The following is a 130,312-nucleotide window of genomic DNA, read 5'->3' as shown; positions in this document are numbered from 1 at the left end:
CTCCCTGTAGTAGAGATTACAATGGCTATTAGCATCACTGAAAGCTTGTACACAATGGTAAACAACCGTTTTTAGCAACTTATCAAACATCATATTTTTAACAAAATCATTACTAATATATGATCATTAACATGTCTAATGTCATATAAATGAACTTACGGCATTGCCTCTACGATGCTTTTTAGTGGATGCAATGGATTATCAGAGAGAGCACACTATGTCTGTCTCATTGTTTTCATGCAGAACCTGGAGCACTAACAGGAAGTGACCTCATCACATAAAATAAATAATATAAATTTTTACAAACGAGGTAGATAAAGGAAAAGTAATTATGAACTTCACATTTTTACTTGAGAATATTTACCAAAAAATATTTAAAGCAGATATTTGAAAGTTAAATTCCTTAAAGGGCAATACAGTATACAATTTCAGACACTGCCTATACCTCCTAGTGGACACACCAATTACTGCAGTTAAATTCAGCTTAAAGGGCAATACAAGTCATATATTAATTTGGTGTTCTGTGGTCTGGCAGGTAGTTTATTATTGCTAGGAAGTTGTACATTCTTGCCTCATTTTCATACACCATGCTTCATGCTTTCACACACCATCCACCATGCTGGGACGGTGGTTGCCTTAGCCAGAGGTTGATGTTCTCAGGCGGTACCCAGCCTGTTTCAAGTTTTTCAACCATGGCATACCTTCGCTTGCGGCAGCTTCTCTGCACACGCGATTCACTGTTTCATGCTCGCAAACAGATTTGTGTGCGCTCAACACCTCATACTCTCTGTTATGTATGTTCCCTAACACTGTTCCACATGTTCAGATCTAGCAGTCAGGAATGGTGGCCAAGTCACTGCTCATCTGTCATTGGCTTGCAGCTTTCTGCTCTCCTCTCCCAGTTCACATGCCTTAGTTCTCTCTTTTCCTAGCAGACCTATGGCTGATTGCAGGTTCTAGACAAACTGAGCAGCTCAACTCCACTGTGAACAGGTTTGTGAGCCTTTTTCTCTGCAGCTGCCTCCTGACACCCATTGCACATGGAACATTTATCTCTACAATGGCAACATTCTTCCCTTCTAGAAATCAAAAGACTGCATCTGACCTCAGGGTTGTCATCAGGATCTCATCTGGGAATTGAAGCCTTCTTCCAAGCTCCCAGTAGTTGACCACGGTTGGAAGGGTGTCTTAAACTAGCTGTAGCAGGAAGGATATTCTGAAGGTCTCCAAGGTGGTCTTCCTCTTGGGCAGGCATCTTCAAGATACCTTTCTCCTCCAGGTTCCTCACTTCTGCATGGACCATAGCTCTCCACTTCTTTGGGTTGGCCTTCCCCATTGCTGGAAGTGGGTAATCTCCAGCCCTTGCCTTCCTACAACTGGACTCCTAATACTGTCCTTCAGTTTTAGTGCCCTTCTCACCAGGGTTAGTGATGTAATGGCTGCCCATTTCCACCCTGAACTTGTGCTGACCACAGCCTCTCTGATCTTACTGTCTACTGGGAATCTGCATATGCCATAACAAATCTGAACTCCTCTGCAACAGACTGCTGTAGCTGGCCAGATTTTATGTAAACAATGATTGATGCGGAGCTTGTTGCTGATCTTGTTCTCCGGTCCTTCCACAGCTGTTAAAAGAACATCATACTCCGTCAGCAACCACAAAAGATGTGCAGTGTCAGAAGAAGTGCAATGTAGTCTAATAGTTTTAGTCACTTAAGAAGTACTGTTTATTTAATCAATTTTATAGAAAAATACTGATACTGAAGGTGCTGAAATACTCACACCCAGTGTAGCAGCACATTACAGATAATATTTTGATTAAAACCAAGAACTGTAGACCTTTTTTTTCTCATGTCCAGTTAATTACAGTTTTATCTGTCCATTATGACATGATAGACAGAAAATATAGCAAAGCATATATTAATTATGTGATCAGCAGTTGACAAGTAATTTGTGACAAGATGGGGGCAAGGCCCATAAAACCTGCTGCATTGTAGCTGCCATTTAATTCTCCTATTTACATTCGGGGGAATATAGAAAGTAGTTATTCATGTCATTCATCCGAAAAAACAGTTTGGCTCACAAGCACACATTTTTAAATATTAATTTGTACAATTGTTATAAAAATGCTACAGTGAAAGAAAGGTTATGTATGGAAATGTGGTACTATGACTGAGCAGTGGACTGCCAGGGCAGTTTCCTTTGGACTTGGTGGAGTCTAAAGTCCATTTGCTCCTTTCCTTGCTGAGTACTAACAGCAAAGTCATCACCTCTTGACCTGGCCATTCTCATCCATCTGAATGACACAGGTGGGCCGGGGGGTCCTTACATTCTACTTCCTTTCATTCCAGATTGCCAGGGTGGTTTCCTTCACAACTATTTGAGGACATGTAATGAAGTTGTTGCAAGGGTTTGTAACATCCTGATGGCATACCCTGCCAGACAACAATAGACAGCACTTAGATAGTGCCAATATCACACTTTACTTGCTAAATGTTTGTAAGAAAGAAAAGGACTTCTTTGAACTTGTTGAAAAAGGTTAAAGTCTTTATTGCAATAACAGCAGTAACAAAGCACATGTGAAGCTCCTCAGATTCAGCAGATTCAAACTGAACGTATGCAAACACTCAGTGTCATTTTGACTGAGATGGTCCTGTTTAATTTAATCCTTTTCCCATCCTATGGTTTAATTAAATTCCTGGTGTAAAGTGAACATGAGACCAGATGTGAGAACCATTCTTTGTTACTGATAATTGGGACATTTGCTGAAACAGTATATCTGAAGGTATTTGGATTGAAATCACACCAGATCAAAACCCAGCAGACACTATAATAAATTCCTTAAAATTAATTATACTGTATACTACTAATAAGAGTACATATGTACAATCTATATCTTGCTATATGCATTTAGCTAGCCTCCTATGGTATTGTGATTAAGAACTGTGATTAATTAGTGTAGATGACACTTTCTTGGAATAAAACAAACTATCCCTTTTATGCAGAACAGTATATTCACCACTAAATTCAGTGACAGCTCAACACATTCACAGCTCCTCTTATATTTTTATAGATGTGAACTTCACACACTGCTGATATCATGTTCACACAAATATGTCACAGACATAAAAAAAACCCTTTAAACACTTCTTTCAGACTACAGGAGGAAAAGTATTGAGCTACTGATCTGTCAGTGCTACACTTCTACAGGGATCCTGGACACTCCATTTCAAGCTTCCTTATATTCTTAGGTTTGTGCTTGTGGACTATCCTGTTCAATTAAAACCACAGGCCTTCAGTAGGCTTTAAGTCCAGACACTAAAATGGAAACTCAAAAATGCTGATTTTGTGTTCCTGCAAGTATTCTGTGTTAGTTTAGACATATATGCACTATATGGCCAAAAGTATGTGGTTCCAAGGCCAAGTCTTAACCGCTTAACTCTTAACCCCACCCAGATTTTAAACTAAAATGTCCTGATACTCACACTTGACAAGATTCCTTGGACCATTGGTGGCAAAGCATCAGTGATTAAACAAAACATTTAACAATGCTCCCAGAAAGGATTTTTTTTTTTTGCTACCCCTTCCAGCCCAGCCCAATCAAAGCTTGTTATTTTAAAGGTATCAAGAACCAACTAAATGTGATCTTTTGGATCTTCTACATTATGTCTTACCATTCTCAATATATAGGATGGCAGAATGTTAATGCTTTGTTTTCATGCCAATTTTTTGTCTCTGATTTTGGCTGATAGTATTTTTAATTAACTTGTCTCCTTTGTGCTGAAAGCTCTTTGGCTTTCTCCATGGTGATACATGAAAAAGGGCCTTTACGTTGGACAACCTTATATCTGATCTGGTTCGTTCCTGAGCTTGAGCTTGTCTGTGGGGAGTTTTGCATGTTCTTCCTGTGTTCCCATCTTACGCCCAGTGTTCTCGGAACAGGCTCCTGAGCCCCAACAACCCTGAGCAGGAAAAATTGATTACTGGAGATGAATAAATGAATGAATTAATTCTTTTGAAAATGTTTGTTAAAAACAGTGCTCAGTTTGTACAACTGTTTGAGTGGAAAAGTTTAATCATTGTGTGTAATGTTTATATAATTTTTGCTCATTCTTTAAAGGATGCTAGTAATTCTGGAGTTGACTGCAAAGTGCCTCACAGATCCAAATATAGGCGAGCTGTATCATGCTCATGCCTGCTCTGTGAGCATTGTGACCCATTTAGTCATCTGTGCTTTATAACCCTGTTCTTCTGGGCTCATCCCCAAACAGATGGGTGCTAGGAGGAGCATGCAGAGTTTGGATCCAGTATTAAGTTATGACACCTGTCACCTGCTGGTAACACACACACACACACACACACACACACACACTGCAAACCAAAATACTACAAAGAGCTCCTCCCATCAGGGGAGAGAAAGGACGTCTACTTCCAAGTATGGTTAAGATATTAAAAGTAGTATTATACGGTAGTATAAAGATCACTTTTAATATTGATGGTAAAAACCGTCTGCTGCTGTGGATGACCTCACATGGATACGCTAAAGATTTGCACTTCCCAAAACAGTTTATGGCAAAGACTCACCCACCTTCCACCTTCAAAGACCTTTTAGCCCAAATACAAATCCATACAAAGTTCTGGCCCATTTCTCACAACCTCATTTTATAGATCCACATTATTTATGACACCTCACTTCAACATAAATTGGCTAATTTACCCAAATTCTTACTAAGTACAGCTGACTGAATAAACAATAGTTATGAAATATAAATTAATGTTTTACTAATATATTCATTTAGCACCAGAACTGACAAATTTATTGTTGTAAGTTTTCCCAGCTAGCCGGTTACTTGTATCTGTCACAATCCCATCCTCCCCTCTGCATTTCCTATGGTAACAGTGCCTTAGTCTTCTGGCACCAAAGAGAGAGGGAGCGTAACAGAGTTTGACTGTGACAGTGTTCAGGCCTCTACATCTGATGCAAGGGCATGGTCTCTGTCTTCATTTTGTACAAAGAAAAGCCCAGCAAGGTGGATGAGGTGGATTTAAATAAAACCTTGTAATGCTTACTAGACATATTCCTCTAAAGCCACATTCCCTGCAAATGAAAGTGAATACATCTGGTTATAGTAAGGTGCAGTACAGATGAGGTCTTTCCTACATTTACAGCAGTGATGAGAAGAAAAGACCAGTGGCTTTACCTTTGCCTGCCTCTTCCAGAATATTGTGCTACTTTTTTTATGAATTCTGGGTTAGTGAGGGTTTATAGACTTTCAATGCTAGTAGTGAGACACATTAGTTTGATGGGAGTTCTGAAGCACTGTGGTGACCAGGGGGCGATTTTTAGTTGTGGCCAGGACATGGCTGATTTGTGCTGTAGGAGGTTTGACTGAAGCAAATGACTAAAAAGTACAGTACTCTAAAAAGTAGTGTGTTTGTAAAAATTATTGTTCAAAGCCCTAATAAGCATTGGTGATTGGAAAGTTTGAAGCGGACGTGTCTTGACTATACCCACCTCTCATTGACAAAATGTCCTGAAGCTCCTGCGTTTATAAGTGCTTTACAGGAGAGGATTTATGGTAGTGGTCAGATTTGGTATTAACATCCATGTCAAATGACAAGTAAACACTGTTTAATGAAGGTCTGAATGGGGTGATATTCTTCTTAGGGTTTGATCACTCAGACCACTGTTTGTAGTCTATTCAATTCAATTCAATTTTATTTGTATAGCACTTTTAACAATGAACATTGTCTCAAAGCAGCTTTACAGAACATAACAAACAAAAAGCATGCAAACAGAAACAAAAACATGCAAACAGTCCTAGATGTTAGACAGAATTATCCCTAGTGAGCAAGCCTGAGGCGACTGAGGCGACTGTGGCGAGGAAAAACTGATATGAGGAAGAAACCTTGAGAGGAACCAGACTCAAAAGGGAACCCATCCTCATTTGGGTGACAACAGAGAGTGTGATATGAACAATGTCCTTTCTGTATTTATTTATAGTCATGTAGGTTGTTGTCTTCCTCAAAGTCCTCAAAGTCCACATAGGGTTGGCAGCGTTGCTTTGAACACCCAAATCCTCATGAGGCAGAAACCGGCTGGAGCAGGTCCATCTCTGGATGCCTCAGGATCCTCATAGGGTTGGCCTCGTCTACTGGAGCTGGAACAATCTCTATGTGCCTCAGGATGGGTAGAAGAAGGGAAACAAGTGGAAAAGGAATTAGTGTAGCTGCTGTTCAAATATTAGTAAGCCCTAAGTCATAATGTGCAATTAATCAGATGTACTGAAGCACAAGGTTATGGTATGTGTTAAGTGTTAAGTGTATTCCCGTCTAAAAATATATGTCTTTAATCTACGTTTGAACTGGGAGACTGTGTCTGAGCCCCGAACACTGTCAGGAAGGCTATTCCAAAGTTTAGGAGCTAAATACGAAAACGCTCTACCCCCTTTTGTAGTCTTTGATATTCTGGGAACTACCAGAAGTCCGGAGTTTTGAGATCTTAAGGAGCGTGGTGGATTGTGACGTGTTAGAAGACTGGCTAGATACGTGGGAGCTAAACCATTTAGAGCCTTGTATGTAAGTAGTGCTAGTTTATAATCAATTCTAAACTTAACAGGTAGCCAGTGCAGGGATGATAATATTGGGGTTATGTGATCATCTTTTCTTGACCTAGTAAGAACTCTGGCGGCTGCATTCTGGACTAACTGTAGCTTGTTTATTGAAGATGCAGGACAACCACCTAGCAATGCATTACAATAGTCCAGTCTGGAGGTCATGAATGCATGAACTAGCTTTTCTGCATCAGGTACAGATAAAATGTTCCTGAGCTTGGCAATGTTTCTAAGGTGGAAGAAGGCTATTTTAGTAATATTGGAAATATGATTTTCAAAAGCCAAGTTGCTGTCTAATATTATGCCCAAGTCTTTCACTGTCGAGCTAGTAGTAATAGAACATCCTTCTAAATGCAAGTTGAATTGTGAGAGTCTGAACATCAGTGTGTCCTGATGAGTCTCCGGCTACATCAAAAGACCATCATGGCACCAGTGGTGCCAGGTCCATGGATTTTTAACTGCACAGCCACATTACTGTGTCTGTTCCACAATTAGATTTTTTTCCCCATGCATGCATTATCTGTATCTTAAAATGTGCATCTAAAGTCTTCTCTCAAATGCATGCTTCTTACTGTTCTCAAAATGAGCTCTGCTCATAACTATATAAATGTATTGAATTGGTCTAAGCATTAACAAAACAACAACAACAACAACGACAGGAGTCTAGTACATTGCCGATATATTGCTGCATGAATAACAGCTCAGTATGTGCATGTAACTCACATGTGGTCACTGAAAACACATTCAGGTCACATGAAATTATGGATCACTTAGGCCAGAAGTTAATATCAAATTTGAATAAGGTCACTGGCACTAGGCATGTCTGATCCTGGTAATGCTGAATATTGGAATAAAGGCGAGTGGTTAAGGTTGTGGAACATTCCCGAACATAATATGTTTGCTACAAAATGAGTTTAACAAATATTAATAATTTTTACAATGTTGGATACATTTTCTGTAGAAATGTTTTGCAGAAAAGTTCATGTTTTAAAAATATTGTGTTAAAACAAGACTGTACAGCACATTCTCACACTTTAGCTCAAACCAGCATGTACGATTGTTTATTTTGTATATTCATTTTTTAATTTCATCAAGGTACCAATAATCCTGGACTGTTCCTTCATCCTCTCTGATTCTCACCCACTAAAATTCTTTATTTGTAATTTTTTTTTCAGAAATAGTACACTTCTTTAGTTACTTAAATATTTATGTAACTAAAGAAGTGTACTATGAAGTGTACCATGAAGTCAGCCATGATATGTGTGTACTAAACAAATATGGAGAACGTCTGTTTAGTACACACATATCATGGCTGACTTCATGGTGATCTTGAAACATTTGTCATTGCGTTAAGTAAAATAGGAAATATATTATAAGCATATTCTTTTATTCTTCTAGTATGTTCCTCGGTGCATCTTTTAATAATTTGTAAATTCTATTTATTTTTTATGCAGTGATAACATACTTAAAAACTGTATGTAGCCCTGTATGTGTTCCCAGGATAGGCTCTGGATACACTGCAACCATGATCAAGATAAAACAGTTACTGAAAGTGAGCTAGTGAATAAATAATACTGAGAAATATTGAGGGTTAAGGATGTAAGAAGTATAAAATTCTTCACAGCCAATTACACGGCTAATTGTTGTACAAAATAAAAACACACGATAACTGTAAAACTTCAGAAAGGCTTTTGACAAAACTCCTTATCCCACTATTTTAACTAGGACCCACCGTGACAGGAGCAACTTTTTAACAGTACATCAGGAAAGCCACGCCCCCGCTGTTACCCAGTACCACTACTTTAGCTCCCCCTTGAGGAGAATCTTCAGCTTGCTTAATTTAAATGAATCAGTGAGCAAGTTACCAAGTCCATGATGTGTGTTGCATCTAATAAATGAAATAGGAATCAAGAATAAACTTAGAATGAAATGAGAATCTTCTCCGACCAAAACTCTAACTTCAGCCTCACTGATGACATTATATGTGTCTCTTCAAACAATGAAATATGGATTTTGTGTAGGAACAGGCCTTGTAACTGACATTGTGCCAAGCCAAGCACAGGCAAAAAACTCACATCTAATATGTTATCTTTTAGTCTCAGCATTTTGGATGCATTTAGTATACATACATGTTCTGTCACTACAATACAGTTCCATGCACAGCTAACATGTCAAATCAAGTCAAGTGGCTTTATTTTCATTTCAACCATATACAGCTAGTTAGTACACAGTGAAACAAAACAGTGTTCCTCCAGGACCATCGTGCTACATAAAACAACACAGAACTACAAGAGACTACACATTACTACATAAAGTGCACGTGCAAACATGTACAAACAGCACGAGACAGTACAATAACTACCAAAACAGCACAACAGACACGGTAAGAGGCAGTACAGCGCCGACCAGTACACAGTTCTAGTATGTACTTTTGCTGCACCTGGAGGAAGGGATGTTGTTTGTAGCAATATATCGAGAAGATACAATTAAAGGCAAAGTCTGTAAAACAGCCAGTAGGAAAACTGAGAGAAACTGTCAAAATGCTAAACTCCCCTGAAGTGACCCAATCAGGTGGAGGTTAGGGTCCTACTGAAAAATTCTTTGTCATCCTGAAACAAGAGAAGTGTGTGAGACTATTAACACTGTGAGAACACCATAGGAGACAAAAATTGGGTTTCCACAGGGAGAATTAGTGGGATTAAGCAACCTGTTCGTGACACAGAGGGATGTTGTAATAATTATACTAATAACCAGCTGTTAAATTTGATGAAACTGTGCAGACTGTGTCTTATACAGCATAAAAACATTCATACAAGACACTGTCCACACCAACATCTGAATATCTGAAATACAGAACATGTAGAGCATAACCAAGTGCTGCCATGCTAAGTGCTCTCAGATAACCCAGATAAGTCTTCTAGACATCTAAGACATTCTATCATGTGTATGTATTTTCTGTATTTCAGATTTTTATTCATTATATTTATACATTTCTGTGAAGTGGAGGAGGGATGGGCCAGGCTGTGAGGACACACGCCTGGCACTGAGGTGGCTAATCAGTGGGAGAGAGGGATAAAGAAGTGGCTGGAGATGCCGAGGGGAGAGAGAGATGCATGTGTGTTTTATGTTTGCGCTGTGTTTGTTTCTGTATGTTTGAGTTCTGCTTATTATTAAGCTTTATGTCAGAGTTCACTTGGTTCCCACCTCCTCCTTGCCCGTTGTTGAAGATTGTTACAATTTCACAACACATTTCCGGGACTTCATTAGCCCTGATGAATAAATGAGACCCCCATGATGTTAAAATTTGATGAAACCCTTAGATGAATAAAGTAATGGAGCCCCTTGTATAATTAGTCAAATGTTTTCAAAATTACACCAGAAGTTCAGTCGTACTAGACACTCTTATTAACCGGGATTATTTAAAAACATATCGTAACTGGATATTTTATAATTGCTAAAAAAATATGCATTGGTACCAAATACCAGCTTTGAAAGAGCACGTTTTCAAACAGCTAACAACCATATAATATAATATTCTCTGATTTAAGTTATACAGACAACACACTAAGGTTCCTCATGTGCTGCATTCTGTGAAAGATTTAGTTTTAAAAACTTCATTTCCTATTGTCAAGTATGTTTAGGACATTTTTTTAGGACTTTGCCCTTGCATAGATTACTGAGGACTTCACCTGGTACCCTTAACAAAAATACTTACTAAACTGGATTTAAAAAGTGCCAATAATCTCATATGCATCAGAGAAGGTGATAGACAGCATTCATTAACATGTCTGGGCATTATGATTACTTTGTCATGCCATATGAGCTCGTAAATGCTCCCTCTGTAGTCCAGGCATTTGTTAACAAGCTACTGAGATTTCTTAAATCGATTTATCACATAAAGAGGAAAAACCTGTCCTGCATGTCTGACAAGTGCTGCAGAAACTCCTTGAAAAAAACACCAGTTGGTAAAACTTGAAACAATTTGAATTCCACTGTCCTAGTGTCAAGTTCCTTGGATACATCCTGGATGAACAAGGAGCTGACCAGTCAAAGGTGAAGGCTTATTCTCAACCCCAGACCACGAACTCCAAAGGTTTCAAGGGTTCCTTAACTTTAACCAGTGCTTCATCAAGGGTTTCAGTGCTGTGGGTGCTCAACTGAAATCCCTCCTCAAAGGGAAGCCCAAGGTACTAGAATTTATAGAGGAGGTCACACAAGCCTTCTGGGTCAGAGACTTTTAAAGCAGATGCACTATCCCATTTACACAACTTCACTCACATCAAAATGCTCCCTGACACTATCCTCCCTAATTCATTCATTGGAACATCATAGAAAACATCCAGGGAGACCAATAAGATCGCCCATCTGCTCCCGAGTGCCCTGCTGGAAAAGTCTACATCCCATCGGATATGTGTGAGTTGGTGATTTAATGAGTGGACATCTCCCTCAGTTCTGGTCATTCAGACATCCAACAAACCAAGAGGTTAGATGAAAATATGTTCTAGTGGCAATCTATGTTCTCTGATGTTGAGAAGTGTGGTAAAGCTTGTGCTGTCTGTGCTCAGTCCCATACTCCACAACAACTCCCAACCACTCTTCTTGAGCTGCTACCCATCCCACATTGACCATGTTCCTATATACCTCTAGGTTACATCACTGACCTCCCCAACTCACAAAGTATCAATTATTTCTCTAAGGCATGTTGCCTAGAACCACTCCACAACCTGCCCACTGTCAGGGATGCTGCCAAAATCATTGAAACATTGTTTTAGATCAAGGAGTCCAGTTCACAACCAGGGATTGGGAAGCTGTTTGTTCATGCCTTAACATCAATGTCCTCAAGTTACCACCAACAATCCAATGGCCAGGTCAAGAGTCTGAATCAGGAGATCAGGAGGTACCAACAATCAGAATGGCTGGAGCCGCTACCTCCCATGTGTGGAACATGGGACTGACTCCTCTACAGGTCTTACTCCATTCCAGTGTGTGTTGGTTTACCAGCCTCCACTCTTCCCCTAGTCGGGAGAACATCAGATGTCCCAACAGTCAAACAGCAGATGAGGAGGAGTGAGAAGACATGGGAAACTACACATGTCCATCTTCAACATGCCATCCAAAAACAGAAGTCTTTGGATGGCGATTGAAGTCTTCATCCAGATCCTCACCTACAAGTGGCTATCCACCCAAACCTAAGACAAAAGCTACCATTCTGAGAGGTAAGTCTGCTACTCAAACCTTCTGCCTCTTCTGCCCAAACCAGGTGCCCAGAGCTGAGCCACTACCTCTACTGGAGCTCGAAGGAGCACCTGCATATAATGACTGCATGCTTCTTGACTCCAAGCGACTACTTGGTGGACTGTAAGGGCCCAGAAGAGAGATCCTGGGTCCCAGCAAAGGACATTCTTGATCACTGACTGATCAAAGAGTTCCACTAAAACAAAACCAGATCACCCCACTCCCAGACCTCGCAGGCCCAGCTGCGGGGATAGCTGGGGTCAGGAGCTGCCTGTGAGGTCAGGGGGTCTTTCTGGGACTTTTCACCATCATGCCACCAGAGGGCACCCTCCCCTGAGTTTTAAGAACCCTTCCTCAGCTGTTACATTCACTTCCTGTAATGAAAGTGTAGTATAAAGCAGATGGACCCTAGGCCAGGTATGATGCCTTGCTGATTACTTGTATTCGTGTAAGTTCTGAGCTAACTGTACCATTGTAGGTTTCCCATGTATGACCCTTGCTCTATGTTTTGGTTTTCTCATTATTTGGATTATCTTCTTGTGATGATTATTTTTAACAGTCTTTTCTTTTGACCTCTGACTTTTTTTTTTTGGCTCTTTTTTATATCCCATGGACTTGGTAATTATTGTGCCTTTTGTTACCTGGACTGTTCTAATTTTTTGTATTGCTTTATGGAAAATAAACCTCTTGCACATGACTCCAAACCTGACCTCAGCGTCCTGTTTATTACACCTGTGCTGGTGTCCAGAGAGCTGTGGGCTTTCGATAAGTATATGTGTTGTGGATTTCTGTCTGTGTTTTTAAGTTAATATCCCTTTTTCCTTTTGGAGTGGTAAGTATTTTCCTGAGCATACATGTTTTAAATGTTATGAATGACTAATATTAGGAGTGCAAGTTATGATCACATACATCTGCCTGTTTGAGGTAATTGTGCATGCACTTAGGCAGTGTGTGTGTTTGTGTGCATGATGAGTAAGAATAAGTCACAAAGATTTTAAGTTTCCAGAGATAATCATCATAACCTACTGTATGTGAATAATCAGATTTATTCTAGTTTATAGAAGATGTGACAGCAACAATAGATAATTCTTGACACCACCTTTAATAAAAATCAGAAGAGCACCGGTAAGCAAAGACAAAGAAAAAACAATCCTAATGTTGTGTGCTTTTGCTGTCAGTTGTACTCCAGCTGAAGACAAATTTAAGGACCATGCTGTTGTTTCTTCACCCACAACAAAACGTGCAAAATCCATCCTATAATGGGACAAACAAAATTCTAAAAACTCTAAAATAATTTTCACTTAGATTTACAATCCAGTGGAAATAATGGAAAACATCCAAAACTTCCTCCAGTACTTTTCCAGAGAGAAAATTAAATCAGGATAACGGAGTAAATGAGATCATTCCATTGTTCCTTTCTGCAATTTTACTTCTGTTGTTCTCATAAAGATGCACTCCTATGCTGTATTAGTTTGGTATTTGCTTAGGGAAGCCTGAGCATGAGAAGAAACTCATGATATTGTTCTCCTGCCATGTCAGTAAGCGCCAAAAGAAAAGTCAGCAATTAAAAGGAGCATACTTGGATCAGACTTGAGCCTGTGTGAGCAAACACCTGAGGCAAAAAAGCAAACAACAACAAAGAAAAAACACATTCTCAGCACAGTTTATTATTGGCGCCTCTAAATCTCAGAGATATGTTCAACTCAATTCAATTTTAATTCAGTTTTATTTATATAGTGATTTAACAATGGACATTGTTACAAAGCAGCTTTACAGATATCCAGATATGGATTTAGATTTAAATCCCTAATGATCAAGCCCAAGGCCACAGTGGAAAGGAAAAACTCCTGGAGACAACACGAGGATGAAACTTTGAGAGGAACCAGACTCAGAAGGGATCCTACCCTCTTCAAATAAAAGGCATTCATTTCCACAACTGTATGCTATAAAGTCAAACAGTGCTAAGTGTGTTAAAAGGATCTTCAGGACAAACATCAGACTTTTTTATTTTTATATTTCATTAGTGTGTTTAGTTTTGAAACTAAGTGAAGTTAACCACTGAATAATGAATGAGACTTGAGCCTCAACTGTTTTCAGTAAGCGCAATCTTTAGGCAATCCAAGTGAGTTTGTCCACAGCCATTTTTTGGGTATCCATGTGGTACCATTCACAGCAATCTCATGGCAGATTATGTGAGCTCCCACAAGATAAAGCCAGTTAATTAATTGTTTTTACAAAGGTAGCAATCAACAAAGCAAATTATGCAGAAGCCAGTACAGTCTTCGAGTTGTTCAGTGTTCCTGAAAAGGCCAGTTCACACTGCTGGTCAAAACAAGCCCTCATGACCAAAATAACAATGCATGCGGCTCACGTTGCTCAGGGACACTACAATAGTTTGCTGCAAGATAATCCTGTAACAGACACATCACAGTCTATAAAACTGATTCATTCATTCTACAGAATACCTTATGAGCCTTTAATAGTGTTGAAGGGTGTGTAGGAAAAGTATTAGACTAGTACTTTTCACTACGAAACCCTACAAAAGTGAATGAACGAACGAACGAATCTCAGTTAGTCATCCATTGCTCCAGACTGTAATTAGTGTTTACACTTCAACCCAATCTTCTTGATTTTATTTGTTAGGTGAATTGTATGTGGAAACCTTTAATGTAAATATATTACATGCCCATGATAGCCTCAGATTCTTGTTCTTGGCTGACAGGTGAGGAACCTGATGTGTTCTTCTGCTGTTGTAGCTCATCCACCTAAAGGTTTGACAGGTTGTATGTTCTGAGATGCTTTTCTGCTCAGCACAGTTGTAAAGAGTGATTAATTGAGTTACTATATCCTTCCTGGCAGCTCGAACCAGTCTGGCCATTTTCTTCTGACCCTCTCTCATCAACAAGACGTTTCCACACACAGAACTGTTGCTCACATTTTGTAGTTTTTTTGCACCATTCTGTGTAAACTTCAGAGACTGTTGTTTATGAAATTCCCAGGAGATGAGCAGTTTCTGAAATACTCTAACCAGCCCATGCAGCACCAACATCCATGCCACAGTTAATGCAACAGAGATCACACTTTTTCTTCTTTCTGATGTTTGATGTGAACACTAACAACTGAAGCTCTTGACCTGCATCTGCATGATTAAATGCACTGTGATGCTGCCACATGATTGGCTGATTAGATAACTGCATAATGAGCAGGTGTACAGGTGTTCCTAATAAAGTGGACAACAGGGTGTCCCAAAGGTCTCCATACATAGGTGAAGTTAACACTTTTTGCAAAATGTAACTTTATTCACAAAAAACATCCTCTACGTGATTACCATTTCTTTGTAAACATACAAGGAGTTGTCTCTCCAAACTTTGGCTCCCAGTTTGGCAAAAGTGTCGTGTGTGCACCTCCAGGGTTGGGGATGTTTCCTCCCCCAGTCCAAAGACACGCACTGTAGGCTGACAGGCTAAAACTGTCCGTACTTTGTGTGTGTTTGTGCACTGTGATGGGTTGGCACCCCACCCAGGGTGTCCCCCACCTTGTGCCCTGTGTCCCCTGGGATAGGCTCCAGGCTCCCCTGCAACCCTGTGTAGGATAAACGGTACAGAGAATGGATGGATAAAACGTCATATCTTGATCATTGTTGAATAGTGGCTTGCTATAGTGGCTTGCTATAGTGCAATGGCCATTCAGTTGTGATCAAATGAATTCATTATAATCAGTTGCTATAAAATAATAAAAATATAATAATAATAATAATAGAAGAAGAAGAATCTTATTGTTGCGATGAAGAGGAGGAGGATGATGGAATGAAAGTATTATTTATTGAATGAAGCAGACTGAAAGTGGGCTATTGGGGGAGACTGTTTCTCAGAGGCTCTTCAGAAAGACTCTGAGGTTTACAGATCCAGTCAGCGCCTTTCTCTGCTAATGAGCACTTTAATCAGCCCTTTCTTATGAAAATCATTTGGCCAAATCTCTGATCATCCCAGCCTATTATGTTCCACCCTATTATCTCTCACTAGTGGTTGTGTAAGGGATGAAGCTTATAAAATAGATAAAAACAAAATGAGTCAGAACACTAGCTCTGAATTACGCACATAGACACTTCACACGAGATATCTGCCTGACACACAGAGACCTTTATGACCTTTATTACTGTTATGAATTCAGCAAATAACTAAATAGTAACGTAGGTGAAAAAGCTGTTTGTCTCAGGATACTGCAGGAAATAACATAGCTCAGGGTTCAAAAAGCATGTTTATGCAAATGTTATATTTTCAAAAATCATCAACTTGTGGAGGGATAAGATGTCTGGAAATCATAAACGTAGCGGAAACAAAGACTAATGGCTCGAACTAAAAGATGCCACGACAGTAAAAGAGAAAGAAAAAAATGCTAGACTACAATAAGCAGTGATGGAGCCAGCTAGAGGCCACTTTCACAGAGTTTTGCATAGATTATTCCCTAGTTTTTTTTTTTTGACAAATTATAATTTGTTCTGCAATCATCTGATGACTAATGGACTAACTGGCTAATGTCCAAGCCTTAAATATGTGACATAACTGTTAGTCCTATTTATCAGTTTTATGCACAAACCATATAAAAGTTGGACAAAATGGCATTATTGTTTCCCATTGTGCTGTTTTGAGGTTGACCAGAGAGGAGGTCGCCATCTTTATTCACGCTTCGTCAGTAGAGCCTGAGTACACACAGTGGAGACTGCAGGAACTAGATTACAGTGCTATATTCACCTGAAGCTCACCCTTCACTGTTATAGACCTGCCCAGGGACGACTGGTATAAATGGCCTAGAGGGACATTATTTACACAGGAAATGTCGTATTCATGAAAATCCAATTTAAAAAATGTTTGTTCTATAAGAGCTCCTTTGCATAAGTTACTGCAGTTTCATATATGGATTATGTTGTCAAGATTAAATATGCTTATGTAATTCTATTGGACACACAAATTGGAGTTTTAAAAATAATAATAAAAAATTTCCTATTAGAAGTAATTCAAAACAAATCCATAAATTAAGACTAATAAGAATATCCATTCAATTAGGACAAAAGAAATGCACCTGTATGAAAGCACAAACAGTTAATCTATGCCTATGGTAGTGGCTGAGCTGCATTACTGGAAGATTTAGCGCATGTCACACTTCGGAGGTTTTCCCCGTTTAGTCATGATGTTGTTTTTAGCTCTCTGTGAGCTTTGCCTTTTATGCTGTTTTGTGAGCAGCACTATTCATAAATCAGCTGTGCTGTTAACATGCTTTGTAATGTACTGGCAGTTCCCATTTATCAGCATTTGTACATGAGTATGAAGAACATTAGCATTAGCAAAATGCTGGTAGGAATCTAAGGCTACAGTGGACACAGGATGCAGAAACTGGACAATTAAACACTGGAAAAATACCAGGCAATGTTTTTCCAGTCTTCAGCTGTCCAGTTTGGGTGAGTCGGTGCCCACTGTGGCCTCAGAGCCCTGTTCTCGGCTGACAGGATTAGAACCTGATGTGTTCTTCTGCTGTTGTAGCTCATCCACCTGAAGGTTTGATGTGTTGTGCGTTCTGAGATGCTTTTCTACACACCATGGTTGTAAAGAGTGGTTATGTGAGTTACCATAGCCTACTTGTCAGCTCGAACCAGTCTCCTCTGACCTCTCTCATCAACAAGGTGTTTCGCCGCAGAACCATTCTGTGTAAACTCTAGAGATTATTGTGCATAAAAAGCCCAGGAGATCCGCCTGTCTGCCACCAACAACTCTAGTACACAAAACTGCTCTGTAGTTGAACCAACAGCTTTATCTACTGAGGAAGCTAGAATGAAACACTGTTAAATAAGAAATGTGGTAAGGGTAATTCGCTTATTTTCCTCAAATAATAAAGATTTGATGGCTTGAAGTGCACATAAAGAACAGGACTCTATTGTATGTAGCAGTTGTGCACCCTTATTTGAAGTCACTTGAATTATTTTTGATTCATGAAAGCAACAGTATGACAATAATAGAGGTACATTCTGAAATGTAACCTGCTTTTCAAGTCATAAAATGATTCTGATTAAAATGGACTTATTTGATGGGGGCTGGCTACACTGCACAGTAAACATAAAGAGTAATTTAAAAGCTATTTCAAGATTAGAGATAAAATTGCTGCAATTACTATGGACTTTTTGGGGGGATGGATGGATATTCCATGTACCTGACTTATTATGCTTCTCTCTGGACTATGCCACTGGTAGTGTTTCCTATTTTTAAGCCCAAATTAGATTAGCAAATTTATGAATGCATATTTGACCATGCACTTGACTATATATATTTTATTTAGACTATATATATTTTATTTGCACAGATATGGTATACAACTCATTAACCAAAGTCTGTAAACAAATGGCATTCACTTGTTTGACATTCACATGTGACAGCAGAGCCTCTAAACCAGGGGTTCCCAAACTTTTTGGACAAACAACTCCAAATGGACATTACGAACGTTGACCACCTTTTTTTTTAATTCCAGATTTATAATATTGGACTACTGTAACATTTGAACATTTTATTATATCAGTAGCATACCTATGCGTAACATAAGTAACTAAAAATAATGCAATATTCCTTGCACTGACTTAAAGTCTAGTGGGAAGTGTTGTGTTATGGGAAAATAACCGGGGTGGTGTGATGCACGTGCAGAAGCAGTGGCAATGTGAGCGCGATTGTTCACACACTCACTGCGTATCTTATGTACATCCAGATGAGTTAAAAGCAACATTCACTAAACGGCACATCAGAGCTAAACATCTGTCAAGTTCTTGTCCACTTTATTGCTGAACTACGCTAGTGTAGTGAATAAGAATACTAAAAAAACTAAAAGATCATGTATGCTGTTAAGTAAAATGTGGCTTGTCTGAATGTGACTTCCACTAACATTATAAATTTAAATTATTATTGTGAGTTTCTCTCATTACCACCTTTGTAAATCAAGCAAGCCCCTGCTCTTAACTATATAATATCAGTTTAAAGTGAATTTAAGTCGTCCTAACATGCCAGGCTGATGGGAAATGAAGTCCAGGGTGGTGATGAACCCCTGGAAGTGGAGATCATGGCCGAAACCGGCACTAACGTGACAAACATCATGCATCATCCTTCTGCATTCGCAAACATTTTGCCTCGTATACTGTATGTCTGAGGGAAGAGCATGTGGTCCCCTTTCATACCAAAAATAGAAGCAAAGATGAATGGAATATTGTTCTTTATATTCTATGCAGATTATGTGTATTTATATATTTATATATTTATATATGTGTTTTCCTTTATCACAGACACGGACCTGTTTTGTGAGGAACTGAATCATACAATAGTCAGTGCCAGTGTCACTCCAGTGTGTGGGGTATAGGAGGGCAGGTTAATGAACAGCAGTATCCCTCCTGCAAAAAACAGTCCAGTGTAAAGAGAACACATCAACCTTAAACATTAAGGGGAAACCTCTTTGATTTAAATCCACTGTTGCTGATCTGAGAGAGAGAGAGTCTAGAGGAGGGGGTGCGCTACAGCTTCAGCAACACTTCCTCACAAGGCTGAATGACACCATCATCAACAAACTCGCTGAGATTTACAGACTAAACTTTGTGGTGTTATTCGGTTAGATTCCCTTCAGTCTCCACACAAAAGAGTGTGGTGTTTTTAGAAGACTATAACGATCAAATACGAAGTAAAAAAAAAAAAAAAAACAGAACAGACTATTAGATATAAGAAAGACTATTCACTGTTACAGTTTAAACACAGAGTGAAAGGAAGCGCATTTCAAAGCAAGACAGTATGAAAGTCAATATCTCAACCTTTTGCTCAACAACACAAACATATAACTCACAATACAACAGAAATCTTTTATGTTTGCCATAACCAAACTGTTCAGTCTAATTTAAATAATTAATCATACTCAAACCACATTACTTGTTCTATTATTCTGATTGTTCTTTTCTTAGCTGTGCAATCATGTATAAGATGGTACTGTCTTGGGCTTAGTTAGCAGCTTTGCTGGGCGCCGACATTCAAGGCAATCGGATAGGAAATTCTGCTTTCGTTCCCAGGTGATTTTTTTTTAATTCCCACACTCACAATAAAAAAGGATAGACTTGGCACAAAGTATGCATGCTGTTTGAAGGTCCTTCATGTGACACTAATTCTGAATGCATTCACAGCCGCCATCTTTAAGTATATGCTTCTTAATGACTCTTTTCTAAAAACTCAAACACTACTTCCATATGGAGGTTAACTATTCTGATTTACTACATGCTAACAGATGTTATGGATGCACAGTATTTATATTTACTGTATATGACCCATGTAACAGGATGCTCCTGAGGTGTGCTGTACTTTGTGTATTTTAGAGAAGTGAGGTTGTGTGAGGAATCTGTTGGTTACTCAGTAAACACAGATTTCATGTGGAGTATATCTGCACTTGGAATGGGTCACAATTGCAATCGCTCAGCCAGAAATGAGACTTTTTTCTGCAGATGCCAATAGCATGTGCAACACCTTGGTGGTGAAGATTCATGGTAGTGTCAGGCATAGCTCAACTGCATAAACATCCTAGACAGGACCACCATGAAACAATGGGAGTCAGTACTCTTAACATGGTGGACGTGCCACTGATAAGAAATTTTGAATTCTTTAGAGTTTAGATAGGCAAGAGTCATAAAACAGGGCTTGAATAAATATCAGGCAAATACGCACTTACAGTCGTCAGCTGAAAAAACATCCAGTGTTAGTGAATGAAGGACATTAAACAGCATTGTATAATCAACCAGGCCCTTTTTCATTATAGAAAAAAGGAAAAACAGATGATGGGGCACACAGCAGCACTCTTTTAGTCTTGCACATCAAGAAATACTAGACATCTCAGGAACGAATAATGTAGTCCCATTTCCTTGTTCATAATGAAAATGGCGAGGTCCGATGATAAGAAAGAGTGAGGTGTAGGAATGATGCCAGAGGTAATATCTATAAGGAAAGAACAACCCTGTGCAGAGCCAGTGACTGGATACACCTCAGACATCCCCATCACCAATTCACAGAGCGGGAAAAATCCTATACAAAACAAAATTATTGGCAAAATTGTCAACGAGTGTAGAGACAAAGCAGGATAAAAGGTTACACTGCCCTCTACTGCCTCTTTCATCTCAGTGCCCTTAGGAAACATCTATTCAGTGAAAAAGGCTACATCGCCCTCTACTGCTGATTGGATGTTAGTGCATAAAGAGGCATTATCAGTTTGTAACTAAATCTATTTTTTTCCCTCTCTCTTTTTGTTAGAAACAGATTAAAATCAGAATTTATAATTGCTATTTATAAATCATTGTTTTTATGTATTAAATAACACAGAACAATTTCCAAATGATGTAGCTGAATTTAGTTGAGATGTTTAGTATTTTATTTGAATATCTTCATATCAAGCGTTATAAATGTTTCACAAACGTGCAGTGCAAATCACTGGATTGACAACGTTAATGGAATATCTTGTCTTTCTTGGTGATCCAAAGTTCACATCTATTTGCTGAAATGTAAACATCCCTATCCAAATTTTGCTATCTTTTGGAACATATCCAAGTGGATGGTTTTCTGAGAAGAACACAGTCAAAGTGAAAGTCTGACCACATTGTTTGTAGGCTGAAGAGGGTTAGATTAAGAGCAGAATTCAGGCTTTAAGGGGGAAAATCACTGCCATCAAAATCTGTACCTTTGTAACCCCACTTATGCTGAGGAACAACTTTCTTTCTTTAAAACACACTGTATATTTTTATGTACTACTCAAACACCCACAGCTTTTAGTCAGTAACATGCTCTAGCAAATACAGCAAATGAAAAAAAGTAAATAAGATCCATATTAGGATTTACACATTTTGTCAAATTATGATTATCTATTGATAGAGAATACAACACTGCCATAAGAGTAGATATATTTCCTAAGAACATATGTGAATACTGCAAATTATTCAGTTATAGCATTCCCCAAGGACCCCCTCCCCCTCCCGACCAAAAAAAAAAAAAACATTACTCTGATTATTCTGGTAATCATTATTCTAGGACAGATAGTAAATATTTACAATCAAGAAGTAACAAAAATACAGCAGTCAGAGAGGACAAGAAGGGGTTAATTTTGTGTCTGTGCCTCAAAAGGTGCAGAGGCAGCCTAGTCTTTTCACACACACATGTCACCCTTCCAGTGAAAGCTTTCCAGACTCCTCAAGACTACTGAAAAACAGGTAAAACAACAGCATACTGCAAGCTAAACAGACAATTTGTTCTTAACGACAAATTGTTTCAGAAAATACTTTGTTTTAAATTCATCCTTAAGTCTAAATTAGAAAAGCAGCCGTTTAGACTGCTGATAAGGACAGAAATAACTCAATAAATGATTGTCTAGTTGTCTAGAAAGTCAAGGCTGCTGGACTAGGTCTGAGTGAGATCACTGATCTGAGTGGATTCTTCTACTATCATTACTGTTCTTTCCTGTAAAAAGGGATGCAGTTGTCTTTGCTGGTGTTATGGGCACTGGGAACATCGCTGGTGTGGGCAGATGCTACTACAGAAGAAGCAAAGCCCATGGAGGACTCCACTGCCTGCTCAAAGAGCTGCAGCTGTCTTATTGATGACTATACTTCAGAGCTCATTGTCTACTGCAGTGCACGAAACCTCACACAGGCTCCTGCTGATATCCCTGCGTCTACACGTACTTTATGGCTAGATGGAAACCTGTTTACTACCCTCTCAGCTGACACATTTAAAAATCTGAGTAATCTGGACTTTCTGAATCTACAAAGTGGGCACCTGTCAAGCCTCGACTCCCAGGTGTTCAACGGCCTGCATACTCTTGCTCACCTACACCTGGAGCGAAACAATCTCCGCTCATTACCTGCTACCATTTTTCAAAACACCCCTGGCCTTGCTTCCCTCAATCTCCACAACAATCAGCTGTCTCGTATTGATGAAAGGTTATTTGCAGGTCTCTCTCATATGTGGCTCCTGAACCTTGGCTGGAACTCCATTGCAGTTCTTCCCGAGACTGGATTTCATGACCTGCATGGTTTACGGGAGTTGGTGCTTGCTGGCAATCGCTTGGCTTATCTACAGCCTCAGCTATTCCAGGGTCTTACAGAGCTAAAAGAGTTGGACCTAAGTGGAAACTATCTAAGAGTTATCAAGGCCAATGTCTTTCTGAAACTTACAAAGCTGCAAAAACTTTACCTTGCCCAAAATCAGATTGTGACGGTGGCACCTAGAGCATTTATGGGCATGAAGTCTTTGAGATGGTTGGATCTAAGCAGAAATCGTCTTTCCATGATCCATGAGGAAACATTCCTTGGTCTACATAGCCTACATGTACTTCGCCTGTCAAACAACTCAGTAAGCAGCTTAAAGCCAGGTACGTTCCGTGATCTGCAGTATCTTGAAGAGCTCTGTCTATGCCACAACCAGATTAGAGCCCTAGGAGAGAGAGTTTTTGAAGGCATGGGCCATCTTGAGGTGCTTAACTTGGAATACAATAGGCTACAAGAGGCACGAGCAGGCACTTTCATGGGCCTTAGTCACTTGGCGGTGATCAAGCTCACTGGTAGCTGTTTCCGCAATCTTCCAGACCAAGTTTTTAAAGGTCTGTCAAAGCTACATAGCATTCATCTTGACAAAGGCTGTTTAACCAAAGTATCCACCCAAGGTTTTGCTGGTCTGACAGGCCTACGACGACTTTTTCTACAACACAACAACATCTCTGTGGTGGAGCGTCAGAGTTTTGTGGAGCTCCAAGGGCTGCAACAGCTTGACCTAAGATTCAACAAACTGGCATCACTCTCTTCCCACACCTTCTACGGATTAAAGAGTCTTGATTACCTTCTGCTATCCAACAATATCCTCCGCCACATTCCTTCAGAAGTATTTCTACCATTGCAGCACCTGTCTTGGCTAGACCTCTCTGGAAATAAGCTGGAAGTTCTACTTAATGCAACATTACATATGCTGCCACGTCTGCGCTACCTCAACCTGAAGGATAATGCACTGACCACACTTCCACCTTCCATTCCAGATGGCTTAGACCAACTCTGGCTATCAGGTAATAGCTGGAAATGTGACTGTAGTGCTAAACCTTTCAAGGATTTCAGCTTGAAGAAGCCACATGTGATTCCACGGCAGGTGGAGACCTTGGCAGAGGGGGAAGAGCCCCATACACTTATCACAATCTATAACAACATCACATGCACCAGCCCACCCAGTCTTGCTGGACTGGACCTGCGAGATGTCAGCAGTGAACAGTTTTGCTAAAGGTTTTAGAAATATGCTTGACAGGATTTCACCCTAGCTTCTACAAGCATGACAAATTATTATTTAATTGTAAACATTCAATATTTCTGTACTTGTAACTCTATTGTCATTGCTTGTTTCACAATTTTTTGCCACATTTCATGAATCCAGTGTAATTCATACAAACACATTTTGCTCAGAATGCACTTCATTTAATGAACAATCACCATTTATGTTACTGTATGTCAATACCAAGTCTTTGGACTATAGCCTTGATTTAAAGTAATATAACTTACCAGTGACATGAATGATTAAGGATCCTAACATTTTGGTGCCCAAAGTTTCCTTATCAAAATACTTGCTTTCCTGTTGGTTGTTATTTGTTATTAATGACACATAAAATAATAAATAATACACTTTTCATTAAATTTATACTTCATCAAGAAAAGATGAGAAGTTTTTGTTCATAATTTCATATTGTAAGAAACTTCACATGAATTCATTTACTGAGTGACTGCTCACCCATCTTTCAGAATAAACAGGTTGTGTTTGGTTTGGTAGCCCTAAATAAATATTAACAAGCAACAGCTAGAAACCACCATGCAAATACTGGGTTAGAGAAATGTAGACCAAAACTGGGACATAAAAACATACAGATCTTTATATGTAAGTCTAAAAAAAAAGTAACGGTTTATGTTAAAATCCCATTTTTTTCTCTTATTTAACCATGTCTGCACTGAGCTCTATGGAATTACAAATATGCATACTTGCACTTCACAGTAACTAGTAAACAGCAAGAGAACGGTAAACTGCAAAGCTAACCAGGAAAGGGCTTATGACTATAGTTGATATTTATTAATCATCTCAATCAGATGATTAAAATTAAAGCATTGATTTAAAAGGCAATGATTGAAATGAATCGAGGCAACAATCCATTTTTTTAATCAATTATGACTGATCATAAATAGATTATTATCAACTAAAATGTATTTTAAATCAATTATTATAGAAAAAGGACAGACAGGTGGTGTGTAACAAATAATTCATAGTTTTAACTGGTGTGTAAATACGCTAGCAAGGTGTAAATCTGATACTTAAAATTGTCCTTCTCTCACGAATTAACAGTAGGCCTACCTCAGATTCTGTTCAAAGTTAGTCACATATTGATCGGAGGCTACTAAACTGAACTGAGTCATAGCAGATTCAGTGGTTTCGTCAAATATCGAATCGTTGCCTTGAGAAAGCCTGAGGTTTACACCTCAAATTTTTATATTAATAGACTCAGTAAGGTATGGTACCTAAAACGTGCATGACATGTAGGACGGCTATGTAAGATTCCACCTAGACCACAGCTGTCATCTCAAAGCCTTGCATGAACTTGCAAAAAATAATCTTGAAACAGCCCGTAGTACCTACTACTCAACATTTTCACATTACACCAGTAATATCTAAATCCACAGCAGGCCTGTGGTGGGCGGGGGTACGGGTGTTGGGGTGGTGGGGTAGGGGATGTGTGGTTGGAATGTGAAGATAAGAGACATGGAAGACTAAATATATTCTGTATGAGTTCATCTTAAATCTCTTTCTTACTGTCAGATAATTCTGAGAAGTGTAAAACAGATACAGTACAGTCTATAAGAGGCTGTCTGACTGTTCGTCTTTACTAGTGAATCAGTACGCCTAATTCAAAACAGCAGTGTGCCCTAAACATAAGCAAAAAACATTCAATTAATGTTTTTCATAGATAATAAATTAATATTTAAAAAATAATCACTGTTTTTCCAATGACCTGCCTGGTCAACATCACCACAGCAGTGACTAATGAATGTAATGTGCTTTTCTCTAGAAAAATCGTACTGTAATGAATAAGGAATAGCTTTAGTTTATGGTCCTACAATTGCTCTTTTTTACTGACTGGGAAGTACCGTATCCCACTGTACTATATCCATACTGTATCCATACTCTAATACTACAATACATCACATAAACTGCAAGGTCGAGGACTATAGTCTAGGCAGAATTTTGCATAGCTGTCCATGTCATAGTTGCATAGTTGCATAGTTGGCACTTTTTCAGTGTCCAATCTTATCCAAAAAGATCCGGTGTGGGTGCAGGTTTTCATTTCAATCAAGCATACCTGTTTCCACCTGTTTAATCAGCTGACCTTGGCTTTCAATAGACTCAGGTGTGTCTTCTGCTTGGATGGAATGAAAACCTGCACAAACACCAGCCCTTTCCGGTTAAGACTGGATACGCCTGGTCTAAGAAGAATTTTACATAGTTGTCCACGTCATGCACTTTTTAGATGGTCCCTTAATGACTGGGACGTACACACTCTCTCTCTATTTATATATATACTGTATCCGTACTCTAATACTACAATACATGAGATAAACTGCATGGTAGAGCACTATAGTCTAAGTAAAAGTTTACATAGTTGTCCACGGAATGCACTTTTTAGATGATCCCTTATTGACTCTATTACCATAAGGTGCCAGTGACCTGCGTTTCTGAAAGATTAAGTTCAGAGATTTATATCGAATTAAATATATTCAGTTGTAGTCGGTTCCCTGTGCGCTCCACAGTGAGAATATGCCCATTATTAACTGAATACGCTAATTTATTGAGAAATAGAAGAGAGAAACTCGAGCATTAAGGGAAAGTCCATTATAAACTACGCATGAAGAGTCGCGCGCTGAATAACGCTCCCTGTCTCCTAGGCAACAGCAGAGCAGCGTCACGCTGTGAAACAGGCTAGTGCTAGTCAGCTAGCTCTTTAGCTTCCATACAACACTCAAGAGAAAAAGAGAAAAATACATCCAAAATGCAGAATAGCTCGTTTTTTGACAGCATCAAATCTCAGCTCCCTTCCCCTGATTTTGACTCATCATCCTCGGTAAGTAAAAAACGTGTTAATTTGCTATTAAATTATTAAACACTTAGCCAGCTGTCTAACTTCAGCACTTTAAATAAAGTCCAGTAGCAAGCTGTTTGTGTTGGTTTTGGATTGACCCCTGACATCAACTTACTGTTTATGCTCTAAAACACCTTCTCAATGTTGGTGTGTCATCTTTAAAGTTTTTCCCCTTACAGCACAGCACTGTGTATTCTATACTGAAGGTTCTGCTTTATGTACAACATGCTCCAGGGTCATGAGTACCACTTTAACATCAGTTTAGCTATATATACACTTACCTTCCACTTTATTAGGAACATCTGTACACCTGTTCATTTATGCAGTTATGTAATCAGCCAGTCATGTAGCAGCAGCACAGTGCATCAAATCATGCAGATACAGGTCAAGAGCTTCAGTTAATGTTCACATCAAACATCAGAAAAAGGGAAAAACTGGACAAACTCACACAAACTGCACAGTTGAAGATTAGAAGAAGAAAAAAAAATCACCTGGACTTTCTTCAGTCTTCAGCTGTTCAGTTTGTGAGAGTTTGTGCCCGTGATAGACTCAGATTCCTGTTCTTGGCTGACAGGAGAGGAACCTGATGTGGTCTTCTGCTGTTGTAGCTCATCCACCTCAAGGTTTGATGTTTTGTGGATGCTGAGATGCTTTTCTGCTCACCACGGCTGTAAAGAGTGATTATTTGAGTTACTATATCCTTCCTGGCAGCTCGATCCAATCTGACCATTTTCCTCTGACCCTCTCTCATCAACAAGACGTTTCCACACACAGAACTGTCGCTCACTCAGTGTTTTTTGTGTTTTGCACCATTCTGTGTAAACTCTAGAGACTGTTGTGTGTGAAAATCTCAGGAGATCATCAGTTTCTGAAATACTCAAACCAGCCCATGTGGTACCAACATCCATGCCACGATTAAAGTTACAGAGATCACACTTTTTCTTCATTCTGATGTTTGATGTGAACATTAACTGAAGCTCTTGACCTGCATCTGCATGATTAGATAACTGCATAAATGAACAGGTGTACAGGTGTTATTATTAAAGTAGATGGTGAATGTATAATTATTGCCTTATATTTGCGTGTATATATGTAGCATAATAATTGTATAAAAACGTGCAAACTTATCACTTACCTTTCCTTCATTCTGCAGTCAGACAATGAAGAAGAACTATCTATTTATCAGAGACCATCTCTCTTCAAGTTTCCTGATGGGACAGAATTTAACCTGGACGTCTTGTCATTGGAGGAACTGGGAACTGAGGTGTGTTTATGTGTGTGTGTGTGTGTGAGAGAGAGAGAGAGAGAGAAAATATCCTATTGCTGTTGATGTTTCTCCATCAAACAGGATCTCCTCGAACCAGAAACTCAGCCATTCCCTGACGTCTATGATAATGGTTTAAACAATCAGGAAGATGATGTTACACCTCAGCTCTCTGTAGAGCACAGAGACAATTTAGCTCAAGTTGCTACAGGTCTTCAATTCGAAAAATCTACTGTCAACTCACCAGAACCAGAAAAACTCACCAATAAATCTGAGGAGCATCCAAAATCACCTACTCTTGTGCACCAAGAGAAAAAGAGCAACTCAGACACGAAGGTTGCTGAAGGAACGTCATTATCAGAGTGTACAAAACCTAAAAGTGAACGATTTCTCCAGACATCTGGAGAAGTCTGTAAAACACAATCTGTAGAAAAGAAAGAGCAGATACATACACGATCGTATCCTGTTTTGTCTTTGAAAGTGAGTCTGATTTTATTGTTAATTTATGTCTTAAGAGAAGCCACAATAAAGCTGTAAGTCCAGGCGTATTCTGAGAACAACTGTTTCTCTTAATAGCCTCTAGAGAACTGGGATCTGGATCTGGTTCTGCAGTCTCTTAAGCAACATGGCCATCGCAAACACACCACTAAACAAGAAGAGCTGGACTTCTATCAGTTGTTTAAATATACAGGTTTGATTTCAGACTGTACGTTTGTCTCTTTTCACTGTATCAGCCTCACAGATTACCAGGCATACCATTCCTCTGGTTCTTCTGTCCAGACAAATAGCACGTAGTCATAATATTTATTTTGTGTTATAGATGATAGCAGAAAAACATCAGAGGTTAACATAATGGAGCAGTTGGCTGCTTACTGCAGGAGACAGGCATGTAAGGATACAGAGACAGAGACAATCAGTGTATCTAAGAGAAGTTCTAGTAGATCTACAACCACAAGGTACTCCAAACAGAATGAGGAGTTTATTAATCAGGCTACTCCTGTTTTTATTTCTCTTTAAAACACACTTATTGTAAATCTTTCACTGTACAAAATAGTACAAATAGGATTCTTCATTATTATTATTATTATTATTATTATTATCCATTCGATTGTGATTGAAATGTTTTTTATTTATCTTCTAGAAAGGCTGCTGGACAGACAGATGATTTTAATGATATTTCAAGTAGACTACATTTGAAAAATAAGGATCCTCCCACTATATATATTGATTTGCGCAACACAGAGCATCAGACAAAATCAACAGTTATTTTTAATACATCCACACACGCACAGGAGGATCTACCAAAGCAAGTCGTATCCACTGAGAGAGTAGGAGACAAACATACAGAGGCAGTAAATAAAACAAGGTATGCTCTCCCCATAGAGTTAAAATATAGAGAGAGCAAGCTGGTCACATGATTGCGTTCTTTCGTGGACAGCCTGCACCATCACCAAAATGGGAAGCATCTGCACTTAACCGATAGCTTTGGATTGGAAGTCGGGCAATTTAGCCGACTTTGGAGCTCTATTTCTGGCTAAAATGCCACCTCGGGTGCTGCCACAGAGCTCTTTATTTTTAAATTGATTATTTTCCCCAAGTCATAACCTTTTATTCACTTGATCAAGTCATTGAAGAGTCGGACCACAGGATCCCGGGAGCCGATTTCAGTGCACTGTGGTTGCCCTCTCGCATCATCCGCATTGTAAACAAATGCTTGTGGACAGTAGTAGCTACCACTACTAGTGCTAGTTTGATGCTGTTATAATGAATATAGTCACATAGAGCCAAAAAATATGCGTATACTACTCTTACGTAGTGTGTACACTGCCAGCTGTCTATTCTACGCATATTGGCATAAGATTGTTTCCCATTTTGAAAGGTAACATCAAAATGGCACAAATTATCTGAAGAAATGTGCCCTCTGTATATTTTAACACTGCCTCAAAGTTTCAGTTTTAGTATTATACATCTATTACAGGATCGATAACATAACAATGTTATAACAATTATTTAAATATGACATGGCAAACTTTTTTGTGTTTTTAGGATGCTTTCTGGGAAGAGTTTATTACTCCAAAAAATAAAAGAGGCAAACCAAACCAGGCCAGAAAGCTCTTTCAAAAGGAAAATTCCTGAAGATTCTGCCAAGCCTGCAGAAGAAATGACCTCTGGAGTAGTGGAAGCTTGGCACAGAAGTGTAAATGCACCTTCTGATAAACAGCCGAGCGGACCAGCTCCCATTACGACTGCATGTGATGAGTCTATAGCATTGACTGATAAAACACTAAAGGCTGCAGTTCAGTCACAAAAGGATGAGAGGTACACAAATATTGTGTGACTTTCATAAATTACTTTTCTCTAATTTAAAATAAAAATCTTTATGAATTTACATAACCTAACACCCCACAAGGTTGGATCTGATTGTAAATCTTTCATGATTTGCGAGCTTTTTTTTAAAAAAAAAACAACACAGTGCTGTCATTATGTTATTTTTCAGAACAGTTTAACATCAGATAGATTTAACGAAAGCACTTATGTGATTAGGTTTATTTAAGAGACTGTATGTATTCTTGACATTGTTGAGTTCTCATTAGCAGTGACCACATGCAGAAGAACAGAGCGCAGCGGCAACAGTATCTGAAGTATCTACTCACCTTCAGGCCACAGCAATCTACAAACAGAAAGCAGAGTGCTGCTGAGATGACTGACGTTCTTTATGATACTGTGAGTTAAATACAAAATGTGTTTTTTCAGTTTCTGGACTTTTTGTGCAGTGTCGAAAGGGCTCCATAAACTCTACGTAGTATGTCCTACGTAGTATGTATACAGTCATTACATAAACCCCATCAGTGGCACACTGCATTATGGGATTTCTGTAGCCACTAATTAATATCCATTGTGGTGTACTGTATGAGTGAAGTGTCCTATATAGTGAACAGTGTGTCGTCTAGGACGATTGATGTTTCTTTACCACAGTAACAAGATTATAATAAAAATTTTGTGTTTTCCATCCTTATCCTTGTTTCTCAGGATGGATCTTATCTTCCATCAGTTAGCACTCTGCCTTCCTACCTCAAAAGCAGCGAGTGTTTGCTTTTAATGGTGCCCCTCTTGAGCCCTGGTGTGGTGGCAGGACAAACAAAAGAAAAGGCACAGACAGTGGAGTCAACATCACTCTTATCACATGTTTACAATTCCCTGATAGCGTGGTTCATGTCATTGGTATGCATCACTGTGATTAAATTAGCAAAATTTAGGAAACTTTGATTGGATAAATACTTAAAGTCTAACGTGGCACTGGTCTGATGTGCGGCAGGCCAAACCCAGCAGCTGTAGCGCAGACGACAGTGTGACAAACACTGCGCCATTTTGGGTCACTGGGCTGCAGCAGTTCTGGAAGAATGATTCCTTAGTACTTTACATCTGCGCTGTGCCTCCTGACGAAACCGCGTCTCCACGCAAATTTCAGGTGAGAATTACAGACCCAGTTCTCAATCTTTTCTTGGGTTCTGATACATTTGGTTTGGATTTTTTTATCAGGCTGTTTATTTGTTTTAATTACCGTTGAAGAACATGAAGAGGGGCTGGACATCATTCCATCAGCGAGTGTCAAAATTCCTGGCTCAGACTCAGCTGAGGACAGTGGCATCCTGGCTGCCAGAGCTTAACCACCTACTGGAACAGCAAGCTCATCCTGCACTCGTCTCTTTGCCCTCTTCAAGGCTTGACTGCTTTGTCTCAATTAGCTCTGACAAAGAGGTTAAACTAACTGAAATGAATGAACCAAACCAAACAAATGACTTTTATTCAGATTCATTTGATCTATTGTTTGACTTAAATGATTACTGATAGTATTTTTTTGCTGGGTTGCAGCCTGCCAAAGAGGCCTTTGGAACAAATCCTGGTTTCTACTGGCAGACACTCAGCATTCAAGAACAAATATGTCAGTGGGCAGAGGCCACGACTTCTCAGCAGCCTCACACTGAGGTGAGAAGGAGAAAGTCATTTGCAATAGTCTCAGTAGCATTCGTAGTACAAAAACACTCTGTTATTTCCAGGAATAAGTGCAAATGTGTCTCTGGGTCTCAGGTAATGTTGGCTTTGGTGTACCAGGGAATGTTTCATAACCCACTGGCAACACATCATACCCTTCAGCTTCTGTTCAGCTCAGGCCTGGATGTGTGCGGCCTCCGCTTCGCCTACCCTTGTAAAGAACTCCTAGCTAACAGTGCAGGTAAAACCAGTCAAACGATGTTAATAGCATTAATATATTGCAGTGTTTAGCTACAGCACACGGTTATCATGGCAGAAAGACTAACTGTGTAGGGCGTTTTTGAAATAAAGGTTACTTCCCTATGAGAACTAGTAACATACTTGAGCGGATTCCTCTGATAAGCGTGGTTTCTGTTCAACTGGCTGCTCAACCTCTCAAGGTTCATAAGGTTCTTCAGACCCAGAACAAACTGAAAATCACACCCTTTTCGTATGTATTATGCTTTGTGTTTGTATGTTGTGTGTACGCTTTAGTAGCCCAAATATTTGACTATTCAATAAGAATAAGAAAAGCTCAAAGCTTAATTCATTTTAATTATTTATACTTATTTATATGTTTTTTTTTAAATGTGAACCCTACCACTACGGCCCTGGGAACACTGGCAACAACTGAAGAAAAACCCCAGGGTTCCTGGAAAAAGAAGTCATTTTCATTCACAAAATCTAACAACAAATAGCATCAGAAAGTTTAGTTGGAAGTTTGCTGTCAGAAGGAAATTGGGACACAGTGCTGCTGCTAGTCAAAATGGGGTCCTTTTGGGGTGCATTTCGTTATAATGCTCTTATAATTGTCCATGATGATTTTCTTTTAATAACGATGGAAAAAATTTATTTAAGACTGACAGAAAAAAGTGCAATGAACATACAAGTTAATGTTATTTAAATGTTTATTTTTTTGGAGACCCCAACAGAGATATGCTGCCCTCTGCACAGCCTGTGGCACAGAAATACGGTTTTATCTTGGAGCTGAGTAAGGCAGGGTTTAGTCTGGGCCCCAACAATGTGTTTGTATTCAGTTACATCGCTAATACTTGATTTTTTTCAGTGCTTGGGATGAGTGGGCAGAGATGGTTTTCCGAGCAGCCATTGCTTGCCATGGCTATCCGTGGTCCTCGCGCTAGGGCAGTGTGGCAAGAGATTACTGGGCCCTCAGACCCCATGCTGGCACGCAAGACTGACCCAGCCTCTATTAATGCCCTACACTGCCACTGCCAAGAGCGCACTCTGTTCCACTCCCCACGCCTGGACAGTCTAGTTCACTTGGGTTTGTGTGTGTGGTTTGGTGGGAGACTGCCAAATAATGATCCCAGGATGACTGCCCAGTAAGTACTAACATTAGAAGCTATTACTCTGATCTCTAAAATAAGTTTCAAAAGGTCACATATAGCTCTTCAACACTCACTAAGCATGTATCTTACCCTCAGGGTTCAGTGTTCTAGTGATAGAGGAGACACAGCCTCTTCACCTACTATGCTTTGTGCCACAGCAAAAGGTATTTATTTCTACAGCAATGCAAAATAACAACACTGTACAAAACTGTATTTCTGCTTCAGCCACACATGCTTGGAAGTTAATCATTTAGAATCAGGAGGATTATGTGAAACACACTGTGTAGTTTTCTTAGCATTGTGTGACAGTACAGTCGCATTGCATAAACCCCATTACACCACATCTTCTTCATGACATAGATGTAATATAGGGGTGTGGCGCAATGACACTATCTGTATTCGGATTTAAATTCAAAGTGGGCGTGGCCTAAACCGGAAGGTTTTTTTTTTTTTTTTTATTAAATATGAATCCTACCACTACCCCTTTGGAAATACTGGAAACATAACAGAGGCAGAAGTGCCAGTAGGGTACACTGGTGGAATACTGTTGCAGTGTGTCAAGTGGCTTTATTGTCATTTCAACCATATACAGCCGGTACAGTACACAGTGAAACGAAACTAGTAGGTGTTTGCAAGTGCACTAGATTTTCTCTGTATTCTGCTTATGAATAAAAAAATAGCAAGTGCACTATACAATGCATGAGGTATGGTTTCAGACATCACCCAGAATACATTCTCCTCCTACACTCTGTGAAGTAAAGTGTTTTTCCTTGTCTTTGGGGTGGTACCATGAAGGGTGCATCTTTTGTATCATTGTTGTAGTAATGAAGATTAAAGATGACTCCGGAGAGCAGAGGTGTTGAGACCTATAGACTTTATTCTTTCAAGAATCAAGCTGATCAGTTCTCTGCAGAGAAAAGCTCCCCAACTCTTCAGAAGGGCATTCTTATATACATTTACATGAAAAAAACTTCCACATCCTGTTTTTCACAAGACTCAACGTTCCCATATATGCTTATGTTATTGTTTAAAGTAGGATACTGATGCCTGTGTAAGGTCATATAGATCACTTTCAGGCCTCGGTGTCACCTTGTGCACTATACAATACATCAAATACATCCATACATCTATAACATTGAGGATTAAATATTATCAAATATGAGTACACATTTTGTGGTTAACATTTCTATACCATTTGTATAGAATCTTTTACCTGGGAAGGTGCACGTGGTGTACCTTTAATTAGCTTTTAGCGTAAAGTTTTAATGGTAAATCAGTAGTCTTTAAGGTCCACTAGTGTACTGTAAATTATTTTTAAATGTACACTATATAGAGTACAAAAGATGGAGCCTTGATGGTACAACCAGCAACAAGGAATGATACAGTTTTTAATACCTTTATTAATGTATAGTCTTATTAGTGTGTAGTCTTTAACTGCTGAACGCTTCCTTTTCTCTGCCTGTGCAGCGGATGTCTTTCTGCTCGTATCTCCAGTGGTTCCACCATGTTGTTACAGCTTTGTGCTGGCTTCATGTGCAAAGAGAGGCTTCCAGCTGACGGGGCTGCAGAGAGTGCAGATATCCAATATGAGAGCTTCATCCCTCGGCCTCAACACTGAGCAGGTAATCAGCTCTACATCCTGCAGCACACAAACTCTTAGTTACTTCAATCTGAAAGCCACAGCCCAAGACCATGATTTATATTTCGTTTGTAATGAACCTTTCATGTGGTTGTGGTAGATGTTGACCTTCTGTCATGCACCTGTGGTGAGCATGGATGAAGCACTGCTTGAACTCTTCTCTCACTGCCTGGTGCTGTTGCTGAGGAGAGAGAATGCACTCCGCCACACTGCCAACCTGCCTACAGGTGAAGGTCGCATCCTCCACACAGTTATTATACGAGGAGGTCGTGTATTCTAGTTCTGTTCTATTTTAAAACATTTATTACTAAGCCACAGATCAATCAAACAGTAATTACTTGCAACACAGAATAAAAAGTGTAGTATGGTTTAAATGTAATAATAACTGTCTTCTAGCTAGCTAAGCGCAAGTGGGTTCAGAGCAGCAAGACAATAAGTACCGGGTTAAAACATTCAGGCCTTCAGGCATTAAGTGAAAAAAGATAAAAAGGAAAAATGATGAACCGTTGATTGTGCTCCTTTTCTTTTTTCAGTGTCTGAAGTAAAAAAAAATTAACTTTTTTGGACCATTTTTTGGTCACTAACCAAAAAAATCACTGTCCAAGGGGAAAGACTCCTGCTGTCATATAGACACTACCCGAGTATTTGATACATGTGCATGTGTCCAGTTTAGCAAACCAACTTGCAAATTTCAGATGTGTGTGTTCAAGAAAACTTGTATGTTTCTATACACACCTGAGGAGATGAGAGTTGGGGAGCAGGATCAGCAACATCAAGAGAGAAAAAGCATTAATCACAGAAATACAGGCGGAGCTAAGCTACCTTAGCTTCAGAAGTGTTTGCCCCTTTCTGATTTCTTCTATTTTTGCATATTTTTCAAATTGTAATTAATTGTTTCAGATCTTCAAAGAAAATGTAATATAAGACAAAGACAACCCTTTGGAGAGCATGACTTGGCTTTTATATTTTATTTTCTCTCCTTGTTTACTGGGACGCATTTCAGCACCTCGTTTGTGAAATAACAAAACCAAGCAAAAACACACGCACATGTTTCTGCTTTTCTGCAGCTTTTTTCTGTAGATCACCTCATTCCATGCGCTCCCTCATCCTGCTACACACACGTTGAGCAAAAAGCACCATGTTAATTATTCCCAGGTGCGTTACTCATTCCTTCTACTGGACTCCGCCCTCCATTCACAAACGGCGGTTGACCACGCCCCCATCGCCACACAGAATACAGTTTATAAACAGTCATTTCATTTATTGAAGGAAAAAGATTATCCAACACCTTGACCTGTGTGAAAAAGTAATTGCTCCCCTTAGTTCCTCAATTAACCTAATTTAATTGATAATTGTGTTCAATTAGACTAGTATTAGACTAAAGGGTATCCATGGGAGAGTTGCAAGGCAAGAACCGCTGCTAACCAAGAGGAACATGAAAGCTCATCTCACATTTGCCAAAAAACACATTGATGACCCACAAGCCTTTTGGGATAATGTTCTATGGTCTGATGAGTCAAAAGTGGAACTTTTTGGAAGACATGGATCCCATTACATCTGGCGTAAAGCTAACACAGCATTGCACAATAAGAACATCACACCAGCAGGTAAACATGGTGGGCCTGGGTGACTTGCCATAACTGACATATGAATTCTCACTACAAGAAAATCCTGAAGGAGAATGTCCAGTCATCATTCTGTGATCTGAAGCTCAAGCACAGTTGGTTTATGCAGCAAGACAACGAGCCAAAGCACAAGAGCAGGACGACCTCTGAATGGCTAACGAGAAACAAAATGAAGGTTTCGGAGTGGCCAAGTCCTGACTTGAACCCCATTGAGATGCTGTGGCAGGACCTTAAACAGCAGTTTTCATGCTTCAAAGCCCTCCAATGCAGCTGAATTAATTCAATTCTGCAAAAAATTTTGGAGGGCCCAGATTCCTCCTCAGCGATGTGAAGGGCTGATCTCCAGTTATTGGAAGCATTTGGTTGCAGTTGTTGCTGCTCTAGGTGGCACAAGGCAGTTACTGTTTCACACTGGTGATATCGGTGTTGCATAACCCTTTTCCTCTGTGTCTTGTATTACATTTTGTATGAGGATCTGAAACCATTTAGTGTGACAAATATGCAGAAATAGAGGAAATCAGGAGGGGGCAAATAGATTAAATTACTTCAAAGTTTGTGGAGTTAGTAAAACTGCAAGAGGAATTTGATACCCATATTTCCTCTTTTTGAAGGTTTGATGAACGAGCTGGCTTTGCAAGGCTTAGTGGGACTGCTTCGTACCAGACTGCCAGGCAGCGTTCACCTCACATCAGATCTCTGCTTTCATGCCATACCTTATATGGAAGACCTCTTCAACTTTCTTGGTACAGAGGTGTACTAGCGTCAACTTAATTTGTGTACTTTTGTGCATCCATTATGAAAATTGATGGAGAACATATTGATATTGCTGTAGGAGACCACATGTGGACGGTACCAGACTTCAGCCCTGTGGTCCTTTCAAAGCACAGATATCCTTCATGCAGTGAGACAGAGCAGATTGTGATTCTCACACTGACTGGTCACAACATCATGGAGAAGGGCATGAGTCTGCTTCACAAGGTTCTCAGGGGAAATCAAGCAGGTTACTAATTATACCATAATTCATGGAGCAGGAAGGTCACATGGCGGTCCTGGAGTGACTGTTGTATCTTGACAAAACTAGCTCTCATTTGTCGTTAGATCTATTTGAATTTTTAGTCGAAGTATCCATTTAAGGTGACGGCCTTGACATGAAGACCCCTGAGCATTCCACACATAAAATATGATTAAAGGAAGATAAAGATAGAAGATAAGTCACACTATTTTTAAATAGATGTTTAACATTTGTTTTAACATTTAGGGGGATTCGTTACAGCTTCCATAAAATTTACAAAAAGGGTTAGAGTAAATATTTATTTACTCTGAGCTTCACAGTTATGCCCCATTTATCTTGTTTCATGCTCTAGTCATAGTTATAGGTACCATGACTCATTCAAGAAGCTTATACATTAATATACAATAGGGTCAATTGTTTACAGTAATTATACGCTACACATTTGCTCTGTGCAGTTATTTGACACAGACTGTTCTTCTGGTGCTTTTTAATTTGGCCTTGAAAAATTCCAAATGTTCTTTCACCCAGGAGGAGTGGGTGAGGACAGATTTGAGTTGTTGGCTCTGAAATGGCTGCCCACGCTGTCCTGGCAGCAGGCGCAGGAGCTGAGCCCTTTCGAGGTCAGTGAGCGCCAGTGGCACAATAGTGTGGTAAGCCTGGTCTCCTGTCCGGCCCTGGTCTGTGCCGTTAGAAGGCCGCAGGCATTCACCAATATGCAAAGACTTTTACCACAAGACTATCCTGGAGATCTGAGTGTGCTGATGTCATCCACCCCTGAAATGGCCTTCAGACAAGCCACCCTTTTCTTTACCAAGACAGAGATGATCCCAGGTGAATATGCAGCTTAAAGACAATTCATTGGATGGAGAAACTAAAGTTCTTCCAAATAAATGCAGTATTTCTTTTTTTCTAGATCACAGCAGCCGAATTATGTTTAAATTTCTGCCACCTCCAACCATAGGTATGGCTCATGAGTCCAGAAGCAAAAAAAATGAAATGTGAGAATGCAGTTCTTTATAGTGGTTCATACAAAATACACTCTGACTATGTCTCTCTAAATCCAGGCTCTGCAAGTCAGTCCTTGTTCAGCTGCATGACAGAAGGTAAGTAATGTGGCTTAAGTCTTCTTCAGAATGAGAATGTTTTCATGGCTGCCTCACTGACTCATGCTGCTGTGCTCTGTAGGTTCACAGCCTCTCCTCACTTTGGCATTGTTCAAGCCTGGTGTCTGGAGTCATTACTTGGGCAAAATTCTCAGCAAGATCCAGCAAAACAGCTTCACTGTAGTGGGCTTGCGCATGCTTGTGCTCAACTCAGAGATGGCAAACACACTGATGAACGTATCAGAACATCAGGTCACTGGCTTCCTCTGTCTTATTCTTATATTTGAATCAAGAAATTAAATAACATATTCACTGAAAACATGATTTTTACAAAGATTGGTGTATCCATTTTTGTGTAGGATTTAATAAATGGAAACCATCTGGGTGAGCCTTCTGAGAGAGACTTGGAATTGAAGTACCTGACATCAGGACCTGTTCTGGCATTGTGCCTACAGAGGGTGAATGCTGTTAAGAGGCTCCTGGAGTTGTTGGGCCCTGAGGATCCAGCTCAAGCACGACTTGAAGATCTCCACTTCTGGAGGGCCAGCTACGGCACTGACAGATTGCATAACGGCATCTATGGTAGTAGAACTCTGGGAGTACCATTTAATTTCAACTTTAGTTTTACAGAAATTGTTTGATTACAGTTGCAATGTTGACTATCTAGTAGTGGTTGCTAGCATGAGAATCTATTTATTAATTATTTGAGCCCTTGTTATTCCTATAACACGTGTGTGAATGTGTAGAAACGTGTCACATCTGAACCTCATGTATCACTAGGTAACATAATGTCCCTGTGAAGAATGTCAGAAATTTGCTAGGATTGTTCAAGGAAGATAAATGAATTGGGCTCAGGCATATCTAAAGGAAACGACTGTCAATACATTTATTAATGAACAATATGTAATCAATCATTTGGTGAAATGATCAAGCTGTTTTTAGTGCCTCTGTTCACTCTAGTGGTCAGCTGACTATGATGTTTAAAAAGGTGGAAGGCATCATGCTTTTGGTTTTTCCCCAGACACACTGAGACCTTGAAATGATAAGGCTATACTCCATCAGCCTTTTTGGGCAAAAAATAGTTAATGTTAAAAATATGTTATGCCACATTCTACTGAATATACATATGTGAGAGGTTTCACACCAAAGTATTTTTAGAAGTGTGGAAAAAGCATTAGTTAGATGTTTATTTAACCTTTATGGCTTAAAATCACAGATTTTTTGCAAGAACCTTATAATTCAAAGGTCTTGACATCTCTTATGTGTGTCTGTTTTATTCTCAACATACATTAACATTGTAGTCCAGAAGAAATAAACATAGGCACATGAACTGTACATTCTATCCCCATGTGACCTGTGGAGTCATGGAGATTTCCAGTGGGCCTTTAACTGTATATCTTGGGAAGAACAAGTTTATATAATGGTTCGCTGATCTTCCACCTTTTTCTGTAAGGACGCTGTGGTTTAATACAAGCTTGTCCTTTACTCTGAACACAAAATGATATGTTGTCATCAGTAGGACCATACAACTAGTTCCCCATAAGTGAGGCTAGGGATGTAGATTGACTGGGACTCATAGAGCTTTGTCCAAAAACTGAACTTCACAGACTAGTACAGTGATCGTAACCCTGCTGCTGTGGACCCAATCTGTGTCCATTTCACGCTGTCCATCACTCACCAATAAGACCATCCCAACGTGCCAAAAGTACATATACACCTGACCATGACACCCATATGTGCTCATTGAACTTCCCATTCCAGATTTATTCCCCTGTGTTTGCTGTTATAATAAGCTCCACTCTTCTGGGAAGCTTTCCACTAGATGTTGGAGCGTGGCTGTGGGGATTTGTGTTCATTCAGCTACAAGAGCATTAGTGAGATCAGGTGCTGATGTTGGGATGTCGAGGAGGTCTGGGGTTCAGTCGGTGTTCCAGTTCATCCCAAAGGTGTTCAGTGGGGTTGAAGTCAGGGCTCTGTGCAGGACACTCGAGTTCTTCCACTCCAACCTTTACACACCATGTCTTCATGGAGCTCGCTTTGTGCACAGGGGCATTGTCATGCTGGAACAGGTTTGGGTCTCTTAGTTCCAGTGAAGGGAAACTGTAATGCTACAACATACAAAGACGTTCTATACAATTGTGTGCTTCCAACTTTGTGGCATCAGTTTGGGGAAGAACCACATATGGATGTGATGGGCAGGTGTCCACAAACATTTGGCCATATAGTGTAGGATCATCCACTCATCCACCAAAAGCAAGGTCTCTGTGTCAGATGTCCACTTTGGATGGTGCAGAAAGAACATCATCATCATTAGCAAATAACAGGGTGTTACCTCTAGCCCCCATAGTGGACACATTTCCAACCTTGGCTGCGTCTTGATATCCTATCCATAAAAACCAAACAGTAGAGACAAGACAAACCCTTGACAGAGTCAAACGCCCACCTTAGGCTTTCTCTTTGTCCCTTTCACCTCACATTTGTTCACCAAAGGTGTCCTTACTGGGAGTATTAACATCCTGGTAACATAGCCCTCACTGGAGTACAAAAGCTCGCTGAAGGGGAAGTACTGTACGTGCATGTCACTGCACACCATCAATTAAACATGTATTACATGAAAGAGGGGTTCCTGAAACCAGGACATCTCTGATCACAGGCCAGTAGCAGATCATGTACCATGTAACCAGTGCTGTTTCATGTACTGTGATGAGACATCACTCTAACAGCAATATTTCATGCATGTGATTCCTATGCAAGTATGAGCTCAGCAGTTGAGTTACAACCTTTTCTATGATCTTGGAGATAAAGGGGAGGTTTGAATCAAACCATTGCTAGTGTAAAAGATTTAGGTGCATAGCCAATAAGGGAGTTTTTTTTTAAACAGAGGTTTTTGGTTGATTCTGGTAGTATTTGTTTATGTGTAGATACTGGTGCAAGTTGATTTTGAGGAGGAAATTAATTAAATTAATTCAGTCTGTTTAATCTGAACATTCTACTGATGTGCTTCTTTACATAACAGTTTGTCATGACAATAATTCATAAAGTGCTTTAATAACTTGATAACTAGGAATTATTTTAATTGTCTACTAAAAGGATTGAGAGCTATGTTTAATCTAGTGGCAGTAAGAGCGTTTCTATATTTAAGAAGGCTCTCCTCCATGCATTTTGGATGATTATCAATTTAGGTTGACACCATTAACTGTTTACCCTTTGAGTGGTCTGTTTTGAAGTGTGAGATGGTGATAGCTTTCCCTCTTAGTTATTTTCTCTTAAATGGGGCAACATTATCTAGTGTGAAGTGACACATTCAGTTACTTGATTAAGACCTTTCACTTTTGCCTTGTTTTACTAGAACATCTTGATTTGAATGCAATTAGACCTCACTAAGTGGAACAAACCTGTTGGACACACAAATCGGAGAGGACTTGTGGTGAGCCTTAATGTTAGCCTTGGCTTTGTGACTATGCTGCTGAGACTTTTTCCCTGATGAGAACTCTAATGCCAGAGTTGGGGGCTCACTGTCTCTGTCTAAGGCTTCTAGACTTCTCTGTAGCAAAACTATAATCCTCTCACTATCCCCGGATCTTCTCTAACATCTAGACAGCCTCTAATGCTGTTTCCGAACGCTTACTTGTCCACACTTCTCATAAGTGAAACTATTACTAATAGCTGTATAGCTTACATAGCTAAATATAATGTAATAAACATAATGCACATAGTGCTGAAATACTGAGGATGTTACATTTATTGATGCTTCCTAATGGAGGATTTCAGGCGGTTCTGATGAGAATAGTTTCTGTTGGCTGCCTTTGAACAGAAACCTTCTTTGGAAAGACTTCAGCTCCTTGCTTCTGCAGTTACTTGGTTTCTGCTAGGTAAGCTTGTTTGACACTTGGGACGAGTTTGGCTTTAGAATTGTCTGTGTTGGTGCATGCTGTGTAGTTTTGTAGCTTGCCAGTCTCACTCAGGCCTACTACTTTTTTCTTTGAATCTAAAAGAAGACTCAGAATAAAGGTGTATGTTGTATTATTCTGGTGCAATTTTGACACAGTTTTGCTAAAACATTTTTTTTTTTGAGAGGGTAAACAATACCAAATAAATGTGTTCGACCGAGATGTCAGGTCACAATGAATTTTTGACATTTCAGAAAATAAAAATGGACATGGAGTGTTAGGAGTGTCACAGTATGCAACGTTGAGCTTTGACTTTGCTATCATCAGCGTGGTGTTGCCTAGTAACCATATTCACGTGTTATCGGCTGTGCAGGAGTGACCACCTTCATTGTTTCACCTGAATGTTAACAAGCTTGGATCCGATGATTACTACTGACATTGAGAGAAAATGTCCAAAAGAAACATCACAAAAACAAATCGGACGTACAGTAGGTGCTGATGTGCTGTGAAGTGGATAAAACTGCACGCATTGTTAGTGGGGTCACTGACATTACTAAAGCATTTGCACAATGTAGGCACATTTGTAACGTGATTAAAACTCCTGTTGAGAAATCAGTCATGCAGTTTGAGCAGAAATCAGATGACTAGTATTCGGGTTTGTCCCTCCCATACTCACCACATTATAACCACACAGCCCACAATGCAATGCTAAAATGGTTGTGCAACATGACTGAGAGAGCAAAAGTGTGTAACAGCTATACTACTGCATACAGCAGCTGGGATTATTTGGCAAAAGAACAGTGACATTACATGGAGTAATGAAACACCTTTACTTTTCATTTGATTCAGTTTTCATTTTAAACACGACAAATCTAGAAAAAAAACAAGTGTGGAGTGTCTACCAAGCATGGCAGCTGCTGACTTTCAGTTACAGTGGAGGTATGAATGGCTGATGTTTGTGAGAAAGACCACACCTGAAGCTCCACCATCAACCTAGTTAACTTCCAATAAATTCCCCTCTGTTGCTGAAATTTCTGTACTCACCACCTCCCTGTCTCTTCCCTACTGTGCAGCAGCTTCTACCCAAGTCTCTCATGGGTGGCCTGGCCTTCTAGCACAAAGACGAAGCTGCGCAGAACTCCAGTCCATGTTCTTTTGACTGTTCCACAATCACTCTGCTTGTCATTTAGTACTCACAAAACGCCGCAACGTAACATCCTCACATGACACCCAAAGGATCTCTTTAGAGCAAAGCTGACAAACGCAGGTCTTGGTGGGCCTCTGTCCTACAGAGATTTGTTTTTAAAGTTATCACCTGTGCCTGTGGACACCAAAGTCTCTTGTTTTTTTTCTGCTTTAGGATCAGTTTCTTATCCGCAGGCTGTGCAGGATTTAAAGCTGATGTTCCCAGAAGGTGTATGCTGCACAGAAACATCAGTCATGAAGCATGAGCAGGTATGGGAAGCTGGTGTGTGCAGGATTTCTGAGAAGTCAGGAATCTTAAGCTGGTGTCTATCAGTTTCTTCCAGAAACCAGAAAGCCAAAAATAACTTCAGGTGGTAATCTATGTTCTTTTATTGCAGATACGCTGTTTGAGATCAGACCCAGTGGCTAGTCTGGAACGGCAGCAGTCTCATACCATCGCTAACTCGGCCAAAAACAACCTCTTCCAGTCTCTCATGGAGAAGTCAGAATTGATTGGAGGTAAAGCAATCATTTTTATTATACCTTCTTGTTCTTAACCCAGAAAGCTTAGAAACGCTTGTCATGTTCTGTTCTGAACTCGTGCTGACACTGCGTTAGAACTTTGTGTACCAGAACGGGCCAGTAGTGTTTGTTTGTTTGTGTTTCGGTGGTAGCAGGGTTCTCAGTGCGCAGTGCTCTCTGCCAGACCACGTGCCTCATTATGCCCTCGTGTGTACTCCAGCTGAGCCGCCCACCTCTTCACCTGGATCTGCTGCAACGACTGCTAAGCTCAGGCTGCCACGTGGTGGCCGGGAGACTCTGCTCACTAGACCAAACCCAAATAACTCACCTGTCTCTGTTCCTGATGCCCACCACTGGTAAAGAGCTTAAAGTAAGTCCTCAGTCTTCACAGAGCAGATGTTACAATCATTACTTCAATGTTATTCATTATAAAATCATTGTACTCTAACCAGGAACCTCTTCTGTGTGAGGGACCATGTCTTCTTCTCGCTCTGCAAATGGACAACATCGTGACATGCTTTGATTTGATTCTTGAAAGGTAGAAATGAACGTGTTTTATTCTTAAGCATTTCCAAAGAGATTAAACTCTAGGTTTCTGTGTATCTTTTGTCTCATTGTTCCATATAAATTAAGCAGCACAATCAGCTCCACAATTATTGACATGTTCGGTACATCTGTGTAAAATGTATTATGAAAAATGTCTTTGTGGTTAATTAGCTTAATATCGTTGAAAATATGAGAGAACTCTAACCATTAATGAAGTAAATCTATTTAAAATAATTTAAAAAATTTTTAAATATACAAAACAAAATATACAACAAAACAAATAAAGCATGTTCCTCTTTATATTTTAAATTTTTTACAGTTGACCTGAGTGGTTAGGAACTCTTAAGCATTCGTCCATGACTTCCTGTTTCACTGGGGTATAAATACTACGTGACACAGAGGCCAAGTTCAAGGTCATTCATTAACATGGGGAAGATTAGAGAACATACAAATAAAATACATTGAAATAAATCGGGTTATACAAAGCTACATGCTGGAAAATTTTTCAAAAACGAAATTTGCGTCAATTAAAGGTTAATTTCTCTCATACTTTCAGTGTGCAATTAAGCTCATTAAACACAGACATTTTTCATAAACTTTTTTTTTTTTTTTAAATCCCATCTTTACTAAGGGTGCCAATAATTCTGGGGCTGAGTGTATAACTGGGGATAAGCTTGTTTCTAGGATTCACAATGTAAAAATGACTTCAGGGAAATGCAACAGAGGAGAAATGTGTGCTTTAAGTGAGCTAGTGTGTTTAAGACCACTTTAAAAGTCCCAGCATCAGAAGCGTAACAGTAGTGACAGAGCTGCTGTAGGTTTTATAGCAGCCTGTAAATGCCTAAAAGCTCACTGCCCTACTAATGTGTGGTTTGTATACTTGTGAAAGCACAGGATTTCCTAAAAGCTTAGGTGTCCTGAATTTCAAATACTAGTTCACTATTTATGGAACTGGGGTCAATTTGAGACACAACCTTTGAATGCAAATTGCTGAATTTTAGCAGTTCCAGTGTGTGTTGTGACGTAGCGACTTTAACAGAGATGACTGTATTGTAGGCTACAGTACCGTTAAAAACCTGGGTATAATCTTTGACTCCTCTCTCTCCTTCCTGCCTTACATTTCTTCACTCACCAAATCTACCTTCTTTCACCTCTGTAATATTGCTCGTTTACGTCCCTTCTTAAATATCAGTGAGGCTGAGACACTGGATCATGCCTTCATCACTTCTCGACTCGACTACTGTCATTCTCTTTTCTATGGTTTACTAAACACAACATTAAATAAGCTCCAATATATCCAGAACTCTGCAGCTAGGGTTCTCACTTTTTCTAAGAAATCCTCTCATATTACTCCCATCCTACACAGACTTCACTGGCTACTCATTCGCTTCCGTATTCAATACAAGATTCTCCTCATCACCTTCACGGTCTCGCCCTCCGTACATTTCTGATCTCATTCATACTCACTCCCCAGTTCTCACATTACGCTCTTCAGATCCTGGTCTACTGTTAACTCCACGCCACAGGTTAGCATCGATTGGCGGACGAGCGTTTTGTCTCTCTGCCCCCACACTCTGGAATTCTCTTCCCAAAAACATATGTGATCTTTCTTCATTACAGGATTTCAAAACCCACCTTAAAACACATCTTTTTCTTTCTTGTTTTTCTGATCTCTGACTGTATGATCCGATTCATGCCATGGATTTCTTGTTTATTTCCTTTGGTTCTTTGTCTGCTGTCACATTTATCTATTTTCATATTGTAAAGTGACCTTGAGTTTGCAGAAAGGCGCTATATAAAATAAACCTATTATTATTATTATTATTATTATTATTATTATTATTAGGCTGTATGGAGATAACAGCTGATTGTGTATTTAGGGTTTGTCGGGATATGCCAGACTTGGAGAAAGTAAGGAAGATGCTTCTTTACCCCGGCACTGAACCTGAGGTGAGAAAGATGTAGGAAATGCACTATTCACTCACACACACTGCAGTCTTCAGTGCTTCCCTGTGAAAATGTGCTTAATATCTTCCCTTTTTTGCACCTCAGGCAGTGAAGTTACTGTGCTACCTGTTTGATGTTCTCTCTCCTGACAGTCACCACAGCATAGTGCCGCAATAATCTGCATCAATATACCGTTACTAAAGTGTGATCAATGAATATTTTATTTTACATTTTGCTATAAATTGCATGGAAAATGTGTATTTTAATTTTGCGCATATATCCGTGGTGTTACAGGTTGTGTATTAAAACCACTTCAAGTGTTTTAAAGGAATTTTGAAGCTTTTTGTGTTGCTTTATTACAGAAATGCTTAATACAGTCTGTGGCTTTATGAGGATTTGTTGTGCAATTCAAGTCATTTTAAGAGCTAAAGGAAAGTGGTCCAAAAGTTATTGAAGAAAAAAATCTACTTCAGACATTTGACCTTACTGTGACCTTGACCCTGTTTAGATCAATTCCAAAATCGAATCAGTTCATCTGCTGCTTATCGAGATAACTTCACGTCAATCCTACAAACTTTCAACAAATCGTTCTTGAGATATCACTCTAACAACAACATGGACAACCTGAAAACCTCACACAATCAGGCATAAAAACGGTGGAGGCATTAAAAAAATAAAAAGAAAAAAAGAAGAATACAACACACTTACACAAGGTTAAGATCAAAAATTATTTTTAATTCCCAATATGATAAAAATAATTCCATGGATTTTGTAAACCATTGCATAACTGCTGTAGTGTACATAAATGTTAACAATTTTAAATGATACACTATGAATAAAACTTTTACGCATTATAAATAATAATAATAATAATCATGTCTTACCTAAATTTTAGTGAAGAAAATCCATTTTGATCTTTAATTCCATCAATACACTCAACTATTCCATGAAGAAGCCTCCACAGATTAAAACTCCCAGTAAATGTGTTGTGGTTTTGTATTGATATCACACACACCAAATAATACAGCAACCTGTATATGATATATAGTTAAACACTAATTAGAATATAAGCTGTTCTATATATATATCAATGCATACGGTACCAAAATAAGAGATATGTTTCTTCATTATAAAAGGTCACTTGTTTGGACCTTTTTAGCAAATAAATCTGCAGCTGCAGCTTCCACTGGAAATTGGACACGTCTTTATTCTATAGTTATACTGTAAAACCCTGAGAAAATACATCTCTTATTCCCATCTAATCATTACACTGATAAATACACAAACTTGAAAACTGCATTTGTGTTTAACTTAAAATTTATTTGTCATGTATCGCAATTCATACATCTAGTGCTACATCGTAGATCCACTGCTGTCCATGTTTCTTTCCAGTGATCCATTTTAAATTGAATTTGACTTCTGTTTATATTTAATTACATTCAATATTCAGGGTTTCAACATTAGATCAATCAGAACATTTCAATCCTGGCTTTTATTTTTGTCTGTTTCCTACCAACGTCTATTATAATAAAGTATTACTTTCTCCTAGCTAGACTGGTAAATTTAACCAGGTTCAGACATATGTATATATACACACAAGATTGCATAAATCCTCAGGTTCAATAATCATATTAATAGAAAATAAACAAACAAACAAACAAACAAACAAAAAACAATTCACCAAAAAAAAAAAAAAAAAAAAAGATTATTCCACTGCAGTGTGTTATGGTACAACTCCATTACAGTTAATTTACACTGTTCTACTTGGTGCTTTTCTTTAATAACAGTTGCCTGGCCGTTGATTTCCAATACTCGGAACAGAAATACTTCTTTGAACAGTGATTACTAATCGATGGCTGACACAGACATAGGGCTGTGAAATTAGGGAATAGTTAAATTCATGCTGTGACTGAATTCACCAGTAACACCTAAAATATTTTTTGCCAAGGTTACAGTTTCATTCACAAATCAAACCATATACAAAGTTACAAGAAAAATGCAGCAATGTAGTAAAGTCAGTATAGTGATTGACACCGTAATCAATTCAGGTCATACTCGAAGCTTTGACTTGATTATTATTTGATTTAAATATACGATTTTCTGCAATACATCATACGTACGGACAGCATGCTTTTAAGTGCTCGTGCAAGCCATACGCAACACTTATCTGTGAAGGAAGCTGAGAGCTGCACCTTCCCAAAGGATGAAGGCATGAGAGTAGTCATTAATACAATAAAAAAATGTGTAAAACTACAGCAGGACGCCTGCACACTGAGGAATCCATGGAGAAATGTCCCAAGGCACAACAATTTGGCTCATTTTATATGACAAATAGACACTTGATCAATCAAAGAATACTACAAACAGATTTTTATACAAAGGCACACATTTGTTCAGGAGAGATTTTGTCTCGCACAAATTAGCATTAGTGCAGGACATCGACAATTAGTATTGTATAATACATAACCACATACACGTTTTAACCATACACAGCATGATTCATTAATACCACATGCAAGAAATGTTAGGCCAAATTAGATGCATATCAAGGCCAAGATTTTACAATCTACAGTCCTCTGATGAACACAACCTATTGTCTGCATCAGCCATTACGCTATACGAGAGCTCGAGAGCCCCCTTTAACTTCGGATATACATCTACCCTTCTAGATAAATCATGATATACAATTTGGACACACTACAAGAATAAATCTGAACTCAAATAAGACTATGTTGTAAAACGTGCATTGTAATTCATGTGATTTTTTTTTAATAAAATTAAAAAAAAAAAAAAAAAACACAAACAAACACCAGTCAAATGGAAACTAAAGAAAGCACCCTACAGTCCAAACACACTCTTTTACATTTTTGACAGAATACAAGTAGTGCACAATCACTAATATTTCAAAACTGGCTTAATAATTTTACTATAAAGTACTATTAGCATTAAAAAAAAGAAATTGTATATACTTCAAATAAGCACTAATCCATATGGCCACATAAGATTATTAACACAAATTTGATTCATGTCCATGGCATTCCTTCGCTATAGATAACAGCCAATTCAACCCTAATACATGAATGAAAAAGAACGACACAGCTTCTTTAGGTCTATACTGATTCCTTTCGTTATTTTAAATGCACACAGCAGTGTAAATAACATTCGGTCAATTTGAAATCTGATTTTTCAGCTAATTCTTTTAAACGCTAAACTGAAAATATCTCCATAGAAATAAAAAGGGGAAACAACAGTAAAGGTCTTTGGTAAAACTACAACATAAACTTTAAATCCATTAATATTGTCAGCAAAAGCAGTTGGCATAGTTTCTGTCTAATTAAACACAAAAGGCTGTCATAATTGTAAATTATTAAGTTGAAGGTTTTAAGTAAGAAAGAAAAAAAAAAGGAAATTACAATGCCACTTTGGTTCGGTTGAATAGATGTCTGATTTCAAGACTTCTTTTTTTTCTGTACATAGCCTGCCACATTCCAGATGCAGCAATTGCATCATTTTTTATTATTTATTTATTTTTTTACGAAAAATCTATAGTGTGGTCCAGGAACCTAATGAGAGGATACACTCCCTTATCTGACTGAAACATCTGACAAAAAAAAAAAAAAGACACACAACTGTCAACTGACTTTAGAATGAAATATCTTAAAGTGTTGAACACTAGACACAACACTAAAGTGTGATCCATAACAACAGATTTGTGTCAGCCACTTAGAAAGGACACGCCCCCTCGAACCTCGCTTCAAAAATGGACGAGTATATTGTTCAAAGCTTTTCATGTTTTCTAAAGAAATACCTCGGTGCTGCTGGCTGCCATGCCTTGCTCAATACCTGGCCTCCACAGCGCAACACACACATTTATGGCAATGTGAGCTAGCGTTTCAGCTGGTTAACACAACTAAGATATGCAATGATTGTTTTTTCTACGGCATCTCAAGCCAATTGATCTGCTCATGAGCTACAACACACCTGATTTTAAACACCAATACAAAAAGGAGCAAGGAAAAAAAAAGACAAATAGAAATCATATATGCACTTTATATATATATATATATATATATATATATATATATATATATATATATATATATATATATATATATATATATACACACACACACACACATACACACAGTACTGTGCAAAAGTCTCAGGCACCCTATATTTTTTTTTAGTACAAACTTTGTCACAGATATTTAGTTTCTGACTTCTACATTATTGATTCAGTACAAAAACCATTTTAGATTCCAGACATTAGTTTTCCAGCACAGAATTAAACGTTACAGAAAAATGTTTGTATGTCAGTAAAGAAAGCAGCTGATTCCATAAGAGACACTTTTCAGATAAAAACAGAATGAAGGCTGCTGGGTTTCGCTGCAGAAATAAGAAGCGAGTCGACAGTCAAAGTCTCCAGAAGAACTGTGGCTGCTTCTGCAAGATGCTCAGTAACACTTACCAGTTAACTTCCTTATAAAACTGCATATATTATACCTGAGACTAATAATTTTTTTTATAAAGCAAAGGGTCGTCACACCAAATACTGACTTTGTTTCATCTATTACAGTTTACTGCTTTTTATAGTATTTTTTTAAAATGTAGAAACATTTAATTTTATTATTTCTGAAGGCATCTTTCCTCTACAGCATTTCTTTACATGTGCCTAAGACTTTTGCACAGAACTGTGTGTGTGTGTGTGTATATATATATATATATATATATAGAGAGAGAGAGAGGTTATTTTGAAATATATATATATATATATATATATATTTGAAATAACCTACGCAGGTCTGGGCCGTGTTCGTCGTAAATCACAATCCCTTTAGAAGTAAACCATTTATCCCAAGGTCAAAGAAACTTGTGTGCACCTGGCTATTCAATGCACTGTTTCATTGCTGTAATATTAAAGGACCACTAAAAAAAAAAGAAAACTATTTAACTATTTAACACAGTAGTAGGTCATTCAATTACATTAACCAAAGCACATTACACTCTCAAATTTGGAAAGAAAAAAAAATATATAATAAACATCATAGATTTGTTTATCTGTAAACACTAAAGAGCACTACAATTCAAAACATTACAAAACAACGTAAAAAGAAAGCCAGTTTTAAATTTGTAATCAAAGAAATACATGTTTATTTCCTGATTCGTATATTCCTAAATATTGAAATCAAAGATGATTTGACATTTTCTATAGATACTGAAGCTGCACCCAAAAAGCACCATTGCTCATAGAGAAGGAATGGGGACAAAAAGAATGTAAGCGTACTGTCCCGAGCGCAAGCAAGGACAATGATTCGATCTCGAGGAAACACTTGAACCGGGCCAGTATACGTATACGCCGAAAGAGTAACGAGAAAGTAATGAGAAATACATACGGTTGCAAAAGCACTGACTACCTGCAAACCTAAACTCCTCAAAGACGCTGAAGAATTCGAATAGGCAAGGCACTTGAGAGTGAGTGGCCGAGTGTCAGATACGTTCTAGTGAAAATATCTGAAAGGCTGAAAGTCCCAAAAACCCAACACATCTTTGAGGACTTCAGAACACATGTGCTCCTTTAACAACTACATAATGCAGTACTGAATAATCACTAAAAGACAGGAAAAAAAAAAGTACTAAATGCTTTAGCATACAGTATGTGCCTTACTGATATTCGAGCTGCTGGTTATGCCTAAAATGCATTCAAAATTGTCACTTATTGATTGTAAAAATGTAAGTAACAATGAAAAGTAGTAACTACAGTTTCGCACTATTGTATGTGTATACTAACTATATACTATATTGTGATTTAAGAAATGTGAAATAGTCTACTATATGTTTCACAGTACACACAAAAAGCTTCATACATTAGCGTATCTGGGAGGGAAAAAAAATAAATCTAAAAATAATAATAAAAAAGAACTCTACAAAAGCAGCTTAAAGCAAATTTTCTAAAATACCCTTTGACAATTTCCAGGTCAACAAAGTGCTTTTTTTTTTTTTTTTTTTATAAACAAGAAATCATTTCTCTTCACACAGTAATGTAGAAGTAATGATGTCTGACTGATGTTTCTGTAATTAACAGTCAAATCAGGGATACTGGATTATAAACTCCAAGATATCTTTTCCAGGGGGAATTTTAATGCTTAATAAAAATGACCTAGTATCTAGTATAAAAACCTGTATTGCATTTAAGTACTTGATTTATATAGATCAGTCAAACACCATTTATTAGATTCTAATAACTATCATTTTAAATCACTATATGAAATACTGAAACACAAAAATGCTATGTAGAAACTGTAAGCTTTATATGTATTAGTAGTTCTTCAAAGGGCTAGATCTTTAAATAGTACCTTAAACAGCTGTACATCACCACTTCAATATTTTTGTCTTACAGTAAGGACATTCTGTTTTACTAGGTGCACAGTTTTCACAAAGTACATAATGTTGGCAAGGCTGCAGTACAATGCAACGATCATGCTTTTGGCAAACTATACATTTCTTTGACTGAAGCTGATATATTACCTGTGTTGGAGAAAAAAAACAAAACAAAACAAAAGAGAGTCAGACATTAGAGAAGTCAGTTCCAGTCAGTTGTATTATGTACAAAGCCAGTGTGTACAAGTTCATGTGCATGAATGAAGCTTTTTCAAATTACTTTTTGAACCATGTCGTGAATATACAATCGTCAGACTGCTTTAGAGAAAGAACCGCCAGCCAGTCAAGACCGCAAGAGGCAGGAGTTTTGAGTAGACATGTTGTATCTAGAACTTCTTTTGGAACTTTTTTCGTGTGGCGATCTGGGAAAACTCTTCAAATACTGAAAACTTCTTCCTCAACCAAAATGTTTCTCTTTTGCACATACACTATATGGCCAAAAGTTTGTGGACATCTGACCATCACACCCATATGTGGTTCTTCCCCAAACTGTTGGAAGCACACAATTGTATAGAATGTCTCTGTGTGCTGTAGCTTTACAATTTCCCTTCACTGGAACTAAGAGGCTCAAACCTGTTCCAGCATGACAATGCCCCTGTGCACAAAGCGAGCTCCATGAAGACATGGTGTGTGAAGGTTGGAGTGGAAGAACTCAAGTGTCCTGCACAGAGCCCTGACCTCAACCCCACTGAACACCTTTGGGATGAACTGGAACACCGACTGAACCCCAGACCTCCTCGACATCCCAACATCAGCGCCTGATCTCACTAATTCAGAACGAGTATGCAGGAGTATGATGTTTTTACTGACACTCATACAGAAATGAGTAATCTACTTCAGTGGTTCTCAAAGTGGGGTTGTTAATTATGTAGTGAAACAAGAAGTTTATATATATATATATATATATGTATATATGTGTGTGTGTGTGTGTGTGTGTGTGTGTGTGTGCGTGGCTGGTGAAAACAACTGGAACTGAACTGGTTCTGTTGGTGAAAGTTCAGAAATAGAAAGCTCTATGGCTCAAATACAGACAAATTATTAGTTAAAGAGTTAAAGGGTTCCCTGGCTACAACACGTTTGTGAACCCCTGACCAACTTGGTATTTAACCAGTCAGAGGGGTGTGTCCGGGATTGAAATATTGGCCATGAGAAGTGCACACATGCGTGTTTAAGCACGTACTCTACCAGGCTCATTCTTCATACTGTTAGAGTTGATTTTAAATGAAATGCATTAGCTAGCTTCATTAGTTTCCTTGGCTTGAGGAGGGTTGCAGTGGAAAAACTGGGTTATTTTCCACGTCAGAAAAGCTCTTCTGTACAGCTATAGGTACAAAAGTCAACGACCGACAGTGACTTAGCGTCAAGAACAACACCTCGTTCTGTCTACTGACATTTTTTTCTTTACTTAGCACGATGGGTTCATCGCTAGCAGCACACACTGGCTGAGTTTTATAGTTTAAGGTGTTTTATCAGGGTACTTGTTTTGTAGGAAGATACTGTATTATCTCTGCTTGATATTTTCTGCAGAACACAGTTTGCAGTCTGCTTTCATCTGGTCATTAATCATTAAATATTTCCAGATAATTGTCGTGTCGACATACACAAGGCTTACATACATATATGTTATATATGTTATTGTACTGCAGTGTCTGATGTTGATATCAGACCAATTTTTTGCAGTATAAGTAAATGAGCACGGTATCGACCCGATACCAATAACAGCATTAGAGCTTAAAGGAAGTAGCTTTTACAGAGCTTTAGACATAGAGTACAAACTAGACATGGAGTCTTCTTGTTACTCTGTTGTCATCTCTAGATTATCTCAGTTGGAATCGTCTTAACCTGATTTAATGCAATATTGAGATAACATCAAATGCCACCCTACTCTACATCTATAACCTATTGTACTTTTCTAATACAACATTAGCGACACTTGTAAACCATAATTAAAAATTATAGTTCATGGTGGAAAAGGTAATCACTTTGATCATCAGCATCATCCGCATCAGTCTAGTCTCCAGACGTAAACTTCAGCCACAGCATTTGATGAAAGCGTGAGGAAAGCACGCTTAGCTAGCAAGCTAGCAATTAAAACACCTTTAGGCAGGCTGTTTTTTTTTTTTTTTTAATACCACTGGGTTTATTAAACTGGCTCCTCACCTAACATCAGCGATTTTCAGTATATAGCATAAGCAAGCTTAGAGAGCAAAAAAATTCTACATGGTTTTGAAATATATTTCTGTTTTCCTAAACTAGAGGAAGTACAATCTAAACAAGTACAGCAGGGTCCAAAAGTCTGAGACCACACCGGAAATCTGGGATCTGGTTGACTATTGTCATTGACTATTCAATGTTCAAGATGTGGTACAATTTCTCTGTCACTATTTAAATTTAAGCAAATTTGTGATTATTGACCATTTTACAACTTCTACAAAAGGTCAGATTTTCTGTAAGTCGTATCCCTTCTACTGAAGCACGTGTTCATCCGCGTCAGCTCGAGTGCACACTGTCATTAAAGCAAAAAGGGGACGAACTGAATACAAAGAAACTCTGAAATTCATATAAATATTTCTAAACGTCTACTTTTCACTCGTTATTACTGATAATATCATTTGTAATGAAAACCTTTGTGTTAAACTGAAAAAGAATGCAAACAGAAGTATGTTCTATGTTATAGAAAAAACAACCCTGATTTTTTTTTTGTCATTTTTGCCTTTGTGCCAGAATTTAGCCACAGCAACATCTGACAGGTTTTTCCCAGACCACCACAAGTATTTCCTTTATCACATTAAAGCAGCATACTGCTATTCTCTCACAGCCCTAGCATAAACATGACATGAGTGTTGAGTGGTGGGAGCGTGATCTTCTTACCCCGTCGATAAGGTCGAGGTCTGAGCGCAGCTGGTTCTGGATGGAGTGGAGTTTTGGCAGTGGGAGCTGGTCCAGGTCTCCATAGCTGCGCAGCAAAGGCGTGCTGGGTGAACGACAGAGCGTGTCAAAGTCTCCCTGCAGCTCTTTTAGCTTGAGCTCGGAGTCCTTGCGCTTCTGCTCGGCCAGCTGCCGCTCTGCCTCGGCCACCTTCGCCTGCTCTTTCGCCTCTTTCGCATCTTTCTGCCATGCTTCACATGCCTTTGACGAAACCGCCAAGAGGGATAAAGATTAATAACATTCTCACATACTTATTATTACTCTATTATTACTCATACTTTTTAGACTTCAGATAGTCAGAAACCTGTATTTTTCTCCCAGTACCTCTGTGCAGGCTGGCAAAACTATTTCAGCATCCATACTGTCTGACTAGCGTTATTCGGGGAGGAATATTTACTTGTATAGTGGAATATGGAAAGTTTGCGGTGATCTATTTATTCAGGCTTGTGTGACGTGTTTAAAAAAAGATTCTAACATTCGAACAAGCATTTCTTTATTAAATGCTGCTTGAATTATCAATCCCTTGTCTCTGACCTGTTTGACCTGGTGCCAGGCATCCTCCCACTGCTTGATTTTCTTCTTGGCCTCGTCCAGATCCCGGATGAGTCGAGCCAGATCTGCACTGCTGGAGCTGACCATACTGGAGCTGAACACTGGAGATGGACTTGGGGAGAGGCTGCCACTCATAAAGTCCCAAATGCCTCCAGCTCCACCATTCAACCCTATCACACAAAGCAGAACGAAAGAAAATTGCAAGAACATTAGCTGAAGAATGAATAACAGCTTAGAGACTTTTATTATATAATAGCTTTTATTTACTAAATCAAATTTTCAGTGGGTCAAAAGTTTACATGCACTTTGGTAGTATTTAGTGGAATTGCATTTTAATTGCTTTTCTTCTTCAGTCAAATGCTTGGGGTCGCTTCTCACGATACTTTGCCAGAATTTTTGCCCATTCCTCCTGACAGAACTGGTGTAACTCACTCAGGTTTGTGCAGCTCCTTGCTCAGACATGCCTTTTCAGATCAGTCCACAAATATTCTATGGGATTCAGGTCATGGCTGTGCGTTGGCCACTCCAATACTTTCACTTCATTGTTTTAAGCCATTTTGTTACAGCTTCTGAGGCATGCTTAGGATCACGGTCCTGCTAATCCTCCTTCCTAAATGATGCCATCTATTTTCTGAAGAGCACCAGTCCTCTTTCCAGCAAAACAGCCCCACAACATGATGCTGCCACCCCCATGCTTCAAAGTTAGGGATGGTGTTCAACAAAGCGCTAACCGTTATGGCCAAACAGTTACATTTTTGTTTCATCTGACCAGAGAACACTCCTCCAAAAGCCTGGTGATCACCTGCAAACTTCAGCCTGGCTGTTTTATACTGGTCTTGGAGTATGGGCTTCTTCCTTGCATGACAGTCTTTCAGGCCATGATGAAATGCAGAACTCTATTAACGGTGGATATACATATTTGCTACCTGATGCCATCAACTCCTTCACTAGTTCCTCTGTTGTTGGCTTGGGGTTCATTTGAACCTTTCAGACCAAAGTTTGTTCATAACTTTCATGGAAGTTAATTTGTGCCTCTTTCCTGAATGATGCAGTGTCTCTGTGGTCCAGAGATTTTTATATTCGCATACAATTGTTTGTAAAGATGCTCGTGGTACCTTCAGTTGTTTGAAAACTGGTCCTGAGGAGGAACTGGTCTTGTGGAGGTCCACAATTTATTTTCTGAGGTCTTAGCTGAATTGCTTGAATTTTCCCATGGTACCAAGGAAAAAGGCCCTGTCTCTAAAGGAAGGTTCTAATTACAGCCACAGGTGCACTCTCCTAATTACGCCAATTAGCCAATCAGAATCTTCTGAATGTCATTACATCAATTTCTGGAATCTTCCAGACTGTTTAAAGAGACAAGTTGGTGTATGTAAACTTTTGGCCCACTGGAATTCTGATATAGTGAGTTAAAGCTGAAATAAATCTGTCTCTAATCGATTGCTTTATTTTTGTGAAAAACGGAGACTGAATATATCCAGCCTTTTGGCCTCAACGCTACACACTGGCATGAGTAATGTTTTCCTTACCTAAAGAGTTCTGAGTAGATGTCGGTGTCCCTAGGAGGCTGTGCTCGGTTTTGATTGGCAGGCCCTGTGTCTGGCTCTGCTGAGAAGCCATTCCACTGAGCAATGACTGGGACAATGACTGGGACAGAGAGCTGAGGGGGGAGGCGGACAGAGAGGAGGAGGAATGCAGAGATGAACACCGTGCCAGAGAGCCAGGAATGTTGACAGGATCCGAGCCTCCTAATAACCTCTGACCTACAGAGGAGAGAAGACATTGTTTCGCATTTGACATCAGGCATCAGCTAAAAAACATACACACAGCTTGACACAACCAGCGTTTACTGCATTTTCTTACTTGTTATCCCAAACCCATTATTGTCTTGGTCCTCTAGGTCTTTATCAAGGGAGGCAACACTGATGTCATTTAAGTTTAGGTCAAGCGCAGATCCTAAGAAAATATATGCAAAAAAGGAATTAATTCAGTTGTACTGTTCAGACTACCATGTAAAGCATGAGAAAAACCCGAGAAGCCTTTCCGAATATCAGCTATAATGCTTCGTTCTCCTCCTGGCAACAGTTCCTTCTATAAATGAGCTGCTGCTTAGTGAAAGCACTGGATGGAAAATTTAAATTATCTCACACGTAGAGTTTTATAACAAAATAGAAAGGCAGCTCTCTACCTAGCCTGTGCTGCCAATCCACTGTGCACTATAACTAAAATACACACAGACCTGCGCCCTGAATGTCACTCAAAACCACTTCCCCAGCACCTTCAGCTCACACCGTACATATCTCAGTCATTAGCTGAATACCAAATTACTTTCACATACAGAGATGGGAGACCAAAGAAAGTTCATATCCTATAAATATGTTTACCACATACCTATTACTGACTCAACCGTATTGCTTCCTGGATAGAAAGGAGTAGCTTTTGCATTCATAGTTGATAATGTAGTGGGGGAGGAGCTGTCTGAGCCAATGCTTGAGGCTAAGCTGGACGTGATGCTTGATGTTATACTGGATGCCAGTGGATTCACCACAGAAAATATGCTGCTGTGGCTCTGTAGACAGAAACATGCTGTCAAGACAACATACTGAAAGAAAATGCAAGCATCAGCACATGTCTAGCTTCGGTCGATATCATTCGTAATGCTAGCAAACCAACAGCTCGTTATCTGTAGCATGTGCAAGGCTGAGAACTGCAGGTCTTTACCTGCTTATCTTGGTCAGTTATCTTCTGATTATTTTCTCCACACTGTCCTTTGTGGTTCTTTGCCTAAAATTAGAAAATCACATTCAATCACATTAGAGCTATTAAAGCCAACATTCTCCAGTGGATCATTTCGAACACAATAATACGTAAATAAGAAATAATTTTGGATTATTTGTTTTTATATATATATATATATATATATATATATATATATATCTGTCTTTAAGTATTTGGACAGTAATTTTGCCTCTGTACACCACCACAATGGATTTGAAGCAATCAAGATGTGATTGAAGTGTAGACTTTCAGCTTTAATTCAAGGGGTTTAACAAAAATATTGCATTAGGAATAATCATTTTTACAGAGTCCCTCCATTTTCACAGGCTCAAAAGTAATTGGACAAAAACTAACAATTATAAATATTAGGATTATTGTTAATATTTCGATGCAAATCCTTTGCAGTCAGTGACTGCCTGAAGTCTGGAACCCATGGACATCATCAAATGCTGAGGTTCCTCCCTGGAGATGATTTGCCAGGCCTTCACTGCAGCCGCCTTCAGTTGCTGCTTGTTTGTGGGTCTTTCTGACTTCAGTTTTGTCGTCAGTAAGTGAAAAGCAGCTCAACTGGGTTGAGTTCAGGTGACTGACTCAGATATGTAGGAACATTCCATTTCTTTGTCTTAAGAACCTCTTGAGTTGGTTTCACGGTACAATTTGGGTTGTTATCCATCTGTACTGTGAAGCTCCCTCCTATCAGTTTTGCAGCATTTGACTCAATCTGAGAAGAAAGTAGCTCTATACACCTCAGAATTCATCCTGCTACTTCTATCAGTCACATCATCAATAAACACCAGTGACCCAGTTCCACTGGCAGCCATACATGCCCATGCCATAACACTGCCTCCACCATGTTTGACACATGATGTGGTATACTTTGGATCATGAGTTCTTCCTTTCCTTCTCCAAACCTTTTATCTCCTGAATCTGTCATGAATTAATGAGGAAACAGGTCACATCTGGCCATTAAACTGCTTATCAGTCAATTGTCCAGTTACTTTTGAGCCTGTGAAAATGGAGGGACTCTGTAAAAAATGGCTATAATTCATAAATGTTTAATGCAATATTTTTGTTAAACCCCTTGAATTAAAGCTGAAAGTCTACACTTCAATCACATCCTGCTTCATTTCAAATCTATTGTGGTGGTGTACAGAGGCAAAACTACAAAAACTTACTGTCCAAATACTTACGGACCGACTGTGTATACACATATATATATAAAAGTCTATGCCTTGTCGAGGCTAAAATTTTGCATTTGGCTAATATCACATGTATGTCACGTGTGCAGACTGTTAGAGGAATACGAGTTTGGAGGATTTAGATAATTAGGTACAGTACCATATTGTTGTGAGAATGCATTTTACAATGCAAACGCAGAACCCCAAAACTTTCACAATGTGTCAAATAATTCCATTTTTGGCATCAAATAAAACATAAAAACTGAATAAGTAATAAATAATTAAAGGGAGAAAAAAGGAATCAAACAGAACAGAATGCCTGGCAGTGTGGCCACGTCTGCAGTTCTGGAGGAAAGGCCCTTTCAGAGAGCGGAAAGAGAAGCGAGTCGTGGAATACCTGGTCCTCCCGTTCAAAGCCCGGAGCTTTGGGATAGTTAGACGTTGGAGACGAAACACTGGACGTGGTGGACTCTGAACATAAGCTACCATTAGTAAAGCTTTTGGGCCTGCCGATGGGTCCAATTGGGGACAATGAACTGGTGCTTCCTGAGCTTGACGTTACAGTTGGACTATTAGAGCATGACACCTGAAGGAGAGAAGCACAGAGGAGCTTAATGGAGGCCTTTCAGAGGTGGCCAGATAGCCTGAGTCTGCAGCCTTTGGTTCATTTACTTCACTTGCTAATTCTAAGGGAGAATTAGTAGTGAGTTGGGCTCCTGAACTGGTCAAATAGATACAATTTGTCATCGTAAGCCTAATTCAAATTAAAATGCTCTCATCTGAATCTGAAAGTGTGCAACTCTTCCTACAGACTGCAACAAAGTGGGAAAAAAATGCAAATAAACCCAACTGAAACATAACGGAACAAAATATTACTAAAGCAACAAGAACAAGAGAGCTTTTCCAGTGATTTGGTGTAATCAGTAAGCTGCCTACTACACTATTAAATGACTGTTGAGTGTTTAAACGTGTCCTCTTTCCCTCAGCACTCCAGTAGCTGTGTGGCAGGTGTGTGCAAACAGGCAAACACATACGCTTGCCATCTGCCCGTTGTTGCTCGTGCTGCTGGTGGTGGAATTTGTGTTGCTGCTCCAGTCACTGCCGGGACACTCGGGATATTGTTGGGAGCCCAGCTTAGCCTGAGAGCCTGACTGCATCGCTGTGAGCAGAGTGCTCATGGTCTCCTCGGTAGAAGGAATTCCTAAGAAATATGCAAACTCTTTAGAAGATTTTCACCCTCGCAAATTCCCAACAAAGCCTTTTAACTTACTTTCAACATGTGCGAAAGCACAGAATGGCCCCCTCGGACAGTATCCAGTTTGCTTCATGTCATTGCATTTTGTAGACTTGTATATCTGCAGAAACAGATGTGGACCTTGATTATCCGACATCCAGCGACTATAGGTAAGTTCACAGGTTAAAGTTCAAGATTTTTTATTTTTTTTTGCTATATCAGTACATAAAAGGGATAGATGCAAATACAGTGCCACAGGCAGCTGCTGTTGAGGTGGATTTTCTTCAGTCTCTTGGCTTGAGTTAGCTCAGACAGTAAGAGATGTCGTATTTTAAAAGTAGAAGGTGCTTGAAGTTTAAATCCATTTCACGTTCATATGTTTTACCCATATATGTCCTGAATAAAACATTTCATTTATTTTCAATTAGTTTATCAATATAACAACACTGTACCAGAATAGATACACTCCGGACTGTTTTTAATCGCACTTCCACCAGCTGCTAAAGGAATTCTGAACAATCCCTCCCGCAGACACTCTGGACCAATCCCACCCGTTCTCACAGCTGTTATTTTTGTTACTACCTGCACACAATATTTTCTAACAAACTTATTCGATTCCGCCGTCACCCTGACCGTGATAAAACAGGGGAAGATGAATGAATGAACACGCTAACCGTCGCAGAACACTGTGTGAACAGCCTTTTCAAATATCAACTGGCTTCACCTCCTACAGCTTTAGAAGCACTTGCTTGCTTTTTATCCGAAACATGCTGTTTCTCTGGAAACTCTGTGTACTACAAACACTAGCCACCTAGTGAGCTTCAAGAGATTTCTGATGACATGTTTTACATATTACAAACCCGTGTTACATATTTTGGTTTGTAATTGGTTATTGGTAGCTGTGTACACCTTTTACTGTTCCTGAAAGTTTTATACCAGTGAATATTTCCTTCATGTATTTTCTTGTTTCTGTACAAACAAGTGACAGTCACATGACAGAGAGAGCTCATGATTATTTTTGTCAGAACGAGGGATTTGGGGAATCAGGCACGCTTCGACGGGGGTCTCTCCAGGTGAAAAACTGTGAGTGCCTCATCGTGTACACTCCCCTACAACACCACACATGCAAGCGATTCCAGACGAGGAGTGTGAGCAGGTCAGTGATTCTGAGATTTTGAAAGTTGTGCACTTGGCATTATCCAGTTGAGCAGCAGGTTAAATAAATTTATTTAGGAGCTACTGAAGTTTAACCAGCATGATTTACAGCCCTGGTGTTATTGCTTAAACTTCTGATTCAGACTGCTCATACAAGGATGTGGTAGCCAATAACTCACAGAAAACAGCCTGCTAGCTTACAAACGAAGCGTGACCAGAGATATTAGGCCGATGTGTTAACTGGATAGCTGGTTATTTGCTTGTTTAAACCTCTGCACAGCCAGGTGGAGTGGAGACACCTGTATAGATAACTAGTATTAAAATGTATTCATTACATTTGGCTTGTCTACTTTTTTTATTTACAGCGCTAGCTATAGATCATGATTAGGCCATGATTAGGCCAGTCACATCACATCTGCTAATTCTCATTCCTTTCACTGTTTAAAAAAAATTCAGAGAAGACAAAACTTTATCCAATATATTTATATAGACTAAATAGTGTATATAAAATTCACTTCAGTTTCTGTGGTTGCAGTAAACCTGAAATAAACAGATAATAGGCTAATTCAGGCGAACTCTGATGGTACTGCTAGACCTGACTTTACTGACACCAACTCAAACAGCAGGAAAAAAAACTAAAAAACAACTTGTTCTTTCATTTGCAGTGAATGATCATTTTATTACAGTTATAAGTAAGAAGCCAGTTATGAAAATAACAGGACAGGAGCTTTAACTGACTGACCTCGGGGTGAAACTGCTGCTCGGTGCGTGAATGGCAATACTGACAGCTGTCTCCACTCTCACACTTCGAAGGCTCTCCCCATTCATCCCCATGCTTTACACTCGGGCACGGAGTTGACCTGTCAGAAACCACAGGAGACAGGTCCATATTCACACACGTAATTTTGAGCATGTTATTATGTACATAGCGGCACATCCGCTCCTACCTGTATTTGAACTTGCGGGGATTCCGTCTTCTATCTCGACTATTATGGTAATGGGGACAGGCGTAGCCTTGTCTGCATAGACGCGGGGGCTTGGTGCATTGCTCTGTTTTATAGTTGGCCAAAACAAAATTGGTGTCTGCAAAAATAAGGTAAACAGAATAGTTCTGAATACAACCAAGTGCATTGCTTTGTCTTCAGAATTCTCAGTTCACACACACCTCAGGTTTATGTCTGTAGTGTTTAATGAGCCTCACCCTGCCATCGAGGATCTTCAATCAGAGTCTTCTCAATCATGGCCTGGCTGGCCAGAACTCCCGGCTGCAGATCCGGGATTCCCTCTCCAGAACCTAACTGGCCATTCTGCAAAGCTTCTTGTGCTTGTATCTCTCTGTGGAAGAGATTTGTACAAATCAGACCAGCTCCAAAACATGCATTCAGAGCCAGAGACTCTTGAGCTGTAGAGGTGAAAACCTCAAACAAAGATGCAGCAGTGACTCCCAATTTCCACATACCAGTTGCTAGGCAACTGTAAGACAGCATATCTAAATCTTCATTTTTCTGTTATTCAACTGGTGAATCATATTCTCTGTTATATTTGCATGCATGATTGCAACAATGTGTTCAGTATTTACATATTTGCCAATAATCTTTACTGTCTGTTTCTTCATTGCCTATTCCCTATTATGTCAATCAACAGTAGAACTTTTTCTGGAAGGATTCACAAAAAAGTTGTAAATGTCATATCAAAACAATGTGCCTGGAGAGCATTTATATCACATTAGGGAAGCTGCTGCAGAAATCCCCTGCTTCGGCAGGAACAGGATTTTCAATTCAAAAGTGAAAGCAAATGCAAATTTCTTCCTGGTTCTTCCAGTGAACAGGTCTGTTATTTCCCTCTCCGACTGAGTTCATAAAGTCATTCTGGCATCCTCAAAAACAATAAAAATACTCTGGGTAATGATGTCATATCCTGCAATAGCCTGCTGTCACATACATGTTGCTTTGTGTGTCAACAGATTGTGTAAACATGTTGTTGTGTAAACATGCTGGGGCTATAATTCTTCTGTCTCAGGGAAAGGAATCTCCACATTAGACACTACATTACTTTTTATAATTAAATACTACCATCTTCTCCTTAATCCAGCTGCAGCGCTGTGCCAATGCTGTGCCCAAATCTTCCTTCCTTCATGGCACAACTCCTGCTTCAAGCGTGTGTTAGTCTTAAAATTAGCATTTTCAAAATGATGCTTAGCAGGTTAGCTCAGAGAGCACTGAGTATTACAAAAGCCCTTTACAGCAGGCGGGGGCATTTTAGTGAGAGGGAGGTGTTTGGGAACTGATGCGGCAATGCCGAGGAAAAGCACAGAGTTTTTTTAAATGGCCGGCCGAAGGGCTGGAGCTGCGTTTGAAAAGCGTTTTCAAATTCATCCAGTTGGGAGAGATTTTTCAAAAGTTTTTGCAGGACAAAAACGCCGTCTCAGTGTGGACAGAAGACCAAAACATACAGAAAAAGATGCGTTTTCAAATTTATCCGGATTAATGTGGAACCGTAATCTCCCGTGTTGAGATTCCAAAAGAGACGCTAACTGATCATGTACACTACAGGCCCAAGCCACATGAGGTGATCTGCTTCTGCATGGACTTCTGTAAGCTCATGGATCAGCTGGATGCAGCGTGTTTTTACCTGAGCCTGAATTTAACCAAGGGATATCGGCAGATTCCTTTGTCGCCAAAGTTTTTTTTTTTCCCCAAGGGGGGAAAAATGTCTTTCGTCACATCATTTCGGTTAGAAAATGAAGAAAGAAAATATTCACTCTTAGGTTCAGGCTGTTCAGGGTACCAAGGCAGTTTAATTGACTAGTGACTAGACTCTAGACCCTTAGGCCCTATTGTGCAAATGCTGCAGCTTATTAAAATGATATTACCTACAGTAACTATTTACAGTAGCATCATGCAGCATGAAGGACAATTCTAAAGTCCTGCGACCCGTAACTGAAAGGAGGTGGCAGTTTCGGAGACTCGCCAGCGGGACAAGGGTGCGCTCTTGTACACTCTTACAGTCACTCTGCTGCTTTCTCTAAAGCGTTGTGCTGTCGAGATTGTTTTGTACAGCAATGTGAGATTGAAAGAATATGATAATTCACTGGAGGTAGAATTTTTTATTTCTGAATATTCCTATGCATATGTACAGAATTGAAAAGCACATTTTGTTTTCGGTTCTCGTACTGCGTATAAAGTATAAAACATGTCTACAACCAACCAGCCACTGGTCTCAGTACACCTCCAGACAGAGAAGTACCTGCACTTACCTGATGTCATAGACTGGAGGCCGGAGGTCGTGAGGCCCATGAGCGAAGGCGCAGTGGAGCCCATTTTTCACACAGTGCCCCCGGGCATCTGTTTCATGGATGCAGGTGCCAGTCTTATAATAGCGCAGGTGGTACTTGCGTTCTGTATCACCAGTGGTCCGGTGCAAGTAAGGGCAGCTGAAAACAGGAGATATCATTAGAAACACAATTCTCCCGATTATGCCAGTCACTATCAATTCCCAGCTAATTCCACTAGCTACTTCTCCCTACTGCAAGAAAGCTATCACTACGGCAGATGCAGGCTATCCAGTGGTTTCTGACACTTTTCAAACTGCTGGTCATGCAAATATTTAGGTTATGCCTTCTCACTTAATAGCAAAAGGCAAATCTGCTACACCCGAAGCCACAGGTTTAAATACCACTTGTTTTCATCTGCACTGATTTCTCACTGACAATTTGCCCATTGCAACTTGTGCACATATGACCTCCAGTCATCTTCACAGCACACAAGGGATTGTGTGGAAGGAGAATAACTTGCAGGAAGCTGCGCAACCACAACTATATAACTAATGACCCATGCGTGATGCTAACTTGCTGCTACTGTAGAGGAATAGCATCCGTTTGTTTACGGGGCGAGATAAATATGTTCTAAAGAGCATATGAGTAGATGCAAATTAGATGAGTACAGAATGAATAATCAAAAATGTTTCATCCACTCTAAAATTAAAATAAATAAATAAGTAACAAATAGATTGTCATTTGAGACAGATGAAATATAAAATAAACTCACAAAAGGCACATCTAAAGATAGACTGGGATGATGCCTTGCTTACAGATTTGGCACATGCAGCTTTGCAGAGGAAACGTGTATTTAAAGACCTCTGCGATCTCTTTGCTGAGAGTGACGAGTGTCTAATTAGTCAATTAGTCGACAGGGCAGCAGGTCAGCAATGCAAGAGCACGGCTCCTGTCAGAATAAGTGCTAACTGACTGACAGCGGCTAAAAAAAAAACCAGGTTTTGTTGAAATGTTTTGCTCTTTCATCTGGTACTTCTGTGAGAGTCACACTGCTGACTGCAAACGTGTTTTATTTTCAGAAGACTTCTATAATGCTGATGTGTTTACATGTACACAGTAATCTGATTGTGAGAAAATGAAAAGTCTGCGTGAGTCACTTAATAGTCAGATTATTTTTAGTAACTTTGCTACTAATAGTGAATAAAGTGAAGTGAAGTGAAGTAACCACAGTCTTCCTCGAGTAATGCTCGGAGAGCCTTATACAGAGCTGGAAGAGTTTTACGTCTAAAATGTTTAAAAAGTTTCCTGACATTCGGAGTTGAGTTACACACCTGCTGGGGTTGATTTTCTGGGTGCGCCATTCATAATATGCAAATTACTTGCACGTGGTTGATGCCTTACAGGTTGCCAGATTTTTCTTCAGTGAAGCATCAGACAGGTTTTTCACTAGTCACTAAACTACTGCCTTTAACCCCGAAAAATACAACGCTGACTGATAAAGGAAATAGTGCTTTTCTTTCTTTGTTGTTAAATGTAACACAAAACACACAAGACTGTTTACAAATTAAAAATAAAAAGACTAATGTGATGACAACTGGATGACAAGACTGCAAGCACTGAAATAATAAAGTAATATAATAGAGGTTTAGCATATTGCCAATAAACTGCATGAATTTGACCAAATTGTACCTATCACACTAATAACTGCACAACAAATAACTGCTTTAATTAAACAATATGGCTTCCATACATTTCGACAGCTTATAAAATAGCACTTTATCCAGCAGTTACTCATGCACACAATTTAAGCTGTAATGTGAAAATGAAATTGTAATGTGTGCACAGGATGTAGGCTACTTTATCCTGTTTTTAATTCACTATTACGAGGTGATGAATTAATAAAATAATATGCAATGGTCTGGGAAAATAAAACGTGCCCATGGTTTGGAGCATAAGCCTATGAACGCTCATGTGTTATGTTTACGGCTCATTTTTAGTAAGTGTTGTTCATAACTTCAATCAAATATTCTCTCTTCGACATAAGCAATGTCTTAGATTAAGATGCTGCCTCCTCTGATCTTGTCTGTGTGGAAAAAAAAAAAAACTTTTTCATGGACTTTAAGGGGATGATATTATTAATAAATTAACAGTGTCAACAATTTATGCATTTAATATTGGCCTTGAATGGCATTCCATAGTTATTTAAGTATATTTACAGCCCAAAACATACATTTCAGTGGGACACACTGTAGTTACATTAAACTGGCATTAGACAGGAGCTGGACTTCATACTGCTCCTAGAGAAAACTACTCCTTCAACTTGTCTACATGAAGGAATAACTTTATTTATTCTCTCTGAAACACAGTAATGCCAAATTGCAGATGGCTTTCTGTTCACAGGTATAACACAACGCCATCGTTGAACCTCTCTGGTGCGCTTTATGACCAGTATAACAGTTGGGATTGAGTCACAGTAAATGTAGCAAATAGAAAATAATCACATTATGAGCCTATCATCAGCACTTTCTTTAGACGTCTACAGACCAAATGAGCAGCAGAGTAACTCAGCCCTGTGGTTTACACACTTATCAGTCTGTGTATATTAGAGATAACGCTACAAGCTCTGATTATAAAACTATACAAAACAGATTTTATAACAAAGAATAGACAGAAATAAAAGCCAGACATTATTTCACAGTATGATTCTGAAAATGCTACAATTCCAGTAATCTCAAATATAGAAACTGCGTCTCATGTAGGTAGCAACAGTTGCTATGGTAACAGCGATGCAATGACAGAATGGCTTCTACTGGATGAATGAAAGTGTGAGCGCGATTACAGCGAAGCTGCGTGGCACTCAGAATCTTCCCATCATAACCAATGTACAGGAAGCCTTACGCCGTTCCTGTCATAAGTGGAGGCCAAAAGAAATAATGAATCAACCTCGGAAACACATTATGGATTTTCACACAAAGTTTAAACTGCCTTAGTGTCTTACAAAATGATACAAATGATACACTAGATGGCCAAAAATATGCAGACACCCGACTATCACGTCCATATGTGCTTGTTGAACATCTCATTTGAGATTTATTCCCCTTTACTGTTATAATAAGCTCCACTCTTCTGGGAAGCTTTCCACTAGATGTTGGAGCGTGGCTGAGCATTAGTGAGATTAGGCACTGATGTTGAGTAAGGAGTCTCCAGTTCCAGTTCATCCCAAAGGTGTTCAGTGGGGTTGAGGTCAGGGCTCTGTGCAGGACACTCGAGTTCTTCCACTCCAACCTTCACACACCATGTCTTCATGGAGCTCGCTTTGTGCACAGGGGCATTGTCATGCTGGAACAGGTTTCAGCCTCTTAGTTCCAGTGAAAGGAAACTGTAATGCTACAGCACACAGAGACATTCTGTACAACTGTGTGCTTATAACTTTGTGGTAACAGTTTGGGGAAGAACCACATATGGGTGTGATGGTGCACATACTTTTAGCCATAGAGTGTATACAGTGTAGTAGCTGAGCATTTTTATCATACATCAGCATTCAGCATGAACAATCTGACTGTGACGTATATTTTTATATCAGATTTAAATGCTCTGAAACCAGAAAAGCATTTCTCAACAAATCACTGAGATCTTAAAACTGCATCCACTGGATACAAATACACTCGCAGCCAACGCATTCACTCGTACCACCGAACAACCTCGACTGTGTCAGCAACGACTCCGTATAAACTCACTGGGAGCACCATGTTCGCAGAAATGAACATTAAAACCAAACCATGTGTTAATCTAACAATAATAATAATAATAATAATAATATCAACCTCAATATTTCATAAAAGCAGTCAATTTGTCATGAACTAATCAAAACTTTCATCCAATGACTTTATTATTGGATTCAAAACAACTGACACACTTCATAATCATCATAATAATAACAATAATAATAATTAAACACACTGACTTCCTTGCACATATTCCATGCCAAGTAGTAAACATGTCCAGTGTGAACCAATGAGAAAAGACTACGTGCAGGAGGGAGCCAATCAGGAGCCAGAACTCCGGGGGGTGTGTCCTGTAGCCTGTGTTTTGTTTTGTTTTTTTTCCCTGAGCGGAGGAGGAGGAGGTTTCAGCCATCAGCACCTCACACACACTCTCACACCACACACACACTCATACACACCCACCTATAATAACAACTGCTCCATTTCCTGGTTTCATTTATGCGTTTGTTCTCAAGTTAAAGTTAAAGTTAAAGTGATGAGCACGTGACAGTTAGAGGGAAAAAACCCCACTAATGACATTAAAATGATTTTTTTATTGTTGTTGCTCAATAAGAGAGCATTGCTTTATAAAACGACTTCCTATTTCAGATGAAGAATGTGCTGCACTTTGCACTGTGCTTCCTCTTCACTTCACAGGGAGGTGTGTGTGTGTGTGTGTGTGTGTTTATGCATGCTGTGCAGCAGCGAGCACGTGCACAATAACATGATCTGAGTGCATGAAGCTGTATGCAGGTGAAGCATTCGCACTTTTGCAGTAAAAAGGCATGTTCAGTGTACAGGTGAGCAGTGTGGGATGGAGGGAGGATGGTGTACATGCCACTTACTCGTCTCCATCTGGACATATGCCTGTTGTTTCGTCGTACTTGGTGCAGTAGACGTCGGGGCTGTAATTAAAAGTCCCGTCTCTCCTCCGGATCGGTCTCCGTCTCCTCTGGTTGAGAAAATGCCAGTGAAAGCAGGTAAAGGGTCTGTGCTGTGTGCATTTGTGCTGCAAAAACAGCGGGCACTGCTCGGTCCTGAACTCCTTCAGATATCTGTCAGAGGCGGAGGAAAGACACTTCACTCACTTTACAGCAAAACAACAACAACATGCGGAAAATACGCCAAAAAAAGCCACAAGCAGGCAATTACTATTCATATTAATCAGTTTTAACTTTACTAAACAAACAAAACAAACTACTGGGGGCACCATCATACAGTTAGAGGTGTTCTTTGTAAAGAAAAACAGCACCAGCTAAGCGGTATGGTGCGACTTTCCTCGCTGTTTCTGAGCTCAGGCTGGATATTTAACATGGGCTCCAGCGTAACGAGCTGTAACGCAAATCGCGATCACGGATCGAACTTACGCAGGATCTGGGACGTGCATTCCAGCGCCACGGTCACGGCGTACGCAAAAAGCGCAGCGTAAGAGAAGAAAAGCACGCACACACAGGCAGCAGCCAGTCGCCTGCAGCTCGGGCCGAGGCGGAGGGAAGAGAAGAAAAGCTGCTGTGCTTGAGCTGCGCTGTTGCTTGTGAAACCATGTTTCCAGCAAGCCTGCTTTTACACACACACACACACACACACACTGTGGTCTAAAACCTCCCCGAGCCCTAACTTCAGCTCGATAAGCGTTCACACTCCGCACGCGCAGCGCTGAAGCGGGTTTGTGGAAGTCGGTTTTGTTGTTTTGACGTTAAACCAGCGAGCTGCGCGTGCGAAAGAATTCAGAAAAGCACCATATTTAAGCGCAGGAAGCGGCGCAGTGATCGCGAGCGGCACATTCCTCACTCCGGCCCAGCGCCGCGCGCCCGCCGGCTTTTCCCTCACAAAACGCATTTTAGTCCCTTAAGCGCGCACTTTACTTACGTATAGTGGGTTGGTTTCTCGGTTTGAGGAGAAGCGTTCGCCGCCGTTTTCGAAACCGACGGCATTTTCAGTCAAAACAATGACTGCGCATGCGCGGCGGCGGCCCCTGTCCTCGCGCTCTGCTCGCGCGCTCACTACGCCACTGCGAGGCCAGTGCTAGCTAATGACGGACACACACACACACACACACACACACACACACACTAAATATAATTTGGTTATTTATTGTGCTTATTAAAATCACAGGCGTCCCAGCGTGCACATTTATATTAATTTTCTTCAAAGTAGCCGATATGATGGATCCTTTATAGTGTATTCTCTTACTGCCGTCACTGTTACTGTCGGTGTTATTGTTGTAATTGTTATTATTGTTGGTGTTGGTGGTGGTTGGTGGTGTTGTTACTGTTGTTGGTGGTGTTATTATTGTTGTTTGTGGTTGTTGTTGGTGGTTGTTGGTGTTGTAATTATTGTTGTTGGTGTTGGTTGTGGTTGATGGTGTTGTTATTATTGTTGTTATTATTGTTGTTGGTTTTGTTGTTGTTGGTGGTGGTGGTGGTTGTTGGTGTTGTTGGTATTATTGTTGGTGGTGGTGGTTGTTGTTGGTATTATTGTTGGTGGTGGTGGTTGTTGTTGGTGTTGTTGGTATTATTGTTGGTGGTGGTGGTTGTTGTTGGTGTTGTTGGTATTATTGTAGTTGTTGGTGCTGTTGTTGGTGCTGTTGTTGATGTTGGTGTTATTATTATTATTGTTGATGTTGGTGTTGTTGTTGGTGTTATTGTTATTATTGTTGATGTTGGTGTTATTATTATTATTATTGTTGTTGGTGCTGTTGTTGGTGTTATTATTATTGTTGTTGTTGGTGTTATTATTATTATTATTGTTGTTGGTGGTGGTGGTGATTGTTGGCTAGAAAGCGTTTAAAAAATTTTTGATCCATAAATTGAAATTTATATGCAGGAATCCTCTACTATCGGTTTTGTAGACTGTGATTCTGATGTTATTGTCAATGATGGACACAAAAACAAAAAATCTTTGAAATGTCAAAAGGTTCTCTCAGTGTATAACCTCTTATAAATAATTCTCTCTGGCATTTGTTTTTTATTTTATTATTTATTTAGTTATATTAATTTAGTTTTGTTGTTATTATTGATACAATTTCATGAAAGTTGTTTTTGGCATAAATAAAATTAGCAATTATTTACTTTTAGAAATAAAACAACAAACAGCATTTCAGTGTTTACTGCTGATGATATAAAAGTGTACTGTAGGAAATAAAGAAGCGACGCTGATAGATTAGAAAACTAGTAAAATAATATACTGAGTGATTTTTTTTTTATCTGCGCAAATGACACTTTGACGTTTCGTTATACAGCCGTTTTTTTTAAATCACAACTCAAACAGAACGAAAGAAGAACATGTGATTTTGTAGCTGCAGATTCCTATATCTCTGCATTTCTAATATATATCTCTGCATTTCTAATATATATCTCTGCATTTCTAATATATATCTCTGCATTTCTAATATATATCTCTGCATTTCTAATATATATCTCTGCTGTATTTGTCGTATTTCAGTTATATTCCTCCTGTATTTCTGTTATATTTCTGCCTTATTTGTTGTATATTTGTTGTATTTTAGTTGTATTTGTTGTATTTCTGTAATATTTTTGCTATATTTGTTGTATTTATGTTATTTCTGATATTTCAGTTATATTTGTGTTGTATTTGTTGTATTTGTGTAATATTTCTGTAATATTTCAGTAGTATTTGTGTTGTATTTCTGTAATATTTGTTGTATTTGTTGTATTTGTGTAGTATTTCTGCGATATGTGTAATATTTGTGTTGTATTTGTGTAATATTTCTGTAATATTTCAGTAGTATTTGTGTTGTATTTCAGTTGTATTTGTTGTATTTGTGCAATAATTCTGTAATATTTGTTGTATTTGTGTAATATTTCAGTAATATTTCAGTAGTATTTCAGTAGTATTTGTGTTGTATTTGTTGTATTTCTGTAGTATTTCTGCTATATGTGTAATATTTGTGTTGTATTTGTGTAATATTTGTGTAATGTTTGTGTTGTATTTGTGTAATAATTCTGTAATATTTGTGTAATGTTTGTGTAATAATTCTGTAATATTTGTGTAATGTTTGTGTAATAATTCTGTAATATTTGTGTAATGTTTGTGGTGACTGTAGTAAGGGAGGTTACCCGTGTGTGGGAGGAGCTTCATGGGTCACGTGACGCTGGTGTGCCCGTTACTATAAATACCGCGCGCACGCACACAGTATTTTCATACACATCGGGAGCGCTTTAGCGAGAGGCCGCGGAGAAGCGAGTAAATCAAGTGAGTCAGTAAATATAACCATGTTTAGAGCGCTATAATGTAACTTGTAATGTTTGTTTAGATGTGTGGAAATGTTGTGAATTGGGATAAGATGTAGAACAGAGATGGAGAGAGTCAGTTATTCTGTGAAGCTAGGCTACATGTTAGCTGGCTAGCTAGCTAATTATGCTAAGTTTTTATTTGTAAATTTATTCCATGTCATGCGATGTATGATGTAAATGGATTATTTGGCCACATTATTATCTTTTATTCCTTAATCGTTTGCTGGGAGTTTAATAGATTGGCCGGTGCTGGTTTTATTTGCCCGCCATTTTGGACAATGAGCAGTGAATGGTTAAAGCTGGTGCTGGTTTTCAGCCGCCTATGCACAATAAAACTATTCTGTGTAAATAATTTTATGATTTATCTCATCACTTCTGTGATGTGTTGTCTTTACAGATGGATTGATAAATCTACACATTAACCAGTTGTTGTTGTTGTTAAACAGTTAGCGCTGTTAGCTAGTTAGCTGCCCAGAGTAACCATTCTCTATTTATATTATTGCTCTGACTCGGCACAAGGCCTCGGCTTGTATGAAAATCTGTAAATTAATGGATTAACGACACATTTTAGACCGAGCTATGGTTTGTATGCTTTTAATAAGAGTATGTGCCGTCGAGTTTAATGTTGTCTAGCTAGTTATTATGGACATAAAGAGGAAGCCATGAAGCGGCGCGCCGCCATTTTGTCTGCGACACAATTTCTAACCCGCTGCCTAGTTAGGATGGATAACTGCCTGCCTCTCTCTCTCTCATTCTGCCTCTCTCTCTCTCTCATTCTGCCTCTCTCTCTCTGTGCCTCTCTCTCTCTCACTCTGCCTCTCTCTCTCTCTGTGTCTGTCTCTCTCTCACACACACTCTCTCACTCTGCCTCTCTGTCTGTATCTCTGTCTCTCTCTCACACACACACACACTGTCTCTCTCTCACTGTCTGTGTCTGTCTCTCTCTCTCTCTGTCTGTCTGATCACTTGGGCTAAACAGAGGTGAAGTTGGACTACCTGAGGAGCAGGTGACTGCCCGAGTAGCTTACCTTTGGCTCTGTGTGTGTGATGGTGTGTAACAGGGTTGTGTTGTGTGTTTGCAGCGAGTGAGAGATCATGGCTCGTACCAAGCAGACTGCACGTAAATCCACTGGTGGAAAAGCGCCCAGGAAACAACTGGCTACAAAAGCCGCGAGGAAGAGCGCGCCCTCCACTGGCGGAGTCAAGAAACCTCACCGATACAGGTGAGCACACGGCCTTCCCCTGCCTTCCCCGGCCACGCTCACTCGCACATCGGCAGTCTGATATTAATCAGAACAGTATTCTCACTAGTACAGAGTCATGCAAACGCCGCAATCCGATTCAGGTTATTCTGATTCCCATCCCTGGAATATGCCCGTTTTAATCGGAAATTTGTTGCTTGTAAACAACTTACTCAGAAAATCCACTGAAAGGAGACACAAGCGTGTGCTCAGTCCGCAAGGAACTGTGGGTGCTAACAGATGTTAGCTGTAGGCTAGGTATTTAGGAATGGCAACTCGGGCAACCTTACAACAGCCAAACCACGTATACAGGAATATTCCGACGCCTGTACGCATATAAACATCGTATTCGGAATATGGCTGCAACCCGAATACAGACCTTACACGGAATATTGATGTGCGTATAAACATAATCATTGACGACGGTTACACGTTTATATGCACATCAGTATTCCGATATTAATCTGACTTTGGCAATATTCTAATTAGCATTGAGTGACGTAAACCCTGCAATCCGATTGCTCGATTCAGATTAAGACAACATTCAGATTCTCACTCCTGGAATACACCTGTTCTAACTGGGAGTTTGTTGCATGTAAACACCTTATTCAGAAAATCCGCTGAAAGGAGGTGTGTGTGTGTGTGTGTGTGTGTGCGTTTTCAGTCCGCAATGAATTGTGGGTGCTAACACATGCATATTCGACCCCTTCAATTTCTAGGTGGTAGTCTATAATTTAATTAGTATGTAAAAGTAGTAATAAAACTAATAATGGCGTATACTCTATAACAGACAGCATCTTAAATCTCCCGGGAAAGGAAAAGTGTGCGTGTAGCTCAGTGTACTTGCAACAACCGTGTGTACAGGAATGTTCAGATCCCTGTACGCATATAAACATCATGTATATACCTGGATATGGACCTTAAACAGAATTTGATGTGCGTGTAAACGTAGTCACTGTTGCACTAATTGTAGTATCAGTTTCATTCATTTATTGTATATATATATATATATATATATATATATATATTTTTTTTCTTCTTCAAGGCCTGGAACTGTTGCTCTGAGAGAGATTCGTCGTTACCAGAAGTCGACAGAGTTGCTCATTCGCAAGTTGCCGTTTCAGCGTCTGGTCAGAGAAATCGCACAGGATTTTAAGACTGACCTGAGGTTCCAGAGTGCAGCCATCGGTGCTCTTCAGGTATATTCCTCTGTCAAGCATGTCTCCTGTCATGTCTCCCATCAGGCTCCTCCTGCGAGTTCGAATCCTGATAATGCTACAGATGTGTGTGTCTGGGAGTCCAGCTTTCTGCCACACATCAGTCACAGTGACTCCGGCTAATCATGCCGAAGGGGCCGGGTAGCGCTTTCCTCCCGCTGTGTTACGCCGCCGCCGCCTGATGCAGCACGAGCATGCGTTCGAAAAAGACGCATGTGGCTGCCGTCGCATGTTTTCGAGGAAGCATGTGATGGCCTTCGTGTGTAGCAGTTGTAATATGGGGAGACTTGACTGTTTCAATCCAAACTACAGGTCACTAGTTTGAGTTAACCGACTTTATTATATCACTTTCACAGGAAGCGAGTGAGGCTTACCTCGTCGGCCTGTTTGAGGACACTAACCTGTGTGCCATTCACGCCAAGAGGGTCACGATCATGCCCAAGGACATCCAGCTGGCGAGGCGAATCCGAGGGGAGCGAGCATAATGAAATTCGTCTTGTTTTAATCTCTTTGTTAACCATACACTCTAAAGCAGTGGATTTTAACTGATTGCATAATTTTGTAAAACATTCCCTACAGACTCAGGTTTCCGGTGAATAATGTGTATTTACTATTAGCAGTGCTCATTGTAGAGTAGCATTAGTTTGCATGCTGCAATATTTATCTTTTTACATTGATTATTGGGTTGTTAATAAAATTTCACTACCTCAGTTTGTCTGCTTGGGCTTTTTTTTTCCTGTCTCGTTTGCTTGTTGACAAATTTCAGGATTTTTTATTTATTTATTTTTTCTGTTAAACTTGAAACTGTTGTAGATGGCTGACTGCGGAAGTTTATCTAACAAGGGTTTGGTGAAGATGCACTGGGATTAACTCCACATGGCAGAGCTCATACTTCTGGTACACGTGAGCCGTCTGGCTCCTGGATAAAACAGTCCACGCAAATGAAAACGATCACATCTCTAAAATTGCAGGAAATGAAACATTATTATAGTATAGTTCTCTGAAACCATTTTCTTGTGGCTGTCCCTTCTAGCTCACCCACTAGAGGTCAGGATTCTCATTGCCATGTGCACATGAATGTGCCATGCAGATTTATCTTAACTGCTGTCAGTTTAATGGCACTAAATGACTGCTTGCCTTCTTTTACTCTTGTTTTATCAATGTGAAATAACTGCTGTAGTTCCTTCTACCATTATAATTTTGCTAACTACCATGCAGTTAGCCGATACAATGCATGCTGCTTCTGCTGATGTTTGACGTTTTGAAACGCCAATTCAATTTCTTCCTCTTTTTCCAGTGAAAATTTTAATATGCAAATGTAATTGCAGGTCAGCTCCATTATTCAAGCTTGAGTTCCCCTTGTATGCACAACGTCAGGATTATGCATTAATTCACACTCCATTAATTAGCTCTGACCTGACAGCACTCTCTCATTGGTGTTGAGATCCTGTTGATGCATTAATGGAGCTGAAAGCCTGAGGCTGTTTGGTTTGCGGATCGCTTTCATAATCGATCTCGGCCTCAATTACAAGAATCGGTGCTGCACAAATGCCAAGAAAGCCGAATGTTTGAAGAATGTTTGTCAGTTTACACTTTGTGGTTAATTTAACACAATGCTCAGTGTAACTATAGCTAGTTTGATCTATATATGCAAAGAAAATCTAAATATTTCAAACACAGGAATCAAGATCTAACATTTTTTTTGCAGGAAAGTGTTTACGCGCACATTTTAATATTGGAATATGACTTGAGAGATGTTGAACCACATCAAAAGGGAGGCTGTGCATACGAAAAATTGAGGACAACATATGTGCCAGCAGCCGTGACGTCAGAGTCCTTCAACTCTGAGCCTTTCTCAAGTCTCAGCTGCATCTGCAGGTCTCCTGTCACACACTTCTCACAGTCTGCGCTGGACCTCTGTCCCTCTGCTGGTGCTCTTTGTAGCTATGAGTTCATGTGTTATCCTGTCTTTTTATTCACACGTGCACGTAATGAACATGCCCCACTTGCAAATTCTCCTGGGATGGACCGAAAGGGTTCTGTGCTCCGTCTTGGCGCCACTTGTTTTAAGTAACAGCGCTCACCAGCCATTCATTAAATTATCACTTGTGTGTCTTCCCATCATGGTCCCCATGTCACTGCCTCTTGTGCATCCCCAGGCGGTTCTCAGCATGTTCCTGATTGCATCTGTGGGCCTGAACATACACAAACCTCATAAGGAACTCTCCCTGGGGTCTGTCTGTGATTTGATGTTTATTAGGCTACTTCAATAAGTTAATTGAAATAACCGTACATAATTTCTTACATTAAAATCACAATGTGATATGCGGCTCTCATTTCCCAGGCCATTCCCATTGTCACAGCTGAAAAAACAACTGCTCGATGGCCACTGTTTTTGTTTTTGGTTTGTTTGTCATGTTTTCCCAGACCAGACTAAACCTGCCAGGGGGGAGGCGGGATATTCCACTAAGCAAGTTAAGAAAATCCAGTCCTTTTGACATCAAAGTCAGGATAAAGAGTTTATCCTGGGAGCATGGCAGGAGAATTCACCTTGGTTTGACACCAGTCATCATGGCACCATGCACGCACACACATTGACACCTGGGGCCTACCTGCATGTTTTGGGACAGTGGGAGGAAACAAGAGAACCAGGAGGAAATCCTCGCAAACACAGCGAGAACATGCACACAGAGCTCAGGATCCAACCCAGTAGTAGCTCAGTAGTAGCTCAGTGGTTAAGATGCTGGACTACTGATCAGAAGGTCATGAATTCAATCCCCAGCTCCTCCAAGCTGCCACTGCTGGGCCCTTGAGCAAGGCCCTTAACCCTCAACTGCTCACTTGTATAAAATGAGATAATGTAAGTCACTCTGGATAAGGGTGTCTGCTAAACGCCATAAATGTAACCCAGGACTGGACTTGTGAGGTGGTGATCTACCCTCTGCACCAATGTGCCGCTCTCAGCTACATACAGTACCTGTTCCTGCTAACCCAAGCCTGATGATAGTAATTGAGGCTCACATGTACACGATACAATGATAGCTGCAACAATCTATTGCAGAAACAGCAAAATGTCAGTTAAAAAAACAGTGTTTTGACATAATTATGAAAAAAGGAAACCAAATGAGTGTTAATAAAGCTACAGCTGCATTGCAGAATGTGTAAGAAAACATCATTTAAAACATTTATAGTCCAAATTACTCTCACTTTCAGGAACCTGGTCCGGTTACGGTGGATCCGGAGCCTATCCTGGGCACTCTGTAAAAACTGTACACTGTAAAAAGCTAGTCTGTGGGTCAGGGATCAGCACGCTTGTTTGGGACCATGGTGTCATGGTGATTAATTCAGATTAATTTCAGGATTTTCCGGTTGTAGTGAAGACATCATGGTCCCAAGCAAGCATCCTGAACCAGTGTTTGCAGTATATATTTAAACAAATGGTTCTGTCCGTAGTAGAAAGGCCTGCTTTGTCTGTGTTTGCTGTAGCATTTGTTTGCAGAAACATTATTAATATTTGCTTTAAAACAAGATCTTGGTGGCTGCGAGCTGTTTTTAAATCAGCTCATAAACACCACCAGCCAACTTGTTTTTTACATCCTCAACCTTGTTCCAAAACTAGCACTTGGCATAAAAATGGTGACACTGGCAACCCTGCTGGCGCTGTGTTGTACCAGTGGAGCACACTCCCAGAGGGTGGGGGAAATTAGCATATAACATTTAAAACTGACATTTATACTTAACATTTACGGGGGCACGGTGGCTTAGTGGTTAGCCCTGTTGCCTCACACCTCTGGGGCAGAATCCTGCCTCTGCCCTGTGTACGTGTGTGCTTGCATGTTCTCCCTGTGCCTTGGGGATTTCCTCTGGGTACTCTGGTTTCCTCCCCCAGTCCAATGACATGCATCGTAAGCAGATTGGCATTTCCAAATCGTCCGTTAGGAAGCGAATGGTTGTGTGAGTGTGTGTGATTGTGCCCTGTGAAGGCTTGGCACCCCATCCACAGTGTCCTCCGCCTCGTGCCCCGAGTCCCCTGCGATAGGCTCCAGGCTCCCTGCAACCCCGTGTAGGACGAGCGCTACAGCGAGTCGAGGACATTTACATTTATATTTATCATTTATACAGAAACTTAAAACTGTTATCAGAATGGCTTCAGATGTTCAAAAAAAATTTTTCCTCATACACCTCATTCCTTTGACGCCTCATACACACCATTCTTATTTTGGAATTAATGAGAACTAATGTTATACTCTCACCATCCACTTTATTAGGAACACCTGTACAACTCCTCCTTTATGCAATTATCCAATCAGCCAGTCATGTAGCAGCAGCATATAATCATGCAGATGCAGGTCAAGAGCTTCAGTTAATGTTCACATCAAACATCAGAATGAAGAAAAAGTGTGATCTCTGTGACTTTAACCGTGGCATGATTGCTGGTACCAGATGGGCTGGTTTGAGTTTTTCAGAAACTGCTGATCTCCTGAGATTTTCACACACAACAGTCTCTAGAGTTTACACTGCTGTACACTTACACTTGCTGCTGCCACATGATTGGCTGATTGGATAACAGCATAAATAAACAGGTGTACAGGTGTTCCTATTAAAGTGAACGGTGAGTGTAATGCATTGCTCAGCCGTGATAGGTTTTTTTTATCCTTCACCTGCTGCTAGATATTAGATTTTCGCCTCTTCATCTAATTTCATGATGTCACCAGTTGTCTGATCTCACCACCGAAATACTCAGATATACAGTATGTACAGAAAATGCAGAAACCAATCATACTGCATATTTGTATAAGCTTCTGAAAACTACTTCTAAAAATAGTCTTATAAGTTTATTTAAGACCGAATCATGTCCTAGTTAAAAGCTGAATTTCTTAGTTAAAAGATTGGAGTAAGAATGTGTTCTCTGAGCAACTCTTAGCAAGAAGTGGGAGTTAATAATAGGAGTAAACATGATGTATGACAGCTGCAATCACACTCCATTTCCATAATAATGAACTGAGCTAATAAAAGTTCAGTTCAATTCAATTTGATTTGTAGAGCGCTTTTAACAATGGACATTGTCACAGGGCAGCTTTATAGAAATATATAAACTCAGGATATGAATTTTAAATGTATGAATTTATCCCTAATGAGGAAGCCAGAGGTGACGGTGGTGAGGAAAAACTCCCTGAGACGACATGAGGAAGGAACATTAGAGGAACCAGACTCAAAAGGGAACTCATCCTCATCTGGGTGACACCGGATAGTGCGATTATAAATAAATCCCTTCTATATCTGTGTACTATATGGACAAAAAGTGCAATTGTGTGACCACGAAAATTCATTATAGTTTTCACATGAAGTCTGTTTTGTTGAAGTTATCAACTGTTCACTGATGGAGACTTGAGTGCAAAACTGTTCGTGAGAATTGCAGTCCTAAAGCTATCAAAGCAACTGTAATCCTAAGCCATCGTAGCAAAACTGTTGAAGTCCACAGCCACCTTCGTGGTTTCTAAGTGATACCATCCTCAGTAATCTCATGTATCTTTAGGCTGTGTGTGTGGAGCCATCCTCAGCAGCAGCAAGTGGCTTCCAAGTGATGAGAAATCCAACTAGAAGTAGGGCATCAGGATGGATCAGGCAGATCTGGAGAGCAGAAGGGGTCAGGATCACTGGTATCTGAGGAGTAGCATGTGTAGGAGAGAGAGAGAGAGAGAGAGAGAGAGAGAGAGAGATTGTTAGGTATACTATTTGTCACATAATGGTTAAAGAATATGTACATTGTGTGCAGAGTGAAAGCAGGGATTCCTGCAGGTGCACGAAATGTAGTCAGTGCACAATCACTAGTGCTGGTGTCTGTTCCAATAAACAGCATTTGTGAGTTAGCCTGATAACGTAAATTAAGATTCACTAAAAATCCAGATTAGACAAAATCGAGATCAGTTACCTTGCCAAATTATGCTCTGAAGCTAATTTGCAACATGGCAGGTTTAGAAGGAGCAGAACATCCCAGCAAACGTTTAATCAGTGTTGGAAATGTCACGACCTTCTACTGAACGTTTTACTGAAATAAGGGGTTATAATAAAATAATGATAAAATTTATGAAAACTCACATCTTTAACACTTTGCCCTCACACGATGGCTCACACCTCCAGGGCTGGGGGTTCGATTCTCGCCTCTGTCCCGTGTTTTGCATGTTCTCCCCATGTTTGGGGGTTTCCTCCCCAGTCCAACTTGTCCGTAGTCTGTGAATGCGAGTGTGATTGTGCCTTCTGATGGGTTGGCACCGCGTCCAGGGTGTCCCCTGCCTTGTACCCTGAGTCCCCTGGGAAAGGCTCCAGGTTCCCTGTGATCCTGTGTAGGATTAGCGGTAAAGAGAGTGGATGAATTTTGTTTAATCTTCAGATTTACTTATGTTGTAATTTTTTATGACGATCCTTGTAAAGATACTTAAAAGTTACAAACGAAGGCAAGTGTTATACTGTATATATTTTTTCCTGTGGCAATTTTGCTGCTTTCTAATGTCTTTTAACAGGTTTGATTTACAGTTTATTCCAGGCTCATAGACTGTAGATATATAGCACACTGTAAGACTGTGTCATAAAAAGTGTTTTGCAAAGTTTTACTGTTTTTCCGGGACATAAATCATTATGTTAATTAGCTATTATTTGCCATTCACGTCTCTGATGAACGAACGCTGAAAGCTGGTGGTAGGGATCCAATAGCAGGTTTTCCAGGCTTCATCCTTCTTCATGATGGCTACAGAATGAAAGTGATGTAACCCATTATGCAGAAAACACAGACTATTACACAAACTATGTCTTTATTTTCTACTTTAATTAGTTGTCAAGTGCGTTTCATAACACCAGGGCTACTTTAATATCAATAAACATTAACAAAGGTTATAAAAAATAAAGAATGACCAGCACAAATGAAAAACTTGACATTTCTTTGTCCTAAATAATGAATACAAGATAAATAGGCTAAAGAACATTATAATCATATGCATAAATCATCAGCAATTTGTTGCCATCGCTATTGTTTTGTTGCTGCAACCATTTATTTATTCATTCATTCGTTTTCATTCATCTTTAGCAATCACTTCTGGCCCAGACAGAGCTGCTGTGGATCCGGAGCCTATCCCAGGAATACACCTTGGACAGGATGTCAGGGCGTTTGCAGGGCACCATGCACACACTACCAGCATGTTATTGCGAGGTGGGAAGAAACCAGAGAAACCAAAAATTAAACCAGCATGGACACAAAGAGAATGTGAAATTCAGCACAGATGGTGTCCGAGCTCCGGACCGGACCGGGAAGCGTGGAGCTGTGAGGCAGGAACAGCAGCCGTGCTGCGCCACTGCACTGCCCTATTTATTTATTTAACATGAAGAAAAAAAATTAGAAATCGCAAAAACACCTGTTCTGCTGTCACATGATTTTTCTTCACTGTAAGCCATAATTGATCACATTTAAGAGGGCTTTTAAAGTTCACTGTGAACATGCACAATGCTGGCTCAGCCTGTCTGGGGTTGAGGTAACTCCTGGACTCTGAGTGGGGAAGTTTGGGGAATTCAGCCTGGGATTCAAGGCTGAGTTTAAGCCCTTTTCAAGCCCTCTTTCTGGAATGGTGCCTGAATTCAAGCTTATGTTTACAAAACAACAACAACAACAACAATACTAATAATAATAATAATAATAATTAACCAACATAATAAAGGTGAGTATATGGTATATATATTTTGACATCTGGGGAAAAGCCACAGTCTCAGTGCTAATGAATTTATTGCTGCTTTATAAGTGGAATGTTGCATTTTTATAAGAGCTTCATCATCTATCAGTCGCAGGTGACTGTGCTTGCTCATTTTTTCTATCTTGGTGCTGCCACCTTTTGACATTTGTAACAGCTCGAGACTTCTCTGAAGCACCTCTAAATACTCACCTATTTTAGAGTACTTAAGAATGATTGTATATTGCTCTCATTTTTAGGCCTAATTATAGAAGTAAATATTAATGTAAATAAATCTTCTTTTTTTTTTGCCATCTGAGCGACTTCGTACATACTGGCCCTGGTTTCAATGACCACTTTATTTATAGTTGAGTTTGAGCCTTTGGGAACTCATGTGTTAAAGGCCTGAATAAAGGATTATTATGTTTTACAAACTATTTTATCTCCATAAACCCACTGAGACAGAAAATACCATTTTACTCCAATAACATGCTTTGATTATTTGGAGAATGTTGTTTAATGTTACGGTTGGAGAGTGTACTCTGATGTCGATGAGCTGGCAATGGGAATCATCATTAGAAAGAAATCAGACAATCCCACCCACCCGCACTCCAGGGTATTTATTAAGCACTTCTTAGTTTTACTTGATATTACATAAGTTACTGTTATCTGTGGCATCGAGTTTCGTGTTCATCTCAGTGTATATTTGCTGTAAGGTGAAGAGAAGATGAGTTCCTTGCTGTCCAGTCCTGGGCTGGTGTGTTTAGCGATTCTGAATTGAATTATCTTCTAGTCTTGGAGGTCCACTTAAGATCTTAGGACCTAAAAACAAAAAGGTAGTTAAAAGCTGGGAGGTTTTACAGCAGCTCTTGGTGAGAAGTAGGAGTTAATCCTAGTTGCTGTAAATCTATAAATAACATCTCATTTTGATAGAACAAGCCAACAGAAGTGCAACAGAAGAAGGCCATGAACACAGAACGTTTATAACATTATTAGTTTTGCCCTGGAGGTGGACTCACTGGCTGAAAATGTTCATTCTGTGATCAGTATAGAGAGGAACCCAGTGCTCCTGAGAGTCAAAGAGCTAAAGCCAGTAGTCCTGTGTGTCATGGTGTTAGTGTGTCAGTAATCTAACAGGCTGTAATCATCTTAAGAATTAAAGCAGTTTGTAACTGAAATATGCATCTCATTATATTTCTTCACACATTCACACACTATTTCATCATGCGGTTTTACTATCGAGATCAAATTTACAGAGTCGCCAGAGGACTACATGCCGCACGTGCAGTATTGCATTGTTTCTATTTCATTTGATCACTAATTAAATCTGTGATTAGAAAAAAATTAAAACCTCTTGAATGATCTGGTACATCGTTATGAATTCTGCATCATCAGTCAGTTGCAGCTGTACATATTTATGAGCACAGTAATTAGTGGGTGCATGCTTTTTCTATCTCAGTGTCTCAACAGTTTGAGACACCTCTGAAGGACTACTAAATACTTCACTGAAGAGTACTAAGTAACGTTTGTTATAGCCTGAATATAGCTTGATGAGAATACTGTGGATGTCCTTGCTTGGATAACCTAAAGACTGCAATTGTTAAGAACAGTTCACACTCAAGTCTCCATCATTGCACAGTTAATAACTTCAGTTCAATACAATAAAGTTAAAACTCAATAGTATGGACTCTATAGTACAGTATACATTTATAGAAGAGAAATGATTTATAATGGCGCTATCCGTTATCACCCAGAGGAGGATGGGTTCCCTTTTGAGTCTGGTTCCTCTCAGGGTTTCTTCCTCACGTCGTCTCAGGGAGTTTTTTCTCGCCACGTCGCCGCTTTCTCGCTTATTAGAGACAAATTGATAAATTTAATTTCAATTTTGTATCCAGATTTCTGTAAAACTGCTCTGTAACAATGTCCCTTGTTAAAAGTGCTATATAATTGAAATTGAATTGAATTGAAATGAAAATTTTTGTCTGAGCAGCTTTATACTTATCAGCCCTATTATAACATAATCTCCAGTCTAGGAATCGTCAGTGCAGTGTTAGTACACCACACTCTGTAATTAGAAATCAGTGGTGGCTCGTCCATGGGGGCAGGCAAGCCAAAACCCAACCACATACACTCACTGTCCACTTTATTAGGAACACCTGCACATTGATGCAATTATCAGCCATTCATGTGGCAGAGCGCAGTGCATGAAATCATGCAGCTACAGGTTGTTGGTGCCAGACAGACAGTATTTCAGAAACTGCTGATCTCTTGGGATTTTTACACACAAGTGTCTTTACACAAAATGATACGAAAAACAAAAACCATTCAGTGAGCAGCAGTTCTGTGATCAGAAACACCTTGTGTTTCAAATAACCACTCTTTACAACCATGGTGAGCAGAAAAGCATCTTCAGGAAGCTGAGTTACAACAGCAGAAGGCCATATTGGGTTTCACTCCTGTAAACCCTGAACAGGAATCTGAGGCTCCAGAGGGCACAGACTCATCGAACTGGACAGTTGCAGAATGGAAAAAGACCAGGTGGCGTTGTTCTAATCTTCAGCTGCCCAGTTTCTGTAAGCCTGCTTGCCTATCGACTTAATTTTGTTTAAGGATATGTTGTTATTAATGTTGTCCTGCCCCTCCAAAATCTATGGTCATGAACCACTTCTGAATGAAATAGAGAAACATTGATAGCTCTATCAGTATTACTTGCAGTTTGCAGATGAGAAGAAATTTACATCCGATTATGATTTTACTTTTATTGTCTTTAACAAATAAGCATTGTTCAACTAATCTACAGATTACCCCCACAGGTTATGTCATGCCTATGGTAGTAATGGGTGTCTGTGTCTCCTAATAACATATTTCTTTAGAAAATGAGAAAATGATCCATTTCTTAAATAGTAACATTTCTACTGAAAATAGCAAGGACAGATCAGGGCCATGGCCCGCTGGAATGACACAGAGATATGACTAGGGCTAGAAATGTGACTGAAAGCACTGTACTGAATAAACAGCACTGATGGAGCACTGCTGGATGGGTTACTGAAGGCTCAAGTAATGTGTTTACATTACCTTTTGCCTTCCGCAAGCCACCTGCCCCCTGTCTCTACCCCGGTAAACAGGAGCCAACACCTGGGGTTAGAATTGATAACACCTCTGTCTGAGCACACAGTAAGTCTCGTAAGTGAGTCTCGTAGATTTTCCTGTTAAGGTGAGCAGTGAACTTTAAATGAACCTGTGTGTTTAATCTGTAAAGTTTTACAGTAGGGAGTGTATTCAAGTACTGCTAAATAAAAAAAAACTGTCCTAAACCTAATTTAAAGTCTTACTGAGCAGATAGATAGATAGATAGAGAGATAGATAGATACAGAGAGAGAGAGAGAGAGAGATTGTGGCATTTGTGTATTGTAGGAAGCTTACCAAATATTAAAGGAAGTAAAACAAATACTACAGTGATGCAGAGAAGAAACAGGTCACAGGTCTTGATATCTGTTTTTTATTTGTTCCCTTACCATGGGCTCATTGAGCACAATCGACCTGGAGTATAAAAGTCATTACCTTGATACATTATATGTTTGTTTTTTAATCTTTAAAGTTTACTTTTAGAAAAACAGATCAGTTACTTTATCTTTGCTGTTTACTTTTCATTCCATCAATATCTTTGCAAAGAATTACCCTGAATAATCCTTTTTCTGTATAGATTACACTCTGCAGGAAATAAAGCAAACATGGTGCTTCTTCTTTGACTGCTTTTGTAAGCTAAACTGTATACCCCTGTCAGTTGGTGGCTACACCTACATTCTCTGCCCTACTCCTACCCTACTGCGTCTGCAGTTTCAGAGCAACTTCATTCTGACAGGCATACAGGGTTTTCAATAGAAAAAAAACATTCCAATTGTTCTTCTTAGAAATGCAACAAAGAAGAATCTCAAGACACATTCCCAATAGTTCTTGGACTACATTCAGTCCTACACTTCAGACTCACTCCTAACTGGGATGTTGAGGTCCAGAGTGTGGTGGCAGAAGCGATAGACCACTGACCAGCTGGCCTTCTGCTTCACAAAGAGCCTCAGCTTGTCTCTGAAGGTCTCTCCCAGGAAGCTGTAGATGATGGGGTTCAGGCAGCTGTTGGAGAAGGCCGCCAGGTTGACAATATGCCCAGTCAGCGGGTAGTCATGCCACAGGGTGGTTGCGCTGCGCTTTGAAGGATCTGCTGTGCCCTGGAGCAGCTGGATGCTAATGAAGACGTTCTCAGGTAGCCAGCAGATGAAGAATACCAGCACCACCACAACAATCATGCGGAGAGCCTTCTGTCGGCGTGGCCACAGGCCCCTGTGCTTCTGAGCCCGCATGAGGATACGTACGATCAGGGAGTAGCACAAACCGATGATAGAGAAAGGCACCAGGAAACCGATTGTCACCTCCAGCCATTGGATCTCAAAGACATTGGCGAAGCAGAAGTGGACCTCGCCTGTGTGCTGTGTCTGCACAATGGTGAAGGGCAGGAGGGTGGCCAGGATGGAGGCCATCCAGATGAGACTGCAGCTGAGCTTGGCATGCTGCATTGTGCGCAATGGTCTGCTGCTCATGGAGTTGGCTAGAGCCACGTAGCGGTCGAAACTCATCCATGTCAGGAAGAAGATGCTGCTGTACATGTTGACTTGCAGGAAAAGGGACATGAAGGTGCAGAGAACAGCGTAATCGTAGTACTTCTCATTCAGGTTAAAGACCTCGATGAGCGAATCAGCCACTAAAATGAGATCAGCCACTGCCAGGTTGATGAAGTAAAGGTCTGGGATGGTCATCTTCTCTCTGTGGTTCAAGTTAACCACCAGTATGAGGATGTTCCCAATAATGCCAATGGGAAAGAGTAAGATCGTGTACAGGCAAGAGAGGAAAAGGCCAATGACGTAAAACTCATAGGTGTCTGTATTGTCGTTCAGATCTGTCAAGTTGTAATCAAACGAAGTGTTGAAGTGCTCGGTGCTATTCTGATAAATGTGAATCAGAGTGGTTGTCTGATCTTCCATACTGACAGTGTCTCTGTACTGCATGTCCCGAATCATAGGTCAAATGCTCCACCAGTGCTACATACTGCATTTGAGTGTGTGCCCAGCTCTTAGCTTTGGGTGGACTGCTCATTTAGACTGCAGTTCCCATTCTTAGCAGTCAGATCTTACGAGAGAGACAGATCAGCGTTAGTTAATAGCATCCTGAAGAGCTTGCCTCTTGAGACAGGACGGTCGTGGGAATAGATGCCAATAAGCACCTCCATGTTTGTAGTCGTCTCATCTGGGGGGGCTGCCTGGACTTGTGTGATCCATGACACTGACACGAGGGGTCTTTCTCTCTCTCTCTCTCTAGAGGCTGTGCTTCTTTTGTACAGTTTGTTCTTTACACATTTTAATTCCACTGCTGCTTTGCCTCCTCCAGTCCAAAAGCATGATTATTCACCAAGCAGCAGTCGATGACGATATTACTGTGACACCTAATCTAGTGAGAAAGAGGAAGAGAGAGAGAGAGAGAGAGAGGGAAAAGAAAAAAAAGTAATTACAAGAGAAGAAAAATACCAGGCACCCTGCTCCTGTGCTGTGCCTAGCATCAATTCCTATCTCGTTTTGGCAAACACAATTCTATAACATGTCAGTATTTAATAATATCTATTACAGTGTCAGTATCCCAATCTACCCACAGTATTAGAGCACATAAGAAGCACTAAGAAGTGATTTAAATGCAAAGGAGAACATATGCACCATAGGACAATAAATAACATGATGGATATGTACAGCAGATTTATATCACTACATTTTCTTACAAAGCTAAAAGAACATATGACAAATGATCTACAGCTGCATTATAATTTTGATTTGCTTAATGATCAATGAAAGATACAAAAACATAAACACAAACGCACAATGAGATCATTTTCTCTTCAGTCAGAGGAAATGGAGGTGAGTAAAAGTCAAGACAAAACCCAACACCCAGCTTGGCTCATAATGTTTTTCATTATGAGTTCTTACATTTGAATGTCAAAAGGTATATAAATCCTATTCCATTTGATTAGCAAATTCCAGCCAGCTCTATTTTTTGTGCACGCCACTTCATTAAAGATGCAAAGGTATTGCCATAATGAGGATGATAATCTTGTGCAGCAGAGAAAATCTTGACCTTTAACGGATGACCAGAGCCCCTCAGCCTGCTCCTTCCCCTCTGATGAAACCTGTGAAATATTAATTCCTTTCCAGTAAATCACACACCTTCACAGCTACCATTCACCAGCGCAACATTCTGGTCAGACAAAAGACCATTTCAAAGAGTGCAAAGCCTTGCAATAACATACAGATGTGCAGATTTCACTGTAATTATATCATATAGTATGTCCACCTGTTACAGATGTAAATCTTATGCCCGTTCACAGCAAAGCCCTGGGCTTAGGGATCAGGTTCCCAGTGAAATTGATTGACTTGAGGAAGAAAAAACAAAGTTGTGCTGCCAGGTTGCTAAAATTAGCATATTTTATTTTCAGCCTGGTGAAGAATTCTGAATTTCAGAGAATATAGGCAAATTGTTTGAATAAGGAGTATTAAGATAATGAAGTGTAATAACCGCTGTATTTGTTTATATTAAACTCACACAGCTTATGAATAAACTGAGACATGAAATTCTCATAAATAAGCTTCATCTCAGATAATGAACAGATAATAGACAGAAAAAGTATGAGTGTAGATCCTTTACATGTCCTGGCTATTTATTTAAAGCTCAACCCCCCAAAAAACCTTTATTTAAAAACTCTAACCCTACTTAGATATATTCTTGATGATAAGCAGACAGTACTACAGACAGCAATAGAGTAAATACTATAGCGTACAGTATGAAACAAGCCGCTCAATCATTGCGACTTTTTCGATCGATTCTGTTTTAATTCACAGACAAAATAGTCTAGAAATGGGCGGTTGTCATTCATTTCCATTTCTGTTTGATCTGCAAACAATATAAGTGATGAACTTTTGATTCGCAAAGACATCAAAAGGTATTGCACACGCTCATCCAAGCTGTCTGCTGTTTTCGGACCCAAACACATCCCCACCAGGTCAGTACATTTTCCTCCATGAGCAAGCTTTTCTGACCTAGCTGAAAAAGAAAGGTTCTTACCTTCCAGGCGTGTGGCTGTCACACAGGCAGTGCAGCGCTCCGTCGCAGAAGTCAGACAAGCCTCAAAGATCTGTAATCCCACATACAGTTCCACTCCCAGCGCCCCCTACTTGCAAAGCCCTGCCTGAGAATGGGATCGAGCCAGGGACGATCAGAGCAGCCTCCCACCATTCCAGCTCAGTCCTGAGATTTGCTGCATGTGTGTGTGTGTGTGTGTGTGTGTATGTGTGTGTGTGTGCACCGTCTGCCCAGGCTCCTCCACCTCCTCATTTGCTTTCTCCTCCTTCCTCAGCTCTGTCTTCAGTTCTGCTCTTGATTCTGGCTCCCTGCCCTGCAGCATCATACATGAGCAGAACCCACTGACCCGAGTGACTTTGTAACAGGTGAATGCAGACACACCTCCTGATTTTCAGAACACTCTCAGCTACGCGGTCCAAAGCCTGAATTATTGCTTTCAGGAACCTGACTTTTAAAAGTCAAACCTTGTGACTGGATCAAATATCTACTCAGAAAATGCAGATGAGGAGCACGAGACCCATGTTCCTGAGAACACTGTAGTGTTAGGACTGCCATCGCAATCGGAAAGAGGGAGCGCTGAAAGAGAGAAATGCTCCATCATTTTATTATACTATTGGCAAATTCATGACATATTTGAGAAACTGGAGCCTTATAAGTCTTGTGCTAATATATAAATTATGCATTTTGGGCTAACACTTAATTTTGAAGGGTACCTACACAGTGCTTTCATAACACATTCATAAGCATTGCATAAATATTTTATAATGCAATGCTGCAGAATTTATGTCAAAACATGAAAGCCTTTACATGTTATGATATTGGATTTTTTTAATACAACCTTGTCTTTTTTGTGCAGTTATCTTTTTGAGTCGACAGATTTAGACATTGTGCTACTGTATTTTCTTGAAAAAGCTGAAGAATGTAATCATAGTGCTTCATAGGAGTGTTATAAATGTGCATTTGATTAACATTTTAGCTTGAAGGCATTAAAATAATTCATGAGGCTGGCATATGGGCTTTATAAATGAGAACAGAATAAAGATTATTAAGCATTTAATTCCATGCTTGTGTAAGAATCTGATATTGTACGAACACCTTACGAAAGGTAAGCTAGCAGCTGGACACATTTTGCAAATACTATATTATGGTATGTACTGTACATCTTATATGAAATGCTTATTCATTCATTCTAATGAATGATTTTATTACCTTTTACAACTTTCCCAAACTGTCCTGAAGATTCTGTTAGTAAAAACCAGCTAATAATGTGCAAGATATCAACAAAAAACACCGCAGCACAGGGTCTCAATCATTCAACTCATAATGATAATTCCACGTAAAGACAAAGTTGCATAAAACCTCCAATACCATATTGCACGTTTTGAGATAGGACTTTCATAAATTCTTTAACACTATAGAACATTTATGCAATGCTTATGAATGTGTTATAAGGGCCCTTTGTAGGTACCCTTTAAATAAAGTGTTACCATTTGTATATAATGAGCAGCTGTGCCATCTTTTCGGACACGTTGGCTGCTCTCAGCTTCCTCAGTCATTAATCTTTACCGAGGAAAGCAATAGTATAATAATTTTGCATAATATATATATATATTATTATAATTGACATAGGAAAAAAATAGAATCTTTAAAATTACCTCAACAAAATAATATAAATTTATTCACTCTGAGCAGAAAGATTCTCAAATTTCAGCTAGTTCAATATAAATAGCTTGAAGAAAAACATTTGGGAATTCATTCTTTTGAACAGAGCACACACAGGAAAGAGAGACTACCAAATAAGATGCAAGTAAATGTCACTGATGTCTTTTACAAGACCACTTTGCAGAGAGCTGAATGTCCTACAACAAGGAGCCTTTGACCATGACTGAGTTAAATAAACAAATCCACTTTTACAGTGTAATATTTAACATGACGGGCAGCTGGAATATTATTTCAACAAACCAACAAACCTGGGAAAGTGACACCATCTCAAAGACCTAATACAATTACACTGCATCTAATATTAAAAAATCATCTGTAAAGTAAGGGGTAATTTGGCTTCTATCTATCTATCTATCTATCTATCTATCTATCTATCTATACACACTACTGTGCAAAAGCACATGCAAAGAAATGCTGTAGAGTAAAGATGCCTTCAAAAATAATGAAATTAAATGTTTCTACATTAAAAAATACTATAAAGAGCAGTAAACAGTAATAAATGAAACAAAGTCAGTATTTAATGTGATGATCCTTCGCTTTAAATAAAATAAACAGTATCTGAGGTGCAGTGTGTGCAGTTTTATAAGGAAATGAGCTGGAAGTGTTACTGAGCATCTTGCAGAAGCAGCCACAGTTCTTCTGGAGACTTTGACTGTCGACTCGCTTCTTATTTCTGCAGCGAAACCCAGCAGCCTTCATTATGTTTTTATCTGAAAAGTGTCTCTTATGGAATCTGCTGCTTTCTTTACTGACATACAAACATTTTTCTGTAACATTTCATTTTGTGCTGGAAAACTAATGTTTGGAATCTAAAATGTTTTTGTACTGAATCAATAATGTAGAAGTCAGAAACTAAAAATCTATAACAAAGTTTGTACTAAAAAACAAAACAATAGGTGTTTAAGGCTTTTGCACAGTACTGTATACAGTATATTTTACCATTCTGCCAATAACATTAGATATCCCACTATGCACTGGGTTTTCGGGTATTTTACTATAAAACAATGACTACCTAACTGTTCACAGTACAATCCTGTAAAATAATAAAAATAATTAATAAATTTACCGCAATTTTTTGTATAGTGTAGATAGAGAGAAAATAGAGTAGATAGATTGCAATGTGTGCAATAGTTATTAACACTTTAGAAGCTTAATTTTCCCTTAACATGACATTTTTCAATATATAGGTCAAAGATAAGACATGCTGAATCTGTGTCTAAATGCTGTTCATTTTTAGAAACAATTATTATGCAATAAATATAACGACATCCTTCAGCTCCCAGGAAATAAAGCGCAAATGTGTGATCATTAATTAATTAATTGTAATGTCACTGTAATGTACAGTTAATTAATTCATGAGGGCAATTTTGCAGTTATCATTAATAAAAAATGAAAGGAAGTCATTCAATAATAAAGAAAACAGGACATCAGTGCAGGATTATATGCAGGAAAATATAACTGTAATGATACACTGAAGATAGCAGTAGTGAATTCAGTTTTGTCTCAATATTTTAATTACTCATTATAGCATTAAAAGTATGTAATAAAGTTTCTGAACACCTTTTCAGTCTGAATTAACATATCTCTCTTAGACTACAAATAATGACAAAATATGTAGGTAACTATATCATTAAATAAATAAATAAATAATAACTGAAGAACATTTACTGCAGTTAATGTCGTTTAGTATAAAGCAGTAGTCAATATTACTCATTTAATAAAGCTTCATTTCAGTTTGATTGAAAGATTAAAAATATTTTTTAAAGTTATAGTTAAAAAGTTGTGAATAGAAAGCAATCTTGAAAGAAAACAATGAGTGTTAATAATAAGATTTGAACTTTTTTTTGCCAATTACTTTGTTGTTGTTGTTGTTGTTGTTGTTGCTGTTATTCTGTTATTATTCTATTACGTTGTTATTCTGAGTGATATTTCAATCGGGTTTATTTATGTTAATGTAACTTAACGTGTATCTCTTGAATAAAATTAATAAAAAAAAAAAGTCTAAGGAAGTAATATGAAATGAATTTGTAATCACAGTTGAAAATTGAAATTATGATGCCACTGAGTAAAAATATTATAACTGGTGAAGATGTAAAGTAATTTTAAGTACATTATTCAAAACTTTAAAAGTATATTTTGGGAGTATACTTTATAGTACATACTTTAGGATCATTACTTCAAAGTAACACAATGGCAAGAAATTGAAAAAGGTACTTTTATTTAAAAATCAAATACATTTTATTCTAAAAGTCATATAAAATATACAATGGATTTATTTTAAATGTAAAAACATAAAAAGGAAAGTTTTATAAAAAAAAAAAAGTTTTTGAGCGAGTCTTACGTTCAGGCGGTTCTGCAGAGCATCATGTAATCATACGATGAGGGTGAGAAGGTTTCAACAAAGTTTAGACAAACAATATATACTCATAAACTATATAAGCTATAAAAAAAACCAAAAAAACTTTTACTGCAGTCCAAAATGATAACTTAGTGAGCAAAGGTATCTTTAATAAAGAAAAATTAAGCTAATATTTCTTATGAGTTTATTATATAACAAATATAAGACCATTAAGCCTAATTAAAAGTCTTCTTCTTCTTTCTAGAAATAAATGCAAAGAATGTGCAAAAATTTGCAAAAAAGACTATTTCAAGCTTGAAATTAGTAGAAATGTCTAGAAATAGGTTTAATAATGTTATATATGATTTATTTTAATCTTGCAGTAGGAAATACTAGATAAATTTGATGATATTCAAGATATTTTTGCTTTAAGATCTCATTTTTTGAAGTGTATGCTTTTTAAAAATGTCCCATAAGTAAATTAATGTACTTTACTCACCTATTATTAGGAATATGATTTTCCCCAGTCTATCTATCTATCTGTCTGTCTATCTATCTATCTATCTGTCTATCTATCTATCTGTGTTTCTGAGCAGCATAAAGATTTATACAACTGTATACATTTATTTAACATTATACAAGGTCACATACGTGTGTATGTTTATCCTCAAATTTAATTTACATAAAACACACCCTAATTTATTCAGATGTTTACGACATTGAGACAATAAAGGGAAAGACTTTAGCAGGCTATTACATTTTTATCTCAGTTGCTTTAGTCATTTGGTCAGAACATTATAAGCATTTCTCGTTGCTTTCACGCAGAACTCAGATGAGTTCATACACCTCTCTTCCACTGATCACGTGACATACTGAGTACGTCTCGCTGATCAGAATAGATGACCTTGTTTTTTTCTAATAAACTTCCTCTTTGCGTAAGTACTTTTATCCAAAGTAACAAACACAACAGTCATAACAGATAAATATACATTATCTGTTTCATCATAAAGGCCAGTAATCTGGAGCTGTAAAGACATTTGAATGATAACAGGTGCAATTCTCGACATGTGAGTTCAATCTCACATCGTATTGTATTCAGCAGCAGCATTGTACTGCACACACTGCACACACACTCTACACACATCTGCACTTTATTCCAAATACACTCCATACTGCTGCTGCCATCTTTTCTATCCTTTATATTATATTTTTATATTTTTCCTTTTCTATACAAGTATACAAGTGTACAAGTAAATTCTGGTTTATGTAAATTCTATTTTTATGTCACGGACAGTCGTAAAAAGCATTTGACTGCACATCGTACTGTGTACCTAAGGTTGTGTGTGACCAATAAAATTTTAATTTGAATTTATTGCAGCCTGAAAGACATGTTTTCCAGTTTTCTAGTTCACTGGTGCAGCTCATGACTTATCATGTTTCATACACATTTATATTACTGTACAGGGAGAAGGTGAGCTCTACATACAGTGCAGGTAAATGAAATGCTGTGGCCAGACGTGTGTTCGGATCATCAGTGATGTTATTATTCCTTTTTTCTCTCCTGTTTATAGGAAGTCAACTTCCTAATTTACAGTACAGTAATTTTCTATATAGCAAGCTTTCGATTTTTTGGCTTTTTTTTTTTATCTTACACTCATGTAAAGTTTATAATGTACACACAGTGTCGAAGAAAATTGTGGATAAATACTTTATGCTACTGTTAAACTGGATGAATTTTCATTACAAACACCGTTCACAGGTGTTTGTCTACAGAGGATATTCAACCTCATTGTAAAGGTTTGAGAGGAGAAATAAAATAAAGACACACAAATTGAGACGCTCATGTTTCTGCTCGGACATCAGGATGTCTGGCAGACATCTCATCATGGATGAAAGCTCATCAGCTGAAACTTAATCCCACCAAAACTGAACTGCTGTTCATCCCAGGTGATTCATCCCCATCTCAGGATCTTACAATCTCCCTAGACAATTCTCTGATCTCGCCTTCGGTTACTGCACGCAACCTTAGGGTAACCATGGACAATCAACTGTCCTTCTCCTCTCACATTGCTAATCTAACACGCTCATGTCGATTTCTCCTTTATAACATTAGAAGAATTCGTCCATTTCTTTCCACACAGGCCACACAGGTGCTTGTTCAGTCCCTTGTCATTTCCAGACTGGACTACTGCGACTCACTCCTGGCAGCTCTGCCTCTGAGCGCCATTCGTCCTCTGCAACTGATCCAGAATGAAGCTGCATGATTGGTTTTCAACCTTCCTACATTTTCCCACACCACCCCATTGCTGCGCTCCCTCCACTGGCTTCCTGTAGCTGCCTGCATCAGATTTAAAACACTGATGCTCGCCTACAAATCCAAAAACGGACCAGCACCCACTTATCTCAAAGCACTTATCACACCTCGAGCGGCACCACACTCCCTCCGATCCTCTAGCACTGCTCGACTGATCCCTCCATCTCTCACGGTACAAGGAAGATCTGCATCGAGACTCTTCTCTGTTCTGGCACCAAGGTGGTGGAATGAACTTCCCCTAGATGTCCGAACAGCTGATTCAGAAGTCACTGGCAGTCTTCAAACGACGTCTAAAGACTCACCTCTTCCTAAAGTACTTAAGTTAGCACTTACCAAAAAAAAAAAAAAAAAAAAAGCACATGTCTGTTACCTCCCCAACAGAGTTTTGGATTGATGGTATTCCTAGTTTTGTAAGTCGAAAAAGTCCACTATTGTAAGTGGCTCTGGATAAGGGCGTCTGCCAAATGCCATAAATGTAAAATGTAATGCTCTCTGTCTTTGACAAAATTCTTTACGCTTTTTCACAGTCGTGGTTAAAGGGGTAATGTATTTTGGTGACAGTAATGCAATGTTTGATGAATTTATTAAATTTAGAAAAATGATTTAAAGCTTTTGAGGGACTTCCTGCATTCTGCACGATGTTTTGCTCACAGTGTAAAAGGTGGTGGTACTTATATTTTGAGAGCATTGAGACATTTGAATTTTGAGCATGGGGTTTCAGGAAACGCAACGCAACTGAGAAAAACTGTAAGATTCAAGCAAGATATACGAGTAAAGACCAGGTGTGATAGTACAGTTAATGTCTCTATCTTTATTTTATTTTACAAAATTTTTATATTTCTATATTTATGCTCATAGTTGTTTACCTTGTAAATATTCTTTTTATTTCTTGTATTTTACTCTTATACTATGCACCAGTACACCAAGACACATTCCTTGTACATGATTCTGATAAAAGAAATAAACTGGAGAGGTAAAATAAATTTCAAAGATGCTGAGTTAGAGGTGTTTTTGTCTGAAGTTACTACATAAAAAGACAGTTATGGAGGTGTGCTCTGTTTTTTTTTTTTATTAATAATGAGCTTACAGATATGTAAAAAGCTGTTATCAGACTCGACTGTACACAATAGCGATGAATAAGGGCCACTGCTTCTCTCATAAATAAAGTAAAAGTTAGTGTTAAGTGTTAGTGTAAAACACTGCAACACACTGAAAACACACTGCATGTGCTAATTTAGCACTGTTTTTTTTTTTTTTTGTCCAGACAGCCAAATTAAAGTGCTACTGTTTTTCATTTTCTTTTTAACTTGGCATAGAAATTCTCCTTGTGTAACAAGCAGTTTTTTCCCACTCTTTGCATTCTGGTGCTTAGCTTTTCTCTGTGAAGCAGCTGATCAAAGGGCAATGACAGTGAAGAGACTCTGGTGTCTAGAGATGGCCATCTGCTGTCCATGGTTTCCCTTCATCGTACCAATTCATTCCCCTAGACTCCCCGATCTCTCTCTCAGACTCTGTAGATCCACACGGGCTCTCCGGCTGTGCCTCCGCTTCATGGACGAGGCAGTAACACACTATTTTCTTTACGCAATAAATTTCCTTATGTCCTTTAAGATGAAAGGAACAGACTCAGCACATCTACCCTGTGGTGCACACATCCAACACCTTCACCCCATTCTCATCCCGGGGAAGAAAGAAAATCCAACTGCTATTCAACATGAGGGGTCTTCATTTAAAAGTATTGAACAGTGTCAACTGAAAAGAATACAGATACAGATTACAGATTAAACGAATACAGATAGAGTCCAGCACATTATTAGAGAAGAGAAGAGAAGAGAAGAGAAGAGAAAGGATGGGAAGAGAAGGGAAGTGAAGAGAAGATGAGAGAAGAGAAGTATAGAGAAGGGATGAGAAGACAAGAAAAGGGAAGAGAAGTGAAAGGAGTCCAGCACACTATTAGGGGCTTTTTTTTTTCCTTTCAAATATAAAGATATTAAGTTTCAGGAGAAGCCATCGAAATGAAAGATTCCTATAGGACTCTTTATATAATTTAATAATATTAAAGGAGCACAGGTCTTATTGTCATCAGGTGGTCATATTGTGCATTTGAAAAAAGAAAAAAAATAGTAACACTAATTCAAGGGTACTTTTATAACATAGAGAATTTATAACACATTAAAGAGCGCTGTGTATTTAAAAAAATATATAAATGGCCAATTTATGAATGCCTTATATCAAAAGTCGCAAGATGAGAGAAGTATAGAGAAGGGAAGGGAAGACAAGAAAAGGGAAGAGAAGAGAAGGGAAGGACAGGGATGGGAAGAGAAAGGATGGGAAGATAAGATACAGGATGGGAAGAGAAGAGAAGAAAAGAGAGGAAAAGAGAAGGGAAAGGAAGGGAAGGGAAGCGATGGGAAGAGAAGAGAAGAGAACTGGGCTAGCAGGGCTAAGCCTCTCCGTATCTTTCAAAGATTAAATGAAATCAATGTAAAGTTTCATTATCATCACCATCCACATCAGATTATCTGCTGTTAATAAATATTAACAGGTTCTTTTGCAACAAGCAGCACCACAAGTTTTAAAGAAAATATACAGAACAGTATTAAGAAGTGAGGTGAGGGCTGATTTCTTTCTATCCCAAGCTGTAGATTCATGGAGCCAGTCATGTCAGGTGATTACACAGAGTGAAACATCGCTGAGATTTGATCTTCATTTGGGCTGATGTTTTTCAGCTCACTTCGCTGACACATCTGCGACACATCATCAGCAGTGATTGAGAAGGCGCATGTGGAGTACAGTCACATGTGTAATGAACGCAAACAAAGTGGATTATTTACTTTATCATCCTTTTTTCTCCCCCAAAATGGCTCTGGAAATGAAACTAAAGTAGACAAAGCACAAATTGTGCAATCAAAGTACAAATTACACAAAAGGACAGGAAGTTTAGTGTTTTATGATTTGAACAAAAGGGACTCAACTTTTCTGTTTAGCATATTTGTTATTCAGATGAAACAAGGCATGAAGCCTGGACACTTGAAACACTTGACATTTGTGTCAAGCGACGTGTGTGTGTGTGTCTTTATTATGCCATAAAGACCTCATGATATAACCCGTTGCAGTACCTTCTAATATCATGACCAACTGTCGCTTAACATGATGTCCTTCATAACAGTGTTATAAATTATAATTTTAGGTTAAGGGCATTAAAATATTTCATTTGGCTGTTATATTGGCCTCATAAATAAGAGAAGTTATACTGGAATGGTGCTGGATAGTAGCTTTGAGACAAGCTGTACATAAATGCTCCAATATTGATTTGAAAAGTATTTATGCAATGCTTATGAAGATGCTTTTAAGCCCCAATGTACAGCAGGTACCCTTAAAACTGTAGCTTAAAACTGCTTAATATCTATATTTATTTGCCTTTATAGCATCCTGTGTACTGTAATAATGTGGCTTACTGTTTGCTTCATTCCAGTAGCTCATTCCAGTAGCTCTGAGTAACTAATGAGACTGTTTGTTTGTTTATTACTAATGAGAACTAGTTAGTGTGTTCTCTATCAGATAACTATTAATGATTGGTTAGTTAATGAGTCTTCAGCAGGAATGATGTGGTATCTGAAATGTCTTCTGTGGATTTTTAGTTTGATCTGGCACTCAGGCCTGTCCTGCATATGACTCTGTGTAGAATCAACTCCTTAAAATGCCAGTGTCAGGAGTTGTAGACTACAACTCCCATGATCCTCAGCTCACGACCTCATCGCATGAGGTCAAGCACCTTTCCCTGTTCACACTCTCCTGATTACTAATGATGTTCACCTGTTTGGACACTTACTCCACCATTTGTTCTGGTTCAGAGAGAAGGCCTTTATTTGTCACCTGTAGATTACAGTCCAGTGAAATTCCCAGCTTGTTAGGATCAGAGCGCAGGGTCAGCCATGGTACAGCACCCCTGGAGCAGATAGGGTTAAGGGCCTTGCTCAAGGGCCCAGCAGTGCCAGCTTAGGCTTGAACCCAATATATTAAGGATAAATTTACATCCGGAATTTATATATTTCTGTAAAGCTGCTTTGTGACAATGTCTATTGTTAAAAGTGCTATACAAATAAAAATGAACTGAACTGAACCCTTGACCTTCTGACCAGTAACCCAGAGCCATAACCACTGAGCCACCACTGGCTTGATTACTGTTTTGACCATAGTCTGCTTCTCGTTTCCTGATTTAGTCTTGTCTAGTTCATTCCTGTTTGCTCATTGCCTGACCATTTGCCTGCCTCATGTTGCCTTGCCTTGCCTTTTGGTTTTCTGCTATGCTGGTTTTAATAAAAACCAGAAAACCTGAACTTGTGTCCGTCTGCTTCCTGACAGTGTGGCTATGAGTGATGCCTCAACACAGCATTATTATTCCAAACTCGGCATATAAATTCACCATATTCACCGAACGCTTGGCATCCCACAGGGGTACTTCTTAATAGCACATGTAGAAATTCTAAGAAGGGCGCCGTCACCGACTGTGAGGACTGCAGGTCCATGTCATTAAGTTATACAATGTCAAGCTTAAACACAGCTAATGTCACATTTGATTTGTTGTCCCTGCCTCGAGTCACCAGCTGGGTGAAACTACCACATCAACTCAATCAAAAACAAGCAGACACCAGAGGGGGCGCAATTAGGAAAAGAAAAAAAAACAGCGTCCAATGATAACCACTTCTTCGTACCTTGCTGTTTGCTATGTACCACTGGATTTGCATGATCCAGGAGGATGGTACATGAAATTCACATCCAATGAGTGGGTCGTCCTAATAAATATCTCCATGGCTACAGCACACGTGTGTGTAAATTGTGTGCAAAAACTCAATAAATTTAAATTTAAAATATCATTTTATCTTCTGCAGATGACAATTTGAGTGGAGGTATAGCGTGGAATAGTCTCCTGTGCTCCGTCAGTGTTTAGTCCTGCATCAAGATTATTTTTCACCATTATAATTATCTTGCTGGTCCACAATTCAATGATTATTTGAGAAAGAGTATTTTCTCATGATGTGGTGATCTTTACTTCGATTACTGACACATTTGCGAAACCAGACCTGAGGCAATGATTTTGTACGTTGTAAATCATTGTACATATTCCTGTAATATATCCAAACAGGCAGTTATTTCCTATAAATAGCTTTAGCAAACATTCACAAATGGCAAGGAATCACAAGACCATTATGTAAAAGTTTATACAACATACTGTACAGCAAGCAGTCAATTTAAACAAACACACTACAAAACATGCCATCTTAGCAAGCGAAAATATCTTGAATATATTCTAATCTATTTACTATTTCCTATTATAATGTTACAATAATCCAAATATAAGATTATTAAACCTATTTCTATTTCATTTTTCATTCCATTTCTCATTTCAAGCTTTAAATGTTTTTGCTTCTTTCTAGAAATAAATGCTTAAAAGTGAGCAGAATTATCTGCCAGTAGAAAAAGACTATGAGTAAAAATGCCTAGAAATACATTTAATAATCTTATATTCAGTTTATTCTAATCTTATAATAGGAAATATTAGATCAATTTGACGGTGTTCAAGATATTTTCACTGGCTAAGATGCCATGTTTGCAGTGTAAGCCTGCATTCCCTTCTTTATCCTTTTACATGGTGCATTTTAATGAAGAAGGAAAAGTCAGAGGTTCAGCATGTGATTTAACTGCACAGTGTATGTTTATCTTTCAAGACGCTTTGATCATAAAAGTCTTTCCATCCTGCATGCTTAATAACAATATGATGATGTGCACTGAATTTGGGATGAAAGCCCTTCTCTGCATTTGTCCCAACCGAGACAGTGCAGCCAGGGAAGTGTGACAGGAGCCATGTGGCAGGAGGAAACAAGCACTAGAGAGAGCAGACATGACAGGAAGTGTCACTGACACAAAGATTAAAGTTACTGTGTCAACATACCATCCACGTCCCCTCTATAACCTATCTGGAGCAAAGCTCCGTCAATTAAACAGCCTTCTCAAAGCCTTGCTGACATTGACTGGATCCAGAAAATGTGAGTGCAGAACTGTATTAGTTCTTCTTTCCTTTTTCCTTTCTTGCAAATTCCAGCGTAAAGATTCATCAGAGATTGTGTGATTAATTAGCTGTTGCTGGGTGATACAGGGACTCAGACTTAAAAAAAAAAAAAAGATGGTTGACTTTGACTTGCTCTTTGGGGATTCTTTAACTGACTAATTATTCAAATAGAGACTGCAAACATGACAGCAGAGTGGAGCAGCTGCAACAAATGTCACCTTAGCAAGTGAAAATATCTCGAATATTGTCAGATTTATCTAGAATTTCCTATTAAAGGATTAAAATAAACTAAATAAATATGTAATCTTTTAAAACTAATTTCAGGCTTTAAATCTTCTTATTCTGTTGGCAGATAATTTTGCTTCTTTATAGAAATAATTACTTAAAATTTGCAAAATTATTATTAACTTAGAAAAAGTAAAAAGAAATGTGTCTTATATTTATATGAAATACTGGACGAATTTGACTATATTTAAGATATTTTCACCTGATGATAAAGATGACATTTTTTGCATGGAATTCAATCCTAAGCTCCACTTTCCGTCTGGTTGGAGTTTTACATGCGCACTGCAGGTGAAGTTTCACTGTCAGTTGCCCCTAGTGTGTGTGTGAGATGCCCTGTGTCCTAATTAGGAATTTTTCCTGCCTTCCTAGGTGATTACTGAAAAGGAAAGAATGAATCAATCAGTGATGAAACTCCAAAATAACCCTGTGTTTAGAGTCAGGAACCTTTTTATTAACAGGAATGGGGCCAAACACCATCCATGTTTGACCACCAGGAGGAGCCCAAGTGTTAATAATTGGCTAAATGTGTATGAATCCATGTGTGCCGGGGGAAAAAAAAAAAAAAAAAAGAAAAAAAAATGCTAGTAGATGAGTGAAAACAGTTCCAGATTTTCAGGCAATTTAGGCATTTGATTTCAAGAGCAGTGCAGTTCAGGCGAGGACGACCTGAGACAGGAGCACAACCCACCATCTCCGTAAAGCCTGTTAGAGATGTCAGGCTGCACTGGGGTCACGAGTCAGTGACTTTTGTCGTGACCCCTCCCTGCACCTGTGCCAGCTGATGGAGGGGGGAGGCGGGGTATTAGGGGGGCACAATGATGGCAAGTACGTGGCAATTTCACCTTGTGGGTGCATTCGGCTTGTACTCATGAGTGCTTCATTTTCATTTTGACCACTTAGGATAAGATTAAAGTGGTGGAAAAAGCACAAATTATGCAGTCAAAGTACAAATTACACAAAGCAACAGCAAGTTTAGTGTGTGTGTGTGTGTGTGTGTGTGTGTTATATCCTGGTGGAGACTAAATGTGCCCACAAAGATAAGGCTATCTGAGAGTTTTGACCTTGTGGAGGCTCTATCTGTCTGTCTATCTATCTATCTATCTATCTATCTATCTTTAATAAATAAATAAATAAATAAAAGAGCCAGAAGGTTTCTTTTTGTTTGCTGCAGTTAAGGTTGGGGATTAGGTTTAAGTGTAGGCATAGCATTAATTAGCTACATTCATCATTATGTCAGTGGAAGGATAGCAAGACAAATGTGTGTGTGTGTGTGTGTGTGTGTGTGTGAGACTGAGTGGAGGACCCATTACTACAGCTGTCCTTTCCATAAAGCCCAAAAACAGGATGCGTGACACCCTGCTGTCTTCCTCAGCCACAGGTGTCACTGTGACATGAGCACACACGGAGAGGGCTGTTTGTGTACGAGCTCCAGTTAATGATGATGGATCTCCAGCCCCTTAAAGTTATTACTAATTTCCCTGTTGAGAGATAAATAAGACGCACCACAAACATTCAGCACTATGTAATCAGACAGAATCAATCAGCCATTCAGCAGAAATGCTTCCTCTCATTATGCACTGACTCGACTTATCTGTCTGCACAAACAGGATGCACGCTAATGAAAGCCTGAATGTGGTTTATGCTAGAATTCATCTGCTGACAAAAGGACCTGCCGTTTATCTTATCAGACTAGGCGTTCTCCATGCTAATCTGCGTTTCAAGAAGTTCTCAAAGCAAGCCTCAGGAACCCTGAGTAAGTTCCGGTTTTTCTCATCCACCTCAAAATGATGATCTGGTATCTGGAAAAGCAAGAATTCAGTTCAATTCTATTTTATTTGGATTGCACCTTTAACAGTGGACACTGTCACAAAACAGCTTTAGAGAAATATATCAATTCCAGATATAAATTTTACATATAAATTTATCCCTAATGAGAAAGCCAGAGGTGACGGTGGCAAAGAAAAACTCCCTGAGACACTTTGCTTTTAAATCATTTTAATTGTAAATTTTAAATGACATTTATATTATGGTGAGTCACTTTGGTGTATTTTAAACTGCAGAATATGACATCTTAGTGAAAATATCACGAATATAGTCAAATATTATTAATATGATTTTCAATATAGTCTTGAAACTTGATTATTAATATAGTCAAGTATTATTACTACTATTAATAAATAACCCTATTTCTAGACTTTTTTTCCTCATTTCACATTTTCTTATTCTACTAGCACATCATTTTGCTTCTTTCTAGAGATAAATGTTTAATATAAGATTAATTCACGCTTGAAATTTGTTTTTAAATGTCTACAAATAGGTTTATTGTTTATTGAATATTTGGTTTATTGTAATCTTATATTTGACTATATTCAAGATATTTTCATTATATAGCTTCACACTATGTGTATATATCAGCCATAACATTAAATCCACTGACAGGAGAAGTGAATAACATTGATTATCTCGTTACAATGGTGGGATATATAAGGGCAGCAAGTGAAGAGTCAGTTCTCAAAGTTGATGTGTTGGAAGCAGGAAAAATGGGCAAGTGTAAGGATCTGAGAGACTTTGACACGGGCCAAACTGTAATGGCTAGACTACTGGGTCTCCAAAACTGCAGGGCTTGTGGAGTGTTCCCGGTATGCAGTGGTTAGTACCTATCAAAAGTGGTCCAAGGAAGGACAACCGGTGAACCAGCGACAGGGTCATGGGCATCCAAGACTCAGTGATGTGCGTGGGGAGAGAAGGCTAGTCCGTCTGGTCCGATCCCACAGAAGAGCTACTGTAGCACCAATTGCTGAAAAGTTAATGCTGGCTCTGATAGAAAGGAGCATACGCTTGCTGCGCATGGGGCTGTGTAGCCACAGACTGGTCAGAGAGCCCATGCTGACTCCTGTGCACCTCTGAAAGCGTCTACAATGGGCACGTAAGCAGAGCATCAGAACTGGACCATGGAGCAATGGAAGAAAGTGGCCTAGTCTGATGAATCAATTTCCCCAGATCTCAGTCTGATCAAGCATCTGTGGGATGTGCTGGACAAACAAGTCCAAATCCATGGAGGCCCCACTTATGGATCTGCTGCTAACGACTTGGTGCCAGATACCACAGCACACCTTCAGAGGTCTTGTGGAGTCCATGCCTTAACAGGTCAGAGCTGTTTTGGTGGCACAAGGAGGATCTACACAATATTCGGCAGGTGGTTTTAATGTTATGGCACATTATATACATATAATATACACTCCATGTCACATTCCCACACTCACTTGCCATCATATACAGTATATCTACAGCATATATATCTACAGTACACATATAAATCTACAGTATGTACATAAATTATAGAACAGAATCTCCTCCTGAGATTATTTGATCAGTAGAAGGAAGCAGACGCATAAGAAAGATCTCACTGTACATCACTCAGTTGTGTTTTTATTCTGTATGTAAAGGTGTGGAAGTGAAAATGTGAAAAAGTTATTGTATGAGTGCAGTGTGAGTTCTGAGGCTGTACTGAAATCAAGTGTATAACAGAGAGGTGTGAATGTTCTTGTCTCGTTTTTATTCATATTAATATTGCACAAAGTTGACAGCATATGAATGCCCTTGATAAAAAAAAAAAAAAAGCATGAAAAAAGCATCAGCAGATTCATGTTCACTCATATTTCCTTTTACACATCACCTCATCTGATGCTCAGTAATGACCTTCTTTCTTTCTGAGTTTATGCTGATGCGTTTCTGAATTTGTTGTTGCATTTTTTTTAATTTGCTGTTGTGTTTTTGGTTTGTTAATGTGTTTTGCATTTATGGGCCACTGTACCACAAGCTTTGAACAGCAAAACTAGGAATGCACTCCTTGATTATTTATATTCTGATTCCATAGAGCTTTTACTATTACTCATTTTCAGTTTCACTCAAATTAAAAAGAAACTGGGAAAACAACCTTCGGGTTCCAGTCATTTTCTTGGCTGAATCGTTTCTGTTTTATGGTATGTGTTTGGCAAAGTCTTTTCACACACTCACTTTGCTTCATGACCCATTTTTTTGTAGAACAAGTGGCCATCATAAAAAAGCAGGAAGATCGATAAAAACCTGAAATCATGTCAAACAAATTAAAATCTCATTAACGCTATTCCATGTTGATGAAAATCTGCAAGCATGACAATGAAATCGCAACTCATTTAGCCCTGGATGTTGAATTTGGTGCCATGCTGAAGAATGTATAATGTTTTGGAAAGGATTGGTGGGTTTGCCTTGTCTGACTCTGGCTCGGTAACAGGAATCTTTGTGCTCATTTTGTTCAGAGATCTGGGGGGTAGCCAACTTAAACAGCGCAAACTTTGAACAACAAACCAAACGTGCCTGCTACTATGGTGGTCTCGTCACGCAGATCCATGCTGAGACCTCTTGCTCTTTAACAACAGCAATTTTTTTAAAACTCTTTGAAGCAAGACTGGGGAACAACCTCGAATCGTGCTTCTCGTTGTGAAACTGAGCTCCCACCCAGAACTGAAACTTTACGGAGGCCCAGTAGAACGGTAGAGGAGATTTAATGGCTGTTGTGTAAACCTACGTCTGGGTGGTGCAGGGTGTTTCAGTTTTCAGAAAGCCAAACAAACTTTATCAGTTTTCTGGAAGCAGGCCACTGTTTTTGAAAGAAGAATTATTGCCTGCAGCCAGACGCCAAACTACAGTGTAGTAAAGTAGGTGAACAGGAAGAGCCAGAGTTTTCAGTGGTGTTAAGTGTGGCAACATGTTGCAGACTATGATGTGATCTGTGATTAGCACTGCTAGCATACTGCATAGCAGGGTTGTGTGTTCAGACAGGGTTGGAAGCATTGGCAGCACATGGCTCTGCGCATGACACGGCCTTGTATCGGGTTTGAGAAACGTCACTCTTCAATATCCCTCTGCTTGTAAAACCAAGATGTCCAATACCTTCTCTTTCGAATACTGATGCCCATGTACTTTGTATTAATAAAATTTCCTGAGTAGCCCAGGGCCTCAGGCTGAGGTGGTATGAGACAGGTACGTTGATGTCACATTTTGTATTCTAATAAAGTTCATTTAAGCATTTATGAAACAGCCACAGCTCAGTCCAAGCCTCAAGGCTAGTGTATGATCAGCAGGGAACCGCATCCATGGCAACAACTCCATTCTGCTTCATTATCATATTATTTCCAGATGTGCAGGCAGTGGTGTTTAGCAGCAGCATGGTCAGAACTGTACACATCGATGTTTTGCTAAGGCTGTTTGTAAGAGCTCTTGTGCAGGTGTGTGTAGCTTACGTTATTTGCAGTTCAATCTAGACAGAAACCCTGACAAACACATCTGAAGTGATTTTTTCCTGAGCCCATGTCATAGATTATCGAGCCGGGACTCCCTTTTGGTCAGGCTTTCATTTTGTCCACATAATTACAAATATGGAGAGGCAGCACAGTAAAAGCATGACCAAAAAAAGAAATGTCCCCAAACCTTCTCCACTGTTTGATTGTTGGCGTGACTATGGTGTATTTATTCTGCTAAACAACACACCAGTTCTTCTCTCTGCTCTCACTACACATTCCCACATACCAACAACCACCCAGGCTCTTCTGCACCCTGTTATCAGAAAATATTGTTTTACTGTGTTGCATAAAAAGCAGAAACGTCGTGCAGTAGGCGTTCGGAAGTCAAGACAATGTACAGAATGTGTGGAATGTTCTTCACATTCAGGGTTGGTGTGGTTTTGTAGCTTCCAGAGACAGAACTAACAAGCTGTTAGTCATGAAGTGAAGTGGGACAGCTCTGATGTGATCTCTGCACCACAAACAAAAATAACACCTTATCACGTGAAATTATCTTAAATACTGTCAAATATATCTACTATTTCCTAAGATTACATACCAAATATAAGATTATTAACCCTATTTCTAGACTTTTTTTTTCAATTTTTTTTTTTTACTAATTTTAAGTTTGAAATGCCAATAGAACAAGACTAAAAAATGTCTAAAAATGGGTTTAATAATAATATTTGGTTTGTTGTAATCTCATCAAAGGAAACACTAGATACATTTGGTTATATTTGCAATAATTCCACTTGATAAGCAGTTTTTTTTTTTTTTGCAGTTTGTTTTTTTTGCAGCATTAACCATTTAACATTAAATGTGAATTCTTTTTTTTTTTTTTCCTTTTTTTTCTTTTGTAATGGTTTTGTTTTGAAGCAAAATTATTATGATCTGTGATAATAAAAGGCAATTAAAATGAAACTGGAAAAAAAAAAAAATCTGTGTTTGGTGCATGTTCCAAGCTACTGCATGCTTCTTGGACACACACACACACACACACACACACACACACTATCTTAAAATATATACATAATTTTTTCTTTTCATGAATCATGCGGGCAAAGCCGAATGGATCTGTGTTTGTTTGTGGGCTTTATTATGCTTTATTATCTTAGCAGAACAATGCCAGTGCTGTGGGTGTATTTTGTCCTGGACAGCACATTATAAAAAGACACACGTTTATATCTAAGAATTGCCATGGACCCTCCGCATAACATCTGACTGAACTAAACAGTCGTTTATACTATTGGAATTAATTAAAGAGTATAAAAAAATTAAGAAAGTTAGCAACACAACCCCATAAATTAAGACAAATAAAACTAATCATTCAATTATGACAAAAGAATGGTGGTGTATAAACGGAGGACGGGTCGGTCTGTCTGCGCAGAGTCGTAAGCCGTGAACAAGCACTCGCTTATTATTATTATTATTATTATTATTATTATTATTAAATATTTTTATTGGCATAAAAGTGAGCCAAAATAACTTCCACTTCTGTTTTTCAGCCTTTACCCTGATGGCTCATTTCTGCTCCCTGCTGTCTGTGCTCTTTATGGAGTTTTGTGGGCGTCACTATATGCAAATGAGCTGTGTCAGGAATGCACTTTGCACTTTGCACTTTGCGGGTGATCAGCATACACACGGAGGCAGGAAGAAAATCAGCGTTTCTGAAACGTTTGTAAATCTGGCGGAAAACGTTTACTTCGCTTTGGCTTGTGCAAACATTTACACACCAGTTTACAGAAAGATTGAGATGAGGCCGATTGTGTTTAGTTGCTTTTTTTAATCATAATGAGTGATTGACCACAAGCATCTACAGTTTTCATCTGATGCATTTAATAATAACATGCTTTAATATTGTGTCATTTTGTGAAGATGTAACTGCGGATTAAGGAGCAATATTGGGAGAAATGGAGCCAAAATGCAGAGTGATATTCATGTTAGTTTATTATAATTGACTCAATAGTGACTACATAAATCTCTGAGAAACAATACTGTAATTCTGCAATGATGTCTATTCCTGTAAAATCTCTGACATACAATACAATATATACACATATATTTCATATATACATTTATACCGGTGTAAACACACTAGCAATGACCGTAGCTTTACGATTACTGTTTAATCGTTTAAAGGTTAGATAACTAGACATAAATATATTCTTTCCTCTGCTTACGTAAATGGATTTTAAATGATACAATTTTCTCTGTCAATACACATACAGTACTTTGTTTTTCAAAAAAATATATATATATTCTTTTTGTAGTAAAAATTCATTGGCTCTAGACCAAAGAGATGAGAACAGGAATATATAAGCTTAAGGTAAAACTTCATGCAAGCAGGAACACCATTTCCCTGCCTGTTAAACTTCAGCAGTGTCCTGGTGCTAGAAGTGCTTGTCTTTTTAATCTGTTCGATTGGGTTCGTATATGTACGTTTTCTAAATTTCATACACAGGTCTTTAATGCACGAAGAGTTCTGGATGAAGAGGAAGAAGCCTGATGCTCTGGTTAACATTCCTGTACATGCAGGTGAGTCTAGTCAAGAAATATACAATATATTTTATTTGTTATACGTTACATAATTCTTTTTTCATGACTTTACCTTTTACTGCCTCTATTTAGGCCAATGATGTTAAACTGACCAATATTTGCTCTTAAAATATTTCACTATAATCAATGAGACTTTGGTCAGAGTTGAATAATTATTAACTGAGGTGGAATGCTGGGTTTCCTGCAGCATTTCATTTGCAGTGGGATTTGATTTTTATTACTATAACTCATTAAAAAGGACAATCAATGTGAATAATCACATGAGAGACACTGGCCAACATTTATCACTGTAGCTCTCAGTGTATCAAAATACCCGTTTCTTGTCACAAAAGAGTCACAAAATGAAAGGAAATAGCTTGAAGGAGTTTTTTCTACTCCACCTTCGATGACTGTTGAGAAAAACAGACAGGATGTAGCTACTTGTTCCTGATATTCAGGCTACACCTCTATAATTCCACCACAGGTTTTGATTTAAAGAATTAATGATTCAGTTTCAGCTGCAGAAAGTAATAGGTCTAAGCTGAGGAGCAGTGCACACAGACACACACACTCACACACACACACACACACACACACACACACACACACACACACACAGATACCAAGCTGTCTGAGATATCTCTGGGTGTTCACTACACAGCCTAATCCCATGTAATGTTCACTGGCTTGTATTAATCTAAGGCATTTATAATAAACTGTGTTTTCTAGTATCATAACATTACGAGTTGCTTATCATTAATGGAGAGTGGCACGAAAACACTCCAAAATCCAAGCATTGTGGGTAACATTAGAAGCCTCAATCAAGATGTAGCTTTCAGCTAAATGAGTTCAAGTTGGTCACAGTGCATAAAAAAGCCTCTGTAATATCGGTTTTCTTCTCCACTCTTGGCCAACAGACACAATAAAGCAGAACTGGTTAAAAAGTTACATGTCATTGCGCAGTTTCACAGTTTAACAGAGGTCTGTGGTTTGTGCAGCAAGTGTCAATAAAGAGCAGGAAAGCTCCGATCACCAGATGCTCACGTGATCACCTGCTGTATGACAGAGTGTTCATGAGAACACGACTGCTTGCCACAGTGCAGCCTCTTCAACAGTCGCTGGAGCTTGTGGGCAAAGTTTTTGTTCATCTTCCGGTACATGAGTGGCATGGCGAAGCTGCTAGAGAAGGCGAGTAGCTGCGAAAAGCCTCTCAGAAAGGCGTAGGTGCCAGCAGTTTGCATGGAGGGCACATCAACCACCGTCAGCAGCAGCAGTGTGGTGTAGTAAGGTGTCCAGAGGATGAACTGCACACCCACACATGCCAGGAGCAGCCTGTGGATGGAAGGATCCATCCTTCCCGAGTCCTGGTCCAAGGGCGTGGCCTCCTTGCGGATGCGCAGGATGAGGCAGAGGGCGTACAGCACGGCGGCGGCTGGCACGGCGTACCCGATGAGGGTCATGATGGCGTCGGCTGCCTCTTTGTTCTGCATCTTGGAGCACTCGAGGATCTTAGCTGACACATGGTTGCACACATAGAAGAGGAGCGAAGAGAAGCTAGTAAGGACGGCGCCGCCCCAGATGAAGCCGCACACGTGTTTGGTGTTGTAAACACTAGACATGTAGGTGCGTGGCAGTGCCCGCTCAATGTAGTAGTCTAGGCTGAGCAATGCTGTTGAGTACATGATAACCAGGGAAGAGATGTTGAACAGGATGAGGAGGGTGATGTACACCTCATCATTGTGCTCCCATGCAGGCCAGCGCGTGAAATCCGGGCCCAGGAGCTCGACCGGAGCCACCAGGTTCAACACGAGCCCAGCGATAGCCATGTTCACAAAGTAGACATCCGGCATTGTCATGGACATCTTGTTGGAGAGGTTCACTGCTACCAACAGGGCGTTGTAGCACAGCCCCACAGGGAAGCACACAATGAGGTAAAAGAAGGAGAAGATGGACAGAGCAAGGCCCAAGTCCCAGCAAACAGCCAGTTCTGTGCTGCCTTCTGTCTCATTATAAACCATGCAGCTCCACATCGCGAGGACACCTCTGCGTTCCACTCCGGCTCACGGGATCAACTGCAGGACAAATCACAAACAATGTCATCAAATCAACTTTTATCTTTTCTAACAAATTTCTTACAGTGGCAGAATATAATTCTTACGCTAGATGTGAAAACTTCACTGCCAATACGAGCCAGATGTTTCCTGATCCAGGGCTACGGAACCCCTTATCTCAGATACTTTCATTTACTCTTTGAAAGTGCCAAACGGAGAGAAAATAGCAAGTGAAACTGCACACATGAGCAGTATAGACATGGTGTGGCCATTGTATCAACACTAACACCACTAAATCCATCTCAAACCCAACATAATGTGGTTCACCAGACAGCAGTTTCAGCAGTGAGCCATTCAGTATGCAGAGGAAGAGGAAACATATATAACATATATCATGATATGTTTACTTCCATAAAAATGACATTGGCAGCAGTGTTCACATTGCTGACATCTCTTGGCTGTATCAGCTTTAATTGTGTTGTTCTAGGCTCCCTGGGTAAAGAATGGCACGCTTCAGGCTTGTACTCTCTCCCTCTCTCTCTCTCTCTCTCTCTCGCTCTGTCTCTCTCTGTCTCTCTCTGCATAACCAGGCAGAAGGTTAGGGGGATTTATGGGGTGAAATATGATGCATCACAGTGGGAGTCGTGAGTGGGACTGAAAGGTTAGCGTTCATGAAAAGGTCACGGAACTGGCCTGGCCACATACTTACTAGGCTACTGCTTCACCTCTGAAACAACCTGCAAAATATCTATCACAGTGGTAGCTCAGTGCTAAAGGCTTCTGATGAGAAGGTTGAGAGCTCAGTTCTCAGCACAGCCAAACCACCATCAGTCCTCGACTCTCAACTCTCAACTGCTTTGAATATAAAAGCATCTGGAATATGATTAAGTTCATGTCCCTGTGTCCCTGAATATTTTTTGGAAGTATATCAGTATTTGCTTGATTTGTAATGCATGTGAGCTGTTTTTTTAAAATGAAACAATGCATTACCCAAAAGCATACATCCATTAGGGCTGGGCGATATTTCCCAACTAAAATATCATGATAATCGATAATATCGCCCACAGAATCCGTGGCTCTCAGACCTAGCTTCGTAGCCAAGTGGCATAACTCCACCCTTGGATAACGCTTAGAATTTTCCAGGTCACGATCCAGTCTTCTAAATATCCGCGGTAAATAACAGTAACAGGAAATATATCACAGGTTAATATTACTCTGTCCTGTTAAGATAATTATATGTGAAGTGGCTGCAAGGTGATCAGAACACAGCAGCTTTTATAAAAGCACTACACCCAGAGTTTTTTTTTGTTTTTGTGATTACAGTGGGCATGTCACGTTGCTATTTTTTTTTCTTTTTTTTTTTTTAACATCAACACAAATTATTGGGCGATTATTGGGTCACTTGTCAATCATCTATGAGATCTGATTTCATCTCCCTCTCACCACAGCCTAATGTCCACCCTGCATTTCTGTTCGTCTTTTTCTGCAGATTTGAAAAAGGGGGTCGGGTCCCATATCCCATATACATATAAAAAAAAAACACAGATAGCTTCAAAGTAATTGTGATTGGTGAAGTAAAGTCCGTCTCCCCCGAATCCTGAGAAGTGTGGCGAGTATCTGAAAGGTGATAATTTGAAAAAGAGGCGATTGGTACAAACACTCAGGCCAGTGGTGTTGGTGTGTCCTCCTGATTTCCCTGTGTTGGACGAGTGGAGACGGCAGGGTCACGGAGAGGTCACATCGCCAAACACCACGAGACTGCATTCGACTTGGAAGTGAAAAGCTGAAACTATGTCATTTTTGACCTCAGTGTGTTCGAGCTAGAAAGTGGGGGAACAAACACAGACACCTCCATGTTTGTCATTCTTAGCGAGAAGCTAGCCAGCCAGCTGTGATGAGTGATGTATATTTACTTCCTCAAAACAGTGTACTGTAGAGTCAGCGTTATAGATTTAACAAGCGAATATGTCTGTGTGTTGATTGATCCAAAGCTAATACTTTTTTTATTTAAAGCTAATGAAGTGCTGCTTTGTGAGCAGTCATGTTAATTTGATGTCACTTGCTGAACTTAGGGTTGAGGAGACCGTCCCGAGTTACCAAGCAGGAGCTCTGAGATGAAGGAGTGTCTTTTTTGGTTTTTCCTAATCGGAGGTCAGAAAATGCGAGTTACAAACTTTAGCTGAATGCAGCAATAACTGTGGTGCTGTAGTTATGACCTAAACTAATTTGTTAAAACTAATGTGTGTTATTAAAGGGTACGTAATAGAGCAGCAAATACACCTTATTTTGTCATAAATTTGGGCGGAGAGAAAGATTCAGCCTGTAGCGAGAGCACAAGGTGTGATTTTTGTATGAATGTGTTTACTGTTTACAAAATGCAATTTTGGGTGTTCATACCCTTTAAACAAAGAAATATGCTTTGTTAAAACATGTATTATCTGCAAATGTACTGTATGTAAGTGAGCATTTGTTATCCTGGGCTGTTTATGGCACCAGAATGGACACACAGTAGAAAAAAAGAAAACTTTCTTCTTTTGTATTGCATAACTCGACCACAGAGAAGCTCTGAGAAGTTCTGGCCTCATGACAAACACCACCGCACAGCTAATACACCGCCTCCGCCTGCCCCTAGGCTATAATCCTCTCGCTCCTCACACCCCGAAGTGTGCATACACAGCCACTGAGCCAAAAACTTTTTTAAGACTGATCTCACATGGTGGTCTAACTGAGATAGATCCTCTGTCTGTCTGTTTGTAATAAACAACCCTCAGTGACTCTGTATTCTTGTGACGCTGTTCTTGGTAACCTGCTGCCAGTTGTGCTGTTTCTGGAATCCTGATCCTGATGAAGACTGAGAAGAGGAGAGGACAGGAGAGGAGAGGAGAAGGGAGGGGAGGAGAAGGGAGAGGAGGAGAGGAGAGGTAAGGAGAAGAAGGGAGGAGAGGGGAGGAGAGGGAAGGAGGAGAGGAGAGGGGGAGAGGAGGAGAGGAGAGAAGAGGGAAGGAGGAGAGGAGAAGAGAGAGGAGGAGAGGAGAGGGTAGGAGGAGAAGGGAGGAGAGGAGAGGAGAGGAGAGGAGAGGAGAGGAGAGGAGAGGAGAGGAGAGGAGAGGAGAGGAGAAGGGAGAGGAGGAGAGGAGAGGTAAGGAGAAGAAGGGAGGAGAGGAGAGGAGAGGGAAGGAGGAGAGGAGAAGAGAGGGGAGGAGAGGAGAGGGTAGAAGGAGAAGGGAGGAGAGGAGAGGAGAAGGGAGCAGAGGAGAAGGGAGGGGAGGAGAGGAGAGGAGGAGAGGTGAGGGGAGGAGAAGGGAGGGGAGCAGAGGAGGAGAGGAGGAGAAGAGGAGAGGAGAAGAGAGGAGAGGTGAGGGGAGGAGAGAAGGAGAGGAGGAGAGGAGGAGAAGAGGAGAGGAGAAGAGAGGAGAGGTGAGGGGAGGAGAGGAGAAGGGAGGGGAGGTGAGGGGAGGAGAGAAGGAGAGGAGGAGAGGAGAAGAGAGGAGAGGAAAGGACAGGAGAGGGGAGGAGTGGGGGAAGACGAGTGTAGGATTACCTCAGGAAAGGTCTAACCCTCCTGCCTCAGACCAGAGCACAGGTGTAAACACTGACTCTTGTTTACATATGAATGGGGAAGTCTGAGCAGGGAATGATGTTGATTTCATCCTCCGTGCATTCGAGGTATAAAGTGGTAAGAGGTGCTGCTGTATTTAGTGTCTATGCTGCGAGCAGCCATGTTTGTTTGACGTCACTCCCTGAACTCAGAGGGACTTGTAGTCGAGAAGACCTGAGCTCATGAGTAGGAATTTCGAGTTGATGGGGTGTTTTCTTTGGTTTTTCCTATCAACATGGCTGCGGAAATCAGTAGACAGTGTAAAGTCCCCCTTCTCTACTTTTAAATTAATTTATAGCAGTATTGGCTTTAGAGCAGTTAATATACAGACACTGTATTTGGTTGAATTTATAACATTGACCATGCTACTCGCTGTCTTGAGAAGGTTAGAGTTATCGCTAATGCTAGCCGGCTTATTGCTAAGCTACTGGCTAATGTCCACTATTGTTGCTGTGCTGCAATTTCAGTCCAAATTGTTGCATGAATGTTTGAAGGTCACTACAGTAGAACAGAACCAGCAGCCACTCACGCCTGTAACTGTAAAAGTGCAGGTAAAGTAGCTTTTTATGAGATTTACGTGCTCCATGTTTTTTTTTTTCACTTTGCATGTCGAATGTGCCGAGGTGGGAAATGATATTATTACAACTTGCTAATTAACACGTACAAGGCACCACAAACGCAGCATTCATTTTAACGCTACACTACACACTACAGATATAACTTTCTATATCACATGTGAACCAGCCCCTCTTGTTTCCTGCTTCACTGCATCTTTTCTGGCCGATTTCTTAAGAGTTACAAACACTTCACTTTGAGAAGCATTCCAGAGCCACTGGCTCACATGAGGGAGCACGATTAAAGAGCCAGATTCCAGAGTACAACTGCGGTAAGCGCTGCCCTGCGTCATTAGCTGCACCCCCTGATGGGGGAAACTCATCTTGGCACGCTCCTACAGAGAACGTCTACAGAGCTGAGGGAGTGACGCTGAGTGAGTATGATGGGAGGTGAATGATAAGGCCGCTCCACGCCTCTCAGATCCCCACTGGAATGTACAGCGAGGTCACATGATTGCCTTCGAGTGGCTTTGCGTGTGCAGAGTAAACAGAGAACTATCAAGCAGTACAATATATGCAACAGAGTTAGGAAACTCTTCAAAATGTGAACCCTGAGCTCATGGATAAACGATAATGAAGAAGAGCGGTTACACTGTCTGAACATTACAATTAGTCTACGGCTAAAAGCGATCATCTTAACTTGGAGAGAGAGTGTCCAATGTGATGCTCGCTCTACCATTTAACAATGATCTTTGTGCGTGGCCTACGCCTTTTAAATTGAGGCTTCTGAGTGCATTCACGATCACAGCTATGAATGAAATAAACAAGTAGAACAATAATCCCTAGGTCTGCTAGGCTTAATTTCCTCATTGCTTCCAATGCAAAGAAGATAAAGAAGATGAAGGAAGTTCTGACGTACATACATATTTTCATCTTATGTCCTTCTGGACTCAATCTGTTTTGTATAAGACTTTCAGTCAGACATTTTGGGTTATTTTTTTCCGTCTTGTTTTCTTCTCTGATTCACGGTTATTCTAGCTAACTTAGGTAACCAGCTTGCTAGTTGCATAATTAAAGCATAAGCTTTAGTTTTCATTCTGTAGCAATGCATTTTAACCATTACGAGAGTAAACATTAGCAGTACAGCTGCATGAGGCAAAAAAAAATAAAAAATACAAAAAGGTAATATCGTAATTTAACATTAAGCTTTAATGTTTCCGGTTATTTCTGATAATAATTTACCCACAGTAATTTTTTTTTCCACTAAAATTAATCTCATTTCTACATCTTCACATGGAAAATCCATTTCCAGCTCGTCTGCATGGAGAAATATTTCTCAGAGCAATAGCTTTTAATTCACTTCATATGTTCACTACATCGTGTGTAACACAGTGATGTTGTAGACCCTGTACAGCGCACTACTGTCCAATAAAACACCATTTCACATTCAGCCAGGAAGTGCAGAACAGGAAGTGCCTGCTGGAAACTAACTACTTACTGACACAGTTAGGACACACACTTTTGTAATATAACATGGAAATTCATTTTGGCTGAGCTGGCTGTTACAAATCGAATGGAAGTATCACACAACAGGAACTTCGACCTAAAACAAAACTGATAAAATAGCAATCACACATTTTTGTTTCAGAAATGAGGTCACGATTCTTTGACCAGTTTTATAAAGAACAATATGTACATTTATTAATTCTTACATTACTGTAGCGAACTGTAGTAGCTACTTTTTCCCGGTAGATGTCTGTGAATGACGGCTCATCTGACTTTCGAACATTTACTATAAATCTGTAAACATATTAGAGTGTCAAGAGAGTCGTGTGTCCTCGTATTATTAAACAGAAACCAGCAACAGGTGAAATAATGAGACATCGCAATGTGTTCTTCTGCTGGTAGCATCCCATAAACAACCTGTGGCTGAAAATTGGTCTTGATACACGCACCAGTACATGATATTCAGTCCATAATGTTCAGTCCATAATGTTAAGTCCATAATGTTCAGTCCATAATGTTCAGTACATAATGTTCAGTCCATAATCTTAAGTCCATAATGTTCAGTCCATAATCTTAAGTCCATAATCTTAAATCCATAATGTTCAGTCCATAATCTTAAGTCCATAATGTTCAGTCCATAATGTTCAGTCCATAATCTTAAGTCCATAATGTTCAGTCCATAATGTTCAGTCCATAATCTTAAGTCCATAATGTTCAGTACATAATGTTCAGTCCATAATGTTCAGTCCATAATGTTCAGTACATAATGTTCAGTACATAATGTTCAGTCCATAATCTTAAGTCCATAATGTTCAGTCCATAATGTTCAGTCCATAATCTTAAGTCCATAATGTTCAGTACATAATGTTCAGTCCATAATGTTCAGTCCATAATCTTAAGTCCATAATGTTCAGTCCATAATGTTCAGTCCATAATGTTCAGTCCATAATGTTCAGTACATAATGTTCAGTCCATAATCTTAAGTCCATAATAAACGTTTCTTTAGGACAGATTTGTTTATTTTCACTACAAGCAGGCTTTAGGCTCCTTTAAATTTCACACAGCTATCTGATGACGTTTCTCCGCTTTACCTCCTAGACTCGCAGTGCTTCAGGTGTACAGCATGAGGCCATATGGTACAACACCTGTGCTCGGATCAGAGAATAGGGAGGAACAGAGGTGCTCTGCTATTTGTAATAGTTTCCCGAGTGCAAATGTGACAGAATCTAAACTATTTTCGAATAAAATTGCTTTGAGAGAACAATTTTAGTTTTCATTTTTTCCCCGCAGCTCTACCTTTCACAGCTCTACCTTTCACAGCTCTACCTTTCACAGCTCTACCTTTCACAGCTCTACCCAGTAAACTACGTTACTACTAGCCTGATAATAACAAATTGATTGATTGATAACAAATTGATTAATTAAGACTTTATCCTCAATTTGTTCACGGCAAAAAATAACTTTTTTTTTTTGCTTTACAGATCTAGTCTTCTGGACGTCTATGACTCACGAGCACATCCCTTTACGAACAACACACGGCAGTAGCTGAGTCAGAAATGAGTTGGATGTGAGCGAAAATTGTCGGGGTGTTCATCTAGTCACAGGTCTAAACCATGCAAACAGTCCGCACATCTTTATTAGATTTAAAATTCTGATTTCATCACAGAGATGATGTGAAGACGGCGGACTGGCAGCTGACAGGACTCTTATCATTTAACACCTCGTTTAAAACTACGACAGGAAATGAAAAGCTGCACCAAACCTCGATGTGCTTTTTAGACTCCTGAAATAAATCGTAGCGTAAACATTTGGATGAAAATTAAAAAATAAAAATGAACAAATTCTTTAATTCAGCATGTAAAGTCTTCATCAAGCAACAAACACAACTAAGAAAAAATACTTTCAGTTATTAATGAACTACAAACATCTGTGTTAATATGTCTGATATACCATAAATAAGATTATTTAAAAAAATAAGATTATTGTTTGTTTGTTTGTTTGTTTGTTCATTTGTTTGTTGGTTTGTCTGTTAATTAGATGCACCATGGATCTCACACACTCCACAACCTACGCTGCTGCTGTCGTCTTGATTGACAGTAATTAACATGTTATAAATCACTCCACTAATGCTGTGTCGCCCAAAGGAAGCTATTAAGATGATATAATCAGTTGAAGCTGTGTTACTGGGCGCATATTTCATTAGCTATGATGCACAGAAACACAGTAACCACCTGCCAGGAGGAAAAGCAGCCCAGGCCCAGATGCACAGATGAAAACAATGTCTGCTCTAAACTACTTAGGGCTTCTTTTAGCTGGAAATGTTTATGTTCAATGGCTCACATGACACTCAACGTCCCCCCTCTCTCTCTCTCTCTCTCTCTCTCTCTCTCTCTCACACACACACACACACACCAGAACTGAACCTCTACTCTACACACATTCTGTTAATGTCTGGTAACTGTTGCAAACTAGGATAAAATGTTGCTGTGTGTGTGTGTGTGTGTGTGTGTGATCACTCTGAAACTTTTACACACACACACACACACACACACACACTCACACACACACACACAGAGAGGATACTCACCAACAGGACTGGTTTGTGCACCTATGGAGGCATGGGGTCCTGCTTTACTTGCACTGACATTTCTCCTGCTCTGACTCCTCACACTGCTCCGGATTACGAAACCGGCTTCTCCAGCTGCGGGTAAAAACGGATCCAGGCGCAGGGATGTCCGAGAAAGCGTGTGTTTGCCGTAAATCACGTCACATATGGTGGTAGTTTCGTTTTTGTTTTGTTTGTTTTTTTCTCTCTCTTAAGTCCAGCACGGAGCTTGTTCTCTAAAATAATAATAATAATAATAAAATAATAATAATAATAATAATAATAAATAGTAACGGGGGGAGGACGCTGGAGACTTTACTACGAGCTCGAGCGCCGTGTAACTCTGCTGTGTGTACACACGTGACCCTCCCCCACCTCTCTCTCTCTCTCTCTCTCTCATTCTCTCTCTCTCTCTCTCTCTCTCTCAGCTCTGAGGCCCGACAGGGATGGCGCACGCTGATTGGACGAGAGGAGCAAAGGAGGCGGGGCGATAAGGATCAAAAACTCTGGAGTGGAAGAAAACACCCTGCTGCTGCTGCTGCTGCTTTCCACTGAGAGTGATGGGAATTCCTCTCTTTTCAGTGAGTCACATTGCTCTCAGTTCAAATCCCCAGGAAGAGTCTTTAACATAATGCCTGCAGTACTGTACATCCAGTGAAACATGCTGTGCTGGAGTGCTGTAAACTCAACACTGAGTACTCTTGCAACTTCTGTAAAGGTGACAAGGAAACCAGCTTTCACTTATTTCTCCACTGCATACATACAAACTTCCTCATTTAATTAACAAGAAACTGAACATTCAATTCAATTCCATTTTATTTGTAGAGCGCTTTTAACCATGGACATTACCACAAAGCAGCTTTACAGAAATATATAAACTCAGGATATATGTTTTAAACTTATAAATGTATGAATATATCTCTAATGAGAAGCCAGAGGCGACGGTGGTGAGAAAAACTCCCTGAGACGACATGAGGAAGGAACCTTGAGAGGAACCAGACTCAAAGGGAACCCATCCTCATCTGGGTGATAGATAGTGCGATTATAAATCATTTCTCTTCTATAACTGTGTACTACATGAACAAATAGTGCAACTGTGTAACCAGGAAATTCATGAGTTTTCACATGAAGTCTGGTTTGTAGAACATTGCTTTACAGCTTAGTGGATTTGACATGTTGATACACGTCAGTGACCCTGGAACTGAAAAAGAAAAAGCACATCTTATACAATTGTTCATTTTAATGGGAAAGTTTCACATTCATTTCATTTCATGGAATGGTTTGACTCCAAACCAAATTTTTTTTTCACTTTAAAAATGATTTCAAGCATTATTGTAATGCTTTACACAAAGGCATTAAAAAGGCGATTAGAGCTTATAACCTTGTAAACATCTATGATATTGTTGCGTAAGTGATTCCCCTTTCCTCTGTGTTTTATTTTATTGTGCTGTACTCTGGCACCTGTTACTATCTCTTTGGGTTTTTTTTCTTACATTGATATGTATTGAATTAATATTTTTCATTGTATTGTTCTTGTATATGGCATTAATTAAAAAAAAAGTCATGAAACAAGAGTCGACTCTTGTTTGGTTCATTCCAGATGGTTCATTGCCAGTTTTTTTCTTTAAATTTATTTCTACACAATCATTTAAAGATGCATTAGGTAAGATTTATGGAAAGATTTATGGAAGGTCTCTAACAGTGGAGAATAAGATTTGAAAGATTTTTTTTTTTTACTGATTGAGCCCACCCATGTACACAAAGCTCCGCCCCACAAAACTCACAGTGGTTCGACTAGAGTTATATAACAGTTAGTTCCCAGTTCACTAATTTGATTGGTCGAGTGGCGTTCCAAGCATGCCTATATTTCCTGTAACCTCCCTGAGACATTCACTGTGTGTATCACTCCGCTCGTCTGTGTTCACTACGTAAAATTCCACGTCCTAGTTTGAAACCATTACTACAGTAGAGTTAGCGACATCATCAAACGATACTTCTCAGTACTCAGAAATATAACTTTTGACTTAAAATATGAAAGCTCGTCAGATGAAGCTGAAGGGAAGGCAGGTTTCTTTTTTTTTATCTATGTAATACACTTGCTCTGAGACAAAGCTTACACTATTATTTTTTATCATTTCTACATAATCTTCCACATTATTTGTTCTAGTAAGAAATGAAAAATATTCGTATACAATTCCCTCATTCTAAGAAGAGGAAGAATGATTCCAGTATGATAGGTAACAAAGGGGATGGTATAATGTATGCTTTAACATAACACCAGCATTTTTTTTTTTTTTGAGATGATGATCCAGGGGTTGTAGTTACATCATAACTCCATTCATGGGACCTATTTTTACTATTCATTCTCAAAATGCCAATCGCTGTCCTTCCCTAATAGCACAAACAGACAAACATATGGTATTTATCTGTACAGTACGCCTATCCTTGCACCCCCTTTTCTTAAAAGAGGGAATCTGTTTTTAGGAAATTCCTGTTTATATAATGGACTATATTAAAGAGGATGTGGGAAAGCAACTCCAGCCAGTATCCTGTTCTCCAGAGTGAGCTGGTGGGAACATTGAAACTGTGCCTGTAAATACAGTAAGCTCTGAGCAGAGGCCTTGTAGAATAATATCCCTGAGGTGTTTCCATTACATGGCTAGTCAACACAATAGCAAATTATAAAGTTAGTATTATATTATTGCTACATTAAATAGACTTCCAAACATTAAAGCAGTGTGAATTTGTTTTTAATTGCTGTCCTGTTGCAGTGTGGTGCAATGCACAGAGTGGTATTATTGTCTTTCACATATACAAGGAACGTAGTGTGATTCAAACACACCTTTGTGTCTCGGCAAAGGGTTTCGGCACAACAGACTTAATTCAGTGTAACACACTTTAAAGCTGAGCCCCTTTAAATCCAGCCACGGCCACCTTTACCTAGTAATCCTGCCAACTAATTACAGGGCACAGCAGTAGCATAAAGACACACAAAGAGAGACTGTACCTTCAGAACTCCTCCATAAAACGTCACTAGTATTTACTGCCTTACACTTAATGCAATTGTGCTCCGAGGCATTTTTCATAAAAAACTGAATGGTAGTTACAGTTGCCTAAACCACGCTGAGATTAATCAGAAGGTGTGTGAGAGTGTGTGTGTGTGTGTGTGTGTGTGTGTGTGTGTGTGTGCTGGAGATGTTATAGTGCTTGGTGTCATGTAGATAGGACAGTGTGAGAGTCAGAATGAAACCATAAACTATATTCTAAACAAAACCCCTAGAGAAGCACTGATGCATAACGTTTTCATGTGAATGCCACATAAGATACATAAAGTACTTCCCCAGAACTCAGTGGGAGTCAAATCTGGGTTAAATGTCTTTTATATGTCTTAAGGTGGATTTGTAGCAAAAGGCATTGTGATTTTTATTCAGTGTGAGCTGTTTAAAGTAGAACGGTTATGACTAGGCTTGTGAGATCTATTTTTTTTACTGACTAATAGCGCAACATTTCAACAGTAGCAAACAAAAAATGTAACATAGCACAACCCCACAGCGCGCAGATCGACAGAAACAGCCACGATGTGATGGAACAGATTGAGTATTGTTTGTTTATTCGGTACTGAAGTTACATTTGTCTGGCATGACTTGCAGCAGCTGTGGCATGGAGGTGAGATGAGATTCATGGTGATCATACACCCATAAAACATAGGAAAAGAAGACAGCACACTCATGAGCAACACGACACACCGCTCACACCAGGCTTAAAAAAGCCAAAGATGTAATACTTTTGCCTTCCTGCTGGCTCATGAGGACTCGTAGCAGAAACACACCAAAGACATTGTGTTTTCAGGCTCAGTTACACACGTCCTCTATGACTCACACTTCTACATTGCTCATATTCTTTAACTTGTTTTTCAAAGGTTGTCGTATATTTCCAGTAAACTAATAACTAAAACATATTTATGGATATTTCATTTGTATTGATGCCCATTTATGGGAATCTCATTCATCTGTTCAGATTTATGCTGTATTTCCCTAAACCATATACGGTCATGGTGATATTATCTGGCTTAAGATAGTGACTGTAAATTGGCTGATGAATGGTCTGCAGCCATTACAGACCCGGTAAACATGCGGGTGTGAGATTGGATAGAGAATGAGCCTGCATGACAGGATGAGGATTGTTCTGCTCTAAATATATGCAGTAAATGAGTATGAATAAGAAGCTTTTCAAGGGGTTTGAATGTGGGCCAAATAAAATTGCCCATGGCTCATTTCATTTTTTTTACCAGAATTAAACTTTTTTTTATCGATATATCTCGGAAGGGATGACTATGAAAGGGCAACGTCCTCAGTGAAGCTCAGGTTTCATAATATTTTGTCTTTCTTAATGTAGGTAGATTTGATCAGGTGGGTTTTCAGTAGTTTTCAGCAATCATGCTGTTATGGATGATGGCTGCAGGCTGAGCTGTGGCGACTGTAAAACTGCTGTTCGCCAGTTTGAACAGCATGAGCTTTAGATGAATTAATTTACCATGTAATTTGACTTCACTGGCAACCTGATGCAGTTTTTTTTACTGCCAACCTATAGCCATTGATGCTCAAACTCCCTATCTTTCCCTGCTGTCAGATGGAAATGAAAGGAAATGACTGAGAGAGCCTGAAGGAGGGCGCCTGTCGACTAAAGTGTGGCTCATCCTCATTGCCTTCCTCTAAAGTCAACAGATGACACACTGCCATATGGCTCAACTACTGTAAGTCATTACTGTCCACTTGCGAAACCTCCCACTCATTCTCTACAAGCAAATATGCCAATCACACTGCTGGCCTGAGAGACACATTTCTGATGAACTAGGCTAGCTGTATGGGAGGACATGTGTCTTCCTCAAGACTTAAAAAGCTGTTAGGAAAAAAAATCCTCCCATACAATAGCCTTGAGTTTTTTTTGGTTTTTTTTTTGAAGCATACAGGTACTTCCTAAGGAAGCAAGATCAGACATGGCCCTGGGCTTTTGATGCTCTCTGCAGGGCTTCCTGTTTGATGGAATGAAGTAGCGAGTTTGCTGATTGCAACACCACGGCTGTACAGTGAAGAAATGGCAAAGATCACAGAACGGTCGACATCAAACACCTTTATGAACAGTGCTTGATCTGTGATACGCTGTTCTACACAGTGATTTCCACCAACACAAAAAGATAGATTACTCCTTATGCTTGGTATCTTGTGATGAGTTCACTGGTGCCACGGCACCGATTATGCAGAAGCAGCAACAACTGCAAAGCTAGATTTCACAGCTACAGGTGTAGATTTTACAGCATTAGCATTAGCTCTTGGTCAGACAAGCATCCATCCATCACCCACCGTGTCACTGTCACACCACAGTGATGTGTGCTGAGCCTCCTCCAGTCTTCACTATTGATTGTGTACCTGCACATGACACTAATGCCGTAATTATATTTTAATTATTTGAATAATGAAATTTGGGCTGAAAAATTGCTTTGTACAGTGGAAATCACTGAAGTGTGGAAAAATAAGTGCTGGTACTTCCTTTTTTGGTATATTATGCATCATATGTGTTAATGGGTTTAGAAAGCTGTCTATTATATTAATAAAGAGGATGGAATTAAGAAGCTATTACAAATGTAGAGAAATGAAAATGTGCATCAACATCTATAAACTCATACTGTATTCTTGACTGAAAACACATACTGATAAACATTAGCATCCTGTAGCTTCTGTTGCAAGTTTATGTTGTATTTCTCCAGTTATATTTCCAGATATGTTATGAACAATGCTGATAGGCCTGTCTGACCGAGCTTTAGAAACCTTCATGACACAGCTAGCATCTGCCACACCAGATTTCCGTCTGTCAGGGTGGCAGCCATCAGAAGGACAATGATTCATTTGCTTTGTGAAAGATGGGTGTAGCATGTAGACATGTAGGCAAATGCAATCCTGTGCAAGCCTGCGTAATCAAAATGACGTGTGTCACTTACTGTCAACACAGAAGGTTTTTGGAACCATTTTGTAAGCTTCATTCATGGCATTGCAGATAATTATCAGTATTACAGTTTCCCAGTTTGTAGGCACCTGTTTTGTTTATACACAAATAAGGAGTACAGGACACTGATATGCATTTGCAATGAGAGCCGGTGTGTGCCAGTCCTCTACTCTTAAGCAAATCACCCTTCACGTTATATTGATTCAGTGTGAAAGCCAAAGAACCTCTGTCTCCAGTATGTCTCTGATTCTTCAAATGAAGTTGTGTAACTACAGCATTAGCATTGGCTCTGTAACTGCAATCTGGACAGAAAAGCACCCGTCTACCCCCCACCTTGTCACTGTCACACTATCGATTGTCACACTTGTTCACTCTCTACTATTGATTGTGTACCTGCACATGCCACTAATGCCATCATTTTATTTGAATAATGGAGAGTTGGCTGATAAATTGCCTCATAGAGTGGAAGTGTAGAGTTGTCTCTGAGCAGTCGTTGAAGTGGAAAGAAATGATTGTTGGTACTTCATTTTTTTTGGTATTGTATGTGTTACTAGTTTTAGAAAACTGTCAGTGTAATAAAGAGAATGGAATTAAGAAGTCATTCAATCATCCAAATATCCATAAATTATTAAAATGTCCATTTAGTTTTTGTGTTAAAGTGCCATCAGTGCAGCTGAACTCCTCACTGTCGTCAGGGTATTATCTGACTCACACTTACACTAAAACAATGTTATGTCATCATCTAGCTCAATTCTTTACTATCTTATTGTGCTTTCTTTAGCCAGGCTAATGCTGTCATCGTCAGAGACAGGCGATTCTGTATTTAGGCTAGATGCCAAAAGACAGAAAAAAAAGATAGCTAAGCATAAATAAAAAAAGACAATAGCTGTATTTGGTGGCATCAGCATGCACACAGGGTTGTTGTTCTTTTGGCTGCTCCTGTTAGGGGTCACCACAGCAGGTCATTGGTCACCAGCATGGGACCTGGATAATAACGTTTAAACTCTGTTCCATAGGGAGGCAATGAAATGAGTTTGTGTGTGTAGTTAAAAAATAAACAAAACAACCAAAAAATGATATTTGCTAGATAGTTGATTTAATTCTGTGGCTATACACGAGTAAAGGTTATAAGAACTGAATGAGCAGTTTTAAGGTCTTAAGGATCTGCATTTGTAGGAAGAACCGTCACTGTTAGCCAGGTAGGAAAGATATAGCAGCAGCAATACTTTTGAAGAAAGCCAGGTTGCCCCCAACAACTACTGCATCCAGCTAGCACTACAGAGCTGCATATTTTCGCACATCCAGCTAATTCCCTAGAGCCGTCAATGAGCCAGGCATCCTTT

The 130,312-nt window shown here is 39.4% G+C and overlaps 7 protein-coding genes across 20 annotated transcripts in view; 3 read left to right on the top strand and 4 right to left on the bottom strand.

Moving 5' to 3' along the window:
• Positions 1-496, bottom strand: part of LOC128317303 (uncharacterized) — a 20,510-nt gene extending 20,014 nt beyond the window's left edge. For 2 of the 3 annotated variants that reach the window (XR_008300816.1, XR_008300815.1), the window contains exon 1: positions 1-496. This exon is cut by the window's left edge and continues 6,406 nt beyond it. The gene's annotated coding sequence lies outside the window, so the exon portion shown is untranslated. The other variant, XM_053228720.1, reaches the window with a different exon arrangement.
• Positions 497-21,960: 21,464 nt separating this feature from the next.
• Positions 21,961-24,587, top strand: igfals (insulin-like growth factor binding protein, acid labile subunit). Of its 2 annotated transcripts, none has more exons than XM_026929513.3 (2): positions 21,961-22,107; positions 22,365-24,587. In XM_026929513.3, exon 2 carries the CDS (start codon positions 22,367-22,369, stop codon positions 24,158-24,160), a length of 1,794 nt encoding a protein of 597 aa, XP_026785314.2. In that variant the 5' UTR covers positions 21,961-22,107; positions 22,365-22,366; the 3' UTR covers positions 24,161-24,587. The 2 variants fall into 2 exon arrangements, with proteins under 2 accessions (XP_026785314.2, XP_053084186.1); XM_053228211.1 differs by having other exon boundaries at positions 21,977-22,107; positions 22,269-24,587.
• A 2,040-nt stretch (positions 24,588-26,627) lies between these two features.
• Positions 26,628-48,139, top strand: LOC113536336 (dynein axonemal assembly factor 8). Of its 7 annotated transcripts, none has more exons than XM_026930218.3 (30): positions 26,633-27,035; positions 28,207-28,317; positions 28,402-28,797; positions 28,894-29,008; positions 29,138-29,273; positions 29,459-29,683; positions 30,364-30,636; positions 30,915-31,041; positions 31,348-31,539; positions 31,634-31,786; positions 31,888-32,076; positions 32,191-32,304; positions 32,407-32,551; positions 33,416-33,692; positions 33,795-33,862; positions 35,166-35,320; positions 35,438-35,564; positions 37,574-37,705; positions 37,795-37,962; positions 38,503-38,805; positions 38,888-38,935; positions 39,039-39,077; positions 39,160-39,329; positions 39,437-39,659; positions 44,328-44,422; positions 44,551-44,671; positions 44,827-45,044; positions 45,127-45,212; positions 47,101-47,170; positions 47,273-48,139. In XM_026930218.3, exons 1-30 carry the CDS (start codon positions 26,964-26,966, stop codon positions 47,342-47,344), a joined length of 4,620 nt encoding a protein of 1,539 aa, XP_026786019.3. In that variant the 5' UTR covers positions 26,633-26,963; the 3' UTR covers positions 47,345-48,139. The 7 variants fall into 7 exon arrangements, 6 of the variants coding, with proteins under 6 accessions (XP_026786019.3, XP_026786018.3, XP_026786017.3 ...); XM_026930217.3 differs by having other exon boundaries at positions 30,912-31,041; positions 44,830-45,044; XM_026930216.3 differs by having other exon boundaries at positions 30,912-31,041.
• A 5,319-nt stretch (positions 48,140-53,458) lies between these two features.
• Positions 53,459-72,484, bottom strand: unkl (unk like zinc finger). 4 transcript variants are annotated; one of them, XM_053228338.1, is made up of 16 exons: positions 72,338-72,484; positions 71,314-71,523; positions 66,687-66,863; positions 64,632-64,765; positions 64,378-64,513; positions 64,173-64,290; positions 62,312-62,396; positions 62,076-62,260; positions 61,439-61,627; positions 59,807-59,869; positions 59,477-59,654; positions 58,949-59,041; positions 58,615-58,848; positions 57,068-57,255; positions 56,477-56,734; positions 53,459-53,692 (listed from the first exon to the last, which is right to left on the bottom strand). In XM_053228338.1, exons 1-16 carry the CDS (start codon positions 72,400-72,402, stop codon positions 53,537-53,539), a joined length of 2,469 nt encoding a protein of 822 aa, XP_053084313.1. In that variant the 5' UTR covers positions 72,403-72,484; the 3' UTR covers positions 53,459-53,536. The 4 variants fall into 4 exon arrangements, with proteins under 4 accessions (XP_053084313.1, XP_026785557.1, XP_053084314.1 ...); XM_026929756.3 differs by having other exon boundaries at positions 62,076-62,242; XM_053228339.1 differs by lacking the exon at positions 58,949-59,041.
• A 2,048-nt stretch (positions 72,485-74,532) lies between these two features.
• On the top strand, positions 74,533-77,892 carry h3f3a (H3 histone, family 3A). The gene is made up of 4 exons (XM_026930112.3): positions 74,533-74,683; positions 75,807-75,947; positions 77,011-77,164; positions 77,539-77,892. The coding sequence occupies exons 2-4, from the start codon at positions 75,820-75,822 to the stop codon at positions 77,665-77,667; spliced, it is 411 nt and encodes a 136-aa protein (XP_026785913.1). The 5' UTR covers positions 74,533-74,683; positions 75,807-75,819; the 3' UTR covers positions 77,668-77,892.
• Positions 77,893-88,392: 10,500 nt separating this feature from the next.
• Positions 88,393-92,277, bottom strand: gper1 (G protein-coupled estrogen receptor 1). Of its 2 annotated transcripts, none has more exons than XM_026929942.3 (2): positions 92,053-92,277; positions 88,393-90,393 (listed from the first exon to the last, which is right to left on the bottom strand). In XM_026929942.3, exon 2 carries the CDS (start codon positions 89,964-89,966, stop codon positions 88,869-88,871), a length of 1,098 nt encoding a protein of 365 aa, XP_026785743.1. In that variant the 5' UTR covers positions 89,967-90,393; positions 92,053-92,277; the 3' UTR covers positions 88,393-88,868. The 2 variants fall into 2 exon arrangements, with proteins under 2 accessions (XP_026785743.1, XP_026785741.1); XM_026929940.3 differs by having other exon boundaries at positions 88,393-90,388.
• Positions 92,278-112,049: 19,772 nt separating this feature from the next.
• Positions 112,050-123,092, bottom strand: gpr146 (G protein-coupled receptor 146). The gene is made up of 2 exons (XM_026929981.3): positions 122,952-123,092; positions 112,050-114,727 (listed from the first exon to the last, which is right to left on the bottom strand). Exon 2 carries the CDS (start codon positions 114,683-114,685, stop codon positions 113,696-113,698), a length of 990 nt encoding a protein of 329 aa, XP_026785782.1. The 5' UTR covers positions 114,686-114,727; positions 122,952-123,092; the 3' UTR covers positions 112,050-113,695.
• Positions 123,093-130,312: the final 7,220 nt, after the last annotated feature.

Source organism: Pangasianodon hypophthalmus, chromosome 23, assembly GCF_027358585.1.
Source record: "Pangasianodon hypophthalmus isolate fPanHyp1 chromosome 23, fPanHyp1.pri, whole genome shotgun sequence".
Taxonomy (NCBI): domain Eukaryota; kingdom Metazoa; phylum Chordata; class Actinopteri; order Siluriformes; family Pangasiidae; genus Pangasianodon; species Pangasianodon hypophthalmus.
Note: the sequence above shows the minus strand (reverse complement) of the source record. Positions and strands in the feature narration are given on the sequence as shown.

Excerpts from the sequence above, each read along its gene's own strand:
- igfals (XM_026929513.3), top strand. The coding sequence starts at position 22,367 with ATGCAGTTGTCTTTGCTGGTGTTATGGGCACTGGGAACATCGCTGGTG.
- LOC113536336 (XM_026930216.3), top strand. The coding sequence starts at position 26,964 with ATGCAGAATAGCTCGTTTTTTGACAGCATCAAATCTCAGCTCCCTTCC. Across the intron at positions 29,274-29,458 it reads AGTAGATCTACAACCACAAG|AAAGGCTGCTGGACAGACAG; the intron begins GTACTCCAAACA and ends TTTATCTTCTAG. Across the intron at positions 31,540-31,633 it reads TAGCGTGGTTCATGTCATTG|GCCAAACCCAGCAGCTGTAG; the intron begins GTATGCATCACT and ends GATGTGCGGCAG.
- unkl (XM_053228338.1), bottom strand. The coding sequence starts at position 72,402 with ATGCCGTCGGTTTCGAAAACGGCGGCGAACGCTTCTCCTCAAACCGAG. Across the intron at positions 71,524-72,337 it reads GAGAAACCAACCCACTATAC|ATATCTGAAGGAGTTCAGGA; the intron begins GTAAGTAAAGTG and ends CGCCTCTGACAG. Across the intron at positions 57,256-58,614 it reads ATCTACTCAGAACTCTTTAG|GGTTGAATGGTGGAGCTGGA; the intron begins GTAAGGAAAACA and ends TTTGTGTGATAG.
- h3f3a (XM_026930112.3), top strand. The coding sequence starts at position 75,820 with ATGGCTCGTACCAAGCAGACTGCACGTAAATCCACTGGTGGAAAAGCG. Across the intron at positions 75,948-77,010 it reads AAGAAACCTCACCGATACAG|GCCTGGAACTGTTGCTCTGA; the intron begins GTGAGCACACGG and ends TTCTTCTTCAAG. Across the intron at positions 77,165-77,538 it reads CAGCCATCGGTGCTCTTCAG|GAAGCGAGTGAGGCTTACCT; the intron begins GTATATTCCTCT and ends TCACTTTCACAG.
- gper1 (XM_026929942.3), bottom strand. The coding sequence starts at position 89,966 with ATGATTCGGGACATGCAGTACAGAGACACTGTCAGTATGGAAGATCAG.
- gpr146 (XM_026929981.3), bottom strand. The coding sequence starts at position 114,685 with ATGTGGAGCTGCATGGTTTATAATGAGACAGAAGGCAGCACAGAACTG.